This window comes from Lagopus muta, chromosome 6 (genome assembly GCF_023343835.1).
Source record: "Lagopus muta isolate bLagMut1 chromosome 6, bLagMut1 primary, whole genome shotgun sequence".
NCBI classification, from domain to species: Eukaryota; Metazoa; Chordata; class Aves; order Galliformes; family Phasianidae; genus Lagopus; species Lagopus muta.
The window spans coordinates 47,628,630-47,755,698 of NC_064438.1; the positions used below are offsets into that span (position 1 = coordinate 47,628,630).

The window sequence follows — 127,069 nt, forward strand, 5'->3', positions numbered from 1 at the left end:
GCCAGCCTGGGATCAGAAGTATGAGTTAAATACATAACTTCAAATATAGTCAAAGTTGCAGTAGTCTACTTGGTTGGTTTCCACACCCCACATGCCAAATACATCCTCTAAATTACTTCCTTATTTGTCATTTATGTACTTCTGAATTTTAATGAATAGTTCTCTCGTTCTTTGCCAAACTCTTATATTCATAGAAAGCTGGCATTTCACAAATATCAAAGAGTGCTGCTAAGTGAACCAACCTCACAGAAACTCGGGAATCATCATTTGCATTCCCTGTTAAAACAGGAAAACAGCTAACTGACATTTATCTGTTAAATACAAATAATATTTCTGCTTATCCTTGAGTGATCCTGCACAGCCCAGGAATACATCCCAGAGTTCTTGGGCTGCAACATGATTCCAGTGACCTGAGCTCAGCCTTCGAACTCTGCTCTAGGATGGATCAGACTGGACTTTCAGTTTTTGACAGTTCTTTTTAATAGGAAGTCTCATGAAGAAATTGACTCCTTTTCTTTTGGCAGACATTTGACAGTAGATCATCTTCCTTTTAGTAACACGCATCCCTGTTTCCACAGTAATGCTTCAGTATTTCCACAGTAACACCACAGGCCACAGACAACAGCATACTGATAACTATAGAAAACTGAAACGTTTGGGTGAATATGAAACACTTTTGTTCCTTTTATTTATTCCTTTAGAAGGAAGGTTCTGCTGATAAGCAATCTCATGATTTAAGAAACAGCTATAATTTTGTTTAGGGAAGATGAAAGACCTCCTCAGAGATCAAGGAAAAGAAACAGGGAAAGAAATGAAGCTGAAATCAACTCAGGTGATTTTTTTCTCAGAGCTTTCCAATACAATTCTCTGGCAAAGAAAATGGGAGACAGATATGAGACACCAATCTCTGTATTCTCCCACAGCACAGAGAAAAAGATTTTAGATTCAGAGAGCATTTGGTTATCTTCTGTGACAAGAGATTGCTACATTGCTTAGATGCTCCTCATTAAAACAGGTAGCGTGATAACTTCTCAGGTACAAAATCGGCTTCCTGTGTGGGCTTTAGAATAAGCTGAATGAAGAAACTTTTACTTAATCCAAATAATCAAGGATGAACTTTTCACAAAATGAATGAATAAATAAATAAATAAAACAGAAGTTGAGGCTCTGAAATACAAGATGAATAATAAAAGTACTAAAATCATAAAGTGGCTTTATGTGAATGGAAATTCAGTATGGGAATCAAGCAAGAAGAACTAGAAGTTTCACTGAATAATGGAAAGTACGAGTGCAAGTGAAACCATGTAAAATTATTCTCATAACCAGAATATCAGTACAGACAGGTTCAATTTATATAGAAAAGACACAACGGGAAGAGACAGAGGAGGGATGGTTTCATATGTGAAAAACACCTCCAATGCCAGCAGATGACAATATGAAAATGGAGAATAGGGTAGTGAAATTCTTGGATAAAGACAAAAGGAATGAAAATCAAAGGGGAATCTACAGGAGGTAAATGCTATAGATCACCAAGACTGGAGGAAAGCAAGAATAATAATTCTTGGACCAACTCTCAAGATACTTGTAACCACAGGATACCCTCCCCATTGGAGGGCTTCATTTCCCAGGTATTTGCTGCGCAGCTAGAGAAAGATACAGGCTACATCAAAGAGATTTTTAAATTGTGTGGGAGACAGCTTAATCCTGACAGGAGAGATTCCAACCAGTGGAAAAGTCAACCTGGAAGTAATTCTTCCTCAGAACCTTGAATTAATCACGTAGAAGCAAATGGCAAAGAAACTCAGAACCAGTTAACTATTATACTACTGTATTTTTGCCCTGAGAGCTAGGGATTCATTGCTAGGTGTATATTTTAAGAAGCCATACTCTGGTTAGGAATGTTAATTTAAATCCAGTCCTCCTGCTTTGAAATCAGTGACAAATCAACCATTGATTTTGTTCTTTGATGCAGGTCTCATCTTCATCTTGAAGTCAATTCACATTGAGATGACAATTTGCAGCTCACCAACCATCCTGCAGAAAGGGCAGGGATTCACCTGTGAATGAGATGTCAGAGAGACAGCATCTGAGACACCAAAGCTGAGTGCCAAATCATGCTGCCTAGTCAAGAGAGAGATGTCTCCCCAGGGTATTCCAACCCATCTGAGATCTGATTGCCCTCTGGATATGACTGTGCTTCTACGTGATGCACCTTAGGCACCTAAGGTTAGGTATAACTAACCCCCGTTCAGTCTTCATGCAGATATTGTTTTGCTCCCACCAGGAATATCTCTATGTGAAGCAGTTTACACTGACAGTATCCATATGGAGAGCGAGTAGGAAATGAATAGTTTCAGTGTTGCATACTGTATGCTACTTTTCCTACCTAAAGACGATGGATGGAAATATTAAAAGTCAACTGTGAGAAAGCAAGCTGTGAAATCTTGAAAGACATCAGAAACAGTAGTTATGGGGATCTTCATGCAGCTCTCAGTTGTCATTTGACCACAGAAATGGTTGGTTACAGTTATGAAGCCAGACATAATGTTCTCAAGCAGAAGGACTGAGGCAGGGCACTACCAGCTTCTCTTCCCAAGTTCTTTCAACTTCTTTTCCTGAAATAGGTTGTTTCTCTGTATACTTCCCAGTAGACCCATGTATACATTTTCCCACCATTGAATGCATATGCAGTATTCTTAATACTTTGTTTTATCTTCTAAGTATATCTTATCTGGGATTTCGTTTGCCTTTTTTCACAGCTACATCATTGCCAATGGCTCAGGCACATCTCAGTGCATTAATGCCTGCAATGTTTGAGACACAGTCTTCTGCAAAAATGAATCTTCACTTCCTAGCAGAAATCCTTATTGTTTCATAAATGCAAGAGTTTGCACTTCGTACTACTAAATATAAACAATTTCCAGTACTAATATTATCCTGGCTATTTGTATTTTTCTTAGGTTCAGAAGCAGAGAGGTTGTTATACAGTGATGATGGAAACTCTCATGATCTCCTGTAGCATGAAATCTGGGGCTGGTGGCAAAGCCCAGAACACAGTGAAAAGCCTTCAGACTACTTTGTGTAAATCAACAAAGCTCCTTTGATTCAGTTTTCACAAGGATGTGACTCCAAATCTCTAAGCATTTGTTCAATAAATGCACAGTTAATGTGGAAGAAAATACACGTGTTATTGCTATTTTGAAGAATTAGGACTTTTATTCAAGAAATATACTGAGATAAGAGAAATCCCACAAAGAAATCCCAAGGGGGAAAAACAAAAAAGCAAATAAACATGTAACATTTAAAATTAACTTGAAGATTTATATCTTAACACAGAAAAAAAAAATCCTGCTACCATAGATTTAAGACGTTAATATTTTTTTCCTTTATGCACACTAACTTGAAAAGAATACAAACATCATAATCTGGATTAAAATTCCTACTCTATTTGAGATACACATTTCATAACCAAAAACATCCAGGTTCCCCTTTCACTACCACTGCTATGTTCCCTAGGGGCTTGCCGTGCTAAAGTTAACTTATGCAGGTAGAAAATTCAGGCATAGCAAGACATAGAGCACCAACATGCAGGGCAGGAATCTGTTTATCTGAAAAATGGATGAACTCATTTTAAAACGAAAGATGCACGCTGTTTCTTAAGGTTTGTCTCTTGCCTCTCCTGGGTTCTCAGAGTTTCAGCTCCTTACTGGATAATCACCAAGGCAGCTTTTGATAAGTATCACGCTCAGTGATGGAAGCAGTTCAGAGTTTCTGAAGGTAAGGTAAATAGGCTTCCGTTAATTGGAAGGAGCACTCTAATTACTTTTCTAGTCTGGACTAGCCTATTCTAATATATATCATAATTCAGAATACAGTATACTAACTAATGTCTACAGAATTTTCATTACAGAGGGTGAAGAGCTCACTCTTTTGGAATCAAACATAGTTATACTATTGATTTTAACAAGGTCAAGAATTCACCACAGTCAGGAATGACTTTATCTATCTAGCACACAGTGCTTATGTGAGCAAGAGCAAGTTGCTTTCCAGGATCCTGCAGTCTCTCTCACAACATGTTTTACATTCAGGCCCAGAGACTCTTTTCCAGATTTGTTTGACACCAGACTTAGTATGGTGGGAAGACTGGTAAACAAAAGGTCTCAAGAAGATTAAAAAAAATAATAATAATAAAAACAATAAAATCATACTAGTATAAGACAAGATTTCTAAGCTCTAAATACGAGAGGATAAAGCCATCTCTGGTTCAGCTGGCAAGCTGCCCAGCCTCTGCCTGGTGATCGATGCTTAGGAAAATAATAGATAGAGGAGATCCAAGCCAAACAGACAGTCTTTTCTCTAGTCTACCTTCCCAGCTTGCACCAATCAGTTTTAAAGAATCTGTGAAAAGCAGTTTACTTCTGAAACAGACAATTTAACAACCACAGATAAACTTCAACGAATACGTCTAATCCTTTTTAACCAATTTTTACTTTTCAGTTCCAATATACTCTAGACTACATTTTGCCAGTGCAGCACACACACAAAAGACCTTGTTTTTTTCACTTTAAATCTAACTTTCAGTGGACTATGAAAAAGAGAGAATGATTCTTTGTTAAACACATTCCCTCCTCCATTATAATATAGACTTCTGTCCTTTCTCTTCAGAAGCTTTTAAGACAAAGTCCAGCTATTTAGTCCATACTGCGTGCAAGTAGTTCCTAAACCTATAAAACACACCACATTTCTGTGTGCTTTTTTCATTTTATCTCTTAAGAGATAGGGTAACCATAACTGCATTCAGTATTCAAGATATAGAAAGGCCACCAATATGCATAACAACATGATGACTCATTTGATTTATTCCTCTGTTCTTCAGCTAATCATGCCTAATATTCCCTTCACCTTTTTTCAGTTGATCCTTTTGAACAACTCTGCAAAAGGATTTCAATATCTGCATATTTATTTCATCCCGCCCATAGATATACAGACAGGAATAGAAAAGGGTTTTAGTTGGGGGGGGTGGGAGGGAGTGGAAAACTTTCCCTCTATACAACCACTCCACAGTTACCACCATTGAATTTCATTTGCAGTCTTAAAACCCAGTCTCTCAGGTTCCTGGGATCCTTCTGTCAAAGCTACTAAATGAATGATAGTCAAAAGTTAATTTTGGCAATTGAGACTTTTAATCATTTTCCTTTACAATAATTGACACTATTGTGACCAACTCAACTCCAAGTTATTCAGGAGTCTGACAAGGCTGCAGAATCTCCCTGGAGTTCCTATTGAATATAGAAAATAATATTGATGGCACAATAGATCAGACTGATGCAATCTGATAGGAGCAGACAGCATACAAGACAACTCAGTTGATGCTCCATGTGGCAATTACAGAATTTTGCTGTAGCACTTTGGTTGAATACTTGTACCATTTCCTAATTAAATGATTCCACTTCACAGGACAGCCATACAGTCCTTTGATTGAGTAAATAAAGGACTGTACATACTTGCATCAACTTAGAAAAGTTTTTTTCCCCCTTCTTTTCTTTTTGGTCTTGCATTATCCTACTGCTTCTGCATCTATCATAAAGTAACAGATACAGGAATGAAAAATAACTGTGAAGAATGCATATTATAAGATACAGAACTCATCATCCCTGTGTCACAAAGAATTTAAAAGAACCATTTCAAGATTAATGAATTATAGGCTAATTCCTACTTAATTCTGATTAAGAGACATTCCATTATTTTCCAAAAACACACACACACGTATATATATGTGTGTGTGTGTGTGTATATGTATATAAAATCTGGATATTTTACACATACATCTAGCATAAGAACAGCAATAAAGTGAACATTTTAGAAGACCTTGTTAGAAGTTCACCATCTTTAGTAATACATAAAATATTACACATACTAATATGATATAATACATACACTTCTATAGTGTCCATCTTCATGGGCAACTTCAATGCCATTGTAGATAGGATCCTGGAATCACAGAACTGCCACTCACCTCACTTCAGACATTTACAGAAAGAGTCTTCACTTAAGCTAGTTACTGCAAGTTCCATCTAAACATTTAAGAGGCATCTCCAAGGGTCCTTGTGTTTCTCCACTGATGACAGAAGTATCATAGGGATAAAGGGAAGGATCCACCCTACAGCATGTTGTTAAAGGTGAGACATACAAGCCTGTACTGGTCATTCTAGAATACTATCATATACTTATTTATATCTATGATATAAATTATATAGGTATTCCATAGGCCCAATATAAAAATATAGGGAATATTTTTACTATATTGTCAGGGACTAAAGGAGTTATGCCCATGGTATGCTGTTACCTAACAATTTTATATGGAACACATCAAATATACAACTAGTGGAAAAACATGCAGAGATCATAGCTCTTCACTTATTTGAAATACATCAACATATATAACGTTCCACCTCTCTCAAGCTATTACTTTAGCATGTAAAGAGACTGAGCCAAATTCACCTCTTCTGGAACATCGCTGAATTGAATGGTACTGGATGGTGGGTGAATTCATAGATTGTCCTATGCTTAAACATCACACAGGGTTTATAATTTACTGGCAGTCTTCTTTTAAAACAAGCCTCATATTCCACCCTCTGTAATTGCAACTTCTATTGCGTAGCCTGGAACTGGCTTTTGCAAAGATGCAAGTTTACCTTGTACACGTGGAGAACCCCAAAATAAGGTTATCCTCTGTTTACAGAAGAGAAATGACACATGTGGTTTACAAAACTTTTCCCCAGAAGGAGAGTGCTAAACATCTGAGTAATGTATAAGATTTACAAAGTAAAGCCTACTAAAGTGGTTTTCCAAGAGCAGCAATGATTAACAAAGCTCAGAGCTTTATTTATTAGTTGGGCCCTCTGTGCCAACTTCAACCACAGAGTTGAAGGCATGAGCATGCATGCACTCACACACGTGTGCACACATACACACAGTGCACTTGTTGTTCCAACATGCTATTAAGATATTTCCTTCCTTTCATACAGAAAGCATTACAGAAGATTAACCTGCCCTCCCTTTTCTTCCCAGCACACTGTGTTCCTTCAAACTTAGAATTCATCTAATTCTGAAATTCAAACTGGAGAACGTTTCCCTTATTTTCTCCAGATCAAAAGGAAACAGACAAAAAAATGAAATTATGCTTCATATACAATGCAAGGGCCTCTTCATTTCTAAGTTATGCAGATGACCCCTCCACAAAAATAACAATCTCTAGGAACTTGGAAGAAGAAACTGTAGTCCCAGTTGCTTTGACCTAAATAAAGTGTCTGTGTAATTATCTCCAACAGGGCTTGCCAAAACATCATTTCATACTGTTCAAATGCATATTCTAAGAGGGGATGGAAATTTGAGGGACAGGATGGCAAGCAAAGTACATTTTATTTCTCTGAACAATTAGAAAGATTATAATAATACAGCAAATACTGTGCATCCTGCCACTATGTGCCATCTTCCATCCCAAAGGATCTCAAAGAGACTTGTCACTAATTCCATTTTTTTGTTCCAAAAAAAATAACATGTCAACCTTTAACTATTTTGTTCCATGGGGTGCAATACATTCTTAAATATTCTACTTCATTTCTCTTTCCCGTAAAATAGCCAATACTCATTTGTTTGTATGATGTTCTTTTACTCAAATATTAGAGATGCTTCTGCAATTTTAGTTATGCAATAAGAAAATCAATAAGATTTTTTTGTAAGGATTTACATGGAAAAAAAAAAATTAAAAAGAAATCAACATACTGGGTGAAATCCTAGGAAGTAATTAGCGGGAACTCTCATTTTTTCATTAACATTTCCTTCTAAAATTACTTTCTCAAATCGAGATGTCTATTACACAGGAAGAAAAAAAAAAAAGAAAAAGATATTTTAAACTGAAAACTAAAAAACATGATTTGCAGAATGATGTAAGAGTTCAATATCATAACATTTTCTTCATGATGGAGATATAAATTGATTTGTGAGATACACATCCCAACAGCTGTGTGAAACAAAGGATATGACAAAACACTGGAGAAACACATTCAACATTCTAAAGTCTTTTCCAGACTTTTTTTCTGTAAAAGCTGAACCTATATTTCCTCAAAAATAAGAAGAATAAAATATAATAGGGAAATAAAAAAAGAGAAAGCATCTTAGACTTTCTCCTAATTATCTTAAGCTGACATTTCCTTAACCTGTCAAATTAAATTCAAGAGTCTTTAGGACTTCACTGTTCATAACTTCAAGAGGGATTTTTATAGACAGAAAATTATTCTCTGACTTGGAATCTGGCCAGGGCACTGCAGAGAACAGCATCTTCAGAAGAGAAATGATCTGGTCAAAACAAGGGATATGCTCATGCTAAACTGTTAAATATAAAACCCTCCTCCTGGAAACTAGACAAGCTGTCAGACACCACCACAGTGACCATCCAAAACAAAGCAGTAAAGCATTTCATCACAAACTTTATCCCACACTCTGTAATTGCAGACAATAGACACAAGCTTGCTCACAATGACTTTGTGCAATTTACCAGGAAATGTGAAAGCTGGTCAAGTAGAGAAAGGAAAAAATTTCCAGCCTATTACTGAAAACCTCAGGGAGAAAATAAAGTAACAAAGAGAACATCTCTCTCACATAAGGCCTTAATAGGCAGATACCTAGATGCATGCCTATATTCCTTCTAGTTTTAGAGGTTTTTCAGTCATCAGGGATGACAAGATAAGACAAAAAAATTGAGACTTCCAAAGTTCAAAGCATACTGTAGTTGATGAACTAGCGACATCTCTAAACTACCATCAGCAGACCCCACTGGGATCAAATCTAATCTCAGGAGAAATAGTATATTTGGGCTGAAGGTACATATGTAGATCAGATAAAGCTTCAATCACATAACACAGCAGTGGCTGGGCATATCATTCACAAATATCACAGATGCGCACCTATTACAAACAAAGAACATTAATATCAAGGTGGTACTGAGGCTCAGTCAGGAGGATATGGAAAGGAACGCAGCAGACAATTAACGAGTAAAGATCAGAACAGACTTTCAAAACACCCCGCTAACAAAAGAACCAAGTACAAGCCAGTCTCTTATCATCACAAGAATAAATTGCATTGGCACCAACATCAAGATGCCTGCAAGGTAAACATGAGACTTTGTACAATACTAGCATGGAAAAGGTAACTCTTAAACCCAGAAGAAAACACAGTAATTCTCCAAGAAAGTTATGGAAGCAAGCTTATAGAGCACATAAAAGAGAGAACTCAGTGTTCAAACACTGTTAAGTTAGATAACTGATGGGAATTTTTAGTACACGAGACATTTCTGCTAAGCACATTTAACATGGCTATTTTAAGCACAGCAAGGAGCATAGAAGAGAAGGTGGCCTCCCAGTAAGGGATATTGTGTTTTGTGACAGGATGCTTAGGTGATACATTTCTGCTTCCTATCTAATAGAACTCTGCTTTCAATAACTACCTCATGAGAGAGGACACTATGTGTAGGAAGGACTAAAACCTGAACCCTGCACTGCTTTTGTGCTCTCTCTTTTTGTGCTTGAACATCAAACACCAAGGACATCGCTTCACTTAGTTCACCTTTTTAGCTTATCTGATAACCCTTAACACTTCCATTCAGGGAAGTGCAACTTCTAGCAGCTGCCTCTTCTCCTTTCTTCCCATGAGTGCAGTAACGATGAAGCTACTACTGTCCTTCAAACAAAATGACAACAGCTGTAAAAGAGAGGGCATTGTCTGGGGTTCTGAAGAGACATGTAACTTGTCACCTTCTGTGTTACCTGTTAGTGCTGTGCTGACTTATTGCTTTTTTTTCCCCCCTCTCTAAAGTGGTTTTCACATTTTTCTTTAGCAAATCCTTTGGCTTCTGCAGGCCTTTGTTTTGTTGCTTTTGTTTTTATCTGCAGGAACAATGCATGCTGTTTTTTCCATGGTGTTCTTGTACACCATGACCCAAAATCTAACACTTCAATTTCTTATTATCTACAATGGAAAATTCTGATATTTTGAATCAGCTCTTCTTTTGAGATCAACCTCCACCCAGCACAGGAACAATCAAGTAGCACAATGTCTATACACTATGTTGTGGGTAGATGTGAACATGCTGCCAATGTATGAAGCCAACCACATTCCAAGTAGCCATAGTAAGCAAAGCATAAAGCCTGACATCATAACATGACAACTGTAATAAGGCAGACACCCTGTCCCTCAGCTTACAATGTCCCACTTTTTACAGTTTAGCAACATTATGTTCTCCTACATGTCAAATGAGTATGCAGTTCGCTCACCGTGTGAAGGCGCTCACGTCCAAGAGGAAGCCAAGTCAATGGATTCATTCTCTGTAACCACAGTTTTTTTGCAATGAGCTAAAATACACAATCAGATTACATTTTTCCTCTGCTAAGACTCATGCTTAAGCAATTTTTCACTTCCTTTTCCAGATCACTTACACCAGGCAGACTGGATGTATGCTAGAACAGTATGTCTCATTTCAGCAGATACCTGGTTGGAGATGCCACCCAGCTACCTAGCCAACTTCTGCAAGAGAGAATGGAACACAAGGTTAGAAGAGCTAAGAATTCCATTCAAAGTCTATGTGTACACATGGTAGATAGATTCAAATATGCGTAGCATACCTAGCCAGCAGTGCGCTGCCATGTCTAATCAGAGCCTCTGATTCTGACCCCAGGCAGAAAGGACAGCTTGCAATGGGACAGCAACTAGAGCCAGACTCAGCAATCTAAGGCCTGAAACCAGCCTGTCTCAACTCAAATTTCAGACAAGTAAAGAAGCTGCTGCAGATGCCTTAAATTGTTTTACATTGTTCTAAAAGGACAGGTCAGCAAATGAAACGCACCAACTGCAGGAGGGAAGAAGACAGGCAGCTCCCCAGCTAACCAATAACCCTACTGAGCCCTGAGCCCTCCCAATAAGCTCTTCCTCAAACCTCATTGAGACAGAATTCAGAGGGACAAAGAAATTCCTTAATTATTTTCAATAGAATGTTTCACAAACATCTCTTGCTCTGTGAAAAATTGTCTCCATTTTCTCAAGAAAAAAAAAAAAAATCACAGTCAGATTCTAAGAATCAATAAAAAAATATCATATTCAACAACCTCTACAACAGATTGGATGGCTCTTGTATGTAAATGGTTGTGGGCAGCAAATTCCAAAAACTAATTATCATTTCCATTTTCCCTGTGCTATTTATGTCAGACTGTATTAAACGATGGCTGTTGGTTGTCTGAAGTTTAATTTTCAGGAGGATTCTCTTCAAAGCTCCACTTCCTAAAAGCAACTGAGAAATTTGTTGTCCCTGCTGGAAAGAGTTCCTTATTTTGGGAAGTATTGGAATTGATTACAATTAATCCTTCTGTGTGAAAATAATCTATCACAGACAAGTAGTCACTTGCACTTATGGGCTCAATGAGGTGGCAGAACTGAAGAATTTCTTCATCTGGTCACAATTTTTTTTCTTCCTATCTATAGTCTTCTCTGCACAGAAAGTGATTTTTGCTGTCATAGGTTCATCCTCACTATGTAAGTTAAAAACATGCCCTGTTTCCACTACATGATTACAGGCAGAGTTTCAACTCTGATAGTCTATGAGCTAAAGTCAAGGAACTTGCGCCAGCTGTTACAAAACAGTTTTCCTGGAAAATAGCCACCGGACCAGCAGTCAAACTAGGACATTCTGCATACAAGGAAGAATAATAATAATAAAAAAAAAAGCAGAGCAGTACAACACATGATTTTAATAAAGTTAGGAATGCCATGAAATGTCCAGAAGAAAACATGTCTATACTAACCAACATAAACTGATGATCCATGAACATTCACCGTAAGAAGAGTACTGTGGCACTGAAGCACTCACCCCAGCATCTTCACTTTCCTTTGAAATCTCTTGTAGCAATTCAGGTGTTGGTCTGCCCTGTCGAAGCTTGGATATTTGCTCATCTGACTATTTGAGGACATCACATTATGTGGTGTGTCTCACATCCATCACATGTTCTTTGTTCTCTCATCATCTCCCCATGGAGGAGGAGGATGTGGCGCCAAGCCTCTTGTTTTTTCTAGGGATTTTTTTTTTCTGGTTTTGTCTGCACATGTTGCTGCATACTGGATAAAGCAAGGTCACAAGGCAAGTTTCACACTTGGAGTGAAAGGCTGTGAGGCTTACAATGGCCCTTTGCTTCTTAGGCTTTTGTTTTTATTGACAGAGAGCTTCCCTAAGGTTGTGCTTCCTGCACATTTATCCAAGTGGAAGAGTGCTCCCTTGAGCCAGAAAAAAAATGAAGTCATCAGTGTCCACCATGAGAATACTATTTGTGGGACTTCCTGCAAAGTTCAGTGCAAAAATCCTAGGCGTCCCCCAAAGAATCCAAGTGAGGAACTGTGGTCTAGGCCTATTTCTGATCAGAAATGAATAAACTTAATGATCCTCATACTATGAACCATAAAAATAAGAGAAAAGGCATGTATTGTAGCTTTACTTAATACCAGAAGGCACGTCTGCAATAGATATTCACACTGTTCAACTCCAGGAGAGAGCTTTGTTGAATTAAGGCTCTGAGCTCCCCAAGCATTCAGAGGCTGCAGGTTCAGAGCTAGTAGTAAATGATCTTGAGGACTCAGGTTCCTCTAGACCATAATGTTACAAAAACCCAGGAGGAGCAGTAACAGGATGAAGGATAATGCTTCATGGCCATGATTGCTGACATATAGCATGAAAGAAAAGAGAATGTTTAGTCAGCTTGTCCAGGATGTATTGAGAGCTGTTGGCAGCTGAGAAAGACTGTTTTGGGCAGTCATCAGGGAAATTGCAGGTGGAATAAACATTTTGGAGAGTGTGGGTATCTGAGCTACAGGCAAACAAACATCTGGGAGGAGGAGAAAGAAGAGAAGGGGATTGCGAGCACTCTCACTGCAGCTGGGATGTGCTTATATGGGACTGTCTACAGCTGACTGGCTGTCTTGATGGTAAAGCAAAGCCATTTTACCTTTCTGTTTTAGGGTGCAGAAGCCAAGGGGCACAGGAAGTCATTGTTAATTGTTTGCGTTGAGCATATCTTGGTTATTCTATTGCAAATTGTCCAAAGCTACTGGTATCCCAAGTGAATGAGGTTCAGTGTGGAACTATGAATTTACATCAAAGAAAGGGAGAACTCCCATGCTTGCATGGGTAAATACACCTATCAGTTGCCCTAAATAATTAAAACAGTATTAAATACTTTAAAAACAGGAAAGTTCACATATAAGACAATGAAAGCAATGTCAGGCCACCAAAAAAGAAAAAAAAAAAAAACAACAACACAACCCACACATACATTCAGATGTTTAGCACGTGTATATCAAGGTTTCCAACGTTATCAGGGGGGAAGTTCTTTCAAGAAATGCAAAGCATCCTGATTTGGCTTGAACAGAAATATTCCCTTAGAAATGCTAATCAATTGGGTGAACATCTATAGAAGATTATCTTGGATCTTTACAATACAGGTCTTTTGTCTTAGATTTGGATGAAACAGACATAGTTTCATGATGAGATAACCAATGCATTCCGTAAACCGGGCTCAGTATAACATCAGCACTAGCTCTACCTTAATCCATGAAAACACTCCTCGTATTTTTGTTGTTAGCACAAGCATGAGCATTTTACTGAACGTCACCAGCATCATTTCAAAGCATCATTCTATACGTTATTTCTAAACATGCACAGATGTGCTTGGATGGGGCAACACGGGTTAATCGTAACTTTACCAGATAAATATTACAAACAAAACACTGCCAATAAAACAAGAGACAGAAAATCAATATAGTGTCAGACAAATTAATTATCAATGGCATATGGAGTTAAAAATAATGGAATGAGATCATCCACTTAGTTATTTTCAATGGTCTGCCTCTCTGTGAGTCTCTTCTGAGTTTAGAAAATTCTGCACAGATCTGCAAATGCAGAACAACTACCTGTTCAATCACACTCCCTTCCCCACCTGTCTCTGCAATGAAAACCAGAACACTAGCATCACTCTTAGCCCTTCACCTCAGTTCATACCACGTTCTGTCTTGCTGGGACCTCTTAATACTCTCATGGCTTATTATCCCAGCCAGGCTATGAGCACCTCCAGTATCCAAATGTTTCCCCCTTTTCTCACTTCTCTCTCAGGTGCCTGGCATTGAAACCTCATCTAACTCAAAGTCCTTCTCTTTCTCAGGGTTCCCTGCTGAAAGCCCTATTACTCTCTGTTTCTCTAGACTGCATTTCATTCCCCTGCTTCCTTCATTCTTTCCCTACTTCTTTTGTTGTATCCCATTTTATATATCTTCCATATGACCCAGGTTTTCCAAATCTTTCCTTCAGTTCTCTTTGCAGGGCTTCCACAGCTCCATCCCACTTGCAGCTCATCTCCCATTATCCTCCAGAAATCTCCTGCACTTTACACCTTTAGGCCATATTTCCAACTTGATGGATACTTTCCCAAGACAAAAAAACAAATATCTTTGGGCCAAATCCCAATTTGATATGCATCAGCTTGGCTCCACTGACTTCAGGGGAAATGCAATTTCAGAGCAGCCGATTCTGATGCTCAGCTTTGCCCTTGGAGATGACTGCATAGCACTGTTACTTGGGTTCTCATTACCCCATTAAAGCCTATGGCTAGTTCTGCCTAAAAGCCAAAGACAGGAGCTGGTATATTGTGTTTATATAGCTGTGGGTCATTCACAGTTCTGTTAGATGCCCAATAATCACAACAGACTTTGTTTGGCTGTTTTTAAAAACTTGGAATCGCTCAGGGGAAAAATGAGTGAAAAGCAACAAAAGGACTTAATTAAAACATATTCACTGAGGTCACCAAGTTATGACACATACATTTGGTTAAACAATTACATTTTTGTTCATTGTTGCAGGAACTGGCAGCGTGGATTTACAAGGCCAGTTTCTGGCTGTGAACTCTGTGGGTCTGTCTGGAGTCTCTGTAGCATCAGCACGTGAAAGCAGTGGCCTCCCACCACCAGTATTATACGCAACATGTGACTGTAGAGTCCTTCTGCATCCTAAATCACCAGCTCTAACTTACCAGGACTCAGCAGTCAGCAACTCTTTCTGCTTTGTGAGACCCTTTAATCAACAAATTACAATCCAGATCATGGCTTAAGGCACAGCCCAGGGACAGCAGCAGGAGATGACAGCCAGCCAGCCCAAGAGCAGCCCTAGGAGCCTAAGCAGCTCCAAGACAGCCTGTGAGGTGCACAGGCCTCCTTCTTCCCTTCCCCAGGGCCAGAAAGCAGTACCCAGCAGCAGCATGCAACCTCTCTGACTGCTCCACATCCCACACACCTGTCCGTGGGAGAAGGAAGCAGCTAAGGAGCTCCACCCTTTGCTGCACACCTGGGCATGGGCAGACTCAGAACACCCTCACTCCTCTGCACGGACACAGATATCTGCCCGAACAGGTTTCTCTTCCCAGCTGCAAAATGACTGAAATATTCTGCAGATGATAGGTCTCTGAGCAAGATAAATGAATTAAAAGACAGGGCCAAACCCTCAGCTGGGGAGATTTAGAGCTGTACTGATTTGTTGCAGTATGGAGATTGGCTTTTTTTTTTTTTTTTTTTTTAAAACCCCTATTTCCTAGCAAATCAAAGGTATCGTCCTGCAACAGATTCTTACCTAGTAATCTTAAGACTAGACATGATGCTATTGCTTTGGTCATCCTTTGTCGTTCCACTCTTTTTTGCATTCTAACACAGTGTATCATTTGAATAAAAAAAAAAAAAAAAACAACCACGCTGCTTACATAACTTCCACTGTGTGCTCCTGACTGATGAAATCAAATCTCAGCATAAAACCCATCTGAATAATGGTGCCATAAATGAAGAAATAGAGGATGCTTAGCAGAAAGTTGCCAAGAGAGGCTGAGGAAGATGTGTCTGAGATTGTGTCTGAGGAAACAAAGAAACTGCAGAAGATAAGAAGGCAGATATACAGATCTAAGCTCAAGAAATAAGGTTGATTATTTTAAATCGGGACAGTTATAAAGACAGAGAGAGGAAACCAGAAAAAAACAATATTGAACTTATCAAGACAACACTGAACAAACAAAACAAATCTTGAAAGTCAGTAGTAGGAAGAAAACACAAGAGAGGGAAATATTGTTTTTATTGCAGCGCCAAGAAAAAGAGAGAACTCAGTAAGTGACAGGGCAAAAATCATTAAAAGGACTGGAGTATTCTACAGAGACTCAGAGTTCCACGTTTAGAGCATCTAGTCGAGAAAAGAGTTTTTGCCTTCAAAAAGCATGTCTGAAATCACAAATGAATGAAATGCGTGGCCTGACCAAAGCGTACAGTAGGTCAAGGCACTGGCAGGCAGCTGCCTTTGATAATCCATGGAGCAGCCTGTCAGACAGCAGTGTGCCCTGTCTGATGTCTGTTTGGTGTCCTGGATAAAGAGCTGTGGGTTCCTGTTTGCAGGAGATGTTTGTCTCTCTCATAACAAACACCAGGGCAGCTGGCACAACTGATTCTCTGAGCAGAGATGCTAAAATGATTGGACACAGAGAAATTATTTTTTTTTTTAAATAATTTGAGCCATAGTAATACATTTTCTGAATGAACAAATACGGCATCACAAATGCAAACATGCAAAGTAACCCAGACTTTCAGGGCCTTTTAAGGCTGTTTCAGAAAAATGCCATGAAGAACATACACCACTCAGTCTAATTTGACTATCAGCCCTCAAACATGACCACTATAATGTTAAAACATGGTGGAAAGTATTACAATAATAACAAGGTGGCAAAGACTTTGGCTATAGTAAATATGAACGAGCCCAAACGCAGCAGAAAAAGAAATGAAAGAAAAAAGCTTCTTACCTTTAGAAGACAGCAAGGATCTCCAATCAGAGATACCCTTCCTTTCACTGTCAAGCCTTGAATGAGGTCTGGGAAGGGGTAGATCCTGGCTCACACTCTTGCAGTCACTCAGGTGCATTGCATGCACCTGAGCTCCCTAGGGTTGGCCCTGCCTTCCCACCGGGTGCTCAATCACTCTTTCAGGCCATGACTCAGCATTTCCTTTACAACCACAGAAGCACTGTAAGTAATTAGATGTCTGCATTTTCTTTTTCCAACAGCAGCTAAAAACAGCTGCTCAGGAAGAGTCCAAGATTCATGTAATATGCACAATATTTCTCCAAACAGTCTTTCAGCCATTTGTGGCTCATTGACTTCCTAGCTCAGAGATGGTTTCTGTGTGTTCGGGAATCCTCAGGGGTCTTCTCTTCAATGAGCCTATAAATGCTATCCTCTAAAGCATGTAAATCTTTATAAACATGCATCCAGGTATTCTGCAGCTTATCTGCACACAGAGTGAAGAACAACTTCTGGCTTCAGCTACTGCCATCTCACCCATCCTTACCTAGCCACACAATTTTACCAAAAACAAATTATGGCTTTCATTGTCTGAAGAGACATAATTTTATTCATTGCCTGCTTTCCACACCCTTGATCTTGCCTGTACACCTTCCCTGGGTAAGAAACACATAGAACCACTAGAAATAACAACTACCAACAGTGGTCTTTGTAACTAATTTGTGGATCAATGGAAGACAGTTGGATTAATGTTTATTTTCTAGGACAGAACATAGAAGATTAGAAAACACTGGGCTGGGTGAAAGTATGTACAAGGAAATTAATTTATTTGGTACTGATGTATGTGTAGGTGTGCACTGGAGGCCTAACAGTGTGTTTGTGTAACGCAAGTGGCTTGTACAACCCAAAGGGCAGAAGAGCCTTTCTCATCCCTTTTGAAGCCACGTGGTCCGGAGCAGCCCAGCAGAACAAGCAGCAGGTGCCAGACCTCAGGCCAGCCCTCCTTCCATCCTGCCTCACAAACCACTCCAGGCAGCCATGACATCCATGAGCTGAAGGCCCTTAAAATTGAAGCAAAATGGGGCATTCCTCCTACTGAACAGGAGGGCATTTCTGAGCTACCTGGGTAGCTTCATTCTGTCCCTTATTCAAAATTATTCTCAGAGGAGGTGATTTTGCACTGTTCTTCTCTTAACCTCCATTAAACTATCTTTAACCATACAGTGGCCCTTAATCGTAACGAGATCAACCACTGAGTAGGATACTATTACATGCAGGAGTGACTCTACCTTCTATTTTTTCCACTAAGATTCTAAGCTCAGGAAAATAACTCGCAGCTGATACCTGTTACATTCCCCCCCACCCCCTGGCATTCAAAAGGCCTGTCTATGTGGCCATAGTTTCCACTTGTCCTAGCCTAAGCAATTAAGTCTTATCCTTATCTAGGTTGGCACAGCAACTCTGGCATTGCCCCAAGGGGCAAACCTAGAGAAAAAGAAAACCCTTGTGAACCCTTCCATCCTCTTCCAACACCACCAATAACCCTCTCACAAATGCCATTGTAATTGCTAGCATGGTGGGTAAGGGCTTCAATTAGACAATATGCAGAGGGCAAACGCTTGGGCCAAATCTTGGAGGCTCTGATTTTTTAGCAGCTAGAGATCTGGTCTGGGATTTGCTGTCTCCTTGAGACAAAGGTGAGAAAGAGTATGCCTTATACTTCCGTTAGCATCATTAGCATTAAGCACGTGCAAATGTGCTTAATATTAGAAGCCAGTATGCATGTGGTTGCTTAGGAATGAGAAGCATTCCTTCGATATGCCCTCCGATATGCGCTGGGTTGCTGTGGGATGTTTTTGTGCATTCTACTTGAGCAGTTACCAGGGTCTGGAGTCCACGGGAACATGACATTGTAATCTTGGTCATGTTTTATTTATGGGGAATAGTGCAGCAGATAGGGTGTGTTAACAAACAAAGATGATTGCTTCAGGGGCACTCTCTTGTCCTGAGGTAATTAAGACAAAGTAGTTTCACTGGTTGGGGGATTCATGCTGCAGACAACCTTTCCCCTGCTAAAAAGATCTGCGGCAACTCAGCCAAAAAGGCTAAATCAGAAGCAACTTGAGTAGTGCTTTATCTTTGGTTAAAGGTGCATCATTAAATGGCACTGGCATAAATTATACTTCTTAAAAACTCATACTGCAGTGAAGAAAATGTCAGGCTTAGAGTTGTACAGATTTTCAGCTGGAGAACTACCTGAAGAATTGCTGCTGCAGCCCAGCATCTTTCATGGTCTGAACTAAAACAGTGGCTGCCACTGAGGCTGCCCTAACCACAAACCCTGAGAGATGCCAGCCTGACACAACATGTAAACTTGGAGTCAAGCTCTGCTGTCAGAGAATCTCAGCATCACAGGGGAAATCTGTTTCACCATCAAAGGTCACAACTCAGAGACTTATGGCTGCTCACATTTGTTGGTTATTTGCAAACTGTACAGCTATGATCGCAGCCCTGCAGTACTCACTCCAGAGAAATTTACAGAAATACAAACAAGGCACAGCCCATCTTTCACTAGAAAATACACTAAGATCCTCCTCCATGTCCATCCCCTTTTCTCCCTTCTTTACCCTCTCTTTCCACCCTTTACACCGCAGCAAATCCAGAAGGAAGCCTTCCTCAGTCCCTGTTTGCCTTCTTGGCGTGTAGGGCAGTCCCAGTAATGGGCAGGGCCCTTGGCTGCCTGCAGTAAAGTTGGTCTTGTAACATCCAACGTAGTCACACAGAATCACAGTCACTCCCAGGGAAATGAAGGATGGTCTTGCCCCTTGCAGATTTTAATTCACTGTTGAGTTAGAGGGAAAATTTTCACTGATTTGGCTGGGCTTTCACTAAAGACTATATGGAAAAACATCTTATCTGGAACTTTCAGTTGTCACTTGCCATAACAGCTCATTTGCAAAAGGATGGATATTCTTTTAGGATTGAGTAACAGGACTGGAATTCACAGGAACTTTACTCAGGAAGTCTGTACAAAATTTCTGATTACTTCACAAATATATTTTTTATCATATTAAACAAACCACTTAACTTTTCTGTGCTCCTGACTCCCATTCATAAAGCCAGTTGAATGACACTTTTGTTCTCCTACTGTTTATATTTGCTGCCCTAGATGTTAAGTGTTTCACAAAGCCAGAGGTACCATGCTCTACTACTGTTTTCCTAAAACAGTTATGGAAGTATGGGCAATTTCAGAAGCACCATCAATAAAATATTTTATTGTCAGGATTCCCAGTCTTTCCTTCATAGGCTACGTTTGCTGTTTTGGGTGCTTACAACAGTACTGCTGTCTTCTGTCACCATTAACCCAGAATAGTGGTCTGCTCAACTGAGAGACAATTTGAAAGGAAAGAATAAATACATTTAATGAAACGTGACAGGTACCTTTCACACCTTTCCAGGGAAAGACATTAATTGCCCCCTTTGCTTTTAACTGTCCTACGTTGATATTTTAAAATAGATCAATATAGTATAAAACCAGAACCTTGATTGCTTGAACTGTATGTTTAATTAGGCTAATTTGCATTTTTCTCGGAGTTAAATTAAGGGCTAAATTCAGGTTTGGTAGAAGAAAGAGGAACTTTTTTAAAGGTTATGTTGCACCAGCTTAAATCACATCTGAGTCTGAACCACAGGTTGCTACAGACATTTGACAAACCCTGGGTTCTCCACTTCATGTGGAGGCAAGTATTGCCATTGATCTCCTTTGTTTAGTAAATATTTGAAAAAATCTTTGCTCTTTCAAGGGAGCCATGACCACTGGCTTGTGAGGAAGGGAAAGAATTGCCAGTAAAAGGATCTTACAGCTTCATAAGGTGAAAGTCCTTGTGAAGATATACTGGATGCATTTATTTTTTCCAGGGCTATAAAAAATGGAGGGGGAGAACATGTTTACAGCATGTTTTTGAATAATTTCCATTAGTCACTTTGGCTCCTTATTCTGTTGTTTCTTAGGGTTTGTTTGTTATTGTTTTTTGCTTGTTTGCTTGCTTGGTTTCTTTTGGTTTTGTTGTGGGTTTTTTTGTTTGCTTGTTTTTTTTGTTTTGTTTTGTTTTGTTTTTTATGGATAAACAATCCAAATGATTTCAATACTTCCTCATCAAACGTTCGCTCTATAATTTTGATCATTGCCTTTCCTCTCCTCATTACTTCTCATTGAAACAAAGTGTTCCCGTCATGTTTTACAATAGGTGAAGCATTATGCATCTTCTTTTCTCCCTTCTGAAATCCACACCCACAATGCACATCAGCAGATCGTCTCTGTCTGAGGTTCTTGGCAAGACATGGGATTGGGAAGATATCCTAGACAGAAAGTGAACAGCACACAGGAAGTCAAACGAATGGCAATGTAATGTGAGGCTGGAAGATACAGAGGCAAGCCACACTACACTTGCAGGTATGTAGGTTGCTCATGTGTCCTTTGTGCTCAGAGGATCTGAAGTTATTTTTGCCTAAGCTCTATAAGCAGATGTTGTGTGGGAGAACTGCAGAAGCAGAACTTCAGTCCTCTGGGCCAGGAGTGTTTCACAGGAACCAAGAAACTTCCTTGGAGGCACAATTATATGTACAAATTAGTTCACATAGCAGTTCAGGCAGAAAGCAAAGTACACTCTTGCACATCTGCTTACACAGTTAACAAAAGCAAGTGTCGCTGAGTGCAGAAAATCATTTGAACTCAGTGGCAAAAGATTTAAAATATCAGGACATACTTCTGGAAAAAAAAATTGCTTGAGAGATTATGCCAGACTGAAATGACAGAAAAAGCTACTTAATTCTGCTGTCTGATCATTCGCATACACCACCGAAGTTCCTACTTCTACATAGTCAACATGATTTACAAAGAGCTACTACTTCCCAGTACTCTTCTTCAGAATTCATCCACTGGAGAAGTCACACTCAGCATCACAAAGCAACTGATGTGATTTCATTCAAAACAGTTCTTGCTTTCAAAAATCTGGTGAAAACCTTAAATAAGACTTTCAAAAAAAAAAGAAGTATTAGAGATTACAACAGCTTACCAAGTTGCGATGGTTATAAAGTATAACGTGACTCTCATAATTATTTTAGATAATCAGCCATTATAAATAAGCCTGCTTGCTCTGGCACAACAGAACAATACTGATTTATACCTGACAGTGGTCTATTATGGTTTGGAGAAAAGGAGAGAAACTTAGACACTAGTAGTTTGTTGTTGTTGTTGTTGTTTTTAAATGACTTCTTCAGGAGTTGTTGCAGTGAGAGAAATTATGGATCTGAATTGGAACCTTCTGCACACAGGGAAGATCCTACCAGGATGTCATTCTGAGAGTTTCTCCATAGGACTACTGAAACACTTATGAGCTGTATTGATCTAGAAATGACTCTGGTGCTTTTCATATCTACTGAAATCACCCTAGTTCTTGCTACCTGTTGGGTACTACAATGGGTTTCTACACCTGAAAGATGGGGATTCAGAATTTATGTTTCTCTTTGAAAGATGATAAGATAAGGCCAAGTTACAGAAAGAGAATGAGGCTGGCATACCAATTTTTCTATGTTCAAAAATGTTCAGACATTAAAAATATGGGCAGATTAATGTCTAAAGTAGGAATTTTTTATAAAATAGTATCGGACCAACACTTTATTTTCAAAAACTATTTGCAAATGCAAAGCTTGTTAAAAATCTATGGGATTTACAACTCAAGTTACCTCCAAAATGGGATTTAAACTCCCATTTCACTGAGGTATTTTGAAATGTCTATCTGGCTTGATTCGCCAATGATTCTCCAACAAATTTCTTTCATCTGAACATTATTACCACGTGAAACATGATTTTCTCTCTTGTTTATATCTTTTAACATCTCCTCCCCTCTCATCTTCTAATTCTGTAATTGTGTCATTATGTTCTGTCAGTCATTGTGGGTATTTTACAGGAATGGTGCTTTTCTCAGTGAAGCTCGTACATTATGTTACATCAGTGCTAAAAATTCAAAGTATTCTGTGATAAATGCCTGGTTTCTTATTAGATTGCTGCAGCCACATCCTGAATAGAAACCACTGTTACTATTAATGTCAATTTTCCCTATTTTTGCTGATAGTTCACATTGGGAATATATCAGATAAAGATATTCCTCCTTTGGCCTTCTTCCTCACTCCAGAAATTCTTCCCACTCATGGAAGTGCCTGTTTGTTTCTTTTTTCTCTCCACATTTCACAGCAATGGGAAAATCCATGCCACATGACCCACATGAGGTGAAGCCTCACGTGACCCCAACATATGGATAGTTATATCCATCTTCTCACATAAGTTGGTAAACATAATGAGGAAAAGAATTACCAATATACCTAGCAGATGTACTTTGGTACTGTGGAAGCTTAAAATGTGCCACAGATTGGTCTGGCTTCTCACTGTATTCTGCTCTGTTGCTTTCTGGTATTAAATCCTTTGGGATTTTAATACAGCCTACTAGAATGTCAAATAGATATTGGTCACATGCATGGCTACTCCAGTTGTGACTTCTGAAGGGAACACAGGTGCCTTCATTTATCACTGCAATAATCATTTTAAATCAACTTTACTAAAATAACTGGCAGTCTTGAGGGCAGAGTGCTGTGGGCTTAAATCACCTCAGTTATACTTCTGTGCTAATTAGGAGCAATTCAAATGAAATTAATATTGTACTCTACCTTTCTAGTTTCACATGAAATTTGAATTTAAAGTTATATACACTGGGTTTCTACACACATTCACGTAATTTGTTAGTCACTGGACATCCATTCTTTATGCGTTTCTGAAGAACAATATGTATTTTTTATTATTATTCTAATTCCTTGCCAGCTTACGGATGAAAGAAACCTGTAAAACATTATTGTTCTCCTTCACATGTTGTTTTTTTTTTCTTTTCTGTGATTACGCTTATGACTTTTAATTAGCACTGGCATTTGCCAGCTCTATATGAATGTATGTACGTGGTCTTCAGTTGGAGAGGAAGTATTTCACAGGTGTCCTGATAGATTAATAAATAAATAAAACCCATATCTAACTTTTGTGTAGTAAAAGCAATCTGTAAATCAGTACAGTGTCTGCAATCGGCTTCTTACTAGTATGGGAAGTAGAAGAATTAGAACCATATTTTTTGGAACTAGCTTCATCCTCAAACTACAGTCCAAAAAAGCCCTGAGGCATGTGTCCGCTTTCAATAAATGTAATACCATATTGTTATATTCCATGGTTAAATCCATGGGGGAACAGACAGTGACAAAACTGGATGAAGAATCTTTTTTACACTCCAATGATTATTTTTTTCAATGGATAGGCAGAATATTATGTTTTATTCTATTCAGCATGAGACCACGTTTAGGAAATATCCTGAAAAGACTCATCTTTCATTGGTAATGAATGGACAAAAGGAGAGAACACCTCCAACACGTGTGATCCCTTACTGGAGAGCAGTCTGTCATCTCTCAGACAGTGAAATCCATGTTGTCACTGAGTAACTAAAGGTCAGCATTTAGCTGAGCTAGGAGAATAATTCAGAGCAAATCAACTATTAGGCAAATGTTGCCTCTTTTTTGCTTACAAGTTGTCTGCAAATAGATCACAATTTTCTCAAATATATTCATTATTCAGAATTATTTCCTGAATGATTTTGGTGTATAATTATTGGTCTGTTCACAAGCCTTTCATTTTGAGTACTTGGTTTTCAAGCTGTTCTAATTGGACAGATGGATCACATGGCGCCTTACAGTGCTCTGATAGGGTAAGTGTAACTCTTCAATTTCACTTTTAGGTGGAATCATCTCAATTATGAAGCTAGAGATTAATGGCCACTGCTATTGTATTATATGTTCTTGTAATTTATGTGAAGTTTTACATGTAAATCAACATATCCAGATTCAGTCTCAGGTGTACTTCCATAAATAAGGAGAAAATCTATTGAACCCAAAGAAGTAATATGGTAGAGAAATAGTATGAAGAATAAGGGCCTTGAAAAATCAAACCAGCATTATAACACATTTCTTTATTATAGTGACTATAATGCTGACTCAAAGTACTTCTCATTCTGTAACAAAGTTTGAACTCCATTGAACTGATTTTGGATTTCACAAAGGTTTTTCTAAACATTTTGCCTTTACTGGTTATAAGAGTTCTTCTTTGGTTACACAAGCACGCATGACACAGGAGCATCCAACTCAAGGATGCTGCAAGACTCCTTCAGATTTGTTTCCAGCCTTGTTTGTGTCATTTCTTACATTTCCTCTGTCAGTAGTTCCTAATCCTGCTTTTCCCCTCATGCACAATATGTGTGTTATAAGGGTTCTGATAGACATGCTCTACCAGATCCAACAGCAGGGACTTCAGGCATTACTACGTCCAGGCTGCCCATGCTCCTCCTTGCTGGGCAGATAACACCTGCCCTTGCAGAGGCAGTGGATAGACAGAAAGCTCTCTCATGCTCCCAAACCTGCATAGCCATGACCAGAATGAGCAGCAGGAGCTGCTGCATCGTACAACTTCAGGGCCACATCTGCAAAGCCTGCAGCGCCTTCAGAACTAATGAAACAACAGAGCTGTGTAAAACTCCCTTAGAGTAAAGTCCTGTTTATGGGGTGTCGAAAACACCCCTTGCAAAGGCAAACTGTACAAAATTTAGAAGAGATCTGTAACAACCTCTACAGACCACAGCAGAACACTTTCAAAAAAGTGTGACATTTGGAGTACTACAGTGTGAACTAAACACAACTGTCAGTCAGATTCTGATTTCATTTGCACTGTTTTTTCATGACTGCAACTTTCAAAGCCCGTAGCCTTTATACTGTTCTGAAACCTTGATCCAGCAAAGCACTTACGCACATACCTAAATTTAGACTGTAGATTCAGGGAGCCTGAGATCAGGAAGGGACCATCTGTAGGAGCTTCTCTGTAGCCCAAACCACTGAGCTTCCCCTCCTGACTTCTGAGTTGAGTCAAATACTTTAAAGTCCAGGAACAGTTCCTTTGAAATGAGTTTCAATTACCCACCTGCTTTGAATCACAAGCTTGTTACATGGTTTGTTGGATCAACGCCTCCAGGAAATCAGAATCTGGTCTCCGGCACACCACATCTTTCCTGAGCTTTCCAGCAATGGTTTGAATACAATCCTCTCATTTAAGATTCCCATGCATTTGATATCAGGTTGGCTTGATAAAGAGTATCAGGACAGCAAACTGCCTGAAGCTGTCAGCTCTTAGCCTCAAACTGCAAACTGTGCACAATGCTGCCTGTGAATGTGCATGCCTTTGTCCCTCACTGAGGAGGAAGAGCAGATGGGAAGCTGAAGTTATATTTCGGTGCTGCTCACATGATGACACAGTGTGTGGCCCAAATCCAGCTCCTGGTTAAATCAGTACATATCATCCTGGTTTACATTGCCGTCAAAGAAGCTAAACACATTAACCAATGTTAGGGGCATAAGAATACTGGTAAGCACACCATTAACTTTACAGGGGTGGAAACACAAGAGCAAAGCTCTTCTCAAAAGAGCTTCGAGCTTTCTGAAGCTCAAAAGCTTCGAAAAACTGTGGTAAATGCCCCACATATAATTTTATATGAGAAATTTGACTACTCGAAGAATTAGACTACAATCTTTTCTCAAGACCTCTACCCATGAAACTGCTTTATGTTATATTTGAGCCCAAGGGAGGCAAGTAGAATTTGAGCACATGCTTAGCATCACACAGGTGCTTACATGTCCTCCCCAAACATGACTTCTCTCCTCATGGACTACCATGAGAACTGACAGAAAACACTGCACAAGTTCTATCATCCTTACTGAAGCTCCAATTCCTCACATCCTTCTGCTCCTTTTTTCTTCTTCCCACCCCTCAATTTCAAAAAAACAGGAAAGACAAGATTTGGAGATCAAGTCAAATGTCCAATTTATTTTTATAACTTGAAACTGGAACAAACGTTGTTTTGAACGAGCGTACAAATGAAATGGTAGACACATGCTGAACTCAACATTGTGACAGTAAGGGGAAAAAAAAAAAAAAAAAAAAAAAAAAAGAGGCCAAAAATCTTGTACAGAGAATAAAAGGAACAATAAATATTTCACTAAGCCATATTGAAATGACCTCCAGCCATCTCAACATTTTATCCATAATAAAAAAAAAAAGTGCTCTTGTTTTTTAAACAGAGCACAAATACCAAGCAATAATAAATAGTTCCAAACTTGTAGTAAAAGACAAAACCTCCAAGTAAACAACAAAAGCTCATACAATAAGTAATAGAAAAAGGTAATAAAAATATTTTGCCTTGCCGGTACAAATGCAAACAACTTAAATCAACGTTACTTTGCTTTGCAGTTCTAAAATACAAAGAGCACCATAAAAATGAGTTTGCCTGTGATAAACAAAACCTTGGACTGTCTTTTACATAGGACTGGGATGAAATGCTGATTTTTTGACCCTTTCCTTAAAAAATCAGTATTTTTCTTCCTCAAACCAGGTTCTCAAGCCTGTCCTGTTGCCAAGGGAGTCACGTGGAGATTTGTTCCAGACTTCAAAGGCATCAGGACTAGACACAATGAAAGTAATAAATTCCACCTTAAAATAATAATAATAAAATCTAGTTAAATTGTGAGAAAAGAGAACTACGGCAGCATTCTAGCTATTTTACCTCTATGCTATATTGTGCTTATGGCCTAGTAAACTACAGTTCTCCTAAGCAAGAAGAAAAGGAGAGCCATTTAATTATCACTACAGTCTGCAGAAACACAACCCTTGTGCTTTTGGGGTGATTTACTGTTAGTTTCAGTGATCTAAGTCACAAGACTAGACAACTGCTGGTGTTGGCTATCCTGGATAAAATAAAATAGAGACCGGAGCTCCTTAGCAGCTTACACTACAATGAAAGGTGAATTCTTTCTTAAAGCAAAGAACCATGGACTGAAAACCATTGAATTATGGACTGTTAACTGCTGATCTGCATTACATTGATGCACGTCCAGGGGATTCTGCTGAGCTCTGCAACATGTCTCTGGTTTTGTACAAATGTCAGAGATCTGAATTTTCACCAAAAAGTGAAAATGTGCCTTTAAGGGATCAGATTCCAGCCTCAGCTGCGCTGGTGTAATCCAGCAGTAAGAGTGATGAATAATTCCTGATTTTTATCAGCTTGAGATCCAAAATTTGTCCAGAAGTCTTGAGGGTACGTTGCTCAAGCCAGGAAGACATATCTGGTAGCTGGACCAAATTCTCCCTGCTGTCACACCCATGCCTCTCCAATTGCTCCAGCCGTTCTGCACCGATGAAAGCTGCAGAAGAATTTGGCATGGAAATTTGTTTTGTTTGCTTTATTTTTACCGTCATTTCCTCCAAGGGTGGTGAACACTTTCTCCTTCTCCCCTTCACTAGGCATCAGTGCCTCTTCTGTCACCTGTCTTCCCTTTGACCCAACGGGGAGAGAGCGTGAGAGAGAGAGAGAAAGAACAGCAAAGAGACATCAAAAGGCACAGAATTTCATCCCAGTCCCTCAAACATTCAGAAATTTATGGAATGTACAATTCGGAGTGAACAGCAGCAAAGCAGCTAATAACATGGACTGGCAAGACCTGTACACGGAGTAGGTCCTGTTCTGACAGGGAAGAGAAGGGCTGTGCCTGGACCAATTTTACGTCAACCCAGTTACAACTGTACCAACAGCAGATCATTTTACCTGTGTCAAAGCGATGCGCCACGCTTTTTGCTATAAAATGCCTTTCTTCCAGAGGGCGGTCGGGCAGGGAGCAGTGAGTGGGGTGGCCGGGAGAGGGAAGATGTGTTGGACATCTTCTTGTTTGGAAGGGGGGGAAAAAAAATCTCTCTCTCTCTCTCGAACCTGTGGGGAAGCTGCGGGATGTCACCTCAGACACCTTTACGGAAACTGAATTTCACTTCTCACAAATAGGTAATAACCATCAAGCCTGGTTCAACCATACCTGGTAAAACCTTGATGCAAGGGGGCCAGGCAACTTTGAAGATATTTAGAGCCCTGTGGGAACAGCACTTTTTTGTAGGCCATTTCTGACAAAAAAATATATATATATACAACTAAAATTATTTCTGAACAACGACAACAAACAAAAAAAAAATTAAAAAAAAGTACTTAATTATTCTGTTTTGTTTCTTTTACTCAAAGGTCGTCTAACAACCCCCTTTTTTTTTTCCTGTACAATAAGGACTTCACGTACAAATTTTTTTTTTTTATTTTTGAAATATTTTATCCTGCCAAATTAAAAAAATATATTATGGCAGCCTGTTTGTTTGTTTTTATTTTTATTTCCAAATTCACTAACAAAAAAGTACATTAAATCCCTTTAAAAGGACAAGCGTACAGTTAAAAAATTACAAGCTTCAGTAAAAATACAGCAAGTGCCTACATCATATGAATCAACCAATATCAATATCCATTCCAGAAGGGGAAGGGAATGGGGATGGGGGAAGAAAAAAAGAGAAAAATAGGTACAGGTCAGAAACGTGATTTTTTTTTTTCTGCAAAGCAATAACAATATTAAGCACTTTTTTCTACATACTTTTTCTACTTGGTGTAGCAATCACCTTTTAATCCCCGAATACAAGATTCTATACATTTTGGAAATAAAAATTCAACACCCAAGGCAGAAAAAAATTTACTAAAACTCAAGACTTTACAGTTACAGTGACAAGAACAAATTTATAGACCCACCATTTAAATTTTACTGCAACATTTTCAAGGAAAAAAGAAAAGGTTTTTTTTTTTTTTTTTTTTTCTTTCTGGTTTTGTAAAATGCCCAGGCATTCTCCATTATTACAAATACTGGTCCACTTTTACAGTAATCAAGAAATTTTAATATATATAATATATACTAAAACCCCGTCACCAAAAGAAAACAATATACACATGGCCATTATGGCATTTTTTTTTAATAACCTATTAAGCAAACTTTGAAAAAAAAAAGATTGCTCAAACACACATACACACAATTTCTTTTTTACCCTTGTATGTATTCAATACTGTAAACGTATTTTAAGACAGAGTGCACTAAATTTAACTTTAAAAAAAATTAGCCGTTGTTCCTGAATTGTTTTTTCTCATTCAATGATAACAACTTGTAATTTGTGTCATTTGAGTTTTAATTCAGCAGTAAATCATTTCCATTCCATTTCCTAAGCAGCGTTGTCCTGAAAAAAAAAAAAAAGCTGAGAATAATTCAGCTAATGGATGTCCGAAGTTGTGCTGGGTATACATCTTCATTTGATTGGGTCTTATGGCATTTTCATGTCCACTATCTTCAACCAGTAATTTTTTTATTATTTTTTTTTAAGTAAATGTGGCTCTTTTTTTCTAAAGAATGTACTTTTCTTGTTTTACTTTTTTTTTTAAAAGTCTTTTCATTTCACAAAAACATTTTGCATTTGTCTCAAGAGACTCAAATAGGAAGATCAGTTTTCAAGGCACTCACGTCAAATTGAATGGCAGTAGAAAAACTGTCCAATAAATTATTTTTATTTATTTTTCTTTATAGTGCCAGTATTGTGAATGCCATGCTTAGCAACACTGACACTTAATCTCAGCTGTTCCCTTACAGTTTAACCCACCTTTGGGCCAAATAGAAGAATATGACGTAATTTCTTGTTGAGAAGCCATTTTTGTCTTAACCACAAACAAAAGCTTTAAAGTGCGGGTCAACATAATTAAAATCTCTAACCATAATTGTCCACTGTTTGCTAATATTAGGCATAATGAGCTTTGAAAAAATTGGAAATTTGAAAGTAGAGCAGGTGCATTTTTCTGTTCTTTACTTTTTTCTGTTGTAATGCTTTTCTCAAAATACAATTAACTTCTGTTCTTAATTAAGTCAATGGGAAAATTCCTACTGACTTCAGTAGGAGCAGAATCTTGCCAAGATAAGTAGATAGACTAGAATTTATTTTTTCCTTCCTTATAATAGCATAACACCATTGTACATCATATAAGATAGTTTTGATATTTCCACCCATAAACCAAAAGACTATGAGTCAAGTCTTTTCATTGAGAAATTGCCACTTGCCCATCCTCTAGTAATTCTTTTAACTACAGCAAATTTGGACTAAAGGAGAGACACGTACAAACATCCTAGACTCAGTTTTTTGTTAATGAGGTTTAAAATGAAAAATTTGGCTCCTCTGATGTTTGTAAAGAATATTACAATACTTGAGATGTACTTTTACTGTCTCTGGGAAGAGTGGCAGGAGGGGAAGAGGGAGGGAAAAACCCCCAAAAGTGACAATGTGGCATCATTCTGTTGCCATAGCTTTAATAGCAGGAAGAAACTATCCAGTAATAATGCACAATTAAGAATGTTAACTGTTTTTTGAATGTAGCTGCCTTTTGCACCTATGACTTTTTAGTTGATGTGACTTTAATGTTGAAATCCATCTAGAAAGGCCTCTATCATTAGTGACATTGTCAGTGCTACATATTCCATCCAATTCCAAAAGAAAGTGCTAATTTTAAAGATTGTTATCCGCTGTACAATTTTGTTTTCCCTAATCTTCAGGGTTATTTAAAAAGAGGAAAGGAAAAAAAAAAGGGGGAGGATGGGTGAAAGAAAGAAAGATCTGTTAAAATGCTGGCTTCTTCACAAGAAATTACACATGCTTAGCTTAAATTTCAACAAAGCAGCGGCCCAAAAATTATAATTTAAAAAGATATGTTTCTCCCCTACAATGCAAGTAATCTCAGGCTACGACTGGGTAAAATTAAAAAGGGATACCCAACAAAATTTAAAAGAAATTTAAACAGAAAGAATAAAAAAAAGTACCTGCACATGCCAAAAAATTACAAAAACCCAATAAATACAGAAATTATTGCACAGTTAAAAGGCTCCACAATTTTTACTGCCTTAATCAACCCTCGGGTTTAATAGAACTTTGTAGACACAGGTTATATTTAAGTGCCAAAGTCTGGCACCTACCATAGTTATGCTAAGTAATGTTTACGGAGGCAAGTTAGGTCATCTTTTCTCAGTTGGCAATAGTTAAAACTGTACAAATAAAATGTTACCTAGACCCCTGAAATTTAACCTAGCGGGGGAGGGGAGGGGGGCCTTAGCTTCTTTCTGCCTGCTCAATTTTGACGTCATTTGTCAGCAAATGTTCTCCATGCCACTTTTTCATGTGTTTCTCCAGGGTGCTGTAAACACTGAAGGGCATCTGGCAAATGTCGCAGCGGTAGACCTCCTTCCCTATCTGGCCATGCGTTTTCATGTGACGCGTCAGCTTACTGCTCTGGGCACATGCATAGTTGCAGAGCTCGCATTTGTAAGGCCGCTCTCCAGTGTGGCTCCGACGGTGCACCGTCAAATTGCTGCAGTTCTTAAAGACCTTGCCACAGTACTCACATGTATCGCTCCTGCGCCCTTCCTTCGAACTGGGTCGCCCAGGACCTGGGCCGCTGATGTGAGGGGTGCTGCCTCCGGAGGCCGTGCCGCTGCGCCCTGAGAGCCCCCCGTCCAGCATGTCCCCCGGCGGGGTGGAGAAACGCAGGCTCCCATTCTCAGATGAGTGCTCGGAAGAGGTGGCGAAGGGAGATTGTCGGGAGTCTGTGAATCCTAGAAACGGATCCTTCATGAAGTGCCTCGATGCTGCGTACCCTACCAGCCACTGGGAGTAAACGTTTTCGGAAGGTATTATTGTTGCTGGTGGCAAGTCCAAATCTTTCTCAACTTTTATTCGTTTAGATGAGTTGTTTAAGCTGGGGCTTGTGATAGGTGTTGGCTTTCGAGGGAACAAGTTTGGGAAGGGCTCACCTGGGCCAAAGTTTCTTCCGTTGACCGTCCCCTCCTCGGTGCGGTCCAGCTCTCCTACCACCGAGTCTTCATCGCCTGTGTCTCTTGGACAGAGGTCTCGTGGACACAGGTCACGCTGGTCAGAAGACCTTTTCATGAAGCTACTCCTCTTCTGTTTCTCAGCTAGCATGTCGTTGTATTGCTGGATGGCACCGAGACTTACATTCTCTATCACTTTTCCCAGGACGAGGGATTTCTCATCTGGCAGTGATTTGGAACCATTTTCTCGGTTACGACTCAGCTCTGAGTCCATACTGAAGCTTGACTCTGGCCTGCTCTCATTTTCCAGCTCCTCTTCCTCCTCCTCCTCCTCTTCCTCTTCTTCATTGTCATGGCCGAGGGAGGGATCGCTCTCATTCCTGAAGTCTGTCTCACTGGATTTCAGTCCCTCTCCAGTGAGCTCACTCGTGCCTGGCTCAGGAGAACTCGTGGTGGACAGTCCATCATCTGACCTGCCTGTCATGGAGCCAGCTTTATGCATATGCGTTTTCATGTGACGCTTTAGCTTGCTGGCTTGGGAGCAAGCATGGTCACATAGCTGACATTTGTAGGGCTTTTCTCCTGTGTGACTACGCCGGTGGACGATAAGGTTGCTCTGGAACTTGAAGGTTTTCCCACAGAATTCACAGGACTTACTCTTGGCCTGAGGCTGGGGAGGCGTAGTGCTGCTTGGGGGCATGGGGGGCAGTGGTGGGGTGCTCAAAAAAGGTGATTTAGGACTTGGCTGGAAAGGATTCAACAGGCGATGCATAGGGTTGGTGCGACTGGGCGAGACTGGCGGAGGGGTGGAACTGTTTCCTGCCAACTCTCGAAGCCTTCTGGAGAAATCCATCGCTGGGGACTCAATTGCCATGGGGTTTAAACGCATAACTCTGTCAAAGGCACTGGGATGCTGGGCAACTAACCCCATTTCTTCGGCACTAAGGCGATGTGGATCCAGATGATGACGAGGTGGTGGGCTGAATAGCGGAGGCGTGTTTGGGAGCCGACCCTCACCAAAGCCAGGATGTTCACGCAAGATGGGTCCTGTCATCCGCAGAAGATTAAAAGGGTTGTTGTCTCCAAGGAAATTCATCAGCGGGGACTGTGCAACAGTCTCTGGTCCCAGAGGAGGAGGGATGGTGATGCGTGGAGTAAGGGAACTGTTGGAAGGGCTTGTTTCCAGGTAGATGCGGAATCCATGTGTGTTCTGGGCATGCTGAAGCAAGAACCAAGCGCTATTAAAAGGCTGCTTGCATGTTGTGCAAATATAGCTTGAAGGCTCATCTTTACCTATAAAAGAAAAACAGAAAGAACACTCAAAAAATAATACAGTGGAGAACATTCAAATACAGTTGGCATGCGCTTTATTTTGCTAACACATTTCCTCCTTGGCATTTCTGAAAGAAGGACTTAATTGCAATGTATTGACTGATATAAATTGTTGAACAGCACATTTACTCACCACACTTATTCAGTTAACATGTATGACAAATATCACACATACACATTGGTGCTGTATACGCTTATACCCTCCAATTTGCAAATAAAACCTTTTATGACGCATGAGGATCCAAATCCTTTCATGTGTTTATTCCACAAAAAAGGAATTTGTTTCAAGGGATTTATGGCTATGTATGAAAATCAAAGAAAATGCAGTATGGTAGATTTTATGGGGCACCTGCAGGAGCTTCAGTATCATTTCCACTCTTTTGTTTTGTATTTTATATACTCGGGGCAGCAGTCCACTGAGATCCTGCTGAATTTAATATATACATGCTTCAGTCATGCCAGAGCTTCCATTTTTAAAATAGTATGTAGGTATTAGCTGCTCAAGCTCTATTTGAGTCAACAGGAGCTTGGAAAACGTATCCTTGCATAAACCACTTTGACATTCTCTTTGCCAAAACACCAAGAAGCCACTCAAATGAAACATCCAGTAATCAAAGCTGACAGCAGAGCTGCAATTAACAGTAACAAATGTCGGGCCGTGCTTGAACTGGGTCCCAAGAATTTCTGAGCCTAAGCCTGTTCTCCAATGTAGAAATGCTCACTGGGGCCAAAAACATTGTTCTGTTTGCCTTTCTAGGCTCTTTGAACACTGCATAAAGGTGGAAAGCATTCCTTTAACCTTGATTCAGCTTTACATAAAGGACAGGTGTGGACAAGTCTGTGCTACAGTCATAATTTTGCTAGCTAGAAAATTCCAGTCCTGGGCACAATATAAATTATATGCTATCTTTAAAATGCACTTTCTCTCCCCCAATCCTTTTTCAATGCCTCAACATTCCAATAACTTTATAAGTACATGTCTACTTGAAAATTGTGATCTGGTGTTTGTTGTTTTTAAAAGAAGTGTGAGGTTTCCTAAAAAACAACTCTCCACTTTGAAAAATCTACAATTAATTTTTTGTTAGATGGCTTATTTGTCTGTTTGCTTGTTTATGAATTTTACCCCTCCTGCACCCAAAGGCACTGAACTTCCTGCAAGTTCTGAACCCAAACACAGCTCCCCTCAGAGCCTGTGAAATGCCCCAAGCACCCTAGCCTCCTCACTGCAGCATGAGTCTGAAGCTGGCAGCCCATTGGGGTATCGCAATCAAAGTTTGAGCTTTAAAATAGAAGAGTTTATAAGGTGTACAGAAGCGTATCATCAAAACTACCTTTGTAAAGAGAAATGACTCATAGCAGCCAAGAAAAAAATTACATCTGGGGCACACAAGGAAAGGAAGGATTGCTGCTGGCTGAATTCCCCTCTTCTGGCTGTTGCGGGAATGGCTGCTGCTAACAAAATCTACAAAACCCTAGACAAGGAGGCTAGAGGATTATCTGCCTACCTATCAGCCTGTCAGTCTATCTAATCTTATCACCCAATGAACATCCATAAAAGCGTAAAGGAACGAGCATCTATCAGACTGGGACTTCCGTACAAAGGTATGTGATAAATGTAGTGCAGTTCCTCCTGCTTTTATTGATTTTGCAAGGCTGTTGCTGTGGACAGCACTTTCAGACCCCAATTTCGGAGAATCCAGCTGTCCACAGCCAAGAAAAACTCTACCCAGCACAGCGAGTGTTTCTGACTGACACAGCCCCACACCCCAGCCCTTCACACTGTGCTGCACAGGATGCACTCAGATGCTCTGATTAATCTCTAGCAACTACTGTTGGAGAAGAAACAAGTTTGGGAGCAGTACTGTGCTTGGGAAAAAAAAAAGAAAAAAAAAAAAGTGCCTGTAACTGCTATTGACATTAATGAAAGCCACGTACAAACACTGAAAGGAACTGATACATTATCCCTTAAAATCTACTCAGCACTCAGGCAGTTAGGGAGTTTTATGTCAGCTCTGCAGCCAAAGCAACAGTAAATGCTCCCATTATTACTTCAAATATTTAAATTTCTGTTTCTTACAGAAATATGATGAAAATGTCTAGACGTTTAACTTTTCTTGCACGGCAACATGTGTAGTATAAAAAGTGACAGAAATCATTGAAGCAGACTAAAGTATATAACATACTCTGTCAAAAGCTTTTTTTAACAATATGTTTTACCTCAGCTCACCCTGGAATAGATTTTAATAAAACCCCTTCTGAAGTGTGATCTAATAGCAAATGAAGTGCAGCATCTTACAAGGTCATATATCTTCAAATTAAAGAGTGCTCTGCACCCTTCACCTTCATTTTATCCACTCTAATTAATCGATTTATTACCCACAGCTGTTCGATTCTTTCATTTTTAAAGTCACAGCATGCATTCTCTTTCGTTGGTTTCTTTTTCTTCCTTTAAAAAAATAAAGTGTGTGTGTGTGCGTGTGTGTGCATGCATGCATTCTCCTTGCTTAGCTCAAGAGCTGACAGGGGGAAGAAAGCAGCTGTGCATTAAATGACAGCAACAGCAACACGTTTACTTCAGCAAAGGCACATACGTAAAAGAGAAGAATTCCTGAGCAGGCTGAGGATCAAGGCCAATCTAAAACTGAAATGGCTGATTAAAAAAATTACCCTCAAAATGGCAGCCAGCTGGATGCTTGCTACTACGTGTTACGTGGAACTGAGATGTTTCATTTTGTTCTCCAAAACTTCACCTCCATGAAATCCAAGTGAGGAAAGAAAACTCTCTCCTTTTCACTTTTCTTTCATACAGAGCAAATTAGTGCTATTAGTGATGTAAGATTTACAAGCTGGAAGCAATAAAACAGTCTTCCTTTCCCTTCTTGTTTTGTTTAGATTTCATGTTCCTAAACACTTATCTCGAGGAGACCACCACTCAATGGCAAAATTGACTGCAGGCAATCTGTCTACCAACCTCTAACTGCTCCATATGTGTTTGCATGTCTGTGTGTATATGGATATACATATACAAGCACATGTATACATATATATATAAATTTTTGCAAAGATTCTCCCCAAACTCTCTTTTTAAAAAAATAATAAAAATAAAATAAAGTGTTCATTTCCATATTATCACTTCGTGGTTATCTTGCCTAGAAGTTGCCCTGAGCAGTGTAGATGCTCACTTTTAAGAACAGAACAATGTCAAAAAGTCTTTGAAGATCCACTCTGAACATTTTTATATTCAAAAATTCACTAAATATTTTAAACATGCCCAGAAACAGCCACGTATTGCTCAAGAATGATCCTTATATTTAATAATGCAGTGCACCTACACTATAAAACTCTTTGTTATAAGGCTACTTTTGATATATGGCTATCCTAATCCCTAGCCACCTGCACTGAAGTCTGTCTAAATACCGGTGTTATGACAACTAGCTATATAGGCTTTGCCATGTGCAGTCTTTATCACTTTAGCATGTGCTTGACTTTAAGCATGTGAGTAATCAACATCAGGGAAACTTAAGCATATTCTGAAGTGCTCTGTTGGACGGTGATGAAATTATTCATGTGCTTAGAGTAAAACACAAGCCAAGACTTCATTAATACTGTTCAATGAATTGCACATGGGTTCTGTAAAAAAGCCTGATTTTAAGGAGCAAGGGATCAAGTATAGTTTTTTACCTTTATGCTGGTTGGCTTCAAGGCTGCTCTAAATACAAACAAATACTACCACTGTGGGTTGAGCCACTTCAGTAGGGCTGAATCCTACCAAGATGCCAGCATAGGGGTTCAGAAATCTTGATTTTAGTGATAGAAAGGACTACAAAATTAAAGAATGAGAAGACTGGGTAAACCTTAAGGGTTACTCTGGTAAAATTCCTGACCCAAGAGCTGTCCATATCTTTGCATCTGTTTCTATGCATGGTAGATGCTCAATTACCCCACTTCAAAGGCCACCCTCATGGAGAGCCTGCAACCTTTTAAAGTCTATCTTATCCCTCCTCTTCTTTAAAATCATGAAGGCTGCTCAAATGCCTAACCTAAACTTTTCTTCCTTCACTTTAAGATCATAATATTGTGTCCTACCCTACGTGGACATCAAAAACACAGGAAACGATTTAGCTTGCACCTTACAGGCCATTTGGGCATCATCCAGCCAGGTGATTTGCAGTTGAACAAGATCAGATCTCTTAGCATGAGCTTCCCCCAGCTTGATTTGGAAATGCCAGCTGAGAAAAATCTATTGTGTATCTGGCTAGTCTGTAGCAGTGGTTGACCATCCTCAGTGTTTAAAATATGGTCCTCTTTTCAATTGAAATTGCTGGGTTCAACTGGCAGACATTCAGTCTTATCTTGTAGATTAAAAATCTCCCCAGCATCTACCTAAGTAGATAATTATAAACAATGAAATTATTGAACTCATCTTTTCTGAGTATTATCTCAAAAGATGGTTTTTTCACAAATATTAAAATGTGTTTCCTCTATTACTGCATGACAGATTATGCTCCATTCAAAATGTCAAAGTAATAATCAGCTTCTTTTCTATTCTTTTACATGAACAGCACAAAACAAAGTTAAATTTGCATTCTTCCTGACAAATTCTGCCCTGACAGAGGGCACTGAGAGCACACAGGTATGTTTGCTCAACCTCTAAGAGCAGTCTGAGTCTGTACAATGCAATTCACTGCATTGTACCAGGTAGCCTGAAATCCCTGGCTTACCAGCCCTCTACTTTCTAACTTGTATCACTCAGTGAGACACGGATCTTCCTTGCTCAGTTGGTACAGACTTTCTCAGCTGAATGCTGAGTGCCTTTGCCCTGGAGATAAATTTTCCTCAAACTATCCTCAGTTATTCTGGATACCATCAAACAATAATCAGTGTAAGATAACAACTGTTGAGAATTCATTATTTTCTGCTGGGCTACAGTGACATCCAGTGCCTTGCAAACTCTCCCCTCAGCATTTCTAAATAATTGCATTAGCTGTAACAGAGAATGAATTCCCCTCTGTTTTTAATCACCCATAATCACCAATCTATAGCCCCTGCTAGGACTGCAGTGAGTACCAAGTCAGGTCCACATAACTACTGCCATTCTGTACCTCTAGCAATACTTTCTAGATAATGTTTCTGGTTCCCTTTACGAAGTTACTACAGTAGCAATAAAAATGGTAAGGAATTTAAATGCTGCTTTACAGCACCTTTAGAAGTTCGGGAAAAGTAGAAACTTGGAAGCTTTAAAGAAAGGACATTTTTTATTGGAGCACTCAGGAACAGACGTGTATCAGGTTCCCACAGTCTTTCTACCAGTGTTACTTTCTTCTCCACCACTCGATTTTTAATGAGCATTTAAATAATTACTCCTTGTTATTATGACAGTTATTCTAATAATACCAATAAAGGCAGCATAGATGCTCCATAAAAAACACACCTCTAATTGAATTATTATTAAATTAAAATGTCGTAATTGGGAATACTAGTTTAACAAGTCTCCTTATAAGATCGACTGACATTAAAGAGAAGTGCGTTAAATACTGGAAAGATTTAGTGTTTCACAGTGAACAAAATTTATGGTTCTGTGTGGTTTGACAGGTCACCTAGAGAAGGGCCAAATATTTTCCAAGTGTCTGTGGTGTGGAATATACTGATTCATAACTGATGCATCATTGGGTATGCAAAGACACTATAATTGAGTGCAACTATAGATGAACGCTCCTGATTTTGAGAGTTTTGCCCTCCCTGCACTCCCTGGAGTGTTAGGATGTGCTGCTACCTCCATTTCACAGAGCAACTGGCAGTCTTCCCAAGAGACCAAGGTGTTAAGCAGAGCCCGTGTCTGAATGGAGATCACAGCTCTCAGTTCTATGACAGTCATTAGTATTAAACATCAAATGCAAAGGAACCATTTCACTTTATACTTCTCTTCATTTTAATTTTGTTTTGATGGCAGTACAAGCTGAAGATATAAAACAAGCGCAACTCCTCTATTCATCCCCAGAGCTAACACAGTGCATCCATCTCTTCACTGCCTTCTCTAAAAAATGGGCTCAAGAACATCTTGCAGCACTTTCTGGTGAGGGTGACAGGGACTATCACCAACAATCCATAAAAAAAGCATCAACTGGTGGCAGAAGTTGGTGTTTTATAACTTAGCAAGACGCCTGCAGTCTCACAACCTAAGCACCTCCAATTCTCCACTCAGATAAGCAGCCACATGCTCTTGTAAAGCTCAGCAGACCTGAAGTGCGTCTCAGTCAAGGAGAGGACAGAAAGGTTTTAGGTGCAAGAGCCTGAGCTGAGGGGCCATAGAGCATGTCATCATCTGGAAATGTAGGGAACCTGCTTTGGCAGGGGGGTTGGACTCGATGATCTCTGGAGGTCCCTTCCAACCCCTACAATTCTGTGATTCTGTGATTCTGTGAAATGGGGAATCTCAAGGCACGGTTGGTGAAAGGCAAGAATGTGACAGGGAAAAAAAAAGTGAAATGTTTTTAAGAGGCGGATGGAAAAATAAATGTCTGAAAGAGGAGAAGTAATGAGAAGTTCTGTTCTTCTCAGTAACAGAATCCTGTCTTATCCCATATTGGCCCTGTTTTCTTGCTTTGACTTTAATAGCCTATCTCTTCCAGTGCCATCTTCAAGGAGAAAAAAAAAAAAACATGACTTCTTGCAGTGTTCTTCTCCCACACACTGCCTATGTGCTTTGCAGCTTTCCCCATCCTGTTTCTTCCTTGACTACTGGGACTGCAAGTTCTCTACAGAGATTATGCAAAAGCTTTATGCCAAGAGCACCTACAAATCTCACAAGACCCTCTTATTCCCGGCACTAATTTTAATTAGCACTGTGAATATTCTTGAGAGCATTTTCCACCTGTTGAAAAAGATCTACAATGTGACAGGTTGACACCCATATGGATATATACTAATATTGCATTAATATTAGTAATATGCTTATGTAACTATTTCTGTGCTAAGGCCAACTGCCAAGTTCTTTGCTGGATTAAATATTGTCCCGGTTTGGAGAGCCCTTTTTTCCTGAAACCATTTGTGTTTTTTTAGCGTTGAGGGCAGTGCTGACCATATTTAGGCAGAACAGAAAATTTTCTATTTATCATTCTTGTAATAACAAATATCTTTTTGTCAAATACGCTATTTTATCAGCAGAAAACCCAAAAGATTAATTGCCAATTGCATTGTTGAGAAGTTACACTGCCATGCTGTTTATCTACAGCCAATCCTCTCACAATTCCAAGAACAAAGAACATGAATCCTTGAAAGACTGAGATATCAACCTGATGCCTGAATGCTATACTCTTAGCCAAACTCTGATTTGAATTATCCTGCTGTGAATTCAAAGTAGCTCTGATGACCACCACTGCAGACATCTAAGTTTCTCCTCATAAGTTATACTAGGTTATCACAAACAGGCATCTTATCTAGGCTTATGTGAATATACTAACTTGTGATTTTGTTTTCATTTAACTTTCCCCAGAAACATCTTACATGTCCTCTCCAGCATCTATACTTACAAAAAGGAAGGAAGCTGCAGGCTACAGCCATGCATAACTCAAACAGATGCTTCCTGCTTCTTAATGGACACAGGCGACCTTTGGCTGAAGATGTAGCTTGTGTTCAATAGCCCATTTTGTATGAGACTTAATCATACCCCAGAACCATACTGCCAGAGTCACATAAGTGAGCCAAATGCACAGCTCGGTTTAATGTCTAGTGCATTGCAAAATGGCACTATTATATTTTTAGGTATAAAATGTCAATAGTCATTTTGGGCGACTTCCTTCTGGATGTCCAATTTCTCATTCCTTAAAAGGGCTCGTGGCTTACTGGAAGTTCAGCCTACAGACACATAAGAAGTGCTTTTATTTAGTGCAGAAAGAGAGTTGTATAGCAAAAAAACTGGAACTCTCAACACAGGGATTTTGGCTCAGAAGGGCTATTAAAAAGGAAGATAAACATTTTTGTCATCTCAGAACAACTTCTTCTAATTGGTGTTAAATTCCAAACTACAAGGGCAATTTATAAAACGAGAAAGAGAGAAGTGTGAAAAGTAAGGAGCAAACAGGAAAATCAATATCAAAAGATCAATAGTGAATGAGTTAACTTTTAAATAGCCCTTTGTGATACAGCTGTTTCAATTGACTCCACCTTTAGCATCTAAACAGCTTTGTGTCTTTCAGTTAGTTTCTTTGAACCTCAGACATTAGCTAGTTGATTGTGAGGATGCTTTACAAACCTACCGCATAAAATAGTGAAAACGATCAGTGAAAATGGGGAACATAATACAGAGGGGGAAATGTACCCACTGTACAGATGAAAAGACCACGGGAATACTCCTGGCTGGTGGGTTTATATATAGGATCCCATTTACAGCATTCATGAAAAACCCTTGTACTGCTCAAGGACACTTTTAGGCCTTTTCTTTGCATAAGGTATTCAAATGTATTTGAAATAATGTCAGTCTTTTCTACAACATATGAAATATGCCAGCAGCTTGCCTTTAAATCGGTTTCCTGTAAGTAGTTTTGTTTGAAAACTGGCAAGTGCAGGGATTTCTTTCTTTCTTTTTTTTTTTCCACAGACTTTTCTAAGGTGCCATTTTCTCATTTTACAAGCAGGAATTCGGAGTAATCTGAATAAGGGCTTAAAGGAGGATACATAAAGGAAATTGTCTATGTCATACAATGGAAAAATAAAGAGTAAATTAGGAAACAATAAAAAAAAAAATAGGGTGAAAACAAGTTTTTCCTTTTTTTTTTTTTTTTTTTTTTTTTTTCCCCCAGGAGTACTTCAGTCTGTTTTACTACAACTATTTCTTAAGGGTATTAGGTGTCTATTCATAGTTAGTAAATGAAATAGCATTTTTGTTTTAATTCATTGCTTCTTTAACAAATGCTTACTCCCATCTCTGCTTCTTTAAATCCACAAAATCTCCACGTTCAATCCTAAGAAGTATTATAAAGGCTGTAAATCTTGTTTTAATGGAATGTACATTTAGCTATGAGGAGATAATTGACGTTATGGAGGGCCTAGATGCTGAATTATATAGGTTATCTAATACAAAGGGGACTCATTACTGAAGCACTACAAACAAGTAGTAATATATGTATATTGTTCTGAGTGGCGTTATAGCAAAAGTGTTCAGGTCTGCAGGGATTTATAAAACACAAGAAAACAGCAGACATGCACTTGTAAATTTGTCTCATTTGTCTCTGAAGTTAAAGGTTATTCCCTTGATCTGAATTTGTAATAAAAACATGCTAGACTAAGGTTTGTAGAGAATGTTTGAATATGTAAATTGTGTATAATGATAGGCAATTATAGGGTAAAAACTGGACCTTATGAATGTTACAGAATTGCATGGAGCATCAAAGTATTTTCCTTCAGATGAAATATTTATCTTTTATGCATGTTATAAGCACTTTTTCAAAGGTATTCAGCAACCTATTTGAGCAGAGAGTTGACAAAAATCAAACCATTACAACCGAGTAAGACTGTGGGCTTATGCACAGGAGAAGCCACAGCTTTTTACAAAATATACATAATAAATCTCTTGAACTAATGGTTCCAGAGATGGATCCTCAAGGACAAGTTCCACTGATTTTCACTCCCTTAGATGAAAGCTGGTCAGATGTTTCTGCATTATTTTTTTTTTTTTTTTAAAAGATGTGGGGGTGGAAGCATGGGGAGGGAGAATAACTAGGTAAGAATGAGCATTTGCCTGGACTGAAGCAATGAAACCCCATTTCCCCGACAGTTAGTTGGCTGCTGTTTTTAGGGAATAAAGAAAAAAAGAAAAAAAAAAAAAAAGATGCTGCATCAAGATAGGCAGGAGTAAAGGCGGGAGATGATACTGTAGTTTATGCTACTGAAGATAAGGTTTTCTCCTTCTCTGAGCACGACAGTCTGTTCAGGTTAACCAACTGCAGTGTTAGAATAACTCCAGCCGACTTGTCACAGAGTACAAAAGTCATCAGCAACTGAATGTTCTTTTCTGCACCGCAATTAAGACGAATCAATACGACGTGCCACAAATGGTATTTTACTCTCAATAAGAACTCGGGCTGAGTTTATTCAGAATATTTTAGCGCTTCCCCAGGGGATTTTGGTCCGACGCAGATGGCAAATAAAGTACTCAGCCTAGGGCTAGAGCACATTATGCTAATTCTAATGTCAGATGTACTTTAATATACAGCTCTATTTAATCACCCCATTATTTCACATTTCCATATGAAAAACCTGCGGCACTTCTGCAGAGCTTTCACTCTGCGACAATGCCAGCTTCCTTCAACTAGCTCACTGCGGAACAGAAAAGGAGACTGGTCATTCTCGCCAGTCAAAATGTTACAGTTTCAAAGTTTCAGTATTCCTGAATTTAAAGTGGGTCTTCCAGCGCAATTAGCAAATCGCTCTGCTAGAATGCTGATACGCACAAAATGCTAAGGAGGTGTGATTTAAAAAAATAAAATCACAGCCTTCCCTCCACACTTTATCCGCTTGCGCACACAGACGTACACAGCACACATCTCAAATCTGCTTGAAGAGTAGGGATAATAAAAATAATGACAATATTTTCCCAGTGCGATTCAACCAATATTCTCAGCTTTTGTCACCAAAATAGTGCTATTCCTGGCTGGACGGCTTTCCTTACTTAGAAGAGCAGACATGCCTGGCACAGCTGCTAACCTACAGATGTCTCCGAATAAAACCTTCCTTATGTATCAATAATTTTTTGCCTGTAACAAACTACACCTCTAATTAGATTTAGAAGCCATGCACCTTTAGTGTGGGCCACTATTCAAATTATCTGCAAATTCACCTTTATGTCACATCTCTTGTGACCACAGAATTTAGTGATGGATTTGAAGGTAAAATGAAATCTTTCTTATGGAGCTGGTTTTGGAGTTTTTTGTTTGTTTGTTTTATGTTGCTGTTCTTTTTCAAGCCATCAAGGCATTACATGAGCAGGCAGAGAAAGCAGAAGCAATCTTTGGAGTACCTCTTCAGCATCCCAGCTTTCCCTTCCTAACAGTGCTGAGAAGGTCCCTTAATACAGTCCTTGTGTACAATTACAAATGATCTGAGTTGCATAGTCTCAATAAAACTTTCCTCCAGTTTGGTATAACTGGGCCTCCATGATAACCAGTACCGTACATCGTGAGAAGCCAGGTCAAGGCTGGATTATGCCAAGATGCTGTTTGAGGACTGCATGAAGCTTAAGTCAATTAGTTTTCTAATCATGGCACTAACCTACAACATATTTCACACACACACACACAAATCTATTCAGAAAAAGACCTACTTTTTCCTCCTTCAACCACCCAATCTGAATCCTTTAAAAATTGTTCAGCAAAGCATGCAGTAGCCAGCACCTGGGGCCAGACCTCACCTGGTTTCACTGCTATGCATCAACATTTAAAGATACAGAACTGCACTGCTGTGCCTTGACACGACATATGTCACAACTGCCATGTCCTAATTTGATCACGGTGGATGATATCCTCCACATTCAAGGCAGAAATGATTACATTTTAAATAATAATAATGAGATAATATATAAATATGTGTTTTATAAATATACATATATATATATCTACATGTATACCAATGTGTCTGTGATATAAATGTAGGTAACAGATGATACATGATAGAAGATAAATATAGATATAGATGTAAAAGTGATTTGCTCTGTGTAAGAATGGCTATGAATATTGCACTGTGCCTAAAGGAAAGAGAAGGGCTGAGTATAGGGCACAGGTGCATCCTTCTCTAGCTATTCCAACTGGACTTTCATATACATAGCTTGATCCTGAGGGAAGCGGATACAGCAGTTTCACCCTTTGGGAAGTTTTACTTCAATAGGAAATACAGCACAAGCTAATTTAGTAAATTAGGCCAGCTTGAAGGTTTGTTAAATAGCGAATATCTCATCCTGAATATGAGCAGTTAGATTCCAAAGAGGAAGAGGAAACAAATGTTTCATATCCTAATACAAAGCCCACTAAAGTCAATGTGAATCTTTCCACTAACTTCAATGGGCTCCAAATGAGGGTCTTCTTCCTCAGTGGGATTTGTTAGTCTCAAGACACCATCTTCAATGTAGGGATAAATCTGGTTTGTGGTGGTGGAGTTAAAAGAAGAAAACTGATTTCACAGCAGCTGTAAGCCTAAGGAAGGCAGATGTAAATATATTAGAGGAATAAATGGAGACACAGCCAGTAAAGTATCTTTTGTATCTTTAGTTAAAACGAACAACAAAAAAAAAAGTTGAAATACGAAAAATACATAAACTGAAATTAATCCTTGACAACTTGGCTGCTTTTTCTTATGCTGATATTAAGGTTTTTGGAATTAAAAAAGAAAAAAAAAAGAAAAAAAAAAAGAATGATAATAATTCTCTGCATATCTATCCTATTTCTGTACCTCAACTTAGATAAAGTAACTGCATTTTTAAGCTCTGTTATTAAGAATTCTCTGCAAAAATGTTCTTTACAGAACACCTATTTAATATCATATTTATTCTTGGCAATAAACAAATTCGTGAAATCCCATTCAATTATGGGATTTTTTTGAGTGCCAGAATGTCTGCACACACATCTTGCACTAAAGGACTACAACAGAACTCAGAGTCCCATAAAAAAAAAAAAAAAAAAAAAAAAAAAAAAAAAAAAAAAAAAAAACCCAGACAGGGTGAACAAAGGGGAAAAATGTGTAGAAGCTTTAAAAGTCTAAATATTAAGGGAGGGTAGTGATGTCATGGGGGCACTGCTGGAGAAAGAGAAGTATGAAATAATACTTCATATGAAGAATAAAACTCATCCCTTACAGAGCAGGTATCTTGGGGATTACTCTAGATGAAGCGGTTAAAATGCAATCTATGACTATGAAGTTACAGAAGATGAATATACGATCGTAGTTCTGAAACATACAGATAAAAATACAATTTTTGCTTCTTAAATAGATGGTGGTTTATGCCACTGTAACACTGCGCAAAATAATACCAATATTGGCATAAAAGAAGATGCTAAAAACTTCACATTTTATTTCTATACAATTCAGATTGATCACCTATGAGAAGTGTAATTAAACAATGCTAAGCATCCCAACCCCTCTGAGAATGCACTGCCTAGAAAATATTTTTAGAACAATCACTGTAGTAATTCTTCTTAGTTGTAGAAACACTCCAAATCAGAAAGTCAATTTTTCCTCTATTTGCAGAAGTGTGCTGGTTTTCACTGGAAAGGCGCCTGTGTTTTGTTTGGCTGCTGTTCATATACTGCCTTGGCAGGATTTCCTTGGATTGCTTACAGTGAACATTGCTCTTGCATACAGTAGCACTCCCATTTTAACCGTCCCAGCCACACGTTTTCTAATAACACGCGGAGAGCTGCAAAATCCCTGTAAGCACAGCTCTTTAAAGCAGCAACAGAAGGGAGTGGGGGCGGAGGGCTGGAGGGGCGAGGCTCTGCCCGTTCGAAATGCAGCGCTGCAAACAGAGGATAGTCCTTTTTAAAACAACCAATGCAAATTGTGTTTAAGGAGTAGCTTTCCAGGAAAAGAAAAAAAAACATCTTCGAGAAGAGGGCCTGATTCAGCTGATTCACCAAATCTGAGCCGCACTGGCTGGCCTTCGTGCTGCGCTGACTTGGGTCCTGAGTGATGTTTACTTTCCTTCTTTTTAACATTTTCTCTTCTCTTCTGAGGGGGAGAGAACTTACTAAATACCGCATGTTGGAGCCCCCAGACCTAAGCATCTTTCTGACATGGCCAAATTTTGCACCCCATTGGGAGCACTGTGGGAACCAAAGGAGTGGCCAAGGCAGGGCATCTACATGGCCAAAGCAGTCAGGAGGAACAAACAGAGCATTTCTACCTATGGCTAGTGGAGTGAAAGCTGGTAACAAGCCCGTTATTCAGCTCCGTGCCCTTCACAAATAGGGCCGACTTGTTCGGGGCCAGCTGCAGCGTGGCCCCCCCACACCATTCCTGATCACCACACTCGCAGCCCTGCTCCGATTTGCATCTCCATGCATCTCATTTCTCGTTAAGTAAGTTGATTAATTTGGGCAAGGGAAGTTGCCATTCAAAAAAAAAAAAAAAAAAAAAAAAAAAAAAAGAAGAAAAGAAAGAAAGAAAAAAAAAAAGAAATTTCCACTGGCATTATTTGCACCTTTCAAAACTCATCGACCCCCGCCCCCACTTCACACCTCGCTTTCCTCCATCCCTTTCTCCCCCTCGTTGCCCTCCCACTCTCCTTCTTTCTCCCTGTTGTTTACAAAGGTTTCATTATGTTTTCAACTAATCAGAAAGACCTACTAATACACAATTAACATGTGACTACAAAAAAAAAAAAAAAATAGCTTCCAGAAGTAGGAAAAGTAATTAAGTAGAGAATGCTTTTCAGTAAGTGCTCGCTTTAACCCATCGTCAGAGAACAGACTCTAGGTTAGTCCACAATGGATGGAACAGATGCCAAGGGCGAAATGTTAAAAGCAAATAAAAAAGGACATTATTTTCTTTGGGAATAATAACTATCCGTGCCACAAAAACGAACATCAGACTGCAGTTGTTTTTATCTGACCTCCTCCTTTTTTCTCTACTTTTCCAAAGTGCATTTTCTGCACATTTCTTTAGAATAAATAGACAAGTAAAGGCGTCATTAATAGCATCTTTGCTTCCAAGGTGACAGGAAGCCAAAAAATCAGGATTGTCATCAAAATGACGCAACAGTGAATTAGAAAGATTTTAGGCTTAATCATACACATAAGCTAAGCTCATAGAAAAGTCAGGAATCCTGCCCAAGCAATGATGAGGGGCATCAAACCGTCTGCAAGTGGTGCTAGGTTATCACAACATAGAAACACCCTGGGAGAGAGATTTACGGGTTGTAGTGTTTGCAGCATCGCGGTTATTAAATCTACATCTACCTTCTGACACAGTCCTCAGTGTGAGAGCTGCCACACAGATTGGAAGCCTGAGGATGCTTGCATATATAGAATTTACATCATATACAGTAGGTTGCTCCAAAAGTAATGCCTCCTGTTTATTACCATGAAAAACTGTAGCAGATACAAAGACTACAATAACACTATGTGATAAGGCAAATTCTCAGCTACAAAACACTATTTTTCAACACAATCACCACCATTAGCTGTGCATTTTCACTAGCTACGAACAGGAGCCTGCATGCTGCACTCCTTAAAATCTGCACCAGCAGAGATTGACCCACTGTCAACATCACCACTGCTGAAACACACCACCTACCACCTCACTGTTTGGTCTCCATAAGCATTAAGCAGGAGACAGTGAATGCCAATAGGTGCCATTTTTTCTGCATGGAGGAATTCAGTGACACACCTTTGCTTCATATGCACTTCCATGTCAGACACCGTACTGTCAAACTGCACCTCTGCTGCCATCTGTTACACAGCAACAAAATTGAATGGAATACTTGTGGGAAGGTTCAGCCTCTATTGCCAATCCACCAACATCTGCCTTTGACGTTGTGGGTCAATTTAATAACATAGGAGGCATCACTTTTGGAGCAGCACTCATACATAATGCATATATATATATGCACTTGTATACAGAGAGAGAGTAAACAGAAATGCTATCTAAATAGTTACAACTTATTTTATTTTAATCCAAGTATTGTCAAAGTACATCCAAGTATTCCCTGGGTTCTTGATGCATTCAGCCAACTTCCTTGGCAATTTTTTTTTTTCTCCTTTGGAAAAAAATATATAATTTTTCAAAATGTCTGTCCTTGGAGCAGAGCATTTGGGATATTTTTTATTTCTGCTCCCCTCCCCCAAGTAAATTCTTAAACAAATGGACACTTAGTTGAGTATCTTGAAAGCCAAATTCAGCAAGGAGCTTCAAACAGGACTTTGGTCCCACTGAAATCGTGGAGAAACTGCAGGGTGCTGGGAGGAACAGGTCCACCAAAGCCACAAAGGAGCACATGAAATAACAGCTCCTTTTCCTTAAATTCCCCATCCCAATGAATTTCTATTCCAAACTACATATCATATACAGAGAATTTTTTACTATCCAAAATCCCATTAGTTTCATTGGCACTTTAGGTAATAAGATTTGCATGGTAAAAATTCCATTTCTATTAGATTGGGTCCATAGGACTCACCAGCCTGATATGATTGTCAGAGGAAAGGGAGGATCTGTGGGTTTGTTACAATATGAGGATTTGTCCACGCAGAATTTGGCACCAGTTTAATCAAAAGGACTCATTTTAACCAGTACAAACCCCAGTGTAGCCTCTATTTCTGTCAGCTTAAAACTGGCTGTATTCGGAAATTTCTCACAGTAAATTTATATAGATAGACTGAAACAGGTCAGCTAAACTGAGGTGACAATCAATTAAAACAGTCTGTACCCAGAAGTATTCTGGATTATCTGTCTGAAAGACCCATTTAGTTAAACTACAAGCTAGAAAAGTTCACAGGCTTTCCTTACTCAGCCTCCCACCTCCAAGCAAACAATGATTTAGAGACCTGCAGTGCCAGGGATTGATCAGACCAGATCAACCACCCACCAGCCTATCTCCCTGATTTTATCCATTCCCTTTCTGAAGCTGCCACCTTTACCCTCTGCAAGATCCTGTGGCCATGAGTTTGACGTCTTGTCAAGGTGCGAGAGAAAAGCTAGCTCAATCTTAAAATCCTTAAATCTGCTGCAAGTCTCCTGGAGCACTTAATGAGAACATTTGCAATGCCAAGAGGAACCCAGTCTCGACAGCAAACCAGCACGAAATACTACCTAGCAATAGGAGCAGCAAGATCCAACTCTGCTTTTACTCAGCTTGTTCTTCAACCAAAGTCTTACCAATTCCACAGATGCCTATCTTCTAACTAACAGCTGAAGGAAAAATTTGGGGTTAGGAACAAGCCAGATATGGCAGCTCCTTCTCAAATCATCCTTCCTTGAACTTCCTTATTCTTGATTTCTGATCTACTAAATGGATTCCTGCCCAGTTCCTAATATAGGTTTAATGTCTAATCCAGGTTTAACTATCTCAGACAAAGCAGATATATTCACCAAATGCTGGAAGATGGGTTTACAAGAACATTGCTGAAACAGTCTTCCATCTCTTAAGAACACTATACAACCTGAAAATCAGTCATGTCTGGAAGTATTTCCTAATGCTTATTTCACACACCATTCAGTTTACGCTTTATTCACAGCTGCATCTCGTATTCTGAACATGCACCTGGAGCTTAGCATCATGTGCATCATGAAGCCCCACCACCTTCATTGGTATCCTAATCTCATAGAATCACAGAATCATAGAATGGCCTGGGTTGAAAAGGACCATAAAGATCATCTGATTTCAACCCCCCTGCCATGGGCAGGGCTGCCAACCAGCAGACCAGGCTGCCCGGAGCCACATCCAGCCTGGCCTTGAATGCCTCCAGAGGTGGGGCATCCACAACCTCCTTGGGCAACCTGTTCCAGTGTTTCACCACCTTCGGAGTGAAAAAACTCCTCCTAGTATCTAACCTAAACCTCCTTTGTCTCAGTTTAAAACTATTCCCCCTTGTCTTATCACTATCTAGCCTCATAAACAGCCATTCCCCCTTCTGTTTATATGCTTCCTTCAAGCATTGGAAGGCCACAAATAAGGTTCCCCCGGAGTCTTCTCTTCTCCAAGCTAAACAATCCCAGTTCCCTCAACTTTCTTCATAGGAGACGTTCTCCAGCCCTCACTCCAAACTTTCTGGAAATGGAGGGCTGAAGGGAATGTCAGGCTCCTGAATTACTCCTAATATTCATTGTTATGTGAATCATACCCATCTACTTACTCCTTATTTATCTTGCTCATATATTTTTAGTTCTTTTCATCTTTCCCTGTGAAATGATCTTGCCAGCATTTTAATCACTTTTGTTGTTCTTCTCTGAATTACCTCCAATTTGACAACACCATCCAATTAGCAAGGTGCACAGAATTATTCTGTCTTGGGTCATTATTTTGTGTCAGAACAGTTTTCTATTTAATGTCTTGCTGTAGATCATTCTGACTTCAGGCATGCTCAAGGACTGAATCTGGCCTATAGCTAGGTCTGACAGAAGTCTTTGAATGGGGCAATGAGGGCATTTTCCACAAATTAGTGTTGTTGTCTCTGGATCAAATAGTAATCAAGAGCATTGTCTAGCTGCCACCCCTGAGACAGGCAGAGAGAGCCAGGTGACAGAGGGCTTAATTGACCACCTTCAGTCTGGACTGTTTTGCCTTTATCAATCTCAGGCAGATGCTTAACTTTACTGAGAAGTTATTTTCTAATCAAAATATCACAGCACAATGGATTTACAGAAAATGTCCAGAAAAGTTTGGAGATATAGGATGTAAAACAAGAAGTGCCTGAACAGGCAAGGAGCAGAAAGCATCAGGCTGACTTGCCATCAGGCCAGAGTTTCATGGAAGGCACAAGATCAGCATCCAGGAGGGTATGACAGGGACAGACAGACAGGATATCAAGGAGCTGTTTGGGGTACCTTCTTGGGGTACAACAGGAAGCAATGGGATTTAACTGGAGGAATGATGGTGTAGGGTGATTATCAGAAAAATGCATCCTAATTTTAAGGCTGACAAATCCTTAAGAGAAGGACCAATTTTTTATTGTCTCAGGTGAGGAGAAGCACTTGATAGCACACAACAGAAATTATGTTGCACCCCCAGAGCTGAAGCAGCGTTATATAACCAACATTCTGTGCTTTTCAAATTCATGGGCATGAATCACAAAAATGAATTGGGGTGCTTCAAGCATCAGCGTGAGTTCCACACTTATGAACAGACTTCAGCAGATTCTGTGCCATACGAAAACTGCAGCATTCTAGAAATAGGTGTTATCAATATCAGTCACTAAGCGACCGGGTCAGAACTGTTAACATCTCATCAGTCATGCAAACTGCACATCTTTCCTAACACCCACCTATGGATTTACTGCTAGGGTACTTCAGTTCTTTTGTATTTTTAAACCAAGCTAATTCACATACTTTAGCATTTATTGTCTGATTAAAAATAAATGGCATTAAAAATGTTTTTCTAACTCATTACAAAATACATATGATTTCTATTTATGTAGGTCACTCCAAAAGTAATGCCTCTTATTTATTACCATGGAAATTGTAACAGATACAAAGATTACAATAACACTATGTAATAAAGCAAATTCTCAGCTACTAAACACTATTTTTCAACATAGTCACCACCATTAGATGTGGTGCATTTTCGCCAGCCGTGAACAAGAGCCTGCATGCCACATTTGTAAAAATCTGCACCAGCAGAGTGACACACTGTCAATATCATCACTGCTGTAATGTACCACTCACAGTCTCACTGTGCTCACATCCACTGTTTGGTCACACAGCAACAAAATGCAATGGTATACTGGTAGGAAGGTTCAGCCTCTACTGCTGTACCACCAATATCCACCGACGTAATAACATAGAAGGAATTACTTTTGAAGCAGCCTTTTCATATAGTGCTTGTTATCATCTTTAGACCTAATTATGTGTCCTTTCTCAGACAGATGAATTGTTATGAAGACTAATTGATTCAATATCATACCTACAATCACAAGGTATTTTTACTTAAGCTTGGTCATTTGGACCTATCCACAAAACACGTTCATTGGGTTTTGCTGGAAGGGACACGGGTAAAGGAGATGGTTGAACACTTGAGTGTTCAATATTTATACCTTTGTCAAGATGGATGAGAAATAGATAAATCTCATGTATTTGCTTTGTCTACTGAACTTAGCCACATGGACTGTGCTCAACAGACCCATCAAATTCAAGAAACACACACCCAATTAACTAACAGTGCATGCAGTGTAGCAGGCATGCAGACAAGTCCTGAGTTTTTGGGTGAAAAATGTGAGCTTTAATGGTGACAAAATGAGCCACGCTACCCATTACCCCAAAGAAGTGAGGTTAGCACTAAGGGTCATTGAAGTATTGAGAGAAATAGTAAAATGATTTTTGAGAAGCAGATTGAGAATATTGGTTTCTAAAGCCAGTTCCTCCTGTCAGGAAGACCCCCTGCATTTAGTGGCCTTCAACTCTTCCAATCCCAAATGCATGCACAATTGTTCTGAGCTGCGCTTTTGTATTTGAAAAAAAAACACAACCTGGAGTACTGCATAAACCTTTGCAAAGAGTAAAGTGGGACAGAAGCATGAAAGATCCCCTAATTCTCTAGCCCTCAAGTCATGAAAGGGGACTTGCATCTTTTCATTCGTCAAATCAAAGAGGACTTAAATCAAAGTGGTCACTCCTGCTTCAGCCTACAGCCCTGACCTTCCTCAGAGGTTCTGAGTGATTTGTCACATCTCTGGCACAGCGTGGGGTGCTCTGAGAACACAAAGTACAGCTGGTGAGGGCTGGAGCAGTATTTCACATGGCTCTTCGCTGCCACTTCTCCCTCCCCTGGTTCCACCAAGGCGTTTGTGTCAGGCTGTGGGGCTGGCAGCTGACGGAAGGCAGATCAAGTCCTGCTCTACCCCTTTCACCTACTCTGATGCTGCAGGGAGGACAGGCTGTGCTCACAGCACGCAGGATTCCAGCAGAATAGGGAGGAGCTGGGAAGTGGCACAGGACTGAGAACAATAACCAGAGAAAAGGACCATGAATTTCCACTGAAGCTGTAGTGAATCAGAGATTTGAATGCCTCCCAGCATTACCAGCTATTGAGGTGTATAAACGCACACTCTAGTTTCAAATCTCTATTTGGGTTTCCTATCTATTCCTAATTATAAATTAAAATATTCTTCCCTCCTTTGCCAACTACCCCCTTTTTATCAATCTCTCTTCAGGTGGCTTCTGTTTAATTTCCACTGCTGAAGTACCATTCAGAAACTAAGCAGGCCAAATTTTGCCCTACAGTAAATCTGCTAGAGGCTTTTAGCAGAGATAAATGTAGCCCTGCAGACACAATATGGTGCAACAGAGTGATGTGAGGAGAGATCTGATTTTCATTACTATAAGGATACAGACAGTGTAGTTATGTGGTGATTATTATATAACCCACATCTCTATAATGGATAAACAGGAGTTAAACTTGTGCACTTAAGTAGTAAAAGGTTTACGAATGGGCCTCTTCTATTAATGTAAATAGTCTTCTCTATTTTATTAAGATCCATTTATTGTATGGTGTACGGAGCTAATAAGCAATCTTCAGTTGCCACCTCGTGTGTCTGCATTGCATAGTGCAATTCCTCCTAGATAAATATCTCGAGAGAAGCAGGAAAACAATTAAAACTAGAAGGTAATAAATGATGAAGAAGCCTATGAACAGCATGCTGGCCCTCTTCCCAGTCTTCATTCATGCATCAAAAAATCCCATAGCTCTGAGTCTTTGAGAGGGCAGCTGGTCAGTAGGGATGTCCACAGTAATATAAATGGGAATTAGATATGATCAAATGTGCTCATTGCATTTTCAACAGCACATGTAATCTTCTCCCCCTTCGCTCCAGTTCCCCCACCTCTCACCCTGCTACCAGAATAGATGACAAATGATCCTGTAACCAAGCAACTGAGCAATTGAAAAGTTTCAAAGTTTCAGTACATGATAATTTAGCTATGATCATTTGGCTGATCAGCCTCTGACTGAAGACGCCATCCCTGTTTTCTGTGTTAAACACTTTTTCTGTTTCCATCAAATAGCTGTACCTTGGCAAGGGTTTGCAAGGGTTGGTGGAGTCAGAATGTTGTCCTCTGAGCTTAGCAGCTCTGTTCATTACTTCTGCTCCCTGACACATGCAAGAGGGTGATGACTGCAGAGGAAATGAAGATACATCTACTTGACAGTCACCTGCATGGCAGCAATGGAGTCAGCCCAGTTAATACAGCCCTGGTGGATACTCCATCAATGATACATACTCCAGTGACACTTCACCCCCCTCGTGAGCACTCATGCAGAGTCCAGTGGTAGCTACACTCAGCACAGCTTAATCCACCACCACTATTTTATTTCTTTGCATACTGCAATAACACTATTTAAAAGAATTAACTAATGAAAACATTTTAAAATATCTAAATCTTTTTCATGAGTCTATTCAAACTGCAGTAGCATTTTACACTGGGGGAGGATTGTGAGATAATTGATTTTGATGCCACCACATGTGCCTTTGCTTCAGACACAGGACATATAACTCACATGGAGGTCAATTATCTTATAGTACAATCCCCAGTGCCAGTGTCTATGGTTTAAAAAGATTCTTTGCTAGATAAAGTATATCACTACCACAAGCTGGCATTTGTTTCCAAACAAAATTTAGTGGTAAAATTGAGTTAATTGCCTCCTCCCAGATAAATGGGAATACATGAATGTATATAATAAATACGGTACTTTTTGTAGTTTTAGTACAAAAGTAGTATAATGAATGCATACCTATTTGTACAGGTCTGTCTGTAACACTCACCATTATAGTATCTTTGATATAGATGTAGGAAAAGGTATAGCAAAGGTTTTTAACTCTTGCACTGCAAAGTGTAGAAATCGGCAGATAAATGAATCCTTGCTAAAGGCATTCAGTTGAACACTTTTGAGTAAACAGGAAAATAAATGTCTTTAAAATAAATGCAGCCTAGAATATCTCTATATATATATATAATTCTGAGCTATATTAAGCCTTTTCAAATCCTTGCATATCCTGGTGATATTTACGTAACATTCACATATCATCCACGATTGTTAACTAGCCACTGCGGATGAAAACTATCAGTAATAAAACTTAACCCTATTAGGTTGACCTTGGATTAAGTTTCTGGCTGATCACTGAATGGGGGTGGTCAGACAAGCATTTGTACATCTCCATTTAGCAACAAGAGCCCAGAAGAAAGTGGCATTATTCTAAAGAAAACTAGTCATAGGTAACTAAACCCCCCACAAAAGACTTGGCAAGTCACCCTGAGATTGTGCTGCCAAATTCCAAAGAGAGGTGAATTCATTCCAATCCCCAGAAAGCTTTTGGGATATGCTCTTTGTTGAGATAGAAGTCTACTATCAGGCAGAGAAAATTGGTGAAAACAATGACATCCTTACCAGGCTGGTGTTCTGAGCTGTGCATACAGGTAAGGGGATATGGCAGGAAAATCAGTCAGCTTATCACGTCCTTTTTTGGGGCCCGTATCCTTGGTACCTCATATGCATGCACACTCCTCCAGTCTCCATTTCTAACCTCTATTTCTGACGCAGGTGAAGTTGATCTTACAGCTTATTTTAAGCTTCCATTGTTTTTTTACCACAAACCCACAGAACATAGCCTCATCCATTTGAATACCAAGCTTCCTGTCACAGCCCCACTGAGCGATTTGCCTGTGGGACCAAGATGTGCCTCAAAGTGAAGACAGTGAAAGACATTAGGAAAATTATCTTGAACATGTGCATCACTGGAACTCCTTAAAGCAAAAGGAGGCCTGTGTTCCTTTTCTAAGTCAGGCTTAAAATCAAAGAGCTTCAAGTATGAAAACACACACTTTGGGAAATTAAGAGGTTAGTACAGCTGGAATTTTTCATCACTGCTGCTTAATGTAGGTTTATTGAGCACTTTTAAGTAGAGAAAAGAATGTCTATCAAAGATCATCTCCAGTACGTAGGGCTTCAAACCTGGAACTGTTGCCATGCTCTTCAGGCTGAATAATTACAATTAATAAAAATTGCCCTCTTCATCCGTGTTAGAATTACTGTGGCCACGGATAGTGCACATATGCTGGAGGGATTTCAGGAGCTCATCAACTCTTCCAAGAGTAGCCCTTCCCAGTGCACTGCTCTCACTGAATTTACATCTCATTGCACGGGGTAGCAATTAACAGAAACAAAAAGACCAAAAAAAAAAAAAAAAGAAGAAGAAAAAAAAAAGGCAAAAAGAGAAAACCCCCCTCCAGATCTTGTGAACTAAGAGAGTGCAGGAGGCCAGGTCCCTGTAGAGTCTGGCTGGTTTAATAATACTGGTAAGAAAACAAGAGTGGTAAAAAGAACGATCAGAGTGTTCAAGAGTAGCGAACGGAATATCAATCACAGTGCAACTGCCAAAACGCTGCCCGTTCTCCTCCTCACAGAGCCACTAACCCGAACACTTTGCTGCAGCAAAGGAGCAGCTTTAATGAACAGCACGGCCAGGAGCATTGCCACGGCAGGACTCCTGCAGACCCTGCTCTGCAGCAACCAGCTCCCCACTGAGATGGCAGCCCCAAAGCAGCGCTTGCAAGAGGCAGAGCCATGAGTCCGCCCACTCCTGTTCGCTCTGCTCTTCCTTCCCTGGGGGAATCCCCAAGCTGAACTGGGGGAGAAATGGAGGATGCCCTCCTGCTTGCACGGTGGTGCTGGCAGAGGCTTCACCTTCCTTATAAAAACAATTTGGAGGCCTCCATGGATGCTGACTTTGCTCCCCGAGACAACTTGCTGACCCTCAGGAAGACTGTCAAAAAAACTGCCCCTTGGCAGGAGCCACAGTGCAAGGATTTGGGGCCAGAGAAGCACCTCAGTGTGGGTCACCTGGAACTTCCAGCACCTCAGGTTTTGCTCCAAAATGTGTCTTCCTCAGTTTGAAAGCAGGTTACCAGTGTGCCCTGCATTTGCTGTTATGATGCTTGATTTACGAGCTGCTCAGTGTCCCTGAGCAGCCCTGTGAGCTGCAGGCTGAGCATCAAGGCGCTGTCAATTCAGTGTAACACAAATTCTCACTGTCGAAAGATATTTTGCATTGGGCTATTGTTCACAAAACATTATTTGTCCCCCCCCCCCAAAAAAAAAATCAAAAACAAACAAAAAAAAAAAAAGCAAACAAAAAAAAACACAACAAAATGAGAACATTGGAGATACTTTTATGTGATATTTTTCTGGTTCCTGAAAATGGGAGATAATGAATAAAAATGTTCATTACAAAATTATTCACTTTTCTCCATGATTCACATCCTAGTAATTACCGTGACCAGCCTAATAAAAACTGCTACAAAACGAAGGTCAACTAGCAGTTAGAAGTGTTCATTTTCATTTCAATGTATTCATCTCTGGCTCCTAATGGCCTCATTTTCTCCTATGCTCTTTAATAAATACCACTGAATTACAGGTTAAATAGCTAAATTAAATTATTGCAATTACAACGTGCGGAGCACTGAAACTGGTTTACCTTTCCCAGTTCAATTAGAGGGGAAGTTTCAACAGCCTGAGACTCCTGATTGCTGTCAATATTCTGAATTGCTAGGAATCTTCGCTGAAGGCCAGGCTATTTGGATACAGATCAGCTAATTTCTGCACTCCTCTTCCTCCCCTTATAGAGAGGAATGACTTGAGCGCTCTCAGCTAAAACAAAATCAAGCAATCAACGTATTTTTGGGAAAAGCCACCACAATGCATAATTAATTCTTTTCGACTGAAAAGAAGGAAGACTTGAAGTGGCTCAGGCTGAGGGAGAGGATAGGAAACGACAACCTTCTTCCTCTAAAGGAAAGGCAAGTACATTTTAATAAATACGAATGCTTAACCTGCCATCGACCCACAGTTATTTTACATGTACAAATTAAAGATGTTCTTTATTATTTAAATATATTCCAGCATTTGTTGATGTTGCCCCTTCCACAGGCTTAATTATTTAACATCCTGTTATAAGAATGAATATCTTAATAATAAGGACTGTAGGAAGTGAAATTAAAAAAAAAAAAAAAAAAAAAAGGTTTGTTTCCAAAAGATCCCAGAGCATGCAATGATATTTGTTGTGGAAGAGCTCCCCCTTACTTCTTCACTCTCGTGTTTGCAAAAAGCACCAAAAAAAAAAAAAAAAAAAAAAAAAAAAAAAAAAAAAGCTATTGAGGATGGGTGATTCTTTCCTGCAGTGATAACAGGACATGAGACACAGGCACACTCACACACAGATAGAACAAGACAGAAATATTCTGTCTTCTCAGGGCTACTGCCATTTCTAGCACAAAGGGGGGAGAGAGTCTGTTTGACTTCCACCAGAATCCACATGTTCAAAACCACATGTTCTGCACTGCACTTAAACAGAGAAATGATGCAGACTCTGTGAGGAAAGCAAGGTGGACCATGCAGCTAAATCACCCTCAGGCTTTGATTTTTTCCTCCTTAGGACACCTAAGGGAAGCTGTGAGAAAGGGAGTCACTTTTTGAGGAGCCACATTAAAATGTCTCTCCAGACAAAGTAAAAATATATATACTCACTAAGGTAATTGAGAGCATATACAGAACTGTATTCTTTTATTATCCCATCTCTAATAAGGCTTGTCATTAAAAGCATTTAATTCCTGGTAATGTCAAGTGGGTGGAAGCAAGAACAGAATATGGCCACTACGCTGAACCACAGTGGGGGATTGACACGATTTCTCAAGAAATAGACACTGATATGGACACAACTGACTTCAAAATGCCACCAAATACTCACACAACTGCATCAAAGCAGTGAAGTATAAATACAATTTTGCCCACTGTATTTTGGGCTGGTGCTTTTTGGATGCAGATCCTGCTACAATTAGCATTAAGACTCACAATATTGCACAGGTGTTTGTTCTCAACAGCTTGACCTGAACTGGATCCCTATCAGATTTTCTACAAATGACAGACCTCACTTCTCATGAACCTGAGTGGACTGACACGTGTGAATTACTAACAGAAGATTAAATTTGCAAGGATGTAACTTACAGTACAGAGCATTGTTATGAACATACTTAAAACAATGCAAGAGGTAATTAGTGACAGCACCTAGAGTCTTGAAGGATGGGAAAGTACTCTGTAGAACTTTGGTGCTCTCAGCAGAGAGGCAGAAGCACAAACAGAGAGAAGGAATTAGCATCAACACTATGAAGTGTTAATTAAGGAGAACTAAAAGGCTCAGTGTGAAAAGAGGAAGAAGACAAGGAGTTCTGAAAGTGTGAATTTATCAGACTCGTGCTTCTAAGCAAACCTGAAAGGTTTGATTCTCCACCCACCCTTCCTCAACCTGAGAGCAGGGTTCATTTCACATACAACCTTGTGAACTGAACCCTGCAGGGCTTGAACAGTTCTAGCCAAAACTGTAGCAATGGAAATGAAATGAGTGTTTCGTGATAGCTGACAAATTACGTTACATCTCTCCAACTGTGAAGTGCATTCATTCTGCAAGGTATGTTTGCACTGCATTCCTCCCAGGGCTAAGAGGGTACCCGTAGGACCTCAGGGCTGAGTGACCCTTATCTGGACTTTCAGATCCTATTTGGAATCCACTTGGAACACGCAGGGCATGAAAGAGATAACTGGAAGGCTTTTTTATGCCCTTTACATTAGAAAAGCTCTTGGAGATAACTGTACCAAGCAAGTAACGTAATCAATGTACAAATCCCATTCCTTTCTGCTGGATACCTTAGATTCTATCTAACAGATTTGACTTATATGGTTAAAGTTAGAACAAGTTGGATGACTGGATTAGACCTGCTCAGAACACTTGTAGCAAAGCTTGACAGCTAAGCTGACCCGATTCAAGAGCTGAGTTTCAGTGAAGTTTCATCAGAAAGACTGTGCAAGAGAGAAAAAGAGAGTTGTCTAGTGATCAAGGACATGTTCTGACAGTCATGAGACCAATATTCAGACCAACTGAAATTGATATGGAACAAAGATGCTGAAACAGCATTGATATCCACCCAGAAGCCATAGGGATCAAACTAAAATATCATGATTTTGCCTAACAAACACAAAATTCCATTCTCAAAAATTTGTAAGTTTAGGTTTCATTCCAGGAGAAAGAAAAATACCATTTGAAATTGTAATTAATGATGCAAAGCAAATATATTCTATTCTTCTCAGTTCTTAGGATACAAATCCACAACAGAAACCTGACAGAAGTCACCATGGAATTTTCAGTGAGTCATATAAGCCACAATTTCACACTCAGATCATTCATGTTTTGTTGTGCTTTTCTTCCTCAGAGCCCCAGCATTAGCAAGTGAGAAAGTAAAGGTATGTGAATATTTCTGAGCAATTTCAAGCTTTCGTATCACTAAAAAGTTCAAGTTTACTCAGCTAGAAGGCAAGCAGAAAGGAATAATAGTGCACTAGTAGAAATAGGCAATAAAACAAAATAATGTAAGATATATTTCTGTAATTCTTTTAACTGTAGAAACCAAGAAAGCACAGACAACTTGGAAGCACCAGCTAGTGTTATCTTCCTTTACACCATTTTTGCTTCACTCTGCAAAGCACAGTTTCTGCTAAATTAGTGTGAAGCTTCTATTACACTGCCCAGTTATAAAGATATCAGCTTACTAAAAGTCACTCCTCCTCTGATGGATGAATTGCCACTCCTTTCCTCGGGGGGAAAGGAAAGGGCAATATCACCATACTTCACTATTGAGATCTCTACAACCTTCAGGAGACTCCAAAGCAGCCTCTCAAGGCCGGTGGCAAACTGCATCGCCTGAGGGATTGGTAGTGATATAGTCAAGAGACTTCTCCAGAGTTGACAACTGTATCACGGAAGTCAGTGCAATTATGGACTGGAGCAGCTAGCAGCAAGGGGGATTGGTGGTGACCAAGAGAATGGAAAGAACTATGAGAAAGCAGACCAAACATTAGTAATGCAAAGTCCATGCCTCAATTGCTAAATCTATGCGTTACACAAAGGACCTCCTTTGGCAACCGTTACTCAAGATGAGTAACGTTTGCTCATGCTGACTTCAACGAAAATTAAGTGCCTGAGAAACTGCTACCTATGGTGAGGAAGGGTACATCTGCATGAAATCTGGCAGGCTGACAAAGGCTCACCCTGCCTACACTCCAGCCTGGCCAGATTCAAGCCAGCACCGATGCAAAAGACACGTAGTTGTGGTTACAACGCTGAACCCGAGCTAACAAGCCCTGCAGAGAAACAGGGCTTGGGCTCCGCATCCTCACTCACACAGCTGTATGGCTTCCGCTGTAGGGCTGGCGTGCACCCAGTTGGCTTGAAGCATGGGCAGAACAAGCTCATGTCTGCTTGCAAAATACCGCGCACACCTACCTTAACACAGCCTTGACTTTCGCCAAGAGGTTGAAGAAGTGAAGAAATCCCACATAAAGCAGCCGTTCTGAATTCTTGGCTTCTTCAGAAAACAGAGATTCACACTGTAGAGCCAATCCTGGTTTGCTTTCCTAGCGGGTTCCAGATATCAAGTGCTTTATCTCAATAAGATAAAATAAATTGTACTTAAATCTTTTACTTTCCCCTTTTTTTTTATAACATATTTCACATGTTTTCAGCTACAGTAGAAGTTAAAAGCTGAGCAGATCCCATGCTTTGATCGGAAGTGCTCCAGTACCTCCATTCACATGTTTTAGCCCTCCTAAGTAGTGGAATTTTAGATGTACTTTGCTATTTATTTCAATTCTGACTACCTTGGGCCAAAATAGTCTTATTTCCTCTAAGATAACTTCATGACTGCTGACCTAGATTATAGGGCTAACCTAAAACAAAAGCAAATCACTTTCAACCATATAGTCATTTTTTGCCTATTGTTCATGTAGCAACGTGACCACAGGAGATGTCTGAAGGCTGGGAACTTACTAATCAAGTCTGTGCCCCAGCCCTGTTTTTTCCCTGCCTGCAAAATGTTCATATTTACCTGTGAGGGCTGATTAGGAGAAACCACAAAGGTGAACTACGTTACATAATCTCAGACAAGTTGTAGCATTTTTAAGGATCGCTGATGCATTTCCAAGCTACGAAGAAACTGCACCTCACAGAGCAGAACAGTGAGAAAAGAACAGTCTTTCTGACCTTTGCACAGCTTTACTTCTTAGGAATCTACTTGTCAATGTGATGGTCACTAATCATAAGCAACAAACCTGGCCGGTGTACCCTGGTTCTTTCCAGTCAGTCCAGATTGCTACACCCATTGCCAAAAATAATGACTAATGTAAAGATTAAGAGGGATGGGTAGTTGAAAAGCAGAGACTGCAAAAGGAGTGACACAATACTGTGAAGTATTAATTCTGTCAGGCAGCCTGGCACCGATTTAAGCTTTTCTCTTAGGAAACACAGTGCCAATCCAGTCTGGTCATTTGATTACACAGGAGAGGGAATACCTCCTTGTGGCAAATACTTCATCACTGTGCAGGAAAAAGTTAAAGACATCCAGAGGAACAACAGCAAAACAATAAAATGAGTTTGTGTATTAGAGCTTGAAAGTGGAACCCAGGCAGCAAATTACAACTGAACGAGAAATCCACTCTTGCTACTTGCGGTATGTAGGCATAAGAAAAGAGAGAAGTGAGGCAGGAGCATGGCAATGGCAAAAAAGTACTGGACTGTGCCAAACCACTTCTTACAACCCTTGCCAAAATGCCTTCCTGTCTCCTGAAATACAACTTAATGGCAGTCAGGGAGCAAGAAGCCTGATCTATTGCCCACAGAATCAATAGCAATTGATTTTTCTGATAACTCCCATGGACTTCGTCTAGGTCTTGCCCTGAAGGAGTTCATTTCTTCCCTGGCTATTCGATCATATTTCTTCCTAGAGCAGATCTCCAAGGGCTGAATTTCTCTGAATATATAAGTCTATTCACAGTAATCCTGTTTAGGCTTTTGCATTGCTTTCTTTATCTGCATACCTGTTTGCCTGAGATTAAGCCTCACGTGTTATTAGCCCTTACACATCCCCACCATGGAGACACACTGGAGGAAAGGCAGCTGACCTCGTACATAGAGGGACAGTGTGATGAGGGCAGCAGCAAGAAGTCCCAATTCCGCTTTCTTCCCAATTCAGCATTTGAACTGCAGAGCTATTCTTGCTGTAATGACTCAGATTTTATTGTTTATTGTTTGCCTGCTCTTCAAATTAGAAGTGCTCTGGGCTCCTTGGGATGAAAGGTTCCAGCTAAGTGTATATTGCTGTTGTTGTTATCATTAAGATTATTCACAAATAGAGGCGTTAAGGTAGATTCAGAACAACTTCTGTTGAGGCTCATATATCTTCCAGGCATCTAACCGTGCTGTTACAGAGTATTAAGATGGGGATGGGGAAGACCATGTACCCAGTGAAAGCTGTGTTTAAGTGGCCTGCCAATTCCAGCTAATCACCAAGTTATTTACTTGCAGTTTATTAGGCCGAAACTGCCACTAGCTGTTGGCAACTTCTAATATTTACACCTTACTTTCCTGGGGTCTCTTCAAGCACTGCTGTAATAAAAAAGCCATTTCTTCCAGGTTTAGATGAGAGAATTAACACACAGAGCACCATGCAAGGCCAAACCAAATTCTGATCTCAGCTACAAATGTGCAACCCCATTGATTTCCAGTGGCTTAATTTGCAGTGGTCTTAAGCTGCTGTACCTGAGAGCACTACTGCATCTTCAGCTTTCTCAGAGAGCAGTAAAAGCAGTATTTCCTGTACATTTGTGAGGGTTTCAAATACTCACAATAATGGTTGGACAAACATCATTCAACATCAATGGCCCTCAGTCTCATCTCCATCCAAGAAAAATCAAGAGTAATTACTCTAAAAATTAACCTAAATTATTCACTTTATATGTTTCTGTAAGTTTATATTATTTTAGTACTTGAATGCCAGAGAAAATTCCACAAATTTATCCTTGTAATACTCCCATTAGAGAAAGAGAAGAATGGGAATTCATTACTGAGTTGGTATGGAGAAATTAAGGGATTTTTCCAAGATCCTGGTGGAAACTCAATGGAGAAACAAGGTTTGGATTTGTATTTCCCAAGTCACAGAGAATCGGACTTTTGACACAAGAATCTCCTTCTCTTATATAATAAAAGCACACAGCAAATTCTCAAATCTGCTCATAACAGTGGGATTTTTTTTTTTTATTTTTTTTTTTTAATTTTTTTAGCAAGCTACAGGGTTGTTTTATTGATATCAGTGGAAATGCCTGGACAGGAATGCTTTCCTTTCTCCCAGCTGTAAAAAGAGGCTGCTGCTGTTCTCTTAAAGCTGCCTTTTCAAGGGACATTCTGTGTGTGTAGTGTTCCACTTTGATTTTTGATGTATGATTACAACTACAGCCATGCCCTCGGTTGTGCAAGGCCAACAGGGTATATACCTGAGCTGAGATTTGAGATTCTTCAGATGTGCAGTGAGCTTCACGTGAAGTTCCCAAACCCTTTGCACCTTTTGGCTCCCAACACAAGGGAGTTCCACAATTTGCTTACAGCCAGACACGCCTTTATTCATAGGAAAACCTGCTAAGGAACATCCAGAGCAAACCAATACTGACTCATTGCACATGTGTGCTCACACAAATGACCACTTCCAGAAACAATAAAAAACTATAGAGAAGTCCTGTCCTGCAAAATATACACATTCACAGCTCTGTACAGTGGGCTGGGTTCACTGCAGTTGGAGAAAGCCACCATGTTAGAAAGGATAGCTTGCTTCACACATTTTCTCAAGGATTTTTCTTCTAACCCCAAATAAGGATGTAAGAACAACCAGACAGGAGTCCACATCTAGAGACATTGCAACAGATACTGCTGACTGAACTGAAAGCTGTACCCCACTTCTTGTAGGTGAAGTCCTGGATTCCACCCACAGAAATGCAGTTTGCTATGCACTGTGCACAGACCACTGCCACTACCAGCCACATAAGTATGGTAATCTCACCACCTTAATTTAGGACAAGCATGTTCACATCAATTACGTCTGTCTTACAAGCTAAGAGGACAATGAAGAGAGAAATAGAAGTAAAAGAAGACATAAAACAAGTTTTGCTTTTTAATAATCTGGAAGTATTATCTTCTCAGAGAGAGACCTATCATATATTTACTTAGTTCACCCTCTGATCTCCACTCACAGTAGATCAGTTGGGAACTATTAGCATTATAGCACAGTCAGATAGATACAGGTCCAGAAAAAAATCATTCAAAATCATCTAGAAGGCCAAGTTTTATCTCAGTTAAGTATGGTTGCTTTAATGCAGAAAACCTAGCTATTTAGTTTAGCATTAGCTGTGGAAAAAACAAAATCAAAAACAAAAACAACAAGGATTTTAAGAAATAATTATACTTGATATGAATGTCATTATAGCTACTTCCCAAATGGAAAAGCCAGTCAGCTACATGTAAAACAGACCTCTCCCATTCTCTACTGCCTGCTGCATTACAGTCCTATTCACGTGCCAGGGAAGCAGAAGGTCACACTGCAAGTACTCTTCTTTGCTGCAGCTTTTACATTACCACAAAATAGAAGTTGATATAGCCAGACCTTTGGGATGTTGGAACCTGCCTTTTTCCATGGCTCCAAGTCCTTTCTCTGTCCCTTTTATCCACTGTCTCCCCTTCTCTTTCTTTCCGTCTCCTGCCACACACACATCCCAAACCAGCTGATTTATAGGCAGCAAGGAAGATTTGTGTTGGGCTTTGCATCTCTGTCTGTCCATCTGTGAAATAATTTTCTAGTCATAGACCTTGTCTGAATGGTGATTTAACATAAAATAAAAAAGGGCATTTCACAAAAATAAAAATAAAACAAAGTGACTAAATCTGTTAAGCTAATTATTTTTTCTCTTTTGTTAACAGTAATACTAGCATTTAAAAAGAGTCCAGGAAAAAATTTTAAAAGAGGATTTAAAAAACAAGCACTTCTTGTCTTTCGGAAACACTGAAAATCACACTGCCATCATCAGAAACGTCTGCCTTTGGCCAAAATTTCTCCTCCTCTGGTCTGACACACATTGGTTGCTGACCTACTGTTACACACTGGCTGGGGTGGCGTACTCAGACATCCAAGAGAGCACTGCTGCTGAAAAGACTGAAAAGCATCACACATTACTAAACTAGAGTCCACGTGAAGAGATCCTGTTCATACCTGCATTTATCTAAAAAGCTGTTGCCCTCATTGTGTGCAGATGCACTGCGAATTGGCTGAACACTACAAAAACCGATCTTGTGCCCAGGTAATTCAGTCCTTTGCTCCTTCACTGTATGCTCTCCACAGATCTTCACAAATTCAAGCTTGAAAACTTTGAAAAGCACTTGGCCTTGCTTGCCAAGCACCTAGCCCGTCCACTGATAGAAAACAGAATAGCACCAGCTTCTTCTGTTAAGTGTTGAATTTACTTCAGAATCAGAACCTTGCAAGCAATAGCACTGGAAACTGAATTTGCCTGCCCTTGGACAACAAATGAACACAGCTTGGTGAGTGAAAACCCAGAATCAGAAACCTGGCTGTAATCAATTCACATTGCATTTTCCTGAACTGGAGTTTGTCAAAGACTTCTGACAATTTGAGGATAACACTGTCTTGTGTTTAGATATTTCACACGCAGAGAAAAAAAGTACCCGGGATATATTATTTGTTAACTGTTCACTCAGCTCATGATAGGTGTGCGACTCTGAACTGTATTTGGCATCTAACATCTCTCTTTTGATAGATAGTGATATCTCAGCAGCTTGCTCTCTGAGCCACTGCAGACAAGGAATGGGCAGCGCATTTTCATCAAACCAACATCTGCTTTCAATTCTCATTTAGAGATGTGGAATCCTTTCAACTGGACATTAATCATTCTCTACAGCAGCAATTAGATACTTGAGACAGATCAGAACACATCAAATTAGCCTTATTTATTAAACAAAAAATTCCTAAGGAGTAAATAAAAAAGACACCAGATCATCCTGTGTGCTAAAACATAAAAAGAATATTAAGATACTGAAAATCAGAGCCTAAAAGCTTTCAGGTGCTATTTTCAAAGCCTTAACTGTAACCAAATAGCAGAGGGCTCTACTGCAGAATGCCTCATGGATTATTTTAGCAATAAGGTATAATTGAAAGGATTAACATGAATATAATGTTTCCCTTCCAAAAATTCCAGGAATGCAGAAATGACTCTCATCTGCACTGTATGACTCATAGTTTTAGTGCTAGAACTTCATTTTCACTTCTGAGGAATTCAAGCTCAGGGAAACATTACACAGAAATACTCAGTCTATTGACAAAGGCAAATCTCTCCTTCTCTTCTGCAGTTATACAAACCTTAAAATCCGTATCTTGTCACAGTCTGGCTTGGTTCAGCTTTGGGCAGCGGACATCCTGCACACCCAGGGGAGAAGGTGCTCACTGAGGGATCCAGGGGATCAGCCAAGAGGCAAACTTCACCAAACCAGCTTGAGCCTAGCAAAGCGGCTTCCTCTTGCTGGGTTCCCCTGGTTTAACATGGCAGACAGCTTTCAGCAAGCAGGAAGGGGGGAACTGCCACTATGACATAGAAATGCATAGCAAAACATCCACAGACCTCCAGATAAATCTGGACTAGTTTAGTGGAAGGTACGCAGCTGCCCACCAAAGATGTGATGCTCACTTTCTCTACTGTTCCTTCAGTGTGAGAAAAAAAAAATTGTTTTTTAATGAGGAAACAATGTCATGTATTTGTTACAGCATCTAAGAGGAGAACAGCTCTCATCATCTAGATTCCATGTATCAGCAACACTTCAGGGCTTTTTATAATGGAAGCTAAATGTTAAGCAGATGAGAAGTTTTATGAAAGAGTAGGTCTGAGAACGGCAGCAGGGCTTGGCCTTCTGCACGAAGCAATCCCCCGTCTGCCTGTGCAATATATCACCAAGCTCACTGTCTGCTCCTCTCCAAAAAGCCCATCCCTGGCAAGCACCATAGCTAGGTGAACAACTCCATATAGTTGCAGCCTCACCTGCTAATTCTTCACAATCTCTTCCCCAGCTCCACATACACCTGACTGCAATAACGGTGGAGATAGCATCTGGGGTTAGCTCGTTACATGTTTATTGCCCTTTTGTTTATTTCTTCATAAATATAAACTGTTGTTACCTGTGCAAACCTGCTCATCCAGCTCAGTTCTGGTGAGCCTTAGAAGCCCCAAATTGAAAATAGCCTAAAGATGTGAAGAATCACAGCACCGCAGTCCAAAAGGCAACCAGCTAGCTGAGGTGTTTAGAGAGAACCATTGCAACACACAGCATGTATGTATGGTTTTATATTTAAGATTTCCTGGCTCGGAGGTACTAGGTTAGCTAGTTAGCTGTGGTTATAAATAGAAGTGCCTGCTGACTCCAATCACCACTATTTGGCTTTTAGGCTACCAGTATAAAAGTACAGAAGGGACTGGTACTTTGCAGAACTGTGCTCAGTTTATCAATGGCCAGATCGTTCCTCAGCCAGGGAAAATAACCTTTTCTCCACGTCCTGTGATCTCATGCAAACAGAAATCTGAGCAAGAGAGGGAGGAAGGGGCCTTGGATTTAGATTTGATCTGATTTTTCATTTGGTTCAGTGTAACTTTAAGAAATATTAATCTGCTCCTTCGTTTAATTTGATCTGTACCACTGGCCAAGAGAGATGCACTAATTTATAAGTTGAAGCAAGCCTTGAGATAATGTCACCCACCATTCATCCAAATTTGTCACTAGCATCCCATTAAAGCTGTAATTATTTTTTAATTAAAACTAAGGAAGCTGGCATGCGTGTGCCTACTTTATACATCTGTTATGGGTTAAAATAGCTTTTAAAAAATGTTTTTTTAGACCGCAGTCTTTTGTGGCCATGGCCTATGCCAAAGAAAACGCAAACTTGCTTATTTTCTCCATGGGGCGCAACACTGCCTATGTGTGCCTGAACAGATTCGACTGGCCGTGAAAAGAATTCTAAATAAAACACAAACATGGAATTTGGCAACGCCACAGAAGCGAGCTTAAGACTAATTCCAGCATGCGGACGGCTCTCACACAGCAAGTCTGGCTCCACTATAAATGAAACCAGGCTCTGTAAAATCGCCAGTAAAGTTTGAGTTAGGATTTAAAGCGACAGCACGCTTATTGCACGGTTTAAGGGGGAAAAACACACGCACGCGCGCACACATATCCCAGCTTATTAAGGAAATTCATGCTGGCCCAATAAGTCTGCATGTTACAAGCTGTGTTTACTTTCAGCAGTCATTTCCATTAAAAAAAAAAAAAAAAGTTAAGTGAAAAAAAAGAAAAAAAAAAGAAAAAGTACATTCACTTTGGACTTGACTTTAAAAAGGAACATTTTAAAAAATGTTGTAACTATTACTGTAGGGACCGGTGGCAGAGACAGCAAGAGATTGAAGACCTACTTGGTGGCACAGCTGAAATGCTGTGTTAAGAGAGACAGAAGCATAAGGTCTGGGGCGGTGCAGGGGACGGGAAAGGTGTGGCAATGCAGCAGCCAGGCAAGCAGGGCGGCTGAGGGCAGAGCAGCCCTTTACCATCAGCTCTCCGCTCCCATCAGATAGCCCAGCTGTGGGACAGTGACTCACTGGGACTTGCTGGAAGCAAGCTGTACCCAAGGCACTGCCAGGAGAGGAGCAGAGATAACCAGGATCTGCATGCCCCTGGCACCCTCCCTGGCAGCCCAAGTCACCCCAGGGGGCAAAGGCATCTGCGAAGGAAGAGTGAGAGTGAGGAGACAGCACAAGCATTTGCTCGTCTTTACCTTTAAAGGATAAAACAAATTTAAGAAATCCCAGTTTACAATCACAAGGCATAGCCTGGCAAACTTAAGAGAAAAGGGCAAGGAGCAAATTATTTAAGGCAGGGATGGCAGTGTCTCCCACATACCCCTACTCTCCCTTACAGAGCTGATGCTATCAGGACACAAAATTAAACTAAACCTCACATACCCGCCCCAAACCCTGACCATTGGGCTTTCCCTCACAATGGGGAGAGCAGGAAGGGAGGCTAGCTGGCTGGAGGCCTCCAAACACTGTAAGAGCTCAGACATTTATGAGTGCACCCAACTGCACTAATGAACTTTGACAGTGGTGGTGGAGGCAGGGGTGAACACCGCCTTAGCTTTCACACTGCTCCTCCTGGAAAATGCACAGAGAAAGTAAGAAGGCAACTGGGGGCTTCACAGCCATTTCACAGGATTATTTCACAGCTATTCTACTTATCTACTGATTATGGTAGAGAAGGGTTTATCTTCAATGGGCTGCAGAGTTCTGAAGTCTGCATCGACTCCTGCAATGGAGGCATCAGTTCAGTTTCAAGAGAAACCAGAAAAAGCAGAGAAAGAACTTCACTTTTTTATTAAATTTTATGCAGCTCTGCAGAAAGTTACTTACTAATCTTGTCCTGACCACAGGCAAAACCACGATGATCCTATTCCCAGTTTAATCAACGGTTCACACATTTTTATAAAGGATTTAGATTAATCAATCCGTAAACACTCAGACCTAATTTTGGGACAGAATTTGCATTTTAAACCTGCCTCTGCCATAATAAATGAACTTCCTTGTTCAACCAGAGGAGAGAATACTCCAAATCTCTTTCAGAAGAAGCATATGGAAAAAATAGTTCCCCCTCAGGCAAAGGGCTCTACTGCCATGCTGAGGTCTCTCCACATTCCATTTACTTTTATTTTATTTTCATCTTGATCCTATGACCACTTTTAAAGAGTACATCTTTCCCAAAAATGCTCTGATTCTCACTCAATTCTTCCCAGAATTCCACAGCCCAGATTCACTGCTGGTGTAAGAGTACAACAAAAATTGAAGTCAGAAAATGTATCGTGGAAAGATGCTTGGCTAAGCACCCGTATGTCACAGCAGTCCTTAGCTCATCCCTTGGGCTGTTCCAGGCAGAGTGCCCTGGGAGCATCGCACAGCTGAGGAGGAGATGTAAGGATCAGTTTTAGATCAGGGCCTCATGTGAAACAATCTAGGTCAATACAGGAGATGTAAGGAGACAGTCTGACACACAGAGAGGATGGGATGCTCTCCTCACGTTTACAGGGAACGGGCTGAACACAGTGCATCGACAGTTGGCTCCAAATGGACATTTAAACAGGCATAAAAGCTGCAGATACATTGTGTAAACTGGCCTCTCCCTAACCTGTGGTTCCTTATGTTATTAGTGCAGACAATAATTTAAAAAGCACTGTTTCATGGTGTGGTTGCAGCGCCTTTGCCTCCCCACCGCTTCGCTTAGTGCCTGCATTAACCTCATTTCGTAAGTCCCAGGACCTCTGACTCTTACAGCTGAATTCATAAAAAATGTAAGCCCTTGCTATATGGGATTTTTGCCCGCTTTCTTCCAAGTGCATGTTTTACTGACTCACAGAGCCTGGCTTCCCCAACTTGTGCTACAGAAGGTTGCATTAGCTACAATAGACACCCATGGAAATAAATTGAATAAGAAAGGAAAAAAAATAGCAGGGGCACACGACATGCTCTAGCCTATCAGACTCCTGTATGTACTGCAAAAATGCTTGGAAAAAGCCTGTCCAAAAGAAAGCAAACAGCATAAAAACGTATGTTGCTAGCAGTTGCTCAGCTGTTTATAGCTCAGCAGAAAGAAGGACCAACATGCAGCACAGAGAAGCCCAGTCGGGCACGCACAAGGTGTACCAGCATGGCTTCTTTTACTCAGATCCCTTTCTGAACATAAAGCATCCCATCTGAGCACAGATCTCTTTCTTTCATCTATTTTTATGAAGCATTCTGAAAAGAAAAAAAAGAATGCAGTTCCTCTGAAAAAGGCAGCTCTGGAGGGATGGGGGAGTAATTTTTTTTGCAGAACCATTCTCTGCCCTAAACATGAACCATGCCAGGAATATGTGATCCAATTCCTCCATAAGTAAATAAAAAAAGTAAATGAAATAAAAAGTAAAGTATAGTCATTTCACATACGCTGCCTCTTTCTTGCCTCCATCTTTCCAGCTGGCTCATGAATCGAAGAGCAGTTCTCATCACAACTACCACCATACACCATGTCTTGCCCTACTTCCTCTGACGCTGAGTGTTATATTTGTGCACAAGAGATCTATCTCTGTTCACACAAACTGAACAGCCCAGTTCACTTCCTGGCACAGGCGAGTACGCAAACACTTCCGCACATATCTGACAGCAAGTGATAAGAGAGACGATGACAAAAAATCTACTGCTGAAGGGACAGAAGACGACTCCATCCTGAATACGCCAGGTGAGGCTGTACAAGTGAACTGTTTAGCATATGTTATGTACGAGTGAATGGCAATTTACTGAGGGAAAGAAAGAATAATTGCAAACATTTATGCCTTGTACACATATATAAAAAACCAAGCTCTCAGAAAGAAGTGCATTGCCCAACCAAAAGGCAAGGCACCTGATGAACGCTACCTCTAATTTTGCCGCTTTGTAGGTGATTGCTTCCTCCCTTCTCTTCCTGCATTTGATTTCTTATCTTCTTAGGAAGTGTTCACCAAGAGGCATGCAGAAAACTGCTTGAAAAGGAACAGAGAACACAGTGGAACAGAGGCTGGTCCTATCCTGCAAACACAAAAGTGATACCTTGCCCTTTGCTGAGTTATAAAGACACATCACATATTACCACAACTTCAAAGCCTGGTCTGCTCTTCCCTTGGACAGTTGAGGTGTTTCTGGATGCACTAATAGCCACGGAGGTGCCCAAGCCTTGCCTACCATGCGTGATTAAAGAAGTCTTTATTTTTGCTGGTGTTTTCTGGAAAGTACTGCATAAGTGCCAAGAAAAGAGAAGGCTGTGATTTGTTTGGGTCTTCTGTCAGAGCACCAGGCAACTTGCCATCAGTGGTGCCTCTTTGTAACCAAAGCTACTCTCTCCCTTCCAAAGTACCAATATAGCCAAATAGTTCATGAATCCTGAGAAAAAAACAGGGGGTTATTACTAATGTGAACAACAAAGCACAAGAAAGGAGCCCTGTAAAAATAACTGCTCTGTGAGAGCAAACAGGAATGCCTTTCCTTTGCTTTCTCCCAGCCTCACCTTTCGCCTCACCTCCCACCTGATGGCAGCGAAGCATTTGAGCTTTAACGAAGATGGATCAGTTGCTGTGCAGTCCCCTGGTGCTTACCCAACCTCTGAAGTCACCAAGCCTAAACCCGCCATCCCTCAGCAAACTACAAGGAAATAAATTCATCCATAGCAATAAGTAAATTATAAGAGCGCTTTCATCCATCTTGTTCCTATATTTTTTAAATTTGATTGTGACCAGAGAACTGCTGGCTGGGAATTACCCTTCCCCCAGCTCGCACATACACCTTTTAAAAATGCAAAATCTAGCCCTCTATTTCAATATTTCTGATGTCAGTGACCGGTGTCGGCTCTCCCCATACAGTAACTGCTTTAAAGCGCTGCATACAGCACTGCATTAAAAATTAATTACACATGCTATTTTATTGATAGTGCATAATGTAATGAGCACCAGCTGTGCTAAACATCCAAACTCCTTTTTAAGACAGCTATAAAAAAAGAAAGAAACTGCACTTCCAAATGCTTCTCCTGTCAGAGGAGAAAAACAGCAACATCTTGGATGGATTTGAAACAGGATTCTTTGATTTAGCTCTCCATTTGGAGCGTTTGAAGAGTTCAGACTCTCGGGCTCAGCATAGTGGTATGCGATCGAGTTAACTCTCTGTTGGAGCCATTGTCTTTACTGCAGGCAATGTTTTCTTGCACCCTTTTGTCTTGAGACTACCAGATTCAGTTCCCCCCATTAATATTGCAATTAAAAGTTTTTCATTTTCTGTGGATGTCTGGAAATTACAGGCATCTACTTTAAAGCACCTTTAAATATCACTATTGCCCCTGCTGGTTCTTAACTTCGCATAATTAGGACTTACAAAGTTAGAGTGATAGGGAGCCTGTCTGGAACAAAGCCTCAGCCATGCTTAAATTGCCAGCGTTGCTGCCCCATGCAGCACCCTAATTTTGTCTGCCTCTTCATTCCCTTAAGGTCCCTTCGTTGCCTCTTGACAAACACACCATCAAGTCAAAAAAGAAGTTTGTGATTAGATCCATCTATTTTGAGTTTAGATCTGAGTTTAATATCTGGTGAGACAGAGAGCTGCACAGACAGACAGGTCACATATGATTTTAATACTCAGATAGATGGATGAACACAGAGATTGATAGATAGATGAGAAGATAAATGCATACTCACAGACTGATGCATAACAGTTCTTAGCATATACATCTCTCACACAGCCCTGCACTCTGTAAGTACTGTGCAGAAAGTTAATTCTACTACAGCACGCACTAAATATTTCACTAAAATAAATAAATAGACGTCACCATGACTAATAGGGACATCTCTCCTGAATGTTAGCCAGTACTTTAAGCAAACCTTTTTTTATGCAGTAAAACGAAACTATCCATTTATAAAGGGCGTCGGGGAAGCTGCCCTCAGTCTTTGTCTGACCTCAGACACATTCACCTAAAATTCCTCTTTCTCTTCTTGAAAAATCACCCACAGCCAATCAGAAATTAAATTTTATTTGAGTTTGTTTTTTTTTTCTTAAAGATTCCGCTGAGCAAAAACGAAGAGTAATGGATCATTCATTGCCATGGGACTAGATGAGTTAGGAGGTTGTTGTCGGATGAGTTTGTGTTCTCTGCTGTGACTGCTGTTTTATTTTCCACTGACCCTCCTGTGTTAATAAAGCCCAGTCTGGAGAGAACAAAAGTTTGCTTCTTGTCGTAGTAAGTAATGTGCCGAGCACATACCTTATCATTAACACAAAAGTTACTGAAAAAATACTGCTTTCTAGAAAGCCTGTATTAATTGCAGCAAGCTTTATACAGCAAGGTGGTCTAATCTAGCTTTTCTTATTGGCTAATTCCAGTTATAAAATGAACACAAAATGAATTCTAAAATATACTTGAAGGAGGGGAAAATATTCTTTTTAAACCTATTATTTACTAACAGGTATTTCTTTTATCTTTACTGTTGCCTTAACCTTTGCTAAGCAAACAGAAATATAGCAGTCAGTTGAATTTCAGTAGCCAAATAAATTGATATTAGCTTTACAACATGATCGTGTGATTTTCAGAATGTCCTAATGACTAACACAGCTGACTCCTTTAATTAAAAGGAGCTTGTTTCACTTTTCTGAGCTATGGCCCCATGCCTTCCCCTGTTTTAGATCTTCAGCTTCACAGCCCCGTCCATTAATCACCACTGCCTATGCCCACTTGCTGTTTTTATGTATGCAACTGAGTATCGTAATTGCTTTCCATCTCCTTCCATCAGCCTACATGTGGGAAGGAAGCAGTTTCACTGGTTGGCTGAATGTTTGTGTACTGGGCAGATTTAATTATCTTTACGGAGTTATATAAAACCCTTGCATATGTGCCCAGATCCAAAGATTTTGGATCAGGTATGTATCTGAGTGCAGGCAGAAGTGATAAAGTATCTGCATCACCGAGATTCACTTCATCTTATGCCGATCCAGATTCCTCTCATGGGGCTTTTGCACTGTAGGATCTTCAGGGCAGAGGCTTTTTTTCTTAGGAGAATACAATGTAAAGTGCCATGCACTTCTGTGCTGAGATTTGCAAAGCTCGTTTCTCGTTAACTTTAATGGGAAACGGGCATCCAAATCTCTTAGGCAGCTTTGACAATTTAAGACTTAATGTACAATATTAATAAATCAGCATCATAGAAAGAGCCTTATGAAGATGTATTGTGAAAAAATAGCCCCACAAAAGCCATAGCAGTGTATGTGTGCACACATACAGGCATACACTTTTCTTTACATAATTACGTCTCTCAACAATCATTTGCATGTCTCTGTTGTGCAAAAAAAAAAACCTGTGTGCATTTTACAGTTACTCTTAGCAGTTGCAATTCATTGAAATGAAATAAAAAGCAGACTCAGAAAAGAACCCTAATCTGGCAAGGGGTAAAGCAAAAACGAATGCTTTGCCCATTTATATTTTAGATCCAAGCTACACAACCCCGTGAATTTCATGACTCTATTCCAACTTCTAATTAAATAGGCACTAAAAACACTTAAACAGGAGAACCCATTTCAGCAGACAGAAGTCGCTGATGCAAAAATAAATAAATAAATAAATAAATAAGGAGACTGAGAGAGAAAATATTCCAGTGGCAGGTATTTTAAAAATCACAGAGCACACAGGTCTTTACCTGCAAATTCCTGACTCTGTGGTGCCTTGAACACAAAGAGAGGTACAAAGACAGAGGGACTACAACCAACACCCACAGGAGAAATGCTGGACATCCAAGCAGACTTCCCAGCATTATCTACAATGACTGAAGTAGCTACCAGCAGCCCCATTCACTACAAAACACAAACTGCTCTGAGGCAAAGGTCTTTCCTCCCGTCTGCACAGCTAAATGCTACTCAGCTCACTGTGCAATCCTGTGTCCTGGTCCAAGATTGCAAAATGCAGCTTTTACACTTGCAGACCCCAAACTCCACTGGCAGCCTTTGTCTTGGGTTCCCCAGCACAAAATTGCTGGGACACGAGGGCCTGATCCGGGGATACCTGCAACTTCCAGCCTTCAGGTTCACAGCCTGCTTGAGGGCTGCACTGAAAAACTCCAGGTCCTGAATTAAATGAATGCTGAAAAACAGGAAAGGTAAGAAATGATGAAGGAGGAGGAGAGGCGGGAACTGTTGATGGCTTTTGTTAAAAGGAGGAAACAATTCCTCAGAAGCAAGAACGGGGCTGACAGAATAAAAGGCTAATCAAGTCAGAGAGACAAGCAGATCTCTAAAGCTGCAGCAAGTGACTATTGTAAATGGCTATATTAAAAAAGAGGGCACAATGCAGGGATCATCCCTAGATTACTAGTCAACACAAAGAACTCACTTTTTCATTTCCACAAAACATTTCAAGTGCTAGAAGGATCTTGCAACTTCTACTGCAGAGTTTAAAACATACCTTGGCTCATTTACTGAGGGAGCTAAGAAAGAGTTAAAAAGATATAATCTCTTTTTCAAGGGAAGAAAATGCTTCTTTCAAGCAGAGATTGACCAACTACTGTCATAAACATGTAGCATGCACTTTGATAAAACCTATTCTCTAAGTGCCACAGACTGCAGCAGTAATTACAGGAAGCCATGATAACAGGTCTCTCTCTCCGCAGAGCTGGCATCCTTCTCCTAGCAAATACACTACTGAAAACTAGCTCCAAAGTGAGAACTGAAAGTATGTAACATACCAAAGCCTCGCCTTCCCACCTCCTTTAATCAGTTATTCCTTCCTTCCTTTTTAATTTTGCTTCCTTCCCTCCCCACTGGCTATTGGCAGCAAGAGCAGTGGGAAGCCAGCTCACTCTTACAGCTACCTGCCTGCATGCAGTTTGCTTCTGTGAAGGTAGAACAGGAAAGCAGATCAGTACCGGTTTGTTTCATCAGCTGGGGAGAGCAGTGCACCTATCTCACTCAGTGCCCATCACCCAGAAGAGCCTATCTCCACACCCGTCTCAGGTCAGTTGGTCAGTCTGCTGAGGTCGATGAAGCGGAGCCCGACGAAAACACGCATACCGACGCACTGTATATGGCAGCATGACGAAGTCAGACCAGGTCTTTGGGACATGCTGGTCATGTCACACCATGCCACACATTGCTGTCAGGTCAGCACAAATGTCTGGGTCTCAGTCAGGAGGCACAGGAGCCTGCTTCATGCACCACGAGCTTTACCAGGGTCTACACAAGACCCCTCTCAGTCTCCTCCCGAGTAAATTTTGTCGCTCAAGACAGAGGACTTCCAAGATGAAAAACTTTTTCTCTTGGTTTATTACAGCAAATTCAGACGTGCAGAGACCTTCTTGTGAGATACAGTACACTGCAGCAGCACAACTGCTTTTGTAAGGAATATATTGAGCATAGTTAACTTTGGCCATCTTAGGGGGAACAGGAGGAGCCATTTGAAAAAGATTTTACATGTGACCTGCCATCTCTCTAAATCCTTTGGTCCTCAGACACAATTTTTCCGTTATTTTTTGAACTCTCTATTAAAACTCCATGCACATCAGCATGAATCAGGGCTGCAAGGGCTGGCCCACCACAGTTAGTCTCCCTCATAAACGCTTGTAGATTTTGCCACAGCTGTATTTTCATTTAAGCCTTCCCCATTTTCACCTCTCCAGCCTGCAGTTCACCACAGACCCAATCCTACAACTGAGCCATGCTCAGAAACACCCACTGATTTCAAAGAGATCACTGGGTCTGAAATGACGGGGTCTGGCAACAATATGTCCCCATCCTCTCCAGCGAGCTGAGCACGCCCTCATTTCCACATCACTTTCCCCTCCTCACAGTGACAAAAGTCAGGCATCCAAAAGGAATAAAGGAAAGAAAAAGCTGATGCGGGAGAGGGGAGGGATGCGTGGCAAGTTACCAAGGAGCATTTTCTCAAAGCAAAGGAGAAAACTGCATGGAGCACATACATCCTGCGTGCACATGGACGTGGAGGAAAGCCTTTAAATACAAATGATTAGGGGGAGAAAAAAAAAAAAGAGGGGATAGGAGAAAGACTTCAGATGTTTAATGTTATCCAATTAAGCTTAAAATAAACAGCCCAGAGAGATGAAATCTTGATACCAGGCTATCACATTCTGCGAAGAGTTTCAGACATTTGTTCACAATGTGACACAAATGGCCCAGCAGCCACTGGTGACATCTGATGGTGGCAGGCAGGAGGGGAGGGACGGGGGAAAGGAGGGAGTGCACACCCCTTCCCATTCCCATCCTCTGCCGGGGTGCAGGGGGCAAGAGGGAAGGCAAGGGGTGTTTGGGACACTTCCAGTGCCTTCCCCATACAACCCAGAGAAGGCAGTTCTCCCATAGCAAAGATGACATCACTTGGCAGCACTACTGACCTTCAGATAGCAACAACAAAATAAATGTTTCTATTACCTGACAACTGACAATGACATCCAAATGTACCTGACGTCTCAGTCTGAATCTCAGTCTGAGTCCCGCCAACTGAGACTGCACGTGCACCACAGCAGGGCAGGCTAAGGCAGGGCGGGAGAGAGGCCAGTGCGCGGAGAGGTGACGTGATGACGGATGTGTGAGGGTGGGAGGAGGCAGCTATTGGAGCCCCCGGCAGGTTTGCAGGCCTGGACGGCCCTGGAGAAAAAACAATAGAAAAAACTGTCAGTCGGACCTAAGTTTGAAGGGACAGAGGAGGCATCATCAGGGGGAGCAGGCGAGGTGGGGGCTGGCTGCCTAACATGCTACACTCTCGCTCTGACCTCTGCCTCGGCCAGGCTGAGGCATGCAAGCCTGCAGCAAACTGGGAGGGTGCAAGAAGTGGCCCTGTGAGCCCAGACTGGGCCTGCCTGGGCACGGAGACGGACGAAGCAAGGGCAAAGCCAGTCCCAGCGCAGGGAGAGCCAGAGGCGGCAAGCGTCACCACCAGCACTACTCAGGGACCAAATCAAAAGGGGGATTATTGTTTTACGGCTGTGTTAATGCATTTAGCTGACACAAAACCAGGCAGGCTCTCTGCCGAGCTGCTGCTGAAGCGGTCTCGACACGGCAGCACAGACAAAGTGCAGTGACTCTGAGCTCAAATGGCTTCGGAGGGACGCCAGGAGCAGAGCTCCTGGAATGAAGCATTCACGGGCCGCTGTGCTGCCTGCCCGCCTGACCCGCAGCCAGTTATGCATTCTGCACGCTCCCATTATGCACACTGCTTCCCTGTTGAGCCTGCAAAGAATGGAGCAATCTTTTTCCCGATAGCTAAAAAACAGTATTGTAACTTCCAGAAATATTATTTATTTTTAACCCCTCTAGGAATCACCTGCCATTTCAAAGCTGTCTTTAGACCTCTCTCCTGCTCCACTGGAAATGCTCGCTGCTCCTGGCACTACTCCAGGTGGAGCTCCGCGGCTTAGAAAACCCAGACACAAGCCTTAAATATCAGTGTACACCTGCATAAGTACAGACAGGCACAAACAGACATACACGCACAGAGTCAGGAAGACCCACATCTTTGGCCACTGCAGAAGCAGCAGAAGTTAGAGGAAAGCTGCGAGTACAGCGCTGCTCTGTACCCTACCCCATTTATTTAAAACTGCGCCTTCCACTTAATTGTTATATAAAGCGAGGCTACTAATCAAGGGCAGTTTCTAAATGAAGATATGTGGTGGAGTGGTCACCATTAAAAAGCTGGCATATGCTAGCAGTTACCACACCGTGGTAGATCATAAACAATAGTTTCCTTCGCATTTACATTGGGAAATACATGTGTTAATGGGTATCTTTTAGCAAACATTCTCCTTTTCTGGGGGGTGGCAATTTTGTTGTGCACACATGTGCACCTTGCATACACATGCAATGCCATGGCAGCAAGAAGAAATACTTTTACCCATGCTTCTTCCAGCCCTAGAAGGGCAACACTTGGAAGGGAAGCTGTCTACCTCGAGAATCCTGGTTCAGGTACCGAGCGTACGTGTTGATCTGACAGCTACACATGTGAGGCAAACAGGAATAGTTCATCCTTGGCACAGCATCCAGCGCTCTACTCTGCAAGGACTGCATTTGATTTTGCCATTTATCTTAAATGGCTAAGAGACCACCAGTGCAAAACATTTGTGTGAAGCTTTTGCCAAAACCACAAGTGAAGAGTCTAAATTCCCTGTGTAAATACTTGGGCTTCAAGCATCAAGGATAAAATTTGTGCTTTTTTGTGAGCACTGGCTTTAAATAGAAGCCATCTCTGTGGCACATGGGGCAAGGGAGGATCTTTTATTTTGGGGCTCAGTTGCCTGGCTTTTACAACTGTTTTGATCTCACTGCAAATATTATCTCAGGCAGGTAGTGATAACTACCATCTAGCTTGTACATTTGGGGCAGAACTGCATGCTAGGTACATGCAAATTGATATCAGACATGGATTTCTGTATCTACAGAAGCCACTCTAACATATATGAATAATGTTACCTTCCACGAAGCAAAGAAAACATAACAAAAATTCCTAACAATTACCTAACAATCGCATCTTGTCTTCCTAACATTACAAAAATAACTAGGCTAGTAAAGGCTGAGCTGAGCTCCATAGGTACTCATCCTTGCCAAGAAAGCTGTGATTTTGAAATCTGGATTAGTGTAGGAGCACAGAGCACCTACATCTTCTGTAGCACCTAGGCATGTCTGTGACTAAGGGCACAGATCCTGCAGTCACTCAGCCCTTCTTACATTGAAGTGCCATACAACAGCTTCCACTGGAGTTTGGAGCCATCATACAGAGGAATCTTATGAAGCCCACCAAGCACACCATCAACCACAACTAAACGTGGTTTTAATGCACAGGTCCTAGCATATAACACTACCCTGAATGTCACTTTATCTCCTCTAGTCCTGGTGGGTCCCATCTTTCTGTTAGCAATGGATTTTATACAATCTACTCAGCATGGCAATATCTAAGATGCCTATACTTCCATGATTCTATGCCAAAAGCTCACCAAGAGAGGCTCTCCCTGCTCTTAACCAATACATTTCCTCTAGAATAGAACAGAAATTAAGGTTTCAGACAGGTTTTTAATCCCCTGGGGAAAGGAATCATAGAATCATTTCACTTGGAAGGGACCTTCAAAGGTCATCTAGTGTAACTCCCTTTCAGTGAATCCTGTAAGATCCTTCCAACAGAGGTAGTGGGTGCAAGCCAGCCAGCCATTAACAAATTTATAGGAGGAACCCACATTAATCAGGTTGCCAGTGATGGGATGGAACTGAAGATGTCACTCAGAAGGCCTTTTTCTGTCCTTAGAATTATATATCAGGGAATTTAAAATGTGCTAATCTAGTGTGAGAAAGGAAATGAGAAGAAAGGGAGAAGAAGAATAGACAAAGACTCTGGCAGACTTTCAGGGAGTTCTACCACCAATCATAGACAATGATCTTGGGACTGCCAGACCAGAGGGATAAGTCTTCCCCCAGAAGTAAACCAGACAATTCCTTTTTTTCTCTGCTATCACTTTAGGGTTAGCTTCTTTGTCGCATATAACAGTATAGTCTTCTAGAAACAGACTGAGTGGCAAACCATGAAGAGTGAGATTGTATCCACTTCCCTCAAGGAAACTAACAGAGAAAAGGAGCACTCCGTCATTAGGTGTGTAACACCTCTTTATAGCTATCATAAGAATAACAGTGGTACTCAGCTTACGTTTGCTAAGAACATGTCCGTGTTTTATCTAACCAGCTCCTCTTCTGTGGTATTTTTCCCCACAGAAGCTCTATTTAAAGCCAAAAATGAACACATTGTTCTCTATGCTTCCTCAACTTAACTGCTGTAGGTAATGGGCATACACAAAATGCGCAAACAGATAACACACACAGATATAGGTAGACAGACAGATGCTATCCTAAGAAGGTGCTAAGAGTTTTCTGCTCAATCCACACAGGACCAAGGGGTGGATTGCAGAGTCTCTGAGACCCTACAGCCAATTGACCACATCACATTGCACACTGATTTCAAAAATCAAACACTCCTGCGAGTCCTTGGCTGTCACAAAGGGAAGAACCATAGTCTGCAAGACGAGAAAGCACACTACAAGCACAGTGGTGCTGATTTAGGGGCTGATTTGGAAAATCTGGACCAGCTAGTGTGAGTGTGCACACAGGTGCAGCTCTGCTTCTCTCCATACACACAGACATGGTGGATGAGGTTTGAGTCTCCTCCTGGGTCAGCATTGGGAAATTGCTCACCTGCACTGCAGATCTCAATTATATATTCTGCAATCATTCTGCATGGATGTGAGGGGAATTTTGCACGTACCATGAGTGTGAAACATGCACAGAGGCTGTCACAGCACAAATAAAAGATCTGCATTGCTGATAGTAAAGCAGGATTTTGTTCTTATACTTTAAAAAGGCTCAGCAAATACTGCCTGCACATGGCACCAGCTCCCAGGTTGTGTTGCCTTCCCAGTGCTGCTAAGAGAAATTCTTTGCTCTCTGCTATTTCTAAACTTGTGAAGAAGAAAATAAGGTAAATTGGACATGACCCCAGAAGATGGAAATGAGCATAAGAGCCTAGCTGAACACGACAAAAGGCACAATCAAGGCACAAATTGCATCCTTTTGTTGTCCCTCTCCCTGAGCCTAGGCACGACTGGCCATATGACATGGTATACGTAAAACACCCCGCTCCTCTGGCACATCTGCAGAAAAGTCCCCAGGCAAAGCACAAAGATGGAGCTGCAAAACAGAATTCACAATGTCCCATGTCAGAGTAGGGACCTGATCTTAATTTTAAGGATGTTTCTTTGCATCTCCCGTTGCGTGTAAATGCAGCCACAGGTAGCTATGGTGCTGCTGCATCCCTCAGGGTGCTGCGTGCCTGCTGGGAGGGTGGCTTCCTGTATGCACATGCAGACATGTAAGCCTTTTTAGTTTTTGTGTGCCTCCACGTGCCTGTCTGGCAATGGAAAATCAATCAATAGCTGGTTAGAGACTAAAGATCAGTTCCATTATTAAAAAACTCTCTTTTAATAAAAAGAAAAACATCTGTTCAGGCAGTGAACAGCTACAAATTCAGATTGCAGGCTGCAGCCTCATCTCTGCCCTGTGCCCGTCGTGTTCAAGGAGAGTATTGCAGATGCTCTGAGATGGGTTTTACATGTACCATTGCAGCAGCCTTGAACAGACACATCCAGAAGCATGAGATCTATTCACCAATCTTTCCAACAGATTTTTTCCAAGCTTTTTCTAAAACAAGTTGTCTTATCTGTATTACACCACCACGGACTGTTCCCACATGATATCATTATCTTTTTACTATGCCTTTCCTTACAATCACCAACAGGACTGACAGAACTAAACATGCACATGCATACACATGCACACACGTATCAGTGAGACACAAAGACACGAGCATTTCCAACAGGAACCAGGAGCGCAGTGCATGCACACCCTACAAGTCCAAACACACACAGTGTCCCCAGAGAGGGCAGAAAGCCTGCAATACACGCAGACACACTGTTAAACACACTCACACGCAGAGCACAGCTCTCAGACACAGACACCTGCACACCAGCCCCTACTAGAGGTGCTGGAGCAATTCCCCTGCACCAGCTCCCGATGCTCTGCTAAGACGAAAACTTTACACAAGCTGAAAAGGGAAAGGCTCATGGGGGAGAGAAGAAGCAGGGCAGTGAAGGGATTTTCGGGTACATTTTGCTCAGGGATTTTTTTCTTTTTTTTTTTTTTTTTTTTTGGCAGACAAGGATTCCCTTTGAATTGATACATTTCTTTCTCCCAAGAATTTCCAATGATAATGCATAAATGAGTCACAGATCAAGAACAGTGACGTGGTGAACAAGAAGGAGAAAGAACGTGTGTGAGGGGCACTGGCACAGAAATTTGACAGTACCCCAACTCCCCCCCCCCCCCTTCCCTCCCCCCCATGCCAAGACATTAATTCTCACAAGTCGGAGAAAATTACTATGCATGAATGCAAAAAGCATGATCAGGAGTAATTAACATGGCTTCATATGCAAATTTTATTAATGCAGAAGTACAAAGTCATTATGCAAATGAAACTTACGTCAACTCTCTTGACAAATATTCATCTCTAAAGCTCAAGTTTCTCCTTCCGAATTTTTTTTTTTTTTTTAATTTTTAGTGTAAAACAAAAAAAAAGAAAAAAAAGTGACAAGGACTGTTTGACAAGTTTGCAAAGTTGTTTTTCAACCGGAGAAATTTATTCTTGCATTGTTGATATTTTTTTGTTGTTGTTGGCAGGTACACGACAGCTCATGGAGGAGAGCGGGAGGATGGGGGACGCGGGCTACCAGCAGCAGGCAGCCAATCAAAACGCCAGCGGCTGTAATGAGCGCGATTGATGACTGTTTGGCTTTACTGCAGGGTAATGAACTAGAATCCAGTCTGAGGAGGAAAAAAATATGAATATTCATGAAGCTGTGCTCCTGCCTTTGATGATTAAAGAAATTTTTAATATTCAAATAAGCGCTTGCCAAGTGATTAACAAAGAACAAGCACGCAGGAATATGGAAATGGAGCTGTGGAAGATTTGGGAGTCACAGTCTGTGCAGAAAAGACAGCACAAAAATTCATAAACAAGATAGGCAGATAACCCAATTCAAATCTGAGCAAATAAAGGGGAAAAAAATCCCGTTCTTTTTCATCAGTTTGGATATTGTATCAGTCACTTGTTTTAAAGCACGAAGGAGAATAACAGCAACCAGTGCAATAAGACCAGGGAAGAATATCCAAACCCTGAGAAACCCAACCCAGCAATTACAAAGTAAGAAACCTGGGTGAGAAACTGATAGGAAAATGATGGCTAAGTCCACTGTCTGCTGTGGGCTATTGCTTTTCAAAAGCAGGAGCCTGCCTGATGCTGAGAGCCTAGCAGCTCCCACAAACCACCAACTTGTTGTATGTGACTGGCAGGAGCCAAAAGTATCCTGAATAACCCAGCCGGTCCCTGCCGATAAATCCCTGCCCTCGGCTACAGGGTGCATGGCAGGGCTCGGCTGCTGCATGCAAGAGAAGGGAGGGAGCGCAGCACAAAGCAGAAACGAAATTGGTATTGCCAGGAGACGAAAGAGGGGAAAAGTACAAAAAGAAGGTGCAGGAAGGTCTCGGCTGCCCACCCTGGTAATCAGCTGGCAAGAAATGCGCACTGTGCCGGAGTGAGAAAGGTCCTCCCCTCCCCACAGGTTTCTGAATAAGGATACAAAAATCCAGCCACGTTACAAAATGTCTGATAAGTTCAGGCTCTCACAGTTTAATAGCTTCACTAAGGATTCACACTGAAGCACATAATAACAATATTAGCTGCTAAAATGACTTTGCAGTTAAAATACATCTAATTAGCAGCCAGCGACATCCCTTTTTTTTTTTTTTTTTTTTTTCTTTTTAGGAAAAAAAAAAACCAACACCAGTTAACTTCATGGCTACCTTCAGCTACAAGGCAGAAATGTGGCTGAGCTCTTTCTATTACTCAGAAAACAGTGAGGATAAGGATGTCTTCAAACTCTTAGGATGTTGGAAAACCGACTCACCTGCTTTGTTATTAGATCCTGGGGTTTCACAGGCCTGTTGGCTTTTCTGCAGAGCTTTAAAACCTCTGGTTAATTACTTCCTATTTAAAAACCTAAAGAAAGCACAGTCTAGGTACCATTTAATAATTAGCTGATGTCTTCAGAATGTAACACTTCCACTCTGCTCAAAAAAATACTAACAATACAACAGCATGAGGACAATGATACAAAATGCACAAAACGGCCATGACCGGAACATTCAGAGTCACCATGAAAACACATCATGGAGCTAATGGGATTTCTTCCTCCTTATCTGCTCCATTTTTAGAGATACAAAAATACCCACTATTGCTGCACTACATGAAAGGAACGAGGGAAAATAAGAAGGGGAAAATAATAAGAAAGAAATGGTGAAATGTAAGTAAAGATAAGGTTAAACGCACACAGAGGTATTGCTTGGAGTCTTTCCTCTGCATAATGCCAAGACCTTTAGAAGATGCCTGTTGTCTCTAGGTGTGTGTGGGAGGGAGAAGTGTGATATTACATAACACACATGCTGCAGTGGCTGTGCAGAGCCATGGTGATTAAAAAGCTTGACTGTGAAGCTCAGCTTTCCTTTTCTTGGGCTTTCCAAAGCTTTGTGCCAGACCCTTGAACACTGTAAATGTTATCCTTTGTCTCTGAGGTTCCTTGTCTTTATTTTAATCAATGCATTTTCTTTCTTAATGATACAGAAGCAACTAACAGCTCATGCAGTCAGTTGCTTTGAAGCCTTTCTTAAATGGCAGTTGAGTTCTACCACATAAATGTGAATACTTAATATTTATGCCACATTTTCTTTCTTTCTTTAAAAGCCCCCCATTTACATATTTCTGGGGAATAATGATACTTCAGCAGGGCAGGTGAACATACATTTCAGCATACAGAGTCAATGGGAAAAAGTATTTAGAGTCAATATTGTAAAAATCAGCCCTAAATTTAAGTGGCTTGAATTGAGCATGCAGCTGCGGTTGCCTGTCAGTGGTTAGATGCTGTAATAATAATAATAACAACAACAACAATAATAACAATAATAATAATAATATGCCTTTCATTTCTCTAGTGCCTTCCACGCAAAGATCTGGAAGCACTTTACAAAGATAAATAAATGGAGCTTGGAACACCCCGTGTGGTTAATAAATATCCTAATATATCTAAATATCCTGTTCCGAGCATGTAACTCTTCTCACTGCATAAAATTCCACATCTTAGATCATCCACACATTTGCACATAGTGTTTTACAGGCTCAGCCACTGTGGGCAGGCTGTGGGGATTTGCACTTACCTAAGAGATCGGGTGCTTTTCCAGGAGAAGCCAGCTAGCACAGTACCAAAACCTGTCCTTTAGGCAACAGAGGTGTCAGTTGTGGCTGGATGTGCTCTGAGGTTTGGATGCTGTGGTATCCCTATAAAAGCTGGGTCTCCAAGGAGCTCCTCATCCCCACCATGCTTGACACCATACAAGGCTTTGCCCAGGGACAGTGGTAATCCCTCAATATGGAGAGCAACCAAGAGGGTGAGAAGGGGAAATGAGGGCAGAATTGGGCCTGAAATGTCCTAAACGGTAAGTAAAACACTGGAGATCAACAGATGCGATGTGAATATAACAGAGGAAAATGGAGTTTTTTCTCAGCTCAGAGGGTACTCTTGAAGACAGGATCTGGGTGGGTACACGCCCCAGGGCAAGAGCCACATCCTTTCCTGAAGCTCTGGTTTCCCTTTCCTACCCTCTCATGCCTGCCCTCCTCAGCCACACAATGCCTCCAAGCAGAGCCCGGCTCTCGCTGTGGGGCCTCCAAGTGCCTCACACAATGGTGCCCCAATCTGAGCTGCAATGTCCAGAAGCTACCACAATAAACTAACAAATAACAATAATCACCCTGATCTGGGGAGTTTGTTTTCCAAAAGGCATAAAGGGTTGACAATAAACAGTTCATCAATTTTCCCAACTTTTTTCCCCAACTCTTATAATTAAGTCCCAGGGAGTTTCAATGGTCATAAAAATCTTTGTGGGGATTAAAGTTTTTAGTTCCGATTACAACGTGAGTATTTCTGTATGCCAGCAAATATTCCTGATGTAATTAAAACATACAACCACACCAACAGATGATCACAGCAATGGAACAGGCCCTGGAATTAATAAAGGAACTTGGTGGATTGGAAAGAGCTGTTTCACACAACAGTTATAAAGGCAAAATAATATAGAAAATGTCACTATGCATAAACTGAGCACTTCACCTTGGGAGCATATACACAGGAGGCTAAAGCCTTCCAGGAGCCATTAACACTGGTGGACATCACCTCTGTCTTGGCTGTCTGGGTGCATGCCCTGCTCACAGCTGCAAACACTGCACCACGCATGAGTGTCCTTAGGCAGAATATCAATGATGGAGTCAGGCAGGAGTGAGACCTTGGCCGGTCTTCAGTTGTTTGGTCACAGAAATATTTCCTGGAAGGGGAGGGAGTCTGAGGAAAGTAATGCAGGTGAAGTCACTCTTCTACTCTGTGCCTCAGTCTCCCCATCTGTGAAAATCAACTACTGACATCTACCTGATTTTGTTCAGTGTTCTGGAAACCAAAAGCACTCTGTAACAGCAATATGTTAAGCAGCAGCACCATTAACTGTTTCACTGCTGGACCATCAGGTGATGCCAATGCCCCTGCAAAGCACAGATGGACAAACTTCATACACAGACACAGTTTTGGGAAAGATTCACAGATCTTGTTTTTATGGCTCAGCCCTTGCCAAAAACAATGTAACTACAGGCACCTTATAAGTGTTGAATTTCAATGTGAAGGATAGCCTACCTGTCCAGTGTGAATGAATATATGACACTTCAAGTGATTTCACAGTGTGAGGGGGGGAGACACATTAATGTGTGTATTCATAATTTGCAATTTTGCTCTTATGCACTGAGCACAAATGCAGTCTGCAGAGCATATCACTAGCACCAGACAAATTTAAAAAGGCAGATCAGGACGAGCGATCATAAGGGGAAAAACAAGCAACGGAGATGTTTAAAATGAGGAATTCCTCTGAGTTTTGGATCTCTCTGGAGAAAAGCATTCCTGCTGTATGTGTGTAAGTGGGCCCAAATTTCATAACTGAAACTGTCAAATTAAATGAGTAGAGCAATCAGTTGGAGATGGCAAAACAACCCATCAAACTAGGGGAAACCTAAAGATGTAAAGCTACAGTCCTCAATTTAGTGGACAACAGCACAGCTGAGTAAAGAAAGAACACTCTCTGAACGGAAAAGATGCTAGAAAATTAAACAAATAACATGGTCTTGATCAATAAAAGAAAGCAGACAAATAAACCAGAACTCAGAGGGTCTAGCTCAGACTACTATGTAAGTTAAAAAGTGAGAATAATCTAGAAAAAGACACATTTCATTTTCATGAGGACAGATGCTGCAAACCTATCCCACTCCTGCTACTGAAAAGCACAATGAAAAGTTTCACTCAAAGACTGAGACAACCACAATTCAGTTAAGTGCTATTCAGATAGGATTACCGAACCCTACCTGAAGAAGTCAAATACAAGTACAGTAGAACAACCCCTGACTCCTTTCAATATGACACAAAACTGCCAAGAGCAAAGCCAGTTTCAGGAAAGCATGAACCATTCTCAGTAGAGGACATTTTCTTATAGGTGTATTTTTTCTGGGCTGAATTCCCTCATAACTCCCAAATCATCAATTTACAGTGTATTTCTCCAGAAGATAAAAGTGTAAGACTGAAAAAGGTTCTCTGTTATCAGAAATGGAAGCGCAAGTTGATTACCTAGGAAAGTGTATTCAAAAAATAAACAAGAACAGAACACAGATGGCATAGCGTACGAACTGAGGTGAAGCAAAAGAATTCCTTAAAATATCCACATTAGGAACAAGGAAGTTATATTAAATAATATCTATCACCATGGTAAAATAAAGGCTGTTAGGTTTTTGTTTTGCTTTTGATGAAAATGTCAGTACACTCAGACATCACGGCAGCTCGTTGCTGTACATCACAGCCTAACCAAATCTTTCTGTAACCTCTTGCTTTACAAGCAAAAGCTCTAAAATGTCACCAACTAAAAAATTGAACTAGCCTGTAATTAGTTTCAACAAAGTAGTCCTTTTAACCCTAATTTTCTAGATGTAGATGGCATTTTCAAACTAAGTGTTACGAACCTTCCTTGAGGACAAGCACAATCAAATTGTAAAATCACAGGCAGCGATCTAATAGTTCTTCCTCTAAGCAACTCTTTTATTTCCCTGTAATAAATTCAAATCCAGTCTTCAATCTCTTAATAGGTGATCAGAGAAAATATGCATGCACACCTAAACCACCACAACAAACTATGTTTTAAATAACACTCCAATTGCTAATATAATAAAGGCTGTTGTAACACGTTAGCACTGGTATCATTATTCGTTATGATTCAATATTGTAATGACTGGCTGTAACAGAGGTTTATGTTCTACCGAGGTTTATACCACTATTTAATGTAATTAAGCAAACCGGCAGCCAAAGCCTCTATGGAAATATCATTTCTATCGCAGAGAATTCCCACCAGAAATTCACAGGAATCACAACATGCAAACTTTGATTCTGTTTATTTTCTCTCCTGTTCTGAAACTGATCTGGCATTTCTTGGACTTAGTAGAGAGGAAGAAGGAATTAATTTAGCTTCTAAAGTCATGTTATTATTGACAGCACTAATAATGTACAGCTATTGGGCCATCCCCATCCCTCTCGCTGGGCATCGCCGCCTGCACCAGCTTTGCAAAACCCCAGAGCCGGACTTCCCTGTGCTGGAGCCTGGAGAGCAGAGCAGCAGTGGTTTTAAGCAAGCCATTAAAATGCTAATGTTCAGCACGGACCCATCTCTGCTACTACTGAAAGCTGAACTAAAGCTCCTCTGGAGACAGGATAAGGCCCTTCCAACATGATCAAAGGGTAAATACATGCAAAGCTCTGATGGGAAAAACAATTTTTTTTTTCCTTTAATTTTTAAACCGAACAGGGAGAGTCCATCAGATTCACCATGTGCATTGGACTTATCTGGAAGCACTGATACCTGAGATCACAACAAAAAAGAGGACAAGAGCAGGCTAAAAAGTTGCTACCTGACGTCAAAGAGGAGCCCTTAGAGTTCAGGACAGGTTCCATCACTTGGCATGAAGCTGCATTTTGGTCATACTCTCTGCCACTCTGTTGACTGCCGCAGATGTTTCACAAAACATCTGTATGAACAGATTTCACTAAGTTTCCCTTTAGCCCCCCACCACTAAGGGAGCTCGAGCTGCTTCCCCAGCCGTGCTCAAGCAATAATCCTACACAGGCCTCACTAACGAGCAGCACCCAGGGAATAGGAGCTGGCCAGCTCACCTAAAAATAAGTCTTGATTACCTCTCACTCCCAGGTGCAGAAAACAAAAAAATCACTGAAACAAAATCCACACCCATTTGTGGGGGGGGGACACGGAATGGTAATAAGAAAGGGAAAATATCTGGTTCTGATTAGTGCTATCTCCAGTGTTTTCACCTCCACAACAGCTTTAAGAAGGCTTCTGTAATAAAAGTTCAGCATTCCCTAATCTGGGCTCTTAAACCGCTGGGATCTAGTTACATTTTCTCCTTCTCCAGATTTTAATACTTTTATTTTGTATCCTAATGTTGGGGGGAACGATCTCAGTGTCACTGTAAGAAAGAAGTCACCAGGTTTTGCAATCCAGCAGCTTCCTTGGCAGAGGGAACTGCTGCTTGGCATCATCCGCTCGTTTGACAAAACTACTATTTCTGGGCACACACTCAAAAACAGGTAGGAAGCAAATGCTGAGAAATAAGGAAGTAAAAACAGCTAACAGATTTTTCACTACCAAGAACGCCAAGAGTAAACATGATTTATTTAGCTGTGTTTAACATGTCTCTTCTGCACTAGACTGCAGAAATCTGCTTGCATTTAGAGCAGGAGGAGGCGGGGGGAGGGGATGAAAAGGGAATCCATTACGGCGCTCGGCTGGTACTTTCTGAATTGTTCAGTCACACAGTTTTATTGAGTACAAGTATTTTCTAGCCCAAAATACATTCATGTGTCAGAAGAAAGCAGCACTAATCTGCTGTTAATTAACAAGCTGCTGCTAACAAAAGATGAAGGACCCAATTCATACAAGCAATATTTACGTGGGTGTCGCATGATTTTGTCACAGATCTTTTCTTTTCTTCCCTTCCCCCCCCCCCCCCCCCCCCCGGCTCCTTGCCTCCTCCTCTTCCTCAGCGGTGAGTGGTGGGGATGCAATGCCAGAAGACCCAGGTCCTTCTGGTGCACCCTGGCAGAGAGTCCTGGCTGGGCTCCCCATACCTCAGACAGACTCTCACCCAAGGCACTGGCTCCAGGGGTTCCTTTCTCCCCTATCACACACTCGCAAGTGAAATTTCCTTAAGATCCTTATTCAATTAGGAGGCAGAAGCCATCTTCTGGCACCGTGCCCATGGCAGCAACACTGCTGAGGCTTAGGAAAGTGGCACGAATTCTCCCATCCTCCATCCTTCCTCATGGGCCGGGAAAGGGAATAGCAGCATCTTGGCCCTCACTGGTGCTTTCCCTGTGATTTCACTTTGTTTAATCCAACCATTTTTTCTGAGGAATTTTGGTAGAAGGGATGACTTGCCAATGGCACCGAGACCTGGAGAGATCTGGGCTTGTTCATGGTCCTCTGGACACAGCCAGGCACTTTGGAAAATGAAAGCCATCCACATCTTCCTGCCTCATCTGAGAAATGAGAGCTCCTACCTGCATGTCGCCTGTGGGCTGTTTAAAGCTGGCACTGGCAAAGAGATGGGAGGGTTAAAACCAACATCAGTGAGCCAGATGAGTACTACAAATCCTTGGGCTTGCTTTACTCTCAGGAACAAAGATGGGATGGTAGGTTTAGGGAAAGAGCTGATGATCCCTCTGCTCCACCTGTCAACCACAAAGAACTGCCTCAAGAAGGGTTACAGAGACAGAGGTAAGCTCTATTCAGCACTGCCATCACCGAGCCAGGGCTGGAAGAAGTGCAGGGACTGAGCAGGGCCTGAGTGGAAAACAAAAATACTGGAGCACAGTTTTAGAAATGCCAAGTTTCTTCCATAATAGTGCACCAGAGTGGTATTTCTGCTAGCACAGTGCTCTGCACACCTAGATTACTGTCTCACCCCACCAATCAGGCTTCCTTCAGTAAAAAACAAAACTCCCCAAAGTATGGAACATTCATTCCCAGTCACACCTCACCCCAGTCATCCCCATGCTGCCTGCTCCAGGCAGAACCTGGTCTAGGCTCTGTGCTGCAGAGGGATCCACCCCTAGATGTGAACCAGCACCAACCACCCTACAACAACATCCAGAGTCACCTCTGCCACTTCAGGACCAGAATTTTAACAAAGTCCAACCTTTTTTTTTTTTCTTTTCTTTTTAACAGTGATATTTGAATCATTGACTATTTGAATCATTTGACCTTTTGAAAAGCAAACTGAATACATTTAAACAAGCACTTTAAAAGAGCTAATGAAAGAGAGAAACATATCCATCTGTATTGCATTCTCCGCCCACTATCACTCAAAAAATAAACCTTTCCAGACAACAGCAAAGCCTCCCAACAGTGAGGACAATAGGAGTTCCCAAGCTTCCCGCAGAGGAACAGCCTGCATGCTGATGCAACACCCCACCTGGGTAAGGGTCAGGTTTACTGCCGTCTGCCCCTCACCCTGAACAAATCCCAGCCGCAGCAAAGCTGCAGTGCTAATGGAGACTTCATCCAACCCACCACTCCTTCTAACATAAGCAGGTGCCCCTACCAGAGATCTCTTACAGACAGTGATGCATCTGTGTCCTGCCCCCATTTAAATATTTCTTCTTGAATGAAGAACTTTGGAAAAAAAAAAAAAAAAAGGCATTCTGCAGTGGACTCTGAGGGGACTGCAGTGGGGGCTTGGGTTTTTTTAGAGGGTTTTGGGGTTTATTGCTTTAACTTCTTTCCACAAAGAGGCCCTGTACCATAAACATTAATCACACGCTATATTCTGCCTTTTAGTCTTGAACAATTATGAGTACAGTTTTGTGATCTTTAGCCATATTTACTGATACTCAAAGGCAGATTCTATCTTGTTAGATTGTTATAAATGGGACCCCGGGGAATCGGCACACAGGCTGAGGCAGATGTGAGAGCCTTCTCAGAGCTCGCCTGCCTTTCAGCTTTCCACAGCCAAAATTATGAATGTTTTTTTTTGGGGGGGGGAAACAACCTTTAGATTCCTCTGCCAGATCTTTACAAAGAGTTGTCCATGGACTTAAAAAGTTGCATTCTGCTGAACTTAAGACTTTTTAAGGTTAGCTGTTCAATTTCAAAATGTGGCTTACATGTGCTAGCCATTTGTATCACAAACGTTTCAGACAGACATAGCAGAGGTCTCTGGTTATAAACCATTAAAGAGTAAAAAAGAAACCCACAAATTCTATCTCATTCTCTCTTAGTTAAATATATTGTTTCTGGTCCAGACCTGTTTCACAATACCATAAAATAGAGGCATGTTTCCGACACTAGATTTGAGAAGCTGTCACATTAAAGGTAAACTTTTAATCTGCTGTAGACAAACAGCACACATTTTTATTTCCTGAGTAACAGCTTTGGAGAAATGTTTAAACAAGAATTTAAGAGCTTTGTGGTAAAGCCACATATAGAGGTCTCAGACAGCTACTAGGTTTGAGCTTCTTTTCTTTGTTGTTGCTCATTTTTAATTCTCTAAATAACCTACTTAGAAGTAGACTTCCAGGAGCAGAATAACCAAGACTCACGGTAAGGTGAACCTCTTGGCTTGCTTTAATTTCTACTTCATAGAAAATAAATGTTTGAACTGAAACACAGGCCTGAATTTCTAGCCATTCATCCTCATCTTTTTATTTTCTCGGGACTTGCAATCGAATGCTCTAAAGAAGATAATTGTCACACAATTAGTAACACATTAGTCCTCCGATATTTTTAATAGCAACCCAGGTTTTTCCCCAAGGCACTTAAAAATGGCAGGCTCAGCTACACTCTCCTTTTTTAAAACTCCCATGCACTTTCTTCTTTAAAAACCTCCCACATGCGTTTCACTTGGTCTGAAAGTACCAGCACAGATTTTCAGCCTGCCAACGTTTACAGGCGTGCTTAATTTTCTGCTCATCAGTAATCCTGCTGAACACAAGAGGACCATCTGAATACCTACAGCTCGGAGCAAGCAGAGAGTGAAACTATGCCTTTGCTGAAACCAGTGGCAGAACCCTCACTGCTGCCAATAAGGTTGTGATTTGACATTGAGTTTGTTGCAGGATTGGGACTGTCCTCGTTTTAAGGTGCTTTCCCGAACTCTTTTTGATTTTTCTCCTTTTTTCTTCCTGCTGTTTTTCCCCCTCACCTCCCACACTCACTCTTGTGGGGCCCCATATTGAGACCACTTGAAAACTTCTGCCTTTCAAATCCCTCCACCAGGGAAACCCCCTTGCTGAGACAGGAAACATCCTTTGCAGGTAAAGCTGAAAGAAACTATTTTGCCCCGCTGTGTGCGTTTGAGTAAACTAATTAAAACCTGGGAACTTTGGTTCCAAACGATGCCAAGAAGCAATTGTTAATATGAGCTGAAGTGAAATGGGAAGCTCCAGACGTTTAAAATTAGCTGTAGGGAAAAGAAGAAAAAAAAGGAAAAGGGAGAAAAAAAAAACAGTCAAAGAATTTTTTAATTTTACTATAAAGCTGATGCAGTGCAACTTGGACTGCGTGGGGTTAAAATGAGTTTGGGAATAGCAAAGGGGGGAAATCGCTGCTGAAAAGCAGAGGAGGGGGAGCAGCAGCAGCCGCCTCCGAATCGATGCAGCGCTGTGAAGAGGAGGCAGAAGTGAGCAAACCAGCTGAACTGCTTGCAGAATTAATCAGTAACAAAGAGACTGGAGCTGTTGGCGGGCTTCAGCCCTTGAACCTAGACTCTGCTCTATAAATTTCAACTTGGAATGGCTCTCTACTTGTTGAAAGACAGGTTGGCTCCAGGCCAAGCCATAGGGGGAAAAAAAAAAAAAAGAAAAAAAAAAAAGCTAAAAAAGATTCTTTCTTGCTCAGGAAACTTCCCTTCAGTTTCTAACTCTTTTTATGAGCTAGTAATAGGGCACTCCAGAAAACGGGAAACGGAAGGCGAGTATTGAAAGCAAAAAAATGAGCTAGGAGTTGTTTTAATAAAGAAAATAAAACAAGTAGGTGCTAAATGCAAACCTGGATCTTGCCTGCACGCAAGTACATCAGCCCAAACAGAAGACTCCAGAGCACTCTGCCAATAATTCAAAGAAGACTTTTACAGTTATATTAGCTGGCTACAGGTTTGACTGAAAATAATAAATGTCTTAAAGGAAGAACAGGGCTGTTCAATCCCCATCTGCTGCCTTGTCTTGTTCTCTCATCCCCCACCACTCTGCCTTGTTTAAATGACCGTCACAAAAGCAGTGGGTATTAAACAAATGTAGATCCATCGTTTATTCACCAGCATATCTTTTTTTCCTTTTCTCCCTTCAAACAGGAAAATGCAGGAGAACTGATGCTCTCCTCTGCTTCTGCTCATTGCAGCTGCAGTCACCAGTACCTTCCATACACAGTGCTTTTCCAGCATGAGCAGACAGGGAGTGGGCTGGGGCTGAGTGAGGGGATGGTGTGTGGAGGGGGGAGCTGTCAAAGTGGAAAGAAAGAAGGCAAACATCTATTCAGAGGCCAGACACGCTGAGCAAGGTCAGCTGCAGAGGCACAGCCCCTTGCAGTAGCTCTGCAATTACATCCAAAGTCTGCTTAGCACCAAGAGTCCCAGGATCTGCATGCAGCGGCCGGATCGGAGGATCTAGGGCAGCTGGAAGAAGGTGTACAATGATTTTAATTGCTCTTCCGAGATGCTAAAGAGTAGATGAGATGCTCTTTAGCTAGAGCAGGGGGCTGATGCTCTGTACTGCTTGCAAGAATACGCACAGATAAAATACACTAATGAGAGAGTGGAGAGAGAAACGTGGTAAGTGCTAGCCGTGATCAAAAGGTGAAAAAAAAAATTGAAATAAAATGCAGCCTAATCAGAGCATGGAGGACAGGGAAACACAATCTCTCCACCAAAAGTGGCTGTTAAGTTAAATTAGATTAATCACTCCCACCTCCCTTCCTCCCCAAACACCCTTATTTTTAATGAAGGGGCTTACTCCTGTAATGCTGAATGCTGGCCAAGCTGCTGGACATTTAAAGCTAAATATGTAACATGCCCGTGACACACACATATCCTGTGCTTCACCTTTCCAAGAAAACTGGGGTCTGCTACTTGGTAGGTCTTTTTCCATCAGCATCTTTTTCATGACCCTGCTGAGAGACCTCTGCGCAGTATCCCCCACATCTCACTCCAGAAACAAATGACCAAATGCCAGAACAGAGGAGTAAGAAGGAGCGAGTTTAAGAGCTGTTGGGCTTAGTAGTGGTTTGTGCTGATCACACTTGAATCTTTCTGCAAAGGCATACATGCAAAGAGGAAAAAACAACAACCACTAAGTAACCACTTCACATCTGCCATTAAGATTATTAAACTTCTTACAAGCGGTATTTACCCCACCTTCCCCACTACACACAAACACACACACACACCCCAGCTCTCCAACGTGGCAACTGAGAGCCAAGAAAGCTCTCCTCTCCCTGCTGCAGCAACCGCATTTATTCCTGTTAAGGGGTTAACGATTCGTTTCCACTACTTCTCTCGAGAAAACCTACAATGAAAACATTGGCTCACGAAAGTGTTCTCACTGCCAGAATGCCACAGCGCGAGTGAAAAGTCCGTTTTGTTTTCATTACATCTCCGGGATTTCCGGCTTAACTCCTGAGCTTAGACACCAAATCCCTAGATACCCCACCCACCCACTTTTTAAAAAAAACACACTTATGCTGCACAGCCCACCAATTACCATTTGGAGGGTGGAAGGGAGTGGGGAGAAGGAGCCATGCAGAAAATGGTGCTCTCATTGGAGCAAACATGTGCTTCTCCCAAGCTCTGAGAGCTACCCAGTGTCTCCAGGCATGTAGTGCTGTCTCCTGAAAATGCAGTTTTATTTCCATACCTGGCCTCTCTCCTGTGTTTCTCACCCCCATCTTCGACTCTGACACAGACTTGGATCTCAGCCCCAAATCTATGCCCTCACAAGTGATGTGGCGTGACATAGAAACCCAAGCATTTCTTGTACAAAAGGTATGATTACTTCACAAGGTTGTTGGTTTTTTTTTTTTCTTTTTTCCTCCAGTTATGATAGAAAAATGTTCCAATCTCAAAAAAACACCAGAAAAGTTCAGCCTTTATGTCACAGCTGATTTGGTCACTGTGTGTATAGGCAGCGCAGTTCAAACATGGGCTGAGAAAGAAAAACAATCGATGGAAAAGGCACGAAGGGAGGCTACCTCACTCCATAGCAGTGTTCTGTCTTGCTGAAGCAAAGGAGCCTTTTCTGTACCTTTATGTACTTATTCACCACAGGAGAGTTCCAGCAACTTTTTGCATCTAGCTTTTCTGTTTTATAGTGCTTCCATGCAACCAGCTTTCTTTTCTCTATATTCCAGTGCAAAATTCCCCTGCAAAATCATGCAAACTCCTTTCTTGTAGGCAGTGCTCCTCTGAGCACACAAGCCTATTATTATTAGTCACATCAAAACAAATGCCAAAACAGTCTATATGATTATTAGTACTACTTTTACTTTGCTTCTGACAGCTCCTGGCGAAATTGTCAGGAAAAATGACTAATGACTGGCTGACCAGTGCCTTTTCATCACTCACCGTTAGTGTTTTCAAAAATCTACCAATCTTTCCATGCTAATAATGATCAAAGAAATGCACAGTTTCTGGTCTCCCACATACGGCCTAAGTCATTTCACAAGAGGTCCCAAAGAAAAGCAACAAAACATTTTGCTGGCTGACATTTTGTCTGGACTCTACCTCTGAATAAGTCTAGAATCAGAAGAGGGAAATGGCAGTGCAAATTTGATGTAAATGAGCAAATTTTGCTCTTACTGAGTTACTCCAGACACATGTCCACTTCAGAACAAATGGACCAAACGACCTTCTTAAAATCTCTCATCAGCCTGCAAAATGACACTTGTGTTATAAAGGTTTTACCTAGCCTTGTCACAAGTACAGCCTAAGTAAGATGACTGTAAGTGGGTGTGATTAGAAAGAAAAAACACCAGCAGTGAGCTCCCTTTTTCCAGTCCAGCACCCTGTGCTGGGGGCAGGTCTCTGCCCACACGACTCAGCCGATCTGGTAGCGCACCACCGCTTGCAGGGAAATTAACCAAGGGGAACCGAGGCAGCACGGGGCCAGTGGGACTCTATGGGCAGCTGCTCCACTCCTGCACCATTACTCACCCTCCCTGCCCATGGGAGCTCTGCTAACCACGTGCAGAAGGCATAAAATAACTTTGAAAAACAGGATGGTGAGAGGAACAAAACAAAACAAAAACTGGCAGGGAGAACTGAGGGCAAAATATTCCTCAATGCCTGTTTTTTTGTTGTTGTTGTTTCTTTTTTTTTTAGCCTATTTTTAAAACTCGATGTGATTAATTTCACACTTGGCTATCACAGATGCTGGGAAAGCCTCTGCCAGACCCCGGTGCACGGCGAGTCTGGACCCCAGGCAGGACACAACTGGTGGCACCGTGGTGACAAATGTCATGGAGGGCGGCCAATGGGCCCTGGGCAACCGCAGCAGAGAAGATGAGAAGACAGTACTGGAGCAGTGCCACATGGGCGCGGTGAAGTTCAAGCAAGGGGAAATAAGTTTCGTAAGAAGCAGGTTTCTCACCTTCAGCTATTCCCCAGATTAAAGTGGTGCTCACCGGTGCCTGCGCGGGACACACTGGGCAGCATCAAGCTGCCATATCCGTGATTCAGAGAGGCTGCGATGGGGCAGCGGCTGCCTGTGCAGGACTGCTTGTGAGACAGAGCCTTTATGGGGATACACATGTGACCTTCAGCACTTGCTGTGTCCTGACTGGCCCCACAGGCAGCCTGAGGGCTTCACGCTATCAACATTTCAGCAGCCCCTCATCATGCTTGAAGCGCACCCCTGGAAGCCACCCAAGGGGTGGGTGGCCAGAGCCACCAATACCACACCTGGGCAGGGGGCCCTGGAGGAGATTCAGGCTCCCCCAGCACGGCCCCCGCGCTGCCTCTGGCGCAAGCAGGGCTATGGGTGAGATCAGCCGCCTTGTTTTTCTCCCTGTCACCCAAAGCAGAAGCTCAGCTGAGGCCTCTGGGGGCAGGAGGTTTGTTCATTAACCCGCTGCCAGCCCCGTTGTGCCTGACACCTTCACACACCCCCTGCCCTGAAGCGTCCCTAGTGCTGCTCAGAGGCACCAATTAGCAAAACACGTTGCTAAACACCTGACAGAGCCACAGAGGAGTAGGAGGAGGAGGCCAGGTAACTCCTCTGCCACCAGGGAATGCCTGGCAGGCGCAAGGGAAGGAACAAGCCTGGAAAAGCCTCACGAAGGGGATTTCAGCTGCAGCCCAGGTTTCTCAGGCTCTGTTACCACACGTTTCTGGAAGCCTCTTCTTCCCTGCATGGCATTTTTCCTTGCCTGGCTTGGACAGGGCACTCCTGCCAGACCCACGAGACTGGAGAGGGGCTGAAAGCAGAACTCGGTGCCACAGAGGCCCTGGGAAGGGCAGTAGGGCGCTAAGGATGGCCCTCATGCCCTTCAGTAGCTGGGACACTCTTTCCAACCTGCCCAGTATTGCTGCTGTCAGCTGTGGATTTCTTTCAGTTAGTGGTTTCCTCCCCTCGTGTGTGAAGGCATCATGATGGCTGCCTGAGTCCTATGGCTAATATGGGTGCACGGGTCCATAATGGTACATTGTAAGTGAATGTCTCAGAGTAGACAGCAATAATAATTAGCTGTCATGATTTGAAAAAAGGATAATCCATGCCATTGAGTTAACAATCACTCACACAACACACATGGATTTAACTAATCTTAATTTGGAGAAAAATAACAATTCTAAATATATCAAATAGCCTATTTCATGGCAACCTGCAGCGGTGTTTATCTCTGGCTTCCAGCACATGCGAGTTATTTAGTTTCTCTCACTGGCAGTTTTACCATTCAAAAGCCTGAAATGAACATTCATGGAGCAGGGGTTGCAGTTAAATCCTGCCTCTGACAGGGAGCCTTTTTTTCATGATGCACATCCAGTTCAAGTACATAATGCATGGAGACTAGCGTTGGCGGCTGGGACAGGATGAATGAGGAATTCAAATCAACTCCCATCTCTTTCCTTGCACTGTCTTTGCAGAAATTAACACTGTCTTAATGAACCTCTGCTGCTGGTGTTGTCATGTGTCTGTGGCAGTACACTGCCCAGAGCACAGAAAAGAGAGAGACAGTCAGTCACAGGACACCTGCATTTCCAGGTCCCTCTTCAGCAAGAACTGCTCATCTAGTCATGCCTAAAATCTCAAAAACATGAAAGCTAGGAAGAGGTACAAAACACAGCAGTGATCAAACTTTTCCAGAATACCTGCTACTGGTGAAATGAAAGAAGTGGTGGCTGATAACTCCAAACTAACTCATTGGTCTTGCTTTGTTTTGCTGCGCAACAATCTGCTACATCTGCTTGATGCTATCACATCCTCCGTATGAGAGGCAGAACTGATCTTCAACCAGGTCAGCCGATTTGAAAAAAGCTTTACAGGACAACCTGCTCCTGAGCAAGGCACATCCTCACAGTGGCAGCTAACATGTTAGCACATACCTTACGGATGGGGGGGCGTAACTACATGAAAGTCCCTTGAAAAGCTTGGATTTGCAAGTTACCAGTCCGGGAAAGATTACAGAGTTCATTATCAGAAGGTCTGATAAAAGCTGATTGCAGAGATAAAGTTGCCATTATCTCTACTGAAATGGCGGTTAGAGATTTGCATTGCATGCATGCAAAGTCTTGCACATTCCTGAGCTCTACCTGTCTCCCTGTAAGCGGCAAAAGGTCTGTTATGTGGTTGGGAGGGATTTAGTGACCAGAACGAATGGAGTTACCAAGAAATAAAGAAAGAAAAGCAAAAAGAAAAAGGGAAGTGAAGACCTCACAGCTAGGGAGCACCCCACATCAGAATTAGTAGTTGGTGAGGTGCTGCATCCCAGCACCTTTGTGCCCAGAGGGAAGAAAGGTGCGAGGGGCAGAACCACTCTCAACGCTTGATGTACGCTGCCTGCGCTCAGCTCTGGGAAGCTGAGTAACATTTTGCGGCTTAGTCACACAGAAGAAGGCCGCACAAATCATTTCAACCAAATAAGAAGGTCTACAAAAATAACACGAGATCAAGGAGAGGAGCTGAAACCTATTTGAGGGCAGCAGCGGTGGCAGCATATTTCAGGGAGCCGGAGAGGCGAGAGGGTGATTTCTGGTTTCCCTCTTCAAATATAAAGACTCAATTATCTTTGAACAGCTTGCTTTACACATGAATTGACACATTTATTTTACAATAAATAACTGAAAGTTATCTATGTTTCCTTTACTGTTAATCTACACAAAGAAATAATAAACAGAGCTTGTCTACAAAAATGCAACTACTGCAGTCCTCAGAATTCAATTAAGCTAAAATAATTAATGCTTCCACCATATTAAATTACTTTATACATTTGAGCCACTGAAGTTTTTTCATTCTTTAATCTTTTTCGCCTTTTTATTTAATAATAAAAAAAAAAAAGTTATTTTCAAAGCGGGGGGGGGCTTGTCTAGGAGGGGGAAAAAGAGCATGATTTGCTGTTAAAATGTAATGGTCTCCTTTAGCTGACACAGCATGTAGAGTGTTTTGTGCCTTTGATTAAAATAACATTTTAAATGCTTTGAACAAACATATCTCCCCATACTTCTAAGGGATTATTTTACATATTTCTTGGTGGAATAAAGAAATTCATTCTTCCTGTCGCAGTACAGAAAGGCTAAGAATATCTTTCGTCACATATAAAGTAAAAATACTGTAGGCTGTTGCATTATTAACAAAAAAATAAAAAAATAAAGGGAGGGGGTGGCGAGGTGGGAGAAAGCTGCCTTAGAGATTAAGTTTCCCTTTTATGAAATCGTATTTAGTCTCTTTTTTTAACAAATCTAACAACAATGCTCTACAGCCGCTCACTGGGAAATACCTTTAATGTTAAATGCAGATTCTGATTTTCTTGGCTAATGCAGAAAGCCTTTCTATTGAAATATAAATAAGGGGTTTGGTATATCCCACTAAAGCCTTTCCAGTGAATGACTTCTGTGGGTTTTTCATGGCTACCCTCCATGGCTGTAATGTGAGGCTTTTATCCTACTATTGAAAACTATCCGTTGCTATTAAAAAAAATATGGAAGGACACTGCATCTTTTATCTCAGAACTGGGCTCCTAATTGAGAAAGCATTATTACTGCACTATTTAGTGGATGTCCCTATCTCCATGCACTGCTGAGAAAATGCCAATCAAATGATAAACTCTTATTTTTCTCAATTCAAAATCTTTCACACGTATTTTCATTTGATATTCAGTTTAGTCTGAAAGAGATTAGGTGCTCCAGATTGGCTTTTAATTTTTATTATTATTTTTTTTTAATGACTTTTCCGCATGTGAATAAAACCTTCACCCCTCACTTCCTGCAGATTTGCTACATGGCAAAAGTTCTGCTTGCACTGATGCTGACCCCCAGGAGCTGGAGAGGACAGCACCCTCTGAGCTGAGCATGCCCATTAAAGTACTTTGTTTCAGACTGAACTTGGGCACAGATTGGTAAAAGGTGAGATCTGGAGTGCAGCTACAGTGTAGTTTTCCTGGACCAGCCTTACTAAGCACTGGGTTCCCACTGCAAGCAGCTGAGCACAACCAGCTTGCAGGTATTGGGAGTGCTCAGCACCACTCAGGAGGCCTTCAGCAGGCAGGAGGAGAAGCAGTTCCTGAATACTTCTCCCATCAGTTGTGAAGGAAATCTAGCCCTCAGAAAGCTGTTACACCACGAGGGATTCATCTCTGCCAGGAAATGCATTTACAGCTTCTAAAGGATAGGGTAAGAATGAGGTCAGGACTTACGGTAGTGATGCTTTCAGTGCTACAGCAGAGGCTGCCTCTGTTATTGCCCCCTCAAAGCTACCAGCTGCCCTGAATTGAGGTGATGTCTGCACCCTTAAAGATTCCTGGAAGATGAGGTAGTCAATGGGTAGGATATGCCCCTTTCTACAAGGCAGATCACCTGGAGGTCTGAGGACTGCAGCAGTTCAAAGTCCACATCCCCGTTTACACAATGACCAAACTGTTCAGAGGTGCTGGGGAGGGACTCACACACCTCCAGTGCTAAAAGAGGGAAAGCTGAAGCTTTGATTGTAAAGATAGGAGCTTAGTACTACTCTGCTGGGAATCCCCTCGTGGGAACATCTCTACTACAGTCAGGTTTCTGGACTGTCAGATCTAATCCTGTAGGACACTTCCTAGAGAAATTGGGATAGTGGCAGCAATGACAATTTGACACTGGTCTTCTGCACTGGATGCAGTCAATTTGAACACAAAGGCCAGTTTGAGGGGAGCTCCTGCTGCATAACACAAAAAACCCACTCTCCAGCAAGGAGCACAGCCCTTCCTTTCAGTGTGGCAAGCAGCGTGTACTGTGCTGCAAAGAGAAGAAACACCCTGTGCTCCACAAGCTGCCCCACATCATGCACTCTCCAGCAGTCATTCGTTTCCCAGCAGTTCACCCATGTGGATGCCATTGCTGCCTGTCCACCACCAAGCCAGGGGGATCTGCCAAGAAAATGCTAACTGCTAAATCCTATCTGAGCACCACGGCTGAGGGGGTTAGGAAAAGGAAATGCCTGCAATCTGCTCATCTGGGTCAGTCTCTTTCAAAAATCCTATTTGGGGATGTGTATGCAAATAGAGGTGTCCCCCACCCAGTTCCGGCCATTTCAGAGGCCCAAGACAGGCAGCACACTCAGTAACTCAAATCAGAAAGCTGAAATCCACCCCAGCAGAAGGAACGAGCAAGGACTTGATGAAGCCCTGCTCAGCCCTCACAGACAAGTCTTCTCCCCACTTGCACCAGCGGAAAGAGCATTTTTCCATCGACTTCACTATCAGGAATTGACCTTTCCCAGTGGGTCTGCATGTTAGGAAGCACATTTGAACTGGGCTGAACTGAGCATCTCACCAAAGTCCCCCTTCCTACACCACTGCTACCCGCCTAAGGACATTCCTGGATTCCTCCACCCCCAACATTCTCCTTTTTCCTTTGTGTGTGCAAACCGTCCGTTGGTTCTCTCCAGGGGAATAAAGAGCCCCTGGTGTCAGAGAGCTGATCCTGTGCAGAGATGTATACTGGACCACATGTGGGGCACACAGCCCCTCTGAGCACCCCAGAGCCACAAGGGACCTCCAGGCTGATGGATCCTACAAAGACCTGTGGCTGAAGCCTCCATTCCATGGCACATTCTACAGGGCTTTTGTCAAAAGATTACCTAGGCGGTTGATTGAGTGTAAAACATGCTGTACCTGCAATGTTCTCCTGCTTGGGGCAAATTCCTTTTGTAGGCGTGAGAAGACGGTCTTCTTCATCGGGTGTGACTTGGATCCCGATTTCCACTGGCTCTGACACTTTCCTGAGCTCGGCGCGTGAGGAGGGGGGAGGGCTGCTCTTATCCATGCTCTTTTCATAGCAGACACCACCAGTGCCATTGCACTGTTTTCTCTTGTGCTCTATAAAAACCAAGATGTCTCCCAGCGGGAAGTTCATCTGACACTGTCCACAGGTTAACAAGTCGGGGTCTGTCCCACCTGCAGCGATGCTGATGCCACCTGGCTCTGCTATTGCCAGGCTCTCATCCTCGTCGGCGAGTGCCGGTTCCACATGGTCAGCCTCTGCTTTATATGGACAAGGAGAAAGAGGGAGGAAAAGGGCAAGGGAAGAAGAGAAAGAGATTGCTTTGAGTGTTCACAGACTCTGACAGATGCATCGCAAGAGGCCCAGCCACCCCCCCACACACACCCAAAAGAAGCCAAGACTGATTAGATCTTTCTTTCATTTTTCAGCTTTTCCACTCTCCCAGAATGATTTCAATATATTTTGCAACCAAGCCTGCCTGAAACAAAATGGAAAGGCTGACCTGGCATAGCTTTCCTGACAGCTCCTTCCCACTGCTGCCAGCACTGCAAGGAGATCAGCAAAGAGCCATTTTGCAAACATTCAAGCCCTGAGTCACTTTCTGAAACGGTTCCTCTCTTTTTAACCCACCTTCTCATTCCCACTGCATCTCCCAGCCATCTGGCCAAGACCCCATCCAGCAAGTCTTACACACCCGAGCCTCCTCTTTCATTTCAGTGTGGAGAAAAAGCAGGGAGTGAAACACTGGGCAGGCAGGGTCAGGCACATGACATCAGTACCACCACCTTGTCCCATTACAGACATCAGCAATGTGAAATGACTGCCCATTGGCACGGTGGGACAGAAAACTGTTTGCTGGAAGGCAAGCAAGATGTATTCTCATGAAAAGTGAAGATGTTTCGAAAGTGTCTACAGTGGGAAAGAGAGTAACATATTGGAATATTGGCTCAGCCCAAAATCTTCCACTTATTTTACCACTGCCAAATACCTGTGCAGTTGCTATTTAGCTTAGTAAATGTTTTTATAGAAATCTTGACCATGGACCTTGTGGTCTTCATACCATTACCCTCAAAACACTCCAAAAGCGTTTCTGAATGACCTGAATCTGTTTTTAGGAAATAAGCAATTTCTCATTTCACCATTAATAAAATGCAGCATATTTTAATGAGCATTTTGAAGATAATTCTTACACGATAAAGTAATTACAGATCACAATCCATTTCTGGGGCAATACTTGTTTTTTGTTTTATTTTCTCTTGTTCTGCTGCGTAACTGCCAAATCATACAAACCTTGGTCTTTACTTGGGCAGAATTTCCACTGACTTTTGCCTAAGGCTGTTTTGCCTCTATGAGGACTATAGGATTTGGGCAGAACAAAACAGAGGAGCTAACAGTATGTAAATCAGCAAGTGAGACCTCTAATCGAATCAGGATTAAAGGAATAGTAGGAGAAATGTTCTTTATTGGCCTGAGTGGCTTGCTTATGGATTTCCCGGGGAAAGCAAGTTACACAAATAGCTCAGAGAAGTGAGACCGAGATAAGCAGATGTCATAATCCAGATCTGGATTCTCTTCCTGGCCGAAGACAAAAGGAGTTTTGTCTCCTTCTTCAGCAAATCGGGAAAAAAAAAAATAAACAAGGACCATAGAAAAGGGACAGGAGGTAGAAGGTGAAATGTATCATCTGACAACAAAAATGGTCGAGCCTCAAAAAGGACAGGTTAGAAAAAGAATCATTCCTGTTTTCCCCTTCCAGAATAAATAATTGATTAGTGTATCTACCAGCTGTACTGCAAGTTGCATCAGAGCAGCAAAACAGAGAGAACTGAGGGAACGGAAGGACTGAGATCCCAGCAAAGGACTGAAGCACGCCGCATCCCATGAGCCAACAATGGGCACAGGAAGGCTTTGGCTTCCCAGCTCACCCCAAGGTTACCAAAAAGCACCATCCTAAAAACCCATAATTACTTTTCTCCCTTTAATCTAAGTTGAAAGGGAGTTTGAAGACAACGTTACATAATTAATTCATCAATTTATGTTATGAAAAGGTGCCTCCTTGACTCAGTGAAAATGTAACCATAACCCTGTGCCGAACAGGGACTGCCGGGAAGAGAGCGGATGGCTGTGAAAAGTGTGTCACAATGCAAAAGGTAATTATTTAGTGCTGCGGTTCCCTTTAATGATCTAACATTGAGCAATATTGTTTATATTGAAGAGAGCTTGCACCTTTAATTACCAATTACATATACATCATTTTAGAGCCAAAAGAAAAGGACTGTGAAAAGGGTCCTTTAGAAACGCGCACGCTACTTCTAGGAAGAATTCCTATTAAGGGGGAGCAGAGTGTCAAAATATTAAAAAAAAAAACCTCACAGAGAGACATACACGCACATACACAGACAGGAGATGGGACAAAGAGCTGGAAAAGACAACAGGAAAACAGGAACTGAACCCAAGGTCGTAAGGAAAAAGGTGGCAGAGGGGGAAACGTTTGTTACAAGTTTCATGTAACGTTCCTATAAAGCTTTCAGATTAAAGTCGGTCTCTCAAATTACAAAGGCTGGATTTTGGCATATATATAACAAATAAAAAGAAAAGCACAGGTCTCAACTTTATTATCTTTTTGATGTGAGGATTTTTTTTTCCCTGTGATTTAAATTGTGCTCTTCAGAAAATGTAGCGAAACTGCTGCATTTGATAAAGGTCCTGACCACGCAGCTCTGCAAACATGAAGGAGGTTTTAGCAGCTAAACTGTTGAGAATTCTTTCCTTTCAGATCTGCAGTTCATTTGAATATTAGTTAAATCCACATATGCCTATTCACTTACACTCTCTCACTCTCTCTTTCCAAGGACTCTGCAATGGCACTTTTTTAAAATAACATCTGATATTCCTTCATATTTTGGCAGTCGTCACATTTACCGAAATTCAGCTTCTCGTTTGCTCGGTAAGGGGAGCCCTCGTGATCCGTAGTAATTGGGTTTCAAACTACCAAAATTTTATTTGCCTCAACTCTGTGTCTGATTTCAGCTTAACAAATCATCAAGCAGGAGACTGGCCGTAAACCTAACAATGCAGGAGCTATATTACAATCCCTTATTCAGAACATGGACAACAGACATAAAAGAACGAAAAACAAAATACTGAATAGAACTTCAAATGCATTTTATCCATGTCAATTTGCATTTTTTTTTTTTACTCAGAATAATAATAATAATAATAAAAAGGCTTCCTATTGACAACTCAATTAAGCCATTAAAAACCTACATTCAAGTAACATTACAGGAGAGATTTAAAACCCACAAAGGAAAAGAGAAAAAAGCCTGAAGTCCAGCCCATAACGCACCAGGTCATGCCTGGTTAATACAGCAGCAGAGATCTTCTGCCAGGAGTCCTTTAATAGCAGTGGGGCAATTTAGGCCAGTCTCAATCTAAGTTCTGACTCCACTTGTGTCTGTGGGTTTCAAATGAGTCGCTTCACATTATTTGAATTTAACTCTGTGGTTTTATTTCTGTTTGTTGGTAGCTGGGTTTGGGGGGAGGAGGGTGTTTCCTCGGGAGTATTTTATTTCATTTATTTATTTTTTTAAGAAGGAAATGTCGAGCCACACAAAAAAAAGGAGAATGGAAAACATCTCATCTCCCTTACGTGGGAAAAAGGGAAAAAAATGCAAACGAGTTATTTCCAGGCAGGACTTGTGCCCAGGTTCTTCCAGGTGTGTTAAGGTGTGCCTGGCATTATCCCTGTGCCCAGAGGCTCCTCCAAAAGGCCCTACACCACCTCCCAGGTGAGCATGGCGATAGGGACGAGTGATCTGCAGGGACATTGGCAACACCGCTGTCATTCGGTGGCTTCATGAAATCAATGCAACAAGACAATCTAAATCAATTCCTTTACTTTGAAAAGCATTATGCTTACTGTCTGGATTCCGAACAGCATCTCAAAGCCTACAGTGCCAAAATGCAGCAGACAATTTTCTTAATTCCACAAAGGCAGTGTCGCAAAACCACCAGCACTCCTCTTGCAGCGTGGTGACATCATTACAGCATACGCGCCCCATGCAAACAATACTCTTATGCCCAACATTAAAGCAAATGCACATGCTAACTACTTTCTGCCTGTCAAATGTCTCAAAACCATGCCCATTAGCAGTGAAAAAGACTGCTACTCAAAATCATCTCAACGGCCTCAGAGGACAGTCCTGTAGATGCTTGTTCACAGGCTTTGCACGAGGCTGGGTCCAGCCACCAGTGATTTATTTTCTTGTGTTTTTATTGCACTGCAGAGTGAAAGGTGCAAAGGAGTCAGAAAGTGGGCTCCTATCTTCTTTGTTTTTTGTTGTTGTTTTTTTTTTCCATCCCCTGGTCATCAAAGTGATGCATAGGAAGGGGGAAGAGAGATGTTTTGGCGCTGGGCACTGCGTGTTGAACTCCCTCGCTACATTCCATTTCTGCAGTGGGGTCACAAACCTATACCAGGGGGGATGGATAAGCACTGTTAAAGCCCTGTTTCTGAGTCAGGATGCTCCCTTGGGATGAGCTGGGGCTGCCTTGGGGCCAGGAGCCCACACACAACTATCGCTGGCTTCGAAGAGAAGCAGGAGAGAGCACAAATAAGTGACTGCTCGTCAGGGTGTTGCCCAAAGCGGGCCTGAAAACGATGTCCCTTCCATCAACACCCACATGTCACATTTACTGTAACATCAACAGGCTTAGTGGAAATAGCTCGGATCACGCATTCCCGAGCTGGGTTATCGCAGAAATCGGTGTCAGGATCCTCACTGCACAATGACTAACACCGCATAGCAGGCGATGCAGCCCCTCACTGCCCAACTTTATCAGTAACCCACTCCAGGTCCCCTCACAGCTGCAGAGTGCAGGGTTGAGTCCACAGCTGCACCTTGCGCCAGCATCACAGTAAGCAGTACCAGGTGCAGCTTAGCTGCCACCAATTCTTCATTTTTCCGAGGACAGAAAAACAATTATTCAAATAAATTAAAAATAAAAATAACAACAACAAGCGTGAGGCTGAGTTGGCCGAAAGAGACAACCTGTGGGGAAGCCCCAGAAACAAATGGGTCGGCTGCTCCCTGCTACTTTTCAAGAGACTCAGCCGCATGCCAAGTGCACAAAGGCAGCTGGAAGAGCTGAGAGGCTCCGCCGTGCAGAGCCGCGCCGTGCGGAGCCGCGCACCGGAGCGCAGCGCGGAGCAGCCGGAGGCGGCCGGGGGCACCTGTGGGGCCGGAGCCTCAGCACCCAAAACCGCGGAGCTTCCCATTGCGCGGGGCCGTGCGGGGCCAGGGGATGGGGGGCCCCCCGTTAACCCCCGCACGGGCTCCCGAGGGTCGGCCGGCTTTGCAAAAAGTGTCCCGAGTCACTCCGAGAGTGGTTCGGGCCGCCGCGCACACCTGGGACGGAGCGAGCCCGGCAGTAAGTAGCAGAGCAAGGCACGGGACTTGGGAAAAACGAGGAGGGAAACGGTACGGTAACCCCGCGGAACCAAAAGGGAACAAAAGCCACGAACATTCAAGGGTCTGCACGGATCTCAGCGTTTGTCAGATGGCATTTCACCAGGAGCTCCACGCGCTGTTGAAGAAGGGAGTGGCGTGTCTCCTCCTAAGTAAACTATACGTTCACCAAAAAATATTTACTGCTTTCGAGAGCGTAAAATGCAGAGGGACTTCTATAGACTGCAGAAGCTGTAAATCGTCACAGATAAAATGGGATGTGATGATGGGATCTAAAAGCATGCTTTGTTCCCCAGTGAATAGATTTGTTTTATTTAAAACTCAACGACAGCCAAGGAGAGAAAGGAGCGCTCGGTGCCACAAAGGCAGAAGGAGCAGTGTTTTGGTGCAGGCTTTGAGCTGCCTTAGAAAGGGATACGTGGAGCGCGGGGTTCTTACCGAAAGGTTGAAAAGGCGTGATCAAAATTCCGTAATTAGTTCTGAACGCGTATTAAACACACGGCCACTCTGTTCTTTTTTAGAAATATCAGTCTCAAAAGAGCCTGCTTCTCAACTGTGTATGGAACACTGTTGCTCATATACAATTTCCTTAAGCCTTTTTTTTTTTCTTTTTTTTTTTTTTTTTTTTTTTTGCTCTCATTGAAGCGTATTCATTATAACATTCGGCGAATTTATGGCTTATTCCAGTGGCTTAGTAAAAGGGGTCATAAAAAAGTTAAGTAAACCAGTGTTTTTTTTTCCTTCCCCTTAACTTTGGATTCCTTTTCTACCCTGTACTGTCTGCTGCTTAGTCTTTGGAAAGTACCTTGGGCATATCCAGCACATACAAATTATCAACTGCTCCAGGAAAAAAAAAAAAAAATTAAAAAAAAATGGAATTTCTTGCACTGAGACAACTGCACAAAAGACTTGCATATGTCAAAAACAGAGAACTAAGTCCCTGTGAATGCTGCACCATTAATCAAATCCCCGATCTAGTGTCACTTTTGCCAGTAAAATGATGATATTCTTCTAACCCCCTTCTACTGGCGCGTGCCTGCAACGCATGAAGTGTGTCCCTCTGCTTTAATTTGTTTTCGAGCAGCCTGCTTTAGGCATTTTTTATATATTCCTTCAGAAGGAAAGGGAAAAAAAAGAAGAAGAAAAAAAAAAGTAGAAGAAAAGCTGTTACTTAAAGCTCCAGCAAAGGTCTACAGCACAGAGCAGGCATCAGCTGTGGGGAGGGAGAGCAGGGAGCAGATTGAGCTGATGTTTGGGGCTGAGCACACGGCTGGATTGAGGCTTGCAGCTGTGGGTGCAGAGGAACGGTGTGCAGCCTGCTCAGCTACAATCTAAGAAAGTAAATAAACACCAAAGAGGAAGGTGCTGTAGTAGAAACAGCTGAATGAATCACGCGTTTATCAATGTGTGCCGTTATTGATGGCTTTTCCCTCCCTCATTAAAAAGGCACACATATATAAATCTATCTGCAGCCAATGCTGATACTTCACCAAGTGCTTTTATGGCATCAGTAACTTTCAGGCAGGCAGGGAGCCCAGCCGCCGTTTGTTTTTCCACGCGCTTCTCTCAAGGCTGCTACCAAGACAGGACCAGGGCTGCCGACATCTGCACTGCGGCCCTGGAGAAGTCATTGCCCCAAGAGGAAATCCTGGGCAGAGAAGCAGAAGCCATCTTGGTGCTGGGAGGCTGCTGCTGGGCTCCAGCACAGAGAATGGGATGGGAGGGAGGCAGAGGAAAGATGGGAGGAAAGACAGCGTGCACGTACATGTGCGTGTGCCGGGGGGCAGAGGCACCGAGGTGGAGGAGAGGGAGATTCTTGTTCCTCTTCATAAAAGTTAGCAGTTGTGGAATGGAAGCAAAGCTGCAATCAGCAAAGTTTGAGGGGCTTGGGAGAGGAGAAGGGAAGGTTTCCTGTCGCTGGGTGCCGTTCTCTCAGTGTCAACGGTTTGTCAGATGGGCTGTGGGCTTCCAACAGGCTCGATTCAAACATTAAATGAAGTAGAGAAATCATCAGATAAATTGCTGGCCCTCACTACGCAAGAGTGAAGGGTTTTTGTACAGTTGATGACAGCCCTGATCTTTCGTCTGACCTAATTTACTTCTCTCAGGTTAGAATAGAGCGCGCCTTCCTGTCTCAGGATAATCTTCATCCCTATACCAAGTACTAAAAATAAGACTCTGTTTGCACTACGCTAACCATATCATCTTCTGATTAATTTCTCATATTGGGCAAAGTAAGAACTCTACTCCGACATCCAGTGATTGAAGCTTCTCATGTGCACACCATGAAATTACACGTTGGAGCAAGGAATGTCCCGCTAAAGTCCACCCATGGTGGGCAGTCAGGCAGGCAGAGAAGAGCTTGGAAGAGCTGCAACTTCTACACAGTCTATGTGGGTTTGTGCTTCTCTTTAGGAAAGAAACACTTCATTTCATTTATTTTCATTTGCTAGAGCTGCAGATTTTTTTGTTATAAGGGCCTGAGCTACACTACACATCAGCAGAGCCTCTGGGCAGGGGTATGTGTGGCTTTTGTAGATGTGATCAACCCCCAGCTCAGCATAGCTCCAGCTCCTGTGCTCACTATGTGCCCACTGGAAAAACAAACGTGGGTTTCCCCTCACAAACAGAGCCTCACTGGTGTACAGGTAGCATTATCCTGATCTCTATCCAACAGCAACAAATTGAGAATTAAAACATCGCACACTGACAAGAAAAAGAAGGGGAAAAAAAAAAAGAAAAGAAAAAAAAAGAAAAAAAAAAAAAAAAAAAAAAAAAAAAAAAAAAAAGCATTGTTAAAAACTAATTTTAATTTAAAAATAAAAAAATAAAAACAAACAAACAAAAAAATCCTCCCGTAATCCCGAGTCGAGTAGCCGCGATTTAGCTAAAAATAGCTGCGCCTGCCTCGCAGCCCCTCTCACCGAGCGCCGGGAAGATCTGCGCGTGAAAATCGATCCTCCAAGTTGAGGCTGCGAACACCGCGCGGCGGCCGCCGCTCCCGGCGCGGCGCATCCCGGAGCCCAGCGCACATCGGCGGGCTCCGAGCTCCCCCTAGTCGTCAGCAGCCGCCACTGGCGCGAGGCGGCCCGGCGGCACGGCTGCCAGCCAGCAAAGTTTATTTTGGAAAGTGTTTTCTATCAACAAACAGCGCGGAGCGCGAAGCGATGGAGGTAGGAAATGGGGAAGAGGAAGCAACGTTGTGTGCGAAGGGTTTTTTGTAGGCGAGAAAGGTTCGCTAGCCGAGGAGGTGGCAACTGGATTCGGGAACTGATGGCGATAATTTGTATGACTTCTACCAGCGCGCACTCCTCTAAGTCATAATTATTGTCAAATCTGCCACCAGACAATCCTTTGTTCTGCAAAGAAACAGACGTTTTGCACAAGACTGGGGCTCTGGCCGCTCCCATTAGATGCAACTGCATTGTAAAACCTTGAAGACTTTTGGTTCTCAATATTTAAAGCAGCCTGACTAAATGTGCTCTTCATCTGCCGAGCGGCAAACAAATGCAAAATGATTTCTCACCCGCTGAACATCCATCTCAGCCACTGAGCACATCAACCAAAAGGACGAAGCAGCCCAGATTCACCATCACTGCACAGCACTTTTATCAAAATATTTTAAAAGCTCAGAAACTATGAACATACGCCGCTATTTTTTCTAACCTCACGTCAAATACAAATAGATCTAAATGAAAAGCAACCTGGAAATCAACAGCACACGGCCCCTTTCTTTCCTGCCCTATTTAGAGACGACACATGTAACGTCTTTCTAAGACACGTTCTGTGCGCACTGTGCGAGTATCACAGCCAAGGCAGCCATCACCAAAACGATTTCCTCTCTAACCCTTCAGTCTCTTTGCATGAGAGTTGGTTGCACTACTGTGTTTCTTTCCACGAGATAAAGCTCACTCATGACACTGAATCTAAACATGTTTTAAGAGAAGCTACTTGAAGCAATTTGCAGAACTTTGACATGCAAAAAAATCGGAGTGCTTTTTGTTATTATTTTTAATGTAAAATGTTACAGGAAATTATTACTTTTCCTAGGGAACCTGTTGACCAGGCAGGAAGAACCTTCTTGAGAACTGGCCCTGCACCTGCAGCCATACAATCTCATTGTGCCTCTCCCTCCCAACCTTCGCAGCTGCTCCGCAGAAAGGTTCTCGCTTTGCCGCCTCCTGCAAACCTGCACTCAGCAAGCTCTGCACATGCTCTCACCTTTTGCATTTCCTTGAAACCCAAATGCAGAGCTGGTTTGAAGGCAGATTTCTCAAGTTCAAAAGCAAAAGAAAAAAAAAAAAAAGAAAGACAGAAAAAAAAAATCAGATCCAAAGCTGGAAAATCAGCAGTTAGAATCAAACCAAACTAACGTTTCTTTGCACAGAGTAGCTCTACAGCTCCGTTTCCTCTCCTCTTCTCTACCTCATTGCCTCTCTTGTTTTGTCCACCCATCTAAGTGAGCTCAACCACCAAGTTTGCTCTGTTCACCAGCACCGTGTTCTGGAGCTGCTCTGTGCTCTCCATGTGTTTCCCCTTTTTGTGCAGCACATGCATGCACTGCGGGGCTGGCTGGGTGAGCCTGGCCAGGATAAACAGGCCGTTTTACTTTACAGTGTTGAGGACCAAGGTGCTAATGAGACACTGCAACTCTGGAGCACAGCTCCACTGCAGCCTCTCTGCTTTTTGTTTGTTTGTTTGCCTTACACTCAGGGTCTAAACATTTCTTTGAACACCGAGAGCATGAAACCCAATCAACTCCAGCTAAGCGGTGTCAGAAAACCCTTCTCTTCTTTTCTCTCATCTCTCTCCCCATCTCCCTTTCCTTGCCTGGCACAGACCTCCAATCCATCCTGAAATGCAACTCTCCTGACAGATGCCAAAACCAGAGAGCGGGGGGGGAGGGAAACAGAAGCCCAAGCTAAACATGACATAAATGCGAGATTTCAGAAAGCAGTTCTCAATCCATCCTGGCTTTAGAGGCTTGGCTTGGGGTTGAGTTTGTTCTGCTGCAAGTGTTTCGCTTTCCTGCTGCCCACTACTTTCCCAATACCCTTCTCAGAGCTCAATCTCCTGGTTGCAAACTGCACCTCTACCAGAGCAGGGTGCGATCATGCGATCACCCTCCTGCAGCCCGCAGCTGGGGCTCAGTGCGCTGCAATGCCTCCGTTCCCCCCAGCGTCAACCCAATGCAGCCCCCCTGGCTCCCACCCCCTCCTCTCCTGGATACCTTCCTTTTTTTCTGCCACTGCTCAGTATGCAGCATGATTTCTCCGCCAGCTTCCTTAGGATGGAGAGAGAGATAAACACAGAAGGGAGGGAGGGAAGCTGTGTACTGCTCTGCTCTCCATTCCTCCCCAGCCTCCCCGCTAAACCCATTGTACACGCAGCTCCTCGGCACCTCTCTATGCTCTCCTGCTTCATTATTTACTTTCAAGTAAAGCAATCAGAAAATGAGATCAAATTGGAAGAACAAACCTACCTGGCTCTCTTCTCCAACACCAGCACCCCCACCCCAGCACCCCAAGCAGCGACAGCAGTGAGAAAAGAAATATTTCACTCCTTTAAACAAATTCAGACGTGCGCAACAAACCCAATTTTCCGCACTCCCCCCTCCTCCCCTACACCCCACATCTCCTCACAACTGAGATGGGAAAGTGGAAGAAATGGCACGGGGTGATCTGTTGTGTTTGGGTTGATGATGCTTTTTCTTAAATTTAAAATAAAAATAAAGGTAGTGGAGGGGGTGGGGATAAGGAAAGGGGAAATGCATTTTCCAAACCGGATGGTTAATAACAAAAATGTGATTAATGAAGAAGTGGGGGGGGAATCCACCTTTTATGGTGATGCAAATCTGGTTCCAAAACAACAATGAATTAAAAACAACTCCCCACCCCCCACACCCCCCCGAAAGAGAGCTGATACCCAGACGCATCTTCATTTGTGTTCCACCAGCTGATGGGCTGGGGGGGAGGTGGGGGAGGAATAGGTTAAAAAAAAAAAAAAAAAAGGAAACACAGAAAGAGCGAAAGAAATTGAAATTTCGGAGCCCCAAACATCCCTTCCAAACCATTCCCTACGAAAAGAAAAAAGATCTCACGGGAGCTGGAAAAATCATATACACATCTATCTATCGTTTCACGGGGAAATCTTACAAACAGAAATTTATCACCGGTAACAAAGAAAGAGAGGAGCTCGCAAGCACCAAATGCTCCTGGCAGATGGCTCCTATTCTTGGCTTTCAGGGGAGGGGAGAGAAGCCGGGGGAATATTTTATTTATTTAAATTTTTTAAAATCTGAACATAAATATTCGGATCCGCCGCGGCTCAGGCTCAGCCCCGGGCTGCCTCCGTGCGCGCCGCCGCCCCCCGCAGCACTGCAACTTGCGGATACCACAGGGAGGAGGTGGGGTAACGGGGGGGATGGGGGTCCGGCCTTCCCAGCGGGGTGCGGAGACTCAATCCGGCCACCCCCCTCCCTTCAACCTCCCCACGGCGTGCGCGGCTTTTTCTGATACCCCCCTCCTCTACTCCCCCCCCCCTCAAGCGGGTCCGATGCCTTCGGAGAGAAACGTAGAAGCCACCCCCCCGAACCCCCCGCCCCCACTCCTGCAAGCTTTGTATCCCCGTGTCCGGTGCAGCGTAGGGCACTGGGGACCTGGCCGACCCCTCCACCCGTGGCACAAACCCCGTGGGGTTCTGGGCGGCCGGCGGAGACGTTGCCCGGCGCTGCCTACGGACGCTCGCTCACCCCTCTCGCTGTGCTGCGAGGCTGGGAACGGAGAGGAGGGGGGATGCTGCCGGGGGGGGGGGTGGGGAGGGGGGGAAGGGGAGCTAGCTCCTTCCCTCTCCTCGCTTTTTAGCTTTTTTATTATTATTATTATTATTTGAGGGGGGGGGGGGGGAGGGGGATGGGGGCGGTGTGTGTTTTCATTTCACAATGGGAGCTTCGGGAAAGTGCACCCTCCTCTCCTGCTCCGGCCCTGAACCGCTGCTCGGCCGCATTCCGTGCCCTGCAGCCCCCAGCATCTCGGGGCAGCCCCTCTCTCGCCGGCCCCTTCGCAGCCCCGGCCGAGCACAACGTTCCTCCCCACGCGTTCGGAGCAGAGTTCTCTCCGCCGGCGGTGCACCTGGGGCGGGCAGCGCTGCCGCCTGCCCATCTACCTGCCTCGCGCCGCTTCCCCGGCCGGCCCGCCGCCTCCCAGATCAATTTCCCCCGGCCGCTCCTCTTCTCCAGCCCCGTCCCTGCTGCCCACCTTGGTTCTCACCCCCCCGGACCGGCTGTCACGCCGATGCAAGGCGCTCGGCCAACTTTTCCCCGGAGCGGGCGGAGAGGAGCGGGGCCGGGGGGCGAGCTGAGGAGCCCCCGGGGGGCGGCCCGGTTCATCCCGGCCCGGCTCAACCCGACCCGACCCGCCCCGGCCCCGCGTCCCCTCATCCGCCGCTCCCCGCGCTCTCTCCGCCGGCTGCGCCTTCCCCGCACCGCTCCGCGCTGCAGCCCGCCCGCCTCACCTCCGCACCGCTGCAAACGCACGGCAAACTTCGGGCTTCTCCCCCCCTCCACCCCCAGCCCATCCCCCCTAGCCACACACACCCCCCCCCTCCCCTCTTTAATTCCCTTCTCCTCTCCCTCTCTCTGAAGTCATTTCGAAGCTTTGGTTCCTCCTGGAGACCCCCCCCCCCCCCCCCCCCCCCACCAAACCGCTTCCTCCCCTTCCCTAATTTCGCTCCTCGATTTCGGCTCGATCCGATTCCAAGTCGAAACTTACGTGTGATAATCTCTCTTTGTGATAAGTGCTGCGGGTTTCCCTGCTTGCGACGGGACATTGCCCTGGCATTTACACTGGCATCGCCTGGAGAGCTGCACTGGTCTGGGGGCTGCGTTGGGGGCCGGTCCTCCTCCTCTGCTTTTTTGCGTCTTTTCTTCTTCTTCTTGATCGAGTTCTTCGTTCAAAAAAAAAATAAAAAATAAAAATAAAAATAAAAAACACCTTTTGCTGCTGTTGTGGTGCACTGGATGGGATCTCCTTTCAATTAAAAATCATCATCATCATCAGGAAAAGCTCTCTCGCTCTTTTTTTTCTCTTTCGCACTCTGTCTTTTCTCCACTGCTTCTGCCACTCGGACTTCCAAACCTCTTCTTGAACTTGGGAGGATGTGCACCGCCAGTACACTTTTCTTTTTCCCCTCTTTCCAGAGTGCTTGGCAAATTGGCAAGTGCGCTTTTCCACCAGGAGGGTTAAAAAAAAAAAAAAAAAAATCAGGAAAAAATTAAAAAGCAAAAAAAAAAAAAAATCAGGAATAAAAAAGATTTTTTAAAAAAGTACTGAAATTGGGTTTTGCCCAAACAGCCAAAAATTGCCCAAAAAAGAAAAAAAAAAATGTTTCTCAGAGATTGACCCTTGCTGGGTAGATATCTAGAGAGAATTTGTTTGAAAAGGGGCAGCCAAAACTGTGTCTCCTCTTTCCCAGTTCAAGTGGCACTGCTCTGCCCTGGTGCTTTAGGATTGCCCGTGCTCCTGCACCACTTTGCACTCTTCCCCCCTCGCCTGGCGCTGGGACTGGAAGGAAGGAAGCCCCCAGTGCAGCTGGGCTGGTGCTGGCTATTACTATTATATATTGCAATGTGAAGATGGCGGAGTCCTGGTTCTCTGGGAGCGCTCTGTCTCTCTATGGCTGGGGCTGCCTCTGTACAATGGGATAAAATTCAAGTTCAAGTGCGGACGTGACGTTTAATCTGCACTAGAGACAAAAAGACCCAGAGAGTAGGAGCACTGGGGGCGACTAGCGGTGGCTTTTTAACATTGTACCCTGCAAGAGAACAAGAAACGCCACTCGCACACACCGCACTCACACACACACACGCACACACACACACACAAACTAAAGCACATGCACGGATCGGGAGCAGCTCCGGGCTTTGTGCGCTGCTGCTTTCTCGGGTATGCGGAGCTCTGGGAGCAAAGCAAAGAGCATTTGAGGGGGGGGACACACAAAGCCGCATCCTCATGCGGGGCCAAACTTCCTCGCGTCGCGGCGGGAGCGGCTGTGCCGGGGGCTGCTGCCGGGGGCCGCTCGGGGCCGGGGGAGGCACGGGCGGGGGCTGCGGTGGGGCCGCTCCGGTACCCATCGCCCCCGGCGCAGCCGTGCGCTCCCCGCGGAGGGGCTCGGGCCGCCCGTCTCCGCGGACGCCGCGGCAGCTCCTCGTGTCCCTGCGTTTCTTCCCGACAGTTTTACAACACTACCACTATCTGTGTGGGTTGGGGAGAGTTGGGTTTGGGTTTTTTTTTCTTTTCCTTTTTTTTTCTTTTTTTTTTTTTCCCTCCTCTTTCCCTAAAGCGAAGCGTGATGGCAGCGGGACACGAGCTCACATACTCCCGCGCTGCACACGCACACACGCTCCGACCCTCCTTTCCCACCCCTTTTCCTTACATCCCGGCGGCAAGGGTTTCTCTGGAAGGAATTCACTTTCCGCCACGAATCGGGAGACGCTGGGCTCCCGGGGAGCAGACCTCGGGTACTTTCCCCGTTTCCCACGCAGGTAAATGCGCGCAGCTGCGTGCGCTCACACTTGGGAGATTCTGGGAACCAACTTTTTCCCCTCCACTCTACTTGCTCCTCCGATTGTTGTTATTTCACTTTCCTGACCAAACAAATGTCCGTGCAAAAAGCTTTCAGCACCGGCTCTGGACAGGGCGAGGGGAGCGTGGAGGGCCGGGGGCTGAAGGCGGGTGCAGGAGAGACCCGAGGAGCCCAGCTCGCACCCGGAGAGCGCTCTGCAGCGCGTCACTCAGTTTCTGTGTTAAGTGAATGTTTTGGTGTGAAATCGCTGGAGAGCCCTAGTGGAGCAGAACTCAGCTCGATGCCCTTAATCAGCTTTGAGTAGAATTTGGCTTACCGGCGAGGCTCCGTCCTCCTCCAGTAAATCTGCCCGCACACCGCTTCCACCGCCCCGGCCCCCCAGCCCCGGCCATGGGCTCTCTCAACCGCTCGGCCCCCTCTGCTATCATGTCAGCACGCGGCCGGTACCCCAACAGCACTTCAGCTGTTGAGCTCTCCGCCGTTTTCCCTCGGCTTTGGGTCTCACGAAGCCAAACTAGAGCGCTGAGAGCGGCGGCCCCACAGCACCACGCACGGACAGATGCGATGTGGGTACCCACGGGACCGGGCCCCGCGGTTCCGAGCAAGGCATTTTCAGCCTTCGAGCGTGCAATGTGCGGCCCGCAGCGAGCGTGGCCGCTCCTGGGCGAGCTGCGGGCGGCTGCACCCCTGGGGAGCGCGGTGCCGGGAAGTTAGCGGGCAGCATCTGTTGATTAACCAGCGGCTCGCAGCGGGGCTCGGAGCGGGAGATAAGGGCCGGCAATGATTGACCGCCTGCCTCTCCCGCCCCGGCTGCGGGCAGGGCTGCGGGGGAGCCTCCAGCTGCCGCCTCCTCCTCCGAAAATACATCCCAATAGGAAAAAAAAAAAAAAAAAAAATTCCAAAGTGATTTCTCAGTCTCCTCTTTCCTCCCCTGTCTGGCACTTGTGATCATTAGCACTGAAAGCTGTTAATGTCTTGTCTCACAGCTCCCCCTTTAGTCTCTCTGCTCTCCCTGTCTCGCGTTCAAAGCCAGATCAATAGCAGCCTCTCTCTAACCTTGACCTGTCCCCCGACCCGCATCCAGCTGCAGCTGCCCCGACGCTGTGCTTTCCCCCCATCCCCCCCCCCCCAACCCCCGCCGCAAAGGGGCCGGGTCTCTAGGGGCCTCCCCGGGCATCGCCCCGCTCTGTACCGCCGTGGGCGCCGGGCACGAACCGGAGCCGGGAAAGGGCCGTCCGCTATGCCCCAGCACTGCTGCCTGTCCAAAGCAGGAGTCGCTGCTCCTTACTTTAAAAAAAAATTTAACAAAATTTAAAAAAAATAAAGGTGAAAAAAAGCAAAGAAGAAAAAGAGAGAATAACGAGAGCATAACCTGCAAGAAGAGAGCAAGCTTTGGGCTATCAGAGTGCTATTTGCTGTTTGTGCCTTGTTTTAAATTAAAAAGGAAAAACACCAGCATGCACAAAATTGTATTAAGGTGATGATTGTATTGAAGCAATCTCCTCTGTCTGCCCAATACACCAAGGGTTTGAAGAGTTTCCATCGAGGAGCACCGCCCTTGTCATAGGGGAAAACAGGCTGATGTGATGTGGAATAACTCCATTCCACCCCGCACATGGGGCGTGCTGAGTCAAGAGCCCTCTGCACACACACGCTCAGCTTCCTGCTTTTTCTTTCCTTTATTTTATTTATTTATTTATTTTTGGAATCGTGCAACGTCTTTAGCTAAAATTTGGCACGGATATAGATATGTAAATAGCAGCGTGAAGAGGAAGTCCCGATATCCTCGCAAAGGATAAGCTGGTTGTGGCACTTGGGCACATTTCGAATGCATTTCCACTTTCTCCCCATTTTCTCAAATAACTTTTCAGTGGAAGAGAAATTGGAGCTGCAGATTCTGTGTGATGTGATTTGAGTTTCTTCCCGACCCATGCTAAGTTGGAAGCAAATTGTTTTTGATACTGATCTGGGAGTTGGGGGGGAGAAGAGAGAGGGAAGGAAGGAAGGAGGGTTGAGACAATCTGACATAAATGAGGCTGCTATCCTCATTCTCTTTGAATCTTTAAATGTTGCTGCTTGAGAAAAAGGAGAGAGAGAGAGAAAGAATAAACACGGGGTGCGGATGTGATCAGCTTCGTTAGCCGCTCCACCTTGTGAAAAGACACAGAAGCACAGGATCCAACCAGATCATATTTACATACATATTAATAAAGCTCCCGAGGTGGCAGTTCAGCCTTCACACACAGTGCAAGGATCTCTGTGAGTTCTCATTTTAGACCCATAAAAAAAAGATAAAAAGAGGTCTTTTGGGCTTCCCTGAATATTTTTCTGCAATGGTTTTATATCATTTCTGAAAATTACATAGTTAAGTGGCATCAAATTTCTGGGTGATACAATAACTCAAAATGTGTAATTCTTTTTTTGTATCAAATCGCTTTGCAGCCATAAACAGAGCTTCAGAACCTCAATCAGAGCAATGATTTGGTGGTTTTTTTTTTTTTCATTTATGGCAAACAGTAAAATTGTTCTCGTTACCTATTCAAATATATATAACTTGGGATGTTTATTCACTTGATTTTCTTTTCCATGACAATGGTATATTTTAGGGTGGCACAAAATGCAGGCTTAAGAGGATGCTGCACTATTCCCTGCCCCGTTCCTGACACTTTCTGGAAAGCAGCAGAACAGGTGCAGATTGTGCTGTGCTTTCAAGACATGCATTGCCCCCTCGTTTTTTGGTGTCTGTCACTCACTGATGTTTCCAGGAGTGAATTTCAGAAATGAGATTTCCTCAGCATTTCCATTCTGAGCCTTCCCACAAATGCCCTGCCAGGCCGGTGCTCTGGGTTGCTCTGTTTGTTGTTTTGATTCCTACATTTTTCCTCCCTCATTTTCCAGCCCTTCCCAAGTGCTAACCATGCTGAGAGCTGTCCAAAGGTTGGAGCCCAGTTTTTCTCTCCAACATTGTTTGTTTCAGTTTGTTTTGTTTTTCAGTCAAAACAGGCAAAAGCAAAAATAAGAACCACAGAACCAGCAACAGAAGAAAAACAATGCTTTTTAAAATTATTTTTAATAAGATATTCTTATAAAATGCAGGATTGGGTCCCCTTTTCTCTCTTCAGTTTACAGGTACATCCCTGCTTCTTCCCACAGTCACAGGTGGAGGGGAGTGCACCTCACCAGCACCCAGAGCACAAACTGACAGCACCCCATCTGCTGAGAATGCCAGTAAGGTGCTGCCTGGACATCCACATAATTCTGGGGTCATCACTGTTATTTACAAAAACAAAATAAATGGAAGGAAGATGGGCAAAATCTGCTGTTGCTGGGGAGGCTTTTTCAAAAAGAGCTGGCACGTGTTCCCTACCGAATCCAGTCCAAGGATTGTTAGTGTCTTTAGAAAGCAAGTGCCATCGCTGCTTGATGCAATGAGCTGAGCTCTGGGAACCAGCACTAGTTAGCACCAGTTTCACTGAAAAAGACAGAAAGAAAGAAGAAAGACAACTGGAGTGAGAGAGATTTTCCTCCAAAAAAAAAAAAAAAAAAGTACTTTTAAAAGAGGTTCCATTATGTAAATGCACAGCATTGTCTCACTGCCTCTATCCAGGGCTTCATGCACAACTCATTTCACATGGGAAGGGGAAGAACCCCTCCTCCATACATAGTCCTTGGAACTTCAACATCCCATAGTATAGGAGCTGCAGAGCTGTCCTCTGCTTTCAAATGCAAGTTTATAAGTTTCAACAAACTCCTTCTCTTTGCTTTCTCAGACGATTTTAAGGGCCAACTCTTGTGAATCATGAAAATCCTAATCTGAACATCAGAAAGGAAAGGCACCTCCTTTGTTACTCTTCTTTATTCTTCTATGCTTTTCCTACTTGATTTAAATAGTGTTATATTCATAGTAATATACTAATGGTGGTGGCTGTTATTTTTATTGTTGTTGTTATTATTACCATTGTTGTTGTTACTATTATTTTAACTTGGGTAGTTGATCTCAAAGAGGAACATTCATTGGTTTCTGGATTCAGCAGCAGCCTCTACAGTTTCATTATTCCTGTTGACAACAGAGAAGTGCAGATGCCTGGCCTGGGAGCGCTTGTGTATTGCACCCAAATTACACATTCTTGTTCATAAAGAGTAGAGCAAAGTATGAATGTGAAACGTCATTGCTCATGTCTCAGGCAACTACTCACATCTTAATTGAAAATGATCCAATAACAACCTCCCCTCAGACAAAGCAATTCTGCCTATGCACTCACTGAAGGTTGTGGAGCCTTGGCCATCACCACCCCAGAGCACAGAGTACCCAGTGTTGCTTTGGGTTTCTTTCCCCCTCAGCCCCCTTGAGGTGGTGCCAGTGGTGATAGTGGGGACATGCTCCTGACGTCAGGGTCACATTTACCACTTTCCCTGTCCTGCTTTCATCAAGTCTCGTACACTCACACTTTTGTTCTGCTTGGGAGCTGCAGGCCAGTGA

The 127,069-nt window shown here is 42.3% G+C and overlaps 1 protein-coding gene across 4 annotated transcripts; it reads right to left on the reverse strand.

The window, feature by feature from the left end:
• Window positions 1–29,119: 29,119 nt before the first annotated feature.
• BCL11B (BAF chromatin remodeling complex subunit BCL11B) lies at window positions 29,120–121,672 on the reverse strand. 4 transcript variants are annotated; one of them, XM_048948114.1, is made up of 4 exons: window positions 120,777–121,672; window positions 107,431–107,796; window positions 80,725–80,940; window positions 29,120–34,049 (listed from the first exon to the last, which is right to left on the reverse strand). In XM_048948114.1, exons 1-4 carry the CDS (start codon window positions 120,832–120,834, stop codon window positions 32,038–32,040), a joined length of 2,652 nt encoding a protein of 883 aa, XP_048804071.1. In that variant the 5' UTR covers window positions 120,835–121,672; the 3' UTR covers window positions 29,120–32,037. The 4 variants fall into 4 exon arrangements, with proteins under 4 accessions (XP_048804071.1, XP_048804070.1, XP_048804074.1 ...); XM_048948113.1 differs by having other exon boundaries at window positions 107,431–107,799; XM_048948117.1 differs by lacking the exon at window positions 80,725–80,940.
• Between the last annotated feature and the right edge of the window lie 5,397 nt (window positions 121,673–127,069).

Excerpts from the sequence above, each read along its gene's own strand:
- BCL11B (XM_048948113.1), bottom strand. The coding sequence starts at position 120,834 with ATGTCCCGTCGCAAGCAGGGAAACCCGCAGCACTTATCACAAAGAGAG. Across the intron at positions 107,800-120,776 it reads ACAAAGAGAGATTATCACAC|CAGAGGCTGACCATGTGGAA; the intron begins GTAAGTTTCGAC and ends GTCCATATAAAG. Across the intron at positions 80,941-107,430 it reads CAAGCAGGAGAACATTGCAG|GGCCGTCCAGGCCTGCAAAC; the intron begins GTACAGCATGTT and ends TTTTTTCTCCAG.